We start from the raw sequence: 132790 nt of genomic DNA on the forward strand, positions 1-132790 counted from the left end.
TTGCAGCTATATAGGACCCTGGTCAGACCCCACTTGGAGTACTGTGCTCAGTTCTGGTCTCCTCACTACAGGAAGGAGGTGGAAACCATAGAAAAGGTGCAGAGGAGATTTACAAGGATGTTGCCTGGATTGGGGAGCATGTCTTATGAGAATAGGTTGAGTGAACTTGGCCTTTTCTCCTTGGAGTGACGGAGGATGAGAGGTGACCTGATAGAGGTGTACAAGATGATGAGAAGCATTGATTGTGTTGATAGTCAGGGGCTTTTCCCCTTGGTGGAAATGGCTAGCACAAGAGGGCACAGTTTCAAGGTGCTTGGAAGTAGGTACAGAGGAGATGTCAGGGATATGTTTTTTACGCAGAGAGTGGTGAGTGCGTGGAATGGGCTGCTGGAGATAGTGGTGGAGGTGGGTATGATAGGTTCTTTTAAGAGAATTCTGGATAGGTACATGGAGCTCAGAAAAATAGAGGGCTATGGGTAACCTTGGACATGTTCAGTACAGCTTTGAAGGGTGAAGGGCCTGCATTGTGCTGTAGGTTTTCTATGTTTCTAAGTTAATTGCATGAATTTAATCTCTTTAGCCACAGTGGCGAGATCTGCACTCATTTCTCTGGATCGATGGGCAGGCAGTCTGGCCTCTCACCTCACCTAACCCAGACGAACGTGAGGGTGGTTGTGTCGCCCTCTCATCGGAAGCAACCATTGTTCTGCAGTTGTGTCGTGTGAATGTTATTTGCCCTTATCAGCCCCAACCTCATGCTGAGAACTGCCTGCAAACTGGATTTAAAATTGCTTCAAATTGCTGGATCTTGTTAATGTTCATTTAATTGCTGTAGCGCTGATTGTATTCCCTAATAAACGATTATTCCAATAAGAAATATTGACCCTGGGTTTTTTTCTCACCTAATAACCATAATAAACATAGACTGGTATTAACAGTCACCTGCACAATCGATAAAATATTTCTGGAATGAAACATTCTTCTGCATAACTGAAGATAAAGGAATTCTACTGAATCTTTTGCCCAAAAGGCTGATGGGACTCATTCTGGCTGAAGGACTACTGAGTGTTCTGTGGAGATCTACACCAAGACCTCTGCTGTTTGTGATATATATGTGTGTGTGTGTGTGTGTGTGACCTGCATGAAAATGGAGATGAATGGGTTAATACAGGAAGATTGGTGGTGTTGCAGATAGTGTATGAGACTGGCAAAGGATATGGCAGGATGTAGATCAGTTGCAGATATAGGTGGACAATGACAGATGGAGATTAACCAGACCAAATGTAAAGTTAGATGGCAGGGAGGAGATACACCTCTACCAAAGGAGGTGTGTAGTATTCCTTCCCTCCTTTAGCCTGCAGGTCACCCTCAGACAAGGTGTAGCACCTGCTTAGCCACCCCATCAGGGCCTTGTGTAGCCATGGGAGCAGCTGGTGCAGATCACAAGTCATGGTTATGTGACCATTGACAGGCAGACAATCTCTGAAGAGTATTGATAATGGCTGGGGTCACCTGTCTTGTAAAGACACCGCCCAGAAGAAGGCAATGGCAAACCACTTCTGAAGGAAAATATGACTAGGACAATCATGGTCATGGAAACACCATAATCACCCACATCATACAACATGGCACATAATGAACGAATGAAATGTAAAGTGTTGCACTTTAGGATATCAGATGCACTGTTAATTACAGGAATTATGGGAAAATTACCTATGTGGATACAATGTTGGCTGATTGGCAGGAAACAGAGAGTGGGAATAAAGGGATCTCATTCTGGTTGGCTGCCAGTTACCAGTGGTGTTCCACAGGGGTCCGTGTTGGGGCTGCTTCATTTTACGTTGTATATCAACGATTTGGATGATGGAGTAGATGGCTTCGTTTCATCACCAACCTCTCAAAGCTCTTCATCACAGTGGATATAAATGCTACTGGATGGTCGGTGTTGAGGCAGGATACCACCTTCTTCTTAGGCTTATGATTGAAACCAGTTTGAAGCAGGTGGGTACCTCAGACTGCCTAAGGGAGAGGTTAAAGGTAATTGGTGAATACTCCAACCAGTTCATCAGCACAAGTTTTCATAGGGCAGATTCCCCACTCGGGCCAGATGCTTTCTGTGGGCTTATCCTCTCACGTCAGCCTCAGAGACTGAAATCATTGGGGCTGTGGAGTTCATTAAGTTTCCTTCATGTTTTGATGGTCAAAGGGAGCATAAAAGACATTGAGCTCATCTGGGAGGGAATCCTTGTCACCTATGTTGCCTGGTTTCACTTTGTAGGAGGTGATAGCATTCAAGCCCTGCCACATCTGTCGCGCATCCTTCAGTGATTCAAGTTTGGTCTGGAATTGCTATTTCACACGTGGATGCCTTTCTGGAGAGTACCTGGAACTCTTATATTTAACTTGGATGCCTGACCTGAATGGCACTGATCTGGCCGTCAGCAGATTGTGAATTTCATGTTTCATCGAGGACTTCTGGTTAGGAGAACTGTAAATGATTTTGCGGGGACCCACTTGTCTACGTTTTATTTACAAAGTCGGTGTTAACTGTATTTGTTCAGATCCTCTCATGAGTCTTCGAACATGGCCCAGTCTACCGATTCAAAGCAATACCATAGCCGCTCCTTTCATTCCCCAGCGTTTCACTCCTTTCTTCACTCTCTTTCGGCCAGGCCGATGTATGTGACGTCCATACATACTTGAGAGTTAGTCAGCCGAGTCCTTCAGAAGATCGTGAAGTCGTATGTTCTTTAAGAGGGTTCAAAAGTACAAGAAGGCTCTTAGATAGGGACATGAATGTGAGGATATGGACATTGTGTATGTAGGCGGGATTATTTTAGTTGTGCATTTGATCACTAGTTTAATTATTCAGTTTAGCGTTATAGAACAATACAGCACTGTGATTGTGTTCTGTAGTCTATGGTCTAATAGGAAGCCGCTTCAATTTCATGTAGTTTAGCACCATCTGGTGGCTGATAGCTCAATTGCACTTAGAGGTCAGTCATTCTCAGAGGAGGCTGCAGACGCTGAAATAAGTCATAGTCACACAGCACAAAAACAGGCCCTTTGTCCCAACTGGCCCATGCTGGCCAACAGCTAGTCTCATATGCCGGTGTTTGGCCCATATCCCTCTAAACCTCTCCTATCCATGACCCTGCCCAAGCACCTTTTAAATGTTCTTAATGTACCCATCTCAACCACCACTTCTGGCAGTTCATTCCATTTACTGATCACTCTCTGGGTGAAAAAGTTGCCCCTCACTTCCTAGTAAATCTCCCACCTCTCACCTTATATGTATGCCCTCTTCTTGATTCTCCAGCCCTGTGGAAAAGAAGTCCTTTATAAATTTTACCGATACGATCACTCCTCATTCTCCTATGCTCCAATGAAAAAGTTCCAACCTACTCGATCATGACTCAGTCCCCTGAATCTTGACAACATCCTTGTTGATCTCATCTGCACTCTTTTCAGCAAATGGCATCTTTCTACAGCAGGGTGACCAAAACTGGAACACAATATTCCAAATGCAGCCTTGAAGAGATTTTGTTTTTCACTTAAAACACATAAGACTTCTATAGGTATACCAAGGAGAGCATTCTGACAGGCTGCATTACTGTCTGGTATTGGGGGGGAGTGGTTGGACTCCCAACACAGTCCCAACACAGGACTGATAGGAGCTACAGAAAGTTGTGAACTTAGTCAGCTCCATCTTGGGTACTGGCTTCCATAGAATCCAAGACATCTTCAAGGAGTGATGCCTCAAAAAGGCATGCCCTCTTCTCATTGTTACCATCAGGAAGGAAATACAGAAGCCTGAAGGCACACACTCAGTGATTCAAGAATAAGCTTCTTCCCCTCTCCTGTAGAATTCCTAAATGGTCATTGAACCCTTAAACATTACCTCATTTTTAAAATGTTAAAAATTTAAAATTTAAAAAATATTACTTGTTTTACACTATTATTAAACTCTTTAACATACATATATACTTACTGTAATTGATTTTTTTTGCTTTCAATATTATCATGCATTGCATTGTACTGCTGCTAAGTTGACAAATTTCACAACAAGCCGATGATAATAAACCTGATTCTGATTCTAACATCTCATACAACTGCAACATCCGGTGTGTTGAATCTGGAGCAACACACAGAAAGCCGGAGGAACTCAGGCAACACCTAAAGAGGAAAATGGAGAGTGGACGTTTCAGGTCGAGACCCTCAACTCAAACTGACGCAGGTGGTTTGCAGAGCAAGCACTGGAAATGTGAACCCACACCTGCAAAAGTAACTCAAACTGTCTGTGTTATACATTTGCAGTTTATTCACTATAACACCAAGGGGTGAAATTTAAATTTTTGTGTCAATGCCATTATTATATTATTGTATAATATTAATCATATAATTATTTATTGACATACAGTGTGGAATCGGCCATTCTGGCCCTTCCAGCCATGCCACTTAGCAATCCTCCAATTAGTAGTAGCCTAATCACAGGACAATTTACAATGACCAATTAACCTACCAATTGGTAGGTCTTTGGACTGTGGGAGGAAACTGGAGCACCTGGAGGAAACCTATATGGTCAAGGGGAAATGTACAGACTCCTTACAGGTAGCGGTGGGAATTGAACCCGTGTCGCCCACACTGTAAATCCGTGTGCTAACCACTATGCTACTGTGCTGCCCCCACTTGACGACTCGCAAACAAACTAAAAATCACTGGGAGGCTAAGTGAGGGAGTATCACACTGTGTGACGGGTCTCCAACTATGCAAATGAATTCCAAGTAGAGAATGTAATCCTTTACTACAAACCAATAAAGTCATTTGACTCTTCCATAATTCATGTAAGACAAGAAACGAGCAAGACGAGCATAACTGGATCAAATTCAAATAGAAAATATGCGCTCTCTACTCACCCCCTCCCTGTACTGCCATGCAGGTGAACAGGTGACTATATTCATTTATTTCAACCAGCAACCAAACCAATTACCTTAAACCAGAATGAGGATGCACATCACAAATACAATACCAGGATAGAATATAAAAGCAAGGATGTAATGTTGAGACTTTACAAAGCACTGGTGAGGCTTCACTCGGAGTGCTGTGAGCAGTTTTGGACCCCTTATCTCAGAAAGGATGGAGAGGGTTCAAAGGAGGTCCATGGAAATCATTCTGGGATTGAAAGGCTTGACATATGAGGAGCAATTGATGACTCTGGACCTGTACTCACCAGAATGAGAGGAGATCTCATTGAAACCTATTGAATTTTGAAAGGACTCAACAGAGTGGATGTGGAGTGGATGTTTCCTATGGTGGGGGAGTCTAAGACCAGAGGACGCAACCTCAATGGACATTGAACCTGTGAACACTACCTCACTTTTTAATATATATTATTTTTGGTTTTTTGCACGTTTTAATATATTCAATATACATATACTGTAATTGATTTACTCAATTATTATTACTTTTTTCTTCTTCTATATTATGTATTGCATTGAACTGCTGCTGCTAAGTGAACAAATTTCACGACACATGCTGGTGATAATAAACCTGATTCTGATTCCGAAGAGAGAGGCGTCCTTTTAGAATGGAGATGAGGGGGATTTCTTTAGCCAGAGAGTGCTGAATCGGTGGAACTCATTGCCACAGGCGGCTGTGGAGGCCAAGTCATTGGGTGTATTTATGGCGGAGGTTAATAGATTCTTGATTAGTCAGGGCAGGAAGGGATATGGGAAGACGGCAGGAGATTGGGACTGAGAGGGAAAATGATGAAATGGCATAGCAGACTTGATGGGCTAAATGGTTTAGTCTGCACTTGTATCTTATGGTCTTATGGTCTAATACAGACAGACAATAGATACATGTCTCCTACAATGATATTTTTAGTATATTATATTGATATATATTATAAGGGTGTGGTGTTGTTCTGCCAAGCATTGTGGGCATGTTATGCTGGTATGTGTGGCAGCTGCCCCCAGCACCAAGAGGGTCTGTTGGCTGTTAATTTAAACACCATGTTTCACTGTATGACATGTGTTAAATAAACTTGAGTCTTGAAGTTAGTGTTAATTAATAATTCCTAAAATAACTCTGAACTGACAAAAATTACAAATTACTTGTAATACTCTAAGAGAAGTAGGAATTTGTCTCTCACCTGCCGAGCATCACACGGGAAGCTTGGCTTGTATTTGGGGGGTCCTGTAAGGACAATTGCAGTGGCAGGGAATTCAGTGACATGACATGCCAGGGCAATTCAATGGAAATTTGTTAGAGAGGAGCAAAGTCATGTTGGGTTTAGAAAGAAATGAACAAAGGAAAGATGTTCCTGTTGATGCATGGTTGAAGGATTAAGGGAACACAGATTTGAGGAGAGGGTCAAAGAGTTATACAGCAGGAATATCATCTGTACTAACCCTCAAACATTCATTTACATTATGTACACGCTTATATATTTACTGGCCCTCAAACATTCATTTACTCTAAGTACATATTCCATATTTCTTGTCCAGTTCTGATGGAGAGTCTTCAAAGTTCAAAGTAAATTCATTATAAATGTACATACTGTATATGTCACCATATATGTATTTATCTTGAGAATTGTTTTTTGCAGGCATTTACAGAAAAATAAAGTAGTATAATAGAATTTACGAAAAACTATACATAACAAAGATGGACGAACAACCAAGGTGCAAAAGAAGACAAATTGTGCCAATAATTTTAAAAATTGCAAATACGTAATACTGAGTTGTGGAGTCCTTGAAAATGAGTCAATAGGTTGAGAAGTCAGTTCAGCGTTGAGACAAGTGAAGTTGTCCACTTGGATGTTTCTACCCCCAGAGACGCTGCCTGATATCTGCAGTGTTTTTGGCATTTTCTGCTTTCGATTCATGTTAGTCATGTATGTGGACTGAACTGCTGGAGGAAGTGATTGAGGCAGGTACTATGACAATTTTGAAAAGACAGTTGGACAGGTCCATAGATAGGAAGTTTTAGAAGGTCATGGGCCAGACACTGGCAAATAAGACCACCTTGAATGGAAACAAGAGAAAATGTGCAGATGCTGGAAATCCAAGCATCACACACAAGTTGCTGGAGGAATTTAAGCCTCTAGTGGACCCATGGACTTGCAGACTTCGGGCCTTTGAATCTCAGGGGACTCACTGACTCAGCCATTGGGCCTCAACTTCCAATCGATCTTCGGTATGAACCAGTTGAACCAAAGTATCCACTTGCGTACTTTGTGGCTCTATATCATAATTGGAAGAAATTAATAGTGCTTGTGTGCCTTCTTCATGATATCAATGGGCTGGGCCCAGGACAAGTCTTATGAATTTACCAAGGAATTTAAAGCTATTAATTCTCAGGTGGACCTAGGTGGGTCACATGTCCAATTCTATTGTAAAGAAGGCATATGGTGTGCAAGTCTTCATTAGTCAAGGAACTGAGTTCAAGAGCTACGAGGTAACATTACAGCCCTATAAAACCATGGTTAGACCATTCTTGGGATATTATGTTCAGTTCTGGTCACCTCATTATAGGAAGGATGTGGAAGCTTTAAAGAGGGTGCAGAGGAGATTTACCATGACGATGTCTAGGTTAGAGTACCGTACGTGTCTTATGAAGATAATTTAAGCCAGCTAAGGCTTTTCTCTTCGAAGCAAAAGAGGATGAGAGGTGATTTGATAGGTGTATATAAGAAGATAGGATTCATAGATCAAGTGGATAGTCAAAGACATTTTCTCAGAGCAGAAATGGCTAATATGAGAGGGCATAATTTTACGGTGATTGGAAAAGTCTAGGCCGGATATCAGAGGTAGTTTATTTACACAGAGAATGGTGGGTGCATGGAATGCCCTGACGGGGGTGATGACATAGGCAAATATATCAGGAACATGGATGATAGAAAAATGGAGGGATAAGCAGGGGGAGTGGTTAGATTGATGTTAAAAGGTCAGCACAATATCGTGGGTCAAAGGTCTTGTACTGTTCTATGAATGTTGCTTGCATTACACTAAACCTTGTTACTTCTCATCACAGTCTAGAGCTCCAGCTTAACAGCTTCTTGCAACACATACTGTATGTGGAAGAAATCTCACCGAACTGTCATTGCATATCGCACTCTGTGTATTTTATGTGCTGCATTCTTAGGCAGTGTCGGAAAAGCTGACGGAACTCAAGCATATAAAAATGACAGCAGAATATTTGCTACTTTTGTATCTTCCTTCCAGGAAGATACAAGGTATCCTGGGGGATGGAGGGAATGGTGGGCAAGGGGAGGTCCAGCCACTCAGCCTCAGTCAGATAGACAATAGGTGCAGAAGTAGACCATTCGGCCCTTTGAGTCTGCACCGCCATTTTGAGATCATGGCTGATCATCTACTATCAATACCCAATACCTAGCTCCTTCTTGAAAGCATCCAGAGAATTGGCCTCCACTGCCTTCTGAGGCAGTGCATTCCAGACCCCCACAACTCTCTGGGAGAAGAAGTTTTTCTTTAACTCTTTCTTAAATGACCTACCCCTTATTCTCAAACCATGCCCTCTGGTACTGGACTCTCCCAGCATCTGGAACATATTTCCTGCCTCTACCTTGTCCAATCCATTAATAATCTTATATGTTGCAATCAGATCCCCTCTCAATCTCCTTAAATCCAGTGTGTACAAGCCCAGTCTCTCTAACCTCTCTGCGTAAGACAGTCTGTACATCCCAGGAATTAACCTTGTGAATCTACGCTGCACTTCCTCTATAGCCAGGATGTCCTTCCTTAACCCTGGAGATCAAAACTGTACACAATACTCCAGGTGTGGTCTCACCAGGGCCCTGTACAAATGCAAAAGGATTTCCTTGCTCTTGTACTCAATTCCCTTTGTAATAAAGGCCAACATTCCATTAGCCTTTTTCACTGTCTGCTGCACTTGCTTATTCACCTTCAGTGACTGATGAACAAGGACTCCTGGATCTCTTTGCATTTCTCCCTTATCTAACTCTACACTGTTCAGATAATAATCTGCCTTCCTGTTCTTACTCCCAAAGTGGATAACCTCACACTTATTCACATTAAACGTCATCTGCCAAGTATCTGTCCACTCACCCAGCCTATCCAAGTCACCCTGAATTCTCCTAACATCCTCATCACATGTCACACTGCCACCCAGCTTAGTATCATCAGCAAACTTGCTGATGTTATTCTCAATGCCTTCATCTAAATCGTTGACATAAATCGTAAACAGCTGTGGTCCCAATACTGAGCCCTGTGGCACCCCACTAGTCACCACCTGCCATTCCGAGAAACACCCATTCACCGCTACCCTTTGCTTTCTATCTGCCAACCAGTTTTCTATCCATGTCAATGTCTTCCCCTCAATGCCATGAGCTTTGATCTTACCCACCTATCTCCTATGTGGGACCTTATCAAATGCCTTCTGAAAATCGAGGTACACTACATCCACTGGATCTCCCTTGCCTAACTTCCTGGTTACATCCTCAAAAAACTCCGATAGATTAGTCAAGCATGATTTGCCCTTGGTAAATCCATGCTGGCTCGGCCCAATCCTATCACTGCTATCTAGGTATCCCACTATTTCATCTTTAATAATGGACTCTAGCATCTTCCCCAGTACTGATGTTAGGCTGACAGGTCGATAGTTCTCTGCTTTCTCCCTCCCTCCTTTCTTAAAAAGTGGGATAACATTAGCCATTCTCCAATCCTCAGGAACTGATCCTGAATCTAAAGAACATTGGAAAATGATTACCAATGCATCCACAATTTCCAGGGCCACCTCCTTTAGTACCCTAGGATGCAGACCATCTGGACCTGGGGATTTGTCAGCCTTCAGTCCCATCAGTCTACTCAGATCAAGTATAAATTCACAAACTAGTGAGCAGTACTGGTGTTCTGAGGGCAGCCTGATCTCAAAACGTTGGATACCAAGAACTCAGCTCCTCTCGTACCGAGTGGAACACGAATGCTGCTAGGTGGTTCTGTAGCAAGTTGCATAACGCTTCACAGTGGATCATTCCTCACCGCTGTCTGTAAGGATTCTCTACATTTGCCCCATGACTGTGTGAGTTACCTCTGGGTGCTCCAGTTTAAAGATATAAAGATTTTTAAAGATCCAGTCCAAAGATATAAAGGTTAGTAGGTTAGTTGGCCACATGGGTGCAATTGGCCTTGTTGGACCGAAAAAACCATGCTGTATCTCTAAATAAGTAAATCCAAATCAGAATCAGGTTTATTATCACATATATTAGTGACATACCTGTTTGAACCTGATAAGCATCTTTTTCTCTGCACACAAAGGGTGAGATGAAAATGGAATAAGCTGCTGGAAGAGGTGCTTGAATGAGCTCCAATACCAACTTTGGGAAGACAGATAGGTACATGGATTGGAAAGAATTCAGAGATTACGGTGCTCCACTTTCCTCCCACATCCCAAAGACGTACAAGTTAGAGTGAGGAAACCGCGGGTATGTTGTGTTGGTGCTGGAAGTATGGCAAATTCCAGCTTCAAGATGTGCTGGTCATTGACGCAAACAACACATTTCACTGTTTTGATGTACATGTGACAAACAAAAAGCTGATCCTTAAATCGTTAAAAAATGCTGGCAGATGGGAATTAGCTTTGGTGGAGCATCTTGGTTGGATGGGTCGGTAGGGATGAAGACCTGCTTCCATGCTGCGTGGCTCAATGTGAGATACAGCACAGAAACTGGCTTCCTGATCTACTGGCTTGGTGCAACCCATTCCCATATTCATCTCCTTCGGATCTCATCTGCTCCCCCACCCACTGCCTTTGCTCTTCCTGCATCCCAGATCCCGCTCAGTGCATGGAGAGAGGGAAGGTTCAGTGTGGGACGTGGCCTGGAGGAGCCAAGCTCAGAGCACCCTTGCATCTGAAGTGTATATACCATAACATGGCATGATAACTTATAGACCCTCTAGCCACTATATCTAGCCTCCTGTATCTAATAAAGTGGTCATTGAGTGTCTGTTCATGCTGCTGTAGCCCACTCACTTCCAAGGTTCAACATGGTTTGCACACCACAGTTGTACATGTGGTTATTTGAGTTACTGTCATGTTTCTGTCAGCATGAACCAGTCTGGCCATTCTCCTCTGTCCTCTCTCATTAACAAGGCATTTTCACCCACAGAGCTGCCGCTCACTGGATGTTTCTTGTTTCTCACACCATTCTCCGTAAACTCTACAGACTGTTGTGTGTGGAAAATCCCAGGAAATCAGCAGTTTCTAAGCTACTCAAACCACCCCATCTGGAACCAACAATCAGTCCACAGTCAAAGTCACTTAGGTCACATTTCTTCCCCATTCTGATGTTTGTTCTGAACAACTGAACCTTTTCACCATGTCTGCATGCTTTTATGCATTGAGTTGCTCCCACATGATTGGCTGGTGATATATTTGCGTTAACAAGCAGGTGTACAGGTGTATCTAATAAAGTGGCCACTGATTGTGTATACCACAACAGAGAATTATAATTTATTTATTTCAAGAGTGGACTAGACCACGAACTATTAACAAGGGGTTAGTATAGAATTTCGGAGAAAAATAACAAAAATAATGTAAATAAAATACAAGATGTAAAACTCATCCGAGTCGTGTCATTGTTGCATTATTTTGATTAAATCTTCCAGCTTCATTGCTAACTTCAAATCGCCCTGTACGCGTATTCGCCTGCTCATGTACGCAGATAAAGGCTTCGTCTCTCCCGTTAACAGCGACCGCATGGTCTTCTCTGAAATTTCCAGAGTGACGTCAGGCTCCTTCTCCGGCACACCGTTGCCAGCGTAGCCCGAACCTGAAAAGCAGAAGAGGAGGATCAGAAGTGGCCAAATCTCAGTGTTTCAGAGCGTAGAGCAGTTCAGCACAGGAAAAGGCCCTTCAACCCACGATGCTGTGCCCAGCACCCAACTAAATATATCCCTTCTGCCTACACAATGTTTGTACCCCACACAAAATGCTGGAGGAACTCAGCAAGTCAGGTAGTATCTACAGAAATAAACAGTTGATGTTTCAGACCGAGAGCTTCATCGGGACCTCATTACCTCATTCCTGACGAAGTGTCTAGGCCTGAAACATTAACTGTTTACTTCCCTCCGTACTTGCTGCCTGACCTGCTGAGCTCCTCCAGCATAATGTGTTTATGTTAAAATACATTCTTGTTAAGTATGTACCATAACTATCTTTCTTTTCAACAATGCAATTTTTGTCCTTATCATTCTTATAAAGAATTGTCATTTGGCCAACTACAAAAATGGCAACAGAAGCCCCAAAGAACTCATCCCTGGGAGAGGAAGGATCCTCGCCAAAAAGATGTATAAAGTTGGGTGGTGAAAGCGGGAGCCACAGGGCTCATCAACCTTCTCCTGGCCCAGGACAGAGGACTCTGGTGAACTGCTGCCAGCTGGGGCCATGAGCACAAGCAGAAGAACGTAAGCATTAAGCACTTGACTCACCTCTACTGAGGTCCAGATAGTACAGGTTGCGAGCTCCATTCTTCTGGTTGACAATGAAAAGATAGCAGGCTTGAAACTGTCTCACCAGTTCCTTAGAAAGGAGACTTTGCACTGTGGAAAGTATCCAGTCTGGACTGATCCTGTCACTCACAGATTCCTCAAACCCAGTCTTTTCGCTTACAATCTGAACACCCTCTGAAGGAAGATAAATAATGTACCAAGTCATTAAATGACATTCAGAAACTTTTACAGAAGTTTTTCACATAATCGTTTTAGATATCCCTTCTTGATGTACAGCGGGATCTTGGAGTGCAAGAGAAAGCCTGCAGATGCTGGATATGTAAAGCAATGTGCACAAAATGCCGGGGGAACTCAGCAGGTCAGGCAGCATCCATGGAAATGAATCAACAGTCAACATTTTGGGCTGAGACCCTTCTTCAGGACTAGAAAGGAAGGGGGAATATTCCTAAATAAAAAGGTGAGGGAAGTTGCTGAGGAGGAGGATAGCCAGAAGATGATAGGTGAAGATGTCACTTTTAGTTGCTTTCTCACCCCTGGACGTTTCCTTACTCCCAGGCCTTAGCTGTTTGCAATCCGAAATACTTGAGAGATACGTATAGGGGTTTTGTTGAAGCACTAGGTTTTAATGAGCCACTGGGAGATAAATCAAATAATTCAGAAGATGTCCACACCAATGCTGTGATCCCCATTGAGACCATGGTCACCAGGACACAAGCACTGTCTACTCAATAACTCCCTTGGACCCAGCATTGTGCAGATGCCAGGATTTTCCTATGATGGGAGAGTCCAAGACCAGAGGACACAGCCTCAGAATAGAGGGACGTCCATTTAGAACGGAGCTGAGGTGCAATTTCTTTAGCCAGAGGGTGGTGAATCTGTGGAATTTGTTAACATGCAGCTGTGAAGGCCACGTCGTTACATATAATGAAGGTGGAGGTTGATAGATTCTTGATTAGTCAAGGCATGAAGGGATATGGGGAGAAGGCAGGAGATTGGGGCTGATATGGGGAATCAATCAGCCATGAACCTGGTGTTTGGACAGCAACTTAGGCGCTGGGCCAGAATGAAAATGTCAGGGTGTCAGGGCCTGGGTGAGGGATGAGCCGGTTCAGCTTGTGGCTCGGCACTGCACTATAGAACTATCTTTGTGGGCTTCAGCTCAGGCGGCTAATTGCTTAATGTTACTGTTTGCCTGATGTATTCTTTTTCTCTGCACATTGGGACAGTCTTTTTTTTTAATGGACTCATTTTTAATGCTTTTTTTTTTAAAACGGGCATAATGTCTTTTTCTCCCTCTGCACACAGAGTATTCGACAGTCTTTTTTAATATGGGTTTCTTTGTTTCATGGCTGCCTGTTAGGAGACAAATCTCAAGGTTGTATAATGTATCCATACTTTGACAATAAATGTACTTTGACTTTTGAAAACATACAGTGAAGTGTGTTGTTTTGCATCAATGGCCAACACAGTCCGAGGATGTGCTGGGAGCTGCCTGTAAGTGTCATCACGCTTCCAGTGCCAGCATAGCATGTCCAAAACTCACTAAGCCCTAATCTATATGCCTTTGGAATGCAGAAGGAAACTGGAAAACTTGGAGGAAACCCGCGCAGTAACAGGAAAAACATATAAAGGCAGCAGCAGGTATTGAACCCTGATCTTACAGCTGGAGCTGTAAGGTGATATGAAAACTGCCATGCATGGCATGCTTTCATGACATTCTCCCACCAGTGTCCCTGAATATTGAAGGCACATTCCTAACCTTCGCTGTCACTGGAAAGCTCAGAGACATGCTGGGAAGATGCTGATGGTGCAGAGCTACTGCTATTTACAATGCGCCCCGCGATCACGCGGAAGGGTTGGGGAAGCCGGTCTGGACGACTGCTGGGCGGAGTCGGGGGCAGGTTGTGGAGAGCTTCCAGCGGGAACTTCACGTTGTACACAACCATATTCACCTGGTCTATTTGCACGCCCCAGGACTTGGTCTTCTCGTTAATCTCAAGCTACAAGATGAGAAAAGAACAGAAATAAATTATTTGTTGAGCTTTTCTTCTAAACTGGGATTTTATTGGCTAAAGAAATTCCTCCTTATCTCTGTTCTAAAGAGATGCCCTCTAATCTAAAGCTGTGCCAACTGGTCCTAGAATCCCCCATTATTGGAAACATCCCCTCTATCTAGGCCTTTCATTATTCGATAGGTTTCAGTGAGATTCCCCCCCCCCTCATTCTTCTAAACTCCAGCGAATACAGCCCAGAGCCATCAAATGCTTTTCATACATTAACCGTTTCATTCCTGGAATCATTCCCATGAACCTCCTTTGGACACTCTCCAATACCAGTACATCTTTTTCTTAAGATAAGGGGCCTAAAACTGCTCACAATTCTCCAAGTGCACTGCCAATCTACATGACGTAACTGGACATTATCCACTCATAGCTCATTACTCCCAATCCTCCTCCAGCCATCCATCTTGGAATTTACCCAAATATTGCCAGATGTGGTTTCAGCTATCTAAGCTAAGAAACATCTCCCCTCCACACCAATCTCCCCAGCCTACCAAAAATCTCTTGCTTATATTAAAATAATCAATGAAATATCTCTGTATCTAAGAATTTCCCTTGTTGGAAGCCATTAAGATTTAAAGGCAAAGGCTAGAGATGGAGACAACAAGAGAGAGCAGAAGGAGAGTGAGAGAGAGGGAGAATTAGAGAGAAAATGGGGAAGAAACAGATTATGGAAGTAGGGGGTGAGAGGTGGGAGCAGTCGGAAAGGTAGCGACACCGAGAGGGGGTGAGAGAAGAAGGCAGTGGAGGGTGAGAGGGAGGGTGCAGGGGGTGGGAGAGAGATGGGGTTGGGGGTTGGAAAGAGGAGATGAGAGAAGCAGAGAAGGTGGGGGGAGGGCCAAAGGAGAGGGAATCGTTAGTACCAGATCAGGTGGTTTGAGTATCTCAGCATTTTGTGTGTGTTGCTTGGAGTTCCAGCACCTGCAGATTTTCTCTTATCTGTAGAATCCCTTGTGTTTACAGCCACTGGGTGCACATGTGATAAATAAATCTGAATCTGAACTAATCAAATTATTTGCCTCTAGAAGTAAAGATCCTCACTGATAATTGTTTTTCAGTTTTACTCTTCTTCATCTTGATGCTCGACAGGGATTTCTTGAGTAGGAAGCCAACCATTACAGCCTTAGCAGCGTGCACCAAGGTGCCCCTGATATCCTGCACGACAACCACAGAAAGGACTGGATTCGAGACATGATACTGGATTTCTGCACCAGCGATAATCTGAGCGCCATCTTTACAAGTTGCCTGTGTAAAAGATTCTAGATTGTTTAATGTAATTTCCAGTACGAGTATAAAAGATAACAAAATAATTGTTATTCCCAGTCCCATGCAGCACAAAAAACACAGTATGTATAAATAAGATAGCTTATATGCATAAATTGTACATAAAGTGTCTCTAGGCACAGGAGAGTCTGTATATAAGGTGACTCTGATAGGAGGAGTGGGTTAGTAAGTGGAGATGTTCATCTGCCTTACTGCTTGGGGAAAGTAAATGTTTTTGAGTCTGGTCGTTCTGGTGTAGATGGCTTCCATTCTGATGGGGGTAGGGGACACAGTCCCTGAAGAAGAGTGGGTGGGATCCTTCGTGATGTTGCTGACCTTTCTCCAGCCACCTTTCTGTAGATGAGATGAGAGTTTAATCTTTCTCCTGTGGGACAATGACTTTATTTTGATTTTGCAGAAATAACAAGAAAAATCAAAATAAAGCAATATGATGCCATGTTTAAAATTAGCTTATCTTATTCTAAGAAGACATGGTAGTGTGTAGTTTTGCGTGCAGCTTCTCATTGATTCTACTGTGTCTTTGTATTTACTGTGAATGCCCGCAGGAAAATGAATCTCAGGGCTCTATATGGTGACATATATGTTCTTTGATAATAAATTTACTTTGAACTTTTGTGTGTCTGAAAAGCAGAGGCAGAATGATCAAATTATTGGATTAATGACCCAGAGAAAATGTTTCAAATTCTACCCTGCTTGTTAATGAAGTTCTTTTTGGTAAATTGAGTTTATAAGTTGATTTTAGTGTCTTGACTTCACAATTTTGATTGTTCTCTCTTTGCACCTTTTTGTCTGTGCTTCCTGTGTAGCTGTAACACTTGTATTGCATTCTGTTATTCCTTTGTACAACCTCGATGTACTGATCTGGTGAAATTATCTGTATGGATGGCAGGTCAAGGCCTTGCCTTGCTACTGGTACCATATAGCCCAGTAGTACCTGTCTCGGGTCGGGTTGTCAGCGACTCAGCCAGCACACTCCCCCCCGGTGCACTTCGGTTAACCAGGGAGGAGGCTGTGTAGGCACCCAGCAGGACTGAAAACAAAACCTGTCAAAGGGCGGATGAACTCCTTGTGAGTCAACGGCCTCCTACTGTCTGTGTGAGGAGTGGCACGCCACACAGTCTTTCGTTTTGCACCTTGTAAGGCATTTGCCCGACGCCGGCCCCTAGGCCTGAGTCGACGTAGTAGTAGTAGATTGCATGCAAAACAAAGTTTTCACTGTACTTCAGTACATATGACAATAAATCAATTTCCCTTTTGTCCTTACCCCAGATAAAACATATAGACCACAGAACAGCAGAGTACAGGAATAGATTCTTCAATCTGTGACGCTGTGTCAAACTAATTAAGCTAATGATGCCTGATTAAATTAATCTCTTCTGCCCACGCAATATTGATATCCTTCCACTCTCTGCGCATTCATACAACAATCTCTGAAACATCTCGATCATATCTGCCTCTGCCATCACTCCTGGCAGAGCATTTCATACTTCCACCACTCTGTGTAAAAAAAAAATGTTGGTACACATTATCATCTTTAACCCTTCCCCTCTCACCTTAAGTGCATGCTCTTTAGAAATAGACATTTTGACCCTGGGATAAAGCTTCCAGCTACCTACTCTATCGGTGCCACTCATAACTTAATGAACCTTTATCAGATCTCTCTACAACTTCTGCCACTCCAGAGCAAATAACCCTAATTTGCCCAAGCTCTCCTAATCCAGAGCATATTCTGGTAAACCAACCAACTTGGTGGCTACTCGCCAATCCTCCAGGACCTCGCCTGTGGTTAGGTCTAATCTATATGGAACCTGTGACCTGAAAATATATGGTAAGATCATAACTCTCTCTGGCCCTTAAAGACAGAAGACAGTTATGACCCAACCTCATATTTTTTTTAAGACATGGCTATTAAATGATGGCTTTGCGGCCAACATCCACATTCTGAAAGTGGTTCTTCCTCTCAGTTTTGCTTTAAAGAGATCATTTAAAAATTCAAAATACCAGCCTTGGAGTATCAACTGTTTTTCTTTTGAACTGGTGACTTAGATAGTTCTTTTTTCACTGAACAGAAACTAGACTGTGGAAGCTCTAGTAGCTCCTACATATTGGCAGAAAAAAAACACTGCATTTTAATGTTATAATGTTTTTGTTATATAACATATACCAAAATATAATCCAAAGTTCTGAGACCACATGTCAAGGGTTTGATTAACATCATGAACCATGATGTTATATTTTGTGATTAAGGTCCTAGGTATTGGCAATTTTATTGTCAAACCTGAAGTAACTATCAGAAATGCTGAAAGTTATACTGGTACTTCTGGATTGTTTGCAGGGCATCTAATCTTTTTCGGTTGATAGTGACCAGCAGCTCTTTTGTTTGCAATTGTAGACAGTTCCAACATGAGAATGGTTTGTCATGTCTTATATTTGTGTTGAATTCAATACAAGGTACACAGTACCCAATGTATTCCCAAAGGCTATAAAACCATAAGACATACAGAACTGTGCAAAAGTCTTAGGTATATAAATAGCTAAGGCACCTAAGACTTTTGCAAAGTTCTGTGGTAATTTTATGCATTGCACTATACTGCTGCCACAATAAAACAAATTTCATGACATATGTGAATGATGATAAACCTGATATAGGTTTATATATTGGTATAGGTATCTAGTGTGGACTGCGAGTGGAAAGGAGCAGGGAGAGGAGGAATCATGGTTGGAAAAAGGAAAGGGAGATAGGAGGGCAAGGGAAGCACCAGAGACCCACACTGCAATTAATCCTTAGATGTCCTCATGTTATTTATTTTGTAAAAAAAAATGCACTAACAGCAAATCTTGGAGAAGGAAACGTACCTCAAACAGTGCAACATTGAAAGACTTGGTCTGGAGGTCAACCACCTGCCAGTGGTCAATGAAAGGCAGCAAGAGGACAATTCCAGGACCTTTGCTGCCTATAACTCTTCCCAAACGAAAGACAACAAAACGCTCATGGCTCCGCACAATCTGCAGTTGTAAACAGAAGCAGCATTAGTAAAGCGAATCTCTATTTCAGACAAACAGCAAAGGATCTGAATTCCAGCAAGCAATATAATTGTGGCAGCATAAATCCATGGATCATAAATAGTCAAAGCTGGTTTCAAAGTTCAAGATAAATTTATCAAAGTACATATACATTATGTCATCACATTCTTCACAGATTCATTTTCTTGCAGATATTCACAGCAGAACAAAGGAATATAATAGAGTCGATGAAAATCTACAAAGACCGACAAGCAACCAGTGTGCACAAGATGACAAACTGGACTAATACAATATATAAATAATATTAAGAACATAAAATGGAAAGCACTGTTTTTAATAATACTTTTATAAGATTTATACTTTTTAAACTAACTCATGTATTTTCCACACTGACTGGCAGAAAGCAGTATAGCGGCTAAACTAATAGTTTACCACCTTTCCGATTTTTCATTGGCTAAAGTATTTGCACATTACCCACATGCTGTAATTGTTTTAATTATGTAGTCTATTAGCTAGTTTATTCCTTTCTAAGGAATTTCTTCTCTATAAAAGTGATGGATTTTTCCAGAGGTGCCATCTTTCCTTTGCTTCTTCTTTTCATTGGTCTTTGCATTCTTGGCCCTTCATTCACCTTTTAATATCATTTCTCAGCTCTTTATTTAGTTTTCTTAGTATTTGTATGTTTGTATTCTAAAATAAACAACTATTAGAATTAAGACTGCTCAACATATTTTGACTCTCAGAAGAACTTCAAAGATCAGAAAGTTGACAGACATCCAGCAAGTCCTTGAAAGTGAGTCTACAGGTTGTGGAATCAGTTCATTGCTGAGGTGAAGTTATCTACACTGGTTCTGGAATAGATCTGGTCATGTGGGACCTAAGGCTCCTGTACTTCCCTCTTGATGGCAGCAGCGAGAAGAGGTCATGGCCTGGATGGAGAGGGTCTTTGACGATAGATGCTTCCTTGTGGCAGCGCACCTTGTAGGTGTGCAAAAATGGTGAGGAGGAGTTTTCCTTTGATGGACTGAGCTGCACCCATGACTTTGGGTAGGCTTTTCTGAAACTCCAGGCCTCGACACCAAGATCACCAGAAACTAGTGGTCTTGGTCAGTAACCTGGTAACCACCTTGGTTTCTAGTGAAGTGTGGTTGATGCTTATCCAGAACATTAATGATCCAGCTCACATTGTGGTACAATATGGAGAGTGTTGCATTGTCATACAGTAAAGAATAACTCATCTTCTTGCTCCAGTGGTTTGGATAGAAGTTAAAAAGTCCATGGACTGTTTAGAGCAGGGATCTGACCAGAGAATTTTCTTTCCTCTGGTAATACAATCAGAGTTTAATTTATCTCGATGTTTTCTGAGAGCTTTATGCAACCTCCATAATGCTTATAGATCCTCTGTAACACTGACTCTGCACAAGTTTATCAGTAATGCAACAAGGCATCATAACACACCACAGCATAACATAAAATATAGAACACTACTGCAAAGTACAGGAACTTTGGCCCACATGTTATGCTGACCTTTCAACCTACTCTAAGATCAGACTAACCCTTCCTGCCTACATAACCTTCCATTTTACTGTCATCTATCCAAAAGTCTGTTAAATCTCCATAATATATCTGCCTCTACCACCACCCCGGCAGGGTGATCCACACACCCACCAGTCTCTGTGATTTTAAAAAATCGTTGACATCCCCCCTATATCTTCCTGCAATCACCTTAAAATTATGCCCCCTCATATCAACCATTGTCGTCCTGGAAAAAGTTTTATATCCACTCAAACTCTGCCTCTTATCATCTTGGACGCCTCTATCAAGTCACTTCTCATCTTCCTTCACCTCAGAGAGAAAACCCCTAGCTCACTCAACCTATCCTTGTAAGATATGATCTCTAATCCAGGCAGCATTCTGAAAAATCTCTCCTGCACCTTCTCTGAAGCTTCCATATTCATCCTATAATGAGGCAACCAGAACTAAACACAATATTCCATGTGGACTTTCCAGGGAATTGTAGAATAGCCATCAAAAGTAGGAAATTCTGATTGACGTTTTCCAAACCCTGGCCCAGAGTTATGCTCCCCACTTTCTGTTCTCCGTAACACATCAATGCCATTGCACAAACGAGAAAATGCATGAAGTTCTATGCATCATACCTTCAGGAAAAACCATCCTGAGATTGGAAAAGTGATTATCACTAGGAAGAAAACAAGGATGGTCAGAATCCAGAAGCAAATAACTGATGAACAGCCAAGGTCTTTGTCTGAAAGAGGAGAAAAATTCTGTTTTTAGAAACACAAACATATTTGGTTTCAAGAACCATGGCAGAAGACCACAAGACATTAGAGCAGAACTAGGCCATCATGATGTATTTATTTTCTCTCTCAACCCCATTCTCCAGCCTTCTCCCCATAACCTTTGATACCCTTACTACTCAAGAACCTACCAACTTCTGTTTTAAATATACCCAATGACATGGCCTCACTGTGGCAATCAGTTCTACAGATTCACCACACTCTGACTACAGAAATTCCTCCATCTCTGTTCTAATTCTAAGACAGTGCTCTGTATTCCTAGACTCTTTCACTATTGGAAATTTCATCTCCATATCCATACACCTCATCATCATGTGCCATGTCGTATGACATCATCATTATGTGCCATGTTGTATGACATATGTGATCATGGTCTCATGACCATGATTATTCTTGGCAAAGTTTTCTACAGAAGTGGTTTACCATTGCCTTCTTCTGGGCAGTGACTTTACAAGATGGGTGACCCCAGCCATTATCAATACTCTTCAATGATTGTCCGCCCGGTGTCGGTGATAGCAAAACCACGACTTGTGAAATGCACCAGCTGCTCATACAAGCACCCAGAACCTGCCCCCATGGGGTCACGTGACCCTGATTGAGGGGTCTAAGCAGGTGCTACACCTTGCCCAAGGGTGGCCTGCAAGCTAGTGCAGGGAAAGAGCACCTTACACCTCCTTTGTAGAGAAGCATCTCCACCTCACCACCCAATGTCCACACTAGTCCTTTCAATATTCATTAGGTTTCGGTGAGATCCCACCTCATTCTCCTAACATCCGTGAGTACAGGGCCAGAGCCATGAAACATTCCTCATGCCATAATCCTTTCATTCCTGGGATCATTGTCGCAAACCTCCTTTGGAATACCAACACATCCTTTCTTCAATATGGGAGCCAAAATGAAGAGTAACAAGTACTTGTCATTGCAACATTACCTCAAGCAGGTAAGAAACATAGTAAGGTGCTCTTAAAAATTAGGAGAATTATTTTCAGAACAATATAATAACAGGAGCAAGCAATTAAGCCCATAAGACTGCATCACCTTCACCATGATCATGGTTTGCCTTTTGCTTATATTATTGAGATTTATATAAAAATTGTTGGAGTTGTAATGGTGAAAATTTAGAACTGATTAGGGTATGAACTGGGGTTTTAGCCAGGCAGGATTAGACCAAAAGAAATAGGGGCAGAATTAGGCCATTTGGTCCAACCAGTCTGCTCCATAATTCCATTATGGCTGATTTATTTTCCCCCTCAACACTATTCTCTTGCCTTCACCCCATAACGTTTGACACCCTTACTAATTAAGAATCTGTCAACCTCTGCTTCAAGTATACCCTCCACAGCTATATGTGACAATGAATTCCACAAATTCACCACCCTTTGGCTAAAGACATTCCTCTTTATCCTTCTATTCTAAAGCTGTGCCCTCTGGTCTGAACTCTCCCACTATAGGAAACAACCTCTCCTGTCCACTTTACTTAGCTCTGTGAGTATTTGATGCGTTTCAATGAGATCCCCGTCAAAGAGCTGATGAGTACTCTGTACACTGATAATGGTTGGTGCACGGACACTCCTGCAGTGGCAACCGGACATCATACAGTTGACTGCCAGCCACATTGCCTGCTCATGTTAAGTTCATTATCGCTGTCTACAGCACTACCCAGAATGCACCACCAAGGAGTATCGCCAGCTCTCTACAAAACAACGGTCTATTCATGATTGCAGGAGACTTCAATCACGTTACTTATTGTGTTTTTTGAATTGTGTTCTTTGTGCTAATTGTGTTTTTTTTATGCTGCATTGGATCTGGAGTAACAACCAGTTTTCCTTTGCATTCGTGTACTGAAGAATGACAATAAATAATCTTGTATCTTGAAAACACTGTACAGGCCATTCCCAGTTTATGTATAGCCTGCACGTAATCAAACGTTTGGAACTGGCTGAATGAGTTTCCTGGCTGTAAGCTTCGTAAGATGCCTGGGAAGGCAGTTCGTGGCTGCATTTCTGACTTGCAAGCTGTACAGATTATGAGCAGTTCACAAGAACAAAACCCAGCCTTATCCTGGAGGCAATGTGTAATCAGATCGCTTTAAAACATCTTTACCGGAGCTGCACAGGGTGGAAACAAGATGCTTAAAGAGACAGCAATATTACCTCTGGGAACTATCTCAGCAGTAGAGGAGTGCATTGTCTTTTGACAATGCTAGACTAGATCTTTCATGCATTAGCCTAGTTTTTCACATTTGGGGCAAGGATTTATCCATTGAAACTTAATTCTGCATTGAACTGATTAAAAAAAAATTCTACGTGCAGTTACTCCTGAGTCAATCTTCAGGGTTGAAGCTGCTGTCAAGAATATAATGTCACAACATGCAGTCACCTTTCTGCTGGAAGAATTTCTGGCACAGAGCAGCTCCAGTTTCACTTTGAGGAAGTAACTATGAAAGATGACGAAAGCACAGAAGTTGACATAGTTTTTACATTGATGTCAGTAAGACTTCTGGCAAGGACTTCACAGTAGGTTGGTCCAGAAAGTTATGGCAGTTAATCTGGACCACAATAGAAAACTGAATGCAAAACTGGCTTGGTGGTAAGAGACAGAGTCTAGTGGCGGGCAGGTGATTTTCTGGCTGAAAGTCTGCAACAAGTAGTGTACCACAGGGTTCAGTGCTGCGACTTTCGTTGTTTGTAAATACATATAAATTACTTGGATGAGAACGTAGGTGAATTTGCAGGCAACGAGAAAAGTTCTGACACTGTAAATAGCAAAGAGGGATGTTTAAGGGTACAGAGGCATATACCATGTAGATCAGTTGGAAAGGTGGTCAGACAGGGGTAGATGGAATTTAATTTGGACAAGTATAACACTTTTGGGAGTCAGATTCTATTAAGTTATAGAGTAAGTGGCAGGGAGCTTAGGAATGTTGATGTACAAAGAGACCTTGGGGTAGTGGAGAGAGCATTCCGTACGCCTGACTTCATTACCCAAGGCACTGAGTATACGAGTCAGGATGTCATGTTGCAGCTGTACAAAACTGTGTACAGCTCTGGTTGTCACATTACAGGAAGGATTGACAACAACAGAATCCAGAAGACATTTACCAGGACATTACCTGGAATGGAGGGCTGTAGATAAAAGTAGAGATTGGAGAGGCTTCATGCACAAAATGCTGGAGGAACTCAGCAGGCCAAGTATGATCTATTGTAAAGAGTAAGCAGTTGATGTTTCGGGTTCGGGTTAGGGTTAAGGTTAGGGTGCGAGTATGGGGCCAGTGGGCAAAATAACCCTCTAGTGTTTTTGGATCTCATACTGGAGATGCATTAGGGTTAGGGTTAGGGTTCAACAAGACTGGAAAATAAAGATGAGAAGTCAGAGTAATAAGGTTGGGGGGTAGGGGAGAAAGAAGTACAAGGTGGTAGGTAATAGGTGAAACTAAAGAGAGGGAGAAGGTGAAATAAAGAGCTGGAAGTTGATTGGTGAAAGAGACAAAGAGCTGGAGAAAGGGGAATCTGGTAGGAAATCACAGAAGACCATGGAAAGGAAAGGGGGAGGAACACCAGAGGGAGGTAAAGAGATAAGGAGAAAGAGGTAAACAGGAATGGTGAATTTTTTCAACCTCATTTTCATTCCTTCTCCATGTGGCTCTTAAACCCTCACCAATGAAGAACCTGTCAATTTCTTGATTCTAATATACTCATGATTTCAGCCTTAGAGGTGGAGGAATATCCTTATTGCACCAGGAAGTGATTCACTTGCAACAGAGACCCAAGCTCTGACCTGCCCTTGAAGCATTTTGTTTATATGACTGGTCCACTTCAGTTTCTTCTCAATGGTAATCCCTCGGTTATTGACAGTTCGAGTTCAGATTCATTTATTTATCATACATACATGGAAACATACAGTCAAATGTGTTGTTTGTGTTAACGGCCAGTACAACATAAGGACATGCTGGAGGCAACCCGCAAATGTCGCCATACATTCCGGCTCCAATGTAGCATGCCCACAATGCTTGGCAGAACAACACAGAACACAAGGAACTAAACAACAAAACAAGCCCCTTTACTCCCTCTCACACAAACACACAGTCCTCCAACTCCAGGTCGAGCCGCCAGGCCTCAGAGGATCACATACCTACTAGCAACTTCCCGAGTGGACTTCAGACTCATAGACCAAGGGCATTGGTCTTTGACTTTCAGAGATCTGATCAACTTTCGGGCTTTGATCTACATTATCATGCCCAATGATGAAATCCTGAACTCCAGATGGGAAACTTCATGGCAAGAATGCGCATTGAATGCCCTGTGATCATTGCAGGTGATCACATTCCGTAGTTGGAGGTAGCCTAAATGTTATTAGCCTAAATCGCGTCCAGCTCTTGCTGTGTGCACGCTTGGGCTGCTTCATTTGCTGAGGAGCGGCGAACTCTCAACATTCTGAAATTATCTGCAGGCATCCCCACCCCTGACCTTATAATAGAAGGAAAGTCATTGATGAAGCAGCTGATGATAGTCAAGTTCTATGGATCTCCTGCAGTGATGTCTTGGAACTCAAATTAATGATGTCCAAAAAAACGCAAAACACAATAAACTTCCTGTCTCTTAAGTGCTTTCCCATTTAACTATGAATAAATGGACACATAATTTGAAGGGATTTTGTTTTGAGAGGAACTCAGCTGTGGTTGACAACAAAATAACATCATGTGCCGAGGCACAAGAGGACCTCAGGTGCACAAAGTAAATTTACCATATACAACCCCGAGATTCATTTTCTTCTGGCAATACTCAATAAATCCATAATAGAATCAATGAAAGGCAGATTGCACAAACTCCAGATAAATCCCTAGGGAATTAACATGTTTTTCTCAAAAAATATTTATGTCCAATTTTAATCCCTGCTTGAAAGCACCAGCTCTTGCTGGGCTGGAGAATATTTTCCCAACTTAAACTGAGTTAGACAATACTTAAATGTTAGAAAACAAGGAAAGTTTTTAATCTCATAACAAAATCAACAATGACAAATGCTGTATTGCTAAACAAAGATTTTTAGAAGGTGGTCCTAGTATAGTCGGAGTCTGAGTTACATAAGGGTTCTCATTGTCCCACAAATTGACTTCTCCTTAGCTCAGAAAAGCCCATTTTCTATAGCTTCCCATTTCACATCTCTCTACATACACTTGCTATAATCGTTTTATTTTACTGAATAATTACCTACAATTAAACTAATGACATACTGTATCCCATCATTAATGAATACTGTGAAACAATATTATTACTAGATTGAACAATACAATAAAATGGTTAGGGAGAATACAGGTCATTTATAACCTAGAGATCCCCAGTACTGGTCAAATTGTTTCACACCAGGTAGCCTGATGCTTACTTCCCTATCTTAATCCCTGACCTTCCCAATACACTCACAGAGAAATGAACTCCATGGAAGTGAATTCCATAAACTGGGCCAGCACAACACATCTAGGCACCCAGGAATACCTGGTGAGTCAGACTCAAATACATCTGGGATTATCCAGATTCCCTTCTTAAACTCACCAATGTATGTATACGATTCCACACCCAGACTGGACATAACTGGGTATAAGTCATGGCCAGACGACCCAATCACAGTGGTGCACCTGAGTCAGTCCTCCAACACATACTGATGCCCCTCACTGATACAGTACACCTACAGTAGGTACATAGACCACCCCTTCCTGAATTTACCTGAATACATGGGTCACACCTTCCTGGACACAGCTAGGTAGGCAGAAAACATGTTCCCATGCACACCTGGGTACACAGGTTTCCCCTTACCCCAGACACACCTGGTTATGTGGGTCACCCTTCCCTGAACACACCCAGGCTCATGGGTCACCCCCTTCCCTGGACACACCTGAGTACGTGGTCTCTTCCTTCCTTGAACATATTTGGGTATGCAAGACACCCCTTTCCCCAGACACACCCGGGCACGTGGGACACTCCTTCCCCGGACACACCTGCGTACGAGGTTCGCCCCCTTCCCCGGACATACTATCATATGAAGATCACTTCCTTCTCCCTTCCCCAGAATCATCTCAGCACATTGGTCACCCCTTCCCAGGACAAATCTGGTATGCAAGTCATACCTTCCCCAGCCACAACTGCAAAGATGGTATACCTCTACAGCTGTATATGTGATTCCCCCTTCCTCTGGACCCATCTGGGGTACACAGGTCATCCCTTTTCAGACACACCCAGCTACATAACATCTTCTCCAGGCTCACCTGGTACATGGGTTACGCCTTTCACAGACACACCTGGTATATAGGTCATCCTTTCCTCGGACTCACCTAGGTACATAGAGTAGCCCTTTCCTGACACACCTGATAAGGGGGTCGCACCTGGCCGTGTACACAAATAACACTTACCCCGGACACACGAGTACACGGGTCTTCCTTCCCCAGACACACCCAGTACACAAATAACACTCCCCAATGACACACGTGGGTTCGGGGACACCCCCTCCCCGGTCACCTTCGCCCACCGTTACCGATATGGTCATCTTTCGGCTCCTGAAACAATGCCTCTTCGGCTCCGTCTTCCGCAGTGGCCACCGCCTTGTACCTCATGCCGCTAAGCGCCCGCCCCCAACTGGGGCTGCAGGCGGCGTTCACTCGCTGGGACCGACCCGCCCATGCAGGTGCTCAGCGTTCGGCGTCGGCACCGCCGCCCGTCCGCCCGCCCGGCGTTACCATAGCACTGGCGACAAAGGCCACCGCACGTCACCACACCGCCTAGCGATTCCCACCATTCGGCTCATTGTACCGTGCACAGTTTGTGCTGTTCCTTCAAGACACACCTAACAAGCAGGGAAATCGGATCCGGGCTCCCTCCGTTGAAATCACGCATAGGAACGTCTTCTAAAAATTGGCAGTAGACAGATTTAGTTTAACCATCACATTCGAGAGACTTTTCCCAAATAATTCTCAGGAGGCATTTGATAGGGTGCCACAGACATGAAGCTGTTTAACTAGATAAAATCCTATGGCGTTACAGGAAAGATACTGGCATATTTAGAGGAATGGCTGATAGCCGGGAGGGAATAAAGGGGGCCTTTTCCGATTGTCTGCCAATGACTAGAGGTGTTCTTCAGAGGGGTCAGTATTGGGACCGCTGCTTTTCACATTGTTTGTCAATGACTTGGGTAAGGGTTGATAATAGATTGTGGCAAACTTTGCGGATGATACAAAGATATGTGGAGGGGTAGGTAGTGCTGAGAAAGCAATGCGTTTGCAGCAGGACGAAAACAAATTGGAAGAATGAGCAAAAAAAGTGACAGATGGAATACAGTGTCAAAGGTTCGTGAGAATGAAAGGGTTAACATGAGCTTTGGCAGCTTTGTGCCTGTACTCACTAGAATTTAAAAGAATGTGGGGATCGCATGGAAAGCTGCCGAATATTGAAATGACTAGATAGGGTGAATGTGGCGAGGATTTTTCCTATGGTGGGCACAGCCTCGAAACTGAGGGGCAACCTTTTAGAACAGAGGTAAGTATTTTTTTAAGCTAGAGAGTAGTGAATCTGTGGAATGCTCTGCCGCAGACTGCAGTGGAGGCCAAGTCCGTGGAATGCGGAATCTGATAGCTTCCTCATTGCTCAGGGCATCAAAGGATATGGGGTTGAGTGGGATCCAGCATCAGCCATGATCAAATTGTGGAGCAGACTCGATGGGCTGAATGGCCAATGCTGTTCCTATGGATAATGCAGCACTCCCCTACTATTGCACTGGAACGTCAGTGTGTATTTTACTGCTCTTGTCCCTGCAGCAAGGATGCAAGCTTAATCTATCTTGGTTGTGGTGTCATAATTGCTCCTCCAGCAGAGTGAATGAGTATGAATGGTATTGCTCAGGATTTCCAACATACACAGAATCTCTTATGTGTTACATAGAAGCAGAACTAAGTCATTCAGCCCATCAACACTGCCACCATTCCATCATGGCTGATTTACTTTCCCTCAACCCCATTTTCCTGCCTTCTCCCCGTTATCTTTGACACCCTCATTAATCAAGATCCTATCAACCTCCACTTTAAATAGACCAAATGACTTGGCCTTCACAACTACCTGTGGCAATGATTCCACAGATTCATGAGACTCTGGGTACAGAAATTCTTCAACTCTCTTCTAAAGGAGCTTTCTTCTGTTCTGAGGCTGTATTCTCTGATCCTAGACTCTCCCCACTATTGAAACTAAACTCTTCATATCTACTTTCAGCATTGGGAACATTCTTCCTCTCCATCCAGATAATCTGATCTCTCGATCTTTGTTCTTTGCCAACTGTGCACACCAAGGCATTCATCAGTGAAACATTTTTACAGTAAAATGTGCTCTGGAGCTTTTCATCAGATATATTCTTATGTGAAAACCACAATGGTTTTAGAAAACAAGTGAACAAGCTTTGCTCAAACTCACATTTACGTACTCTTCAGAATGACAATGGCTTTGCTTTGTCTCCCCAATATTTTTGGTTTAACAACTCCAACATTTTTCAGATGTTTATTTTGAGTGCACATTAAATGAGTTAACATTTGCTCTTAATATACCTTTTCATACTCAGTCTTGATATGAAAAAATCATTACATATTTTATCATAACCTGTGCAAGAACATGTGCATTCTTTCCTCTCTACCATCAATCAAATTTATCCCTCTCTTTATGTAGGAACCCAAAAATAATCAAACATATTTTGTTACAGTACAAATGATCATTCCATACTAACATACACCAAACTACAATTATCACTAAATAATTCATAAAAATACAAAAGTTAAATAGCAAAGAAAAATTCTGATGCAACTAACACATCTATATTACAGTACATGTGACAATTACAAACCAATTCAATTCAATCTACGGTTAGTCCAGATTGATGTCAGTCCCTTCAGGCGATTGACATAAATGTGGAGGAAATGACAGTAAAACTAACCAGATCTGGACCCCAAATACATGGATCATGTCCACATCGTTTCAAGAGGCTAAAAGGTAAACAAGTTTGATCATCCTTGTGATTCTTATCTTCAACAATTTTTTTTAAATTCAGTCAGAGGTTGTGGAGAACCTTATGTATTCCCAAGATGCTGAGAGTAGGTTTAATAGTGGATGGTTTTGCGTGGCAACAAGTTGGTGTAGGTCTGGAATCTCAGACAAGTTCAGCATGACACGTTTCCATTCATTAATCAGTTGGACTTTGAAGAGACAAAACATTTTGGCCATTTTAACTAATGGCAATTTTTAATCTAGTTATTTTGTCTGGACTATTTACTTTAGATCATGGTCATTATACTACCACATTGGGAATAAACTAGATGTAGTTCAGGAGTGCCAGTTTTATAACCCATGGAGACACAAACACAATACAGAAGACATCAGTCAATTTACATACATCAAGTTTCCACAAATTAGTAATGTGGTTACAATGTGGGAGATAAAAAAATGGTCCATGACAAGAATTTTCTTGCATACATACAAACATTTGAACAAGGAAGCCCCTTCAAGCCACTTATAGGCCCAGATTGATAGAATGCCCTCCTGCTGACACAGTGTACTTACGTACCAACAAGTTCTTGCAAGAAAACATAATGTACTGTATCAACCAAAAGGATTCCAGAATCCAGGATTCTGGTTCTAATCACAGAAGCAGCACTTCTGGCCTTTGGTAAGCTCAGTCAGGTGTTTCTCCACATTTCCCACCGAAGCCTCAGAACCCCCACTCCTACTTAAGGTTCTGATTATTGACTTGAAACACTGACTCTGCTTTTCACTCCATAGATACTTGCCAACTGACCAACTATCCCAGTTTCTTTCTATGTGACACTTGCACATTTTTTTGTGTTATTTCACATTTCAGTCATTACAAATTTAGTAGCATCAGCTCACTCAATACAAGCTGGAATACTACAGTATGACAGCCTTTAAATAGCAACATGCCAGTTGTTAGTGGAAGACAGACAATACAAATATTTTACACATTCTACCATGTACATATTTGTGAAAACATTGCTTCCTCTCTCGTTTTCAGACGGTACAGAGAAGTTGCATATTGCAGAAGCCCAACATGTTTCAGATCTGAGGTAAACGCTCATTATATAAATATTATTAGGGAATGGAGTGCAAGACAGTGTGCCTTCAATGTCATTTAATTAGGTACATATCTGCAATGGTCACCCAGAGAATAGCTCTGATGCTATCAACAAGCTGAAAAGCTGTATGTACTGGGTTGAAAGTGTTTAAAATAAAAATTTACACAATGTGGGCATCAGTAATAACTGATTTCCTTACTCACTCATGATCAACCAACAACCAGCTGAAAAACTAAATACTAGTTTGGCAGTGTTTTAATTTTAAATTAGCACAATGTGGGCACTATTGGCAAATTAGTTCCTTATTCGCTGATGATTGACCAACAACTACAGTCATGTCCCTTTGTGCTAGATGAGACTTGCCTCATCCACACCCTCACACACCCAGCTTCTAAGTTAATTCAGCTAAACTTTGTCAGGTGCTTCTCTGATTTCAATTGCAATGCCACTCTCAGCTCTGGGATTCACCTATTCACCCTCCCTAATCAGCAGGTTCTTGATGAGAACCAAAATTATATCAAAGACTGTACCATCCATCACCAAAGCCAGACTGATGAGAAGTAATTAGCCTGATGGTGCACAAGAGATTGTATGGATGCTGGAAGTCCAGAGCAACACGCACAAAATACTGGAGGAAATCAGTAGGTCAAGCAGCATCTATGGAGGGGAACAAACAGTCAACGTTTCAGGCTGAGACCCTTCATTCTGCCAGCATCTTGTGTGCATTGCATTGGTCTGATGGGACGTGCCCTACATTTGTGGAAAGAAAGGAGCCAGACAATGACCTAAAGTTTGGTCTGTACTAAAGATACATCAGTACATGAACAACCTGCTAAAGAACATCTCCAGTGTTGTGCAACAATAATGCAAAAACTTTGGCTCCAGAATCCAAAGCTGCAAAGTTCATTGTTCAAAGTTCAAAGCTGCAAACTTGCTTTCCACTACCCAGAAGCTGCCCATTTGAGATTTATGGAGAAGTTATAGGAATCAAATGTATCTATGTGATATATTATATTGATAATGATTACTTAAGGAACACAGGAAGTTCTTGGAGCCAAGGAGCAAGAGCTAAACAGTTCAGAACTGAAACAAATTTGTTAATATTGTGCTATAAAGCTCATGTACATAAAACTGAAATGAAACAATCAATCAATAAAGGGATCAAATGGATAGTCTAACAGAAAATTGGCTAACAGTCAATTAAAAGGGGGCAAAGTTCTGAATCTTGCATAACACTGGCAAAAAGCTAATTTTTCACAAGGGTCAAACAATGTATCCCACAGCCTACAGTGCCACTATACTTAATTTCTTTATAATCCTAAGGACATAAAGTAAAAGTTGAGATGCTACAGTACACAGCAAGCTCTGAAAAGCAGCATTCCATCCATTGAGTTGATGCACAGGTCTACTTTCTCGTTGGCTGCAATGAACAGCACAGAGCCTCGTTGGACGTTTATCTGAGATGGATTAGCAACGGCTGACGCTTCTCCCCTGATCACAAGAAGGATGCTTGCAGAATCAATGGAAGAGATTGTGTATTGTTTCACCAAACTCGGAACCTGAGTTAAAGAGATTTTAGTTTAGTTTGTAAGCTTTTAATTGACAAGAACTTAACAGGTTCTGCTGTCCCTTCATTATATGCTTTTTGAAATCATCTAATTTGTTCAGATCACACCTAGCATTGTGCATATCACTGGCCACTAACACAGAACACAGAAAAATACAGCACAATAACAGCGCCTTCTGTCCGCATTGTTGTGCTGAACTAATTAGTAATTAAATACCCAATTAAATTAATCCCTTCTGCCTACATAAAGTCCACATCCTTCCATTCTCTGCACAAACATTCCATTCTCCTCTTGAACACCTCTGTCATATTGGCCTCCACAATCACTCTGACAGCACGCTCCAGACACTCACTTCCTCTCACCTTAATTGCATGCCCTCTGGTATTACATCAAAAAATAATCATGAGATACAACTAGGGAGGGAGCAGAGGGGATTCACAGGCTGAGACCGGAGATGAAGCTCATGGCTCTGCAATCCATAAGGCCTTGCACAAAAACGGTATTTATGGAAGAGTGGCAAAAAGGAAGAAGTCCTGGCTAAGCAAAAAAGCATATCCTTGTCCATAAATACTAAGTAAATCATCACAGCAGATACTATAAGGATGTCTTTGGAAGAAGATGGAAGATCTTGTTGTTGGATGAGTCTAAAGTGGAACTTTCTGGCCTCAACACTAAACTGTATGTGTAGCATTGTGTTAGATTTACACATCAACCAGGTAACACCATCCCTACTGTAAAGTATGGTGAAGGTATGGGGATGCTTTTCAACAGCAGAGACTCAAAATCTGGTCTGGATTGATGGGAAGAATATGGAGAGATCCTGGATAAAAACCTGCTAGCCTCTGCCAGAAAGCTTAAACTGGAGAGGAGGTTCATTTTTCAGCATTGCAACAACCCAAAACACACTGCCAGAACACTCATAGAGCGGCTTCAAATTAAGAAAAATTATGTCCTTGAGTGACACAGTGTCTTGACCTCAATCTGATTGAACATCTCTGGCAATAACTCAAGATTGCTGTCCATTGCCGCTCCCTAACTAACCTGGCACAGTAGAGGAACTGGCAAATCTTGCTCCATTACGCTGTATAAAGCTAATAGAGACTTATCCAAAAAGTCTGCTGGCTGTATTAGCTGCGAGAGGTGTTTCAACAAAGTACTGAGCAAAGTGGGAAGAACACTTTGAATGCTGACATTTCAGTTTTTGAATTTTTAGGTTTTCATGCTTTTCAATTTCCCTATATTTTTGGCCTCTACTGTGGAAAAAAGGAGCATTCTCAGTTAAATTGATCAAATACTCATTTATGTGAGCATAAGGATGGAGGCTGAATATTTTTTCAAGGTACTGTGCATTGAAATGAGTCTTTTTGTGTCAGTGACCACAGTCCAAACAGGTACTTGGGTCAGCCCACAAGTGTAACCATACCCACAGAGCCAACACAGCATGCTTACAACTTACTAACCCCAATCCATATACCATTGGAATGTGGGAGTAAACCAAAGCACCCGGAGGAAACCCACATTGTCACAGGGAGAACATTCAAATTCCTTAAGAGACAGCAGTGGGAATCAAACCTCTATTAGTGACCACTGACATTATAAAGCGTCATGCTAACTGCTACACTGCTATGCTGCCCTCGGGGATATAGATTGAGGTTGAGGCAAGAGGGGATCTGAGGGAGACCTTTTCACCCAGAGAGTAGAATCTACAAGACTACTCTACGGGAGAGAGTAGTAGAAGCAGAGTTGCAAACAGCATGAAGAAATATTTAAGCAAGCACCTAAAGTGTCTAGGCATAAAAAGCTATGTGCCAAGTATAGTAAGATGGGATTAACATGAATGGGTGCCTACTTGTTAGCATTATGTGGTGAGCTGGATAGCCTGTTTCTGTGCTGTGTTGTGTTGTGCCCCCTGGAAAAGAGGCAATATGAATACCAAAGAAAAATAAAGGAACCGCATCATGAAAGTTTGTGGAGATCATTTGAACATAGAACATTACAGCACAGTGCAGGCCCTTCAGCCCACCCTTTTAACCTATCAACCTAACCCCTTCCTCCCACATTTTTCTATCATTCATATGCCTATTTAAGAATTTCCTAAATGCCCCAATATATCTGTCTCTACCACCATGTTCCACTCACTCACCACTGTTTAAAAAAAAGTCTAAAATCTCCATTTTCCCTCCAGAAAAGGCAACCAAGCAGTAAATCAATTTAAAACTTAAGGACTACTACTGTTAATGTCCAAAAGATGTATTGTCTAAAAGTCCAAAAAAGATACAAATCTAAGATAGGTCATCGATACAATTTGGAAAGAAAATCGCTTTAGCCAGATAATGCAAAATTCATTACTGAATAATGATAAAAGTTATGTACATAAAAGAGTTGAGTAGTAAATAGAATACACAACCCCAATACAGACCTGTCAGTTTCATATTCATGCTTTGCTGCTGAAATTTTGGCATCAATATTTCATCTGTCATTGCACAATCACCTTTTATAGCCCATCATCATAAAGATTAAAATCTGGTTTGCCTGGAGAGCAAATTTAGGCATTTCATAAATTTCCATATTGTCGGTGTCAATTTCTTTAACTCATTTGTCAGGCATCAACAGAATGGAAAATGGTTCAGTAAACTATCAGATTGGTCTGCCAATCTGCCCTGAGAAACAGGCAGCAAAGAGATGCAGATGATAAAGTACTAGTGGAGTCCAGTCAACAGCGCAAATCATACCTCTATTTTTATTACTGTGAAATCAGGCACTGGAGGATCGTATATGAAAACCCTTGGGTCACAGGGATCCTGGGTAAACGGGAAGATTTTTTCACTTGCTGGTGCAGGTATGTAGTTGAGCATTTCGCAAAGGGTGTGAACATCAATGAACTTTGGAGTAAGGCCAGCTCGCACTGTATTATCAGAACATGCCATGCATTCTATGCAGTCTGGAACAAATGAAAAAGTTAATTATCACTTTTTAGCTATTTCAAACGATATCACTAAGTTTCTCCACAGCAGCCAAAAATAGACTGCAGAGTCATAAGAAAATTAGAAAGGTCCGCAATATTAGTGTGTAGAACAGTACAGTATAGGCCCTTTAGCCCATGATGCTACACCAATCTTTTTACTTATTCTAAGATCAATCAAACCCTTCCCTCCTACATAGTCCTCCATTTTTCTATCACCCATGTGCCTATCAAAAGAGTTTCTTAAATGCCCCTAATGTATCTGCCTCTACCACCATCCCTGACAGGGCATTCCACTCACTCACCACTCTCCGTGTAAAGAACTTAACTGAAATCCTCCTCCTCTTTCCTCCAATCACTTAAAAATTATGAATCTTTGAATTATCCTTTTCCATCCTGGGAATAAGTCTCTGGTTATCCACTATTATATGCTCACCACCATCTGCATGCAGAAGTTTCCCCGCAGGTCCCTTTTAAATGTTAAAAATTCCTACAGTACAGTTATAGTTAGCAGGAACAACCAAATCATTACACAGAATCCACATGTTACTTAGCATTTCTACCTTTTGGATCTCACCTCCATAAAGATAGGCGTGGGGTTCATTAGCTCCCAAAAACATGGCTTCCCCTGGTTGTAGCTTCACCAGATTCAGAAAGTAGATGACAAAACATCCAACGTCACCTGGAAATTGGGAATGCAACCGCAGCAACAGCTCACCATTACTTCCTGCTGTGTCCTTACCTGCAGCAGCTGCACAACAGAAGGCTCTTGTTACTGCCAAATTTGGCTTGCAATATATTAGAACATAGAATAAGGTACAAAGCATCAAAAGTGCCAGCACTAGTATCCCAAACCAATGTAAATGAAGGATCATATTTCAGCTGGCAATTATCTTATTGCAGTTTGTGCGATCTTGCCATGTTTGCATTTGTGCTTGTGACATTGACAACAGCTCCAATGTAAGATACATGCAAATATTTACTTCAGAGTTCCATATGTTGACAAACTTGCTTATAAGAATCCAAGAAAAATTTAATTGCACATTAGTTAAGTGCAAACTAATTTACATTTGCCTTCAACATAGCTATGTTGTCTGTTAATAGCACAAACCTTCTTCCAACACCCTCTTCACCAACACATTCAGCTGATCAACAAACGTCTTCTTTTCACAGTTCATCATTCTAGTAAAGCATTTCTTCAAAGCATCAGATACCCGGTGTGGGTCACTGGAACTGTTTTCAAGCACTTCTGCAGCTTCATTGCCTATCACTGCGTGAAATTCTGGGACATCTGCAACAAGTGGTTCAGAGATAAAAAATAACAATGAAAATTAGATATATGTTGAAGAATGCTGGGGTTAAAGAATAGAATTAATTTTCAGTTTGATTTGAAAGTGGTTATGCCATTGACTTTGGAAAATTTAAAAACAGGTATTTTCCTTTAACCATTCAGTTTTCAAATCAACTGTCTAAACTCTAACCACTACAGTTTAGTAACACAATGACCACATTGCACTAAGATGAACTTATTTTTATGTTCGAATTGCACTTTATTGTAGGTTTTGTTTTTCTTGTGAATTTTGTTTATACGTGTGCCTGTGAGAGTACTTTTAAAGTATTTTTTTCCCATTGAAGCTGTGCATACATATACTTGTACACATAACAATTAACTCAACTGTGACCAATAGTTAAAACAGATTTCAATGTCTCTTCTTTTGTTCATCTCAAACAGTTTACAGCCATCCAATTACTTAAGGATACACATGTTTACACAAGGGTGCTGAAGCTAATAGTGCTGCTGCCCTGCATCTCCACTTGACCTGATTTAATCCTGACTACCAACATTGTCTATGTGGAGTTTTACATACTCTTGGGTTTCTTTTGGCTGTTTCAGTTTTCTCCCCAACCCAAAAACATGCAAGTTGATAGGTTCATTAGCCATTGTAAAACTGCCCTTAGACCATGAGACCACAAGACCTAGAAACAGCCATTCAACCATCCAACTTGCTTCACCATTTAATCACAGCCTCTCAACTCCATTCTCTTGCCTTCTCCCTGTAACCTTTGACTGGTCAATAACTTACTCATCTCTGCTTTAAATACACCCAATGACTTGGCCTCTACAGCCGACTTTCACAAGGAATTCCAGATACCCACACTCGTGCTAAACAAGTTCCTCTATCTCTGTTCTAAAAGGACATTCTTCTATTCTCAGGCTGTGTGCGTCTGGTCCTAGACTCCCCCACTATTGGAAATATCCTCTCCGCATCCACTCTATCTAGGGCTTTCAATGTTTCAATGAAATCTGCGCCCCCGCCCCCCCATTCTTCTAAACTTCAGTGGATACAGACTCAGAGCCATCAAACTCTCATATGTTAACCTATTCATTCCCAGGATAATTTCTTCAAACCTCCTCTAGACCTTCTCCAATGCTAGTACATCCTTTCTTAGATGTAGGCCCAAAATTGATCACGACTCCAAATGCAGTTTGACCAATGCCTTTTAGGGCTCAGCATTAAAACCCTGCTTTTATATTCTAATGCGTTCAAAATGACTGCTAACATTTTATTTGCCTTATTTCTACTGTCTTAACCTGCAAGTCAACCTTTAAGGAATTCTACTCTAGGACTCCCAAGTCCCTTTGCACCTCTGATTTCAGAATTCACTCCCCATTTAGGAAATAGCCGACACCTTTATTTCTTCAAACACAGTGTACGACCATACATTTCCTGACACAGTATTCTATCTTTAGTTTATAGGTGAGTGGTAGAACTTTGTGGAAAATTGATGTGAATGGTAGGGGGGTGAAGAATGGAGAAAGAGATCACATAGACTTTATGGCCTGGTTTCCTGCTACAGTGTGTTGTAATGAGATATGGAAATAATTGACCAATACATGCATGATCTGGTCCAAATTGGAAATTAATGCCCATTCCACACTTGTTTGCTGGTATTAGCTGAAGAAAGAATGTTGGCCAAGTCTACTTTCTCAAAATGTGACAAGAGACAAATGGAGAGTGGATCCAACAATGCAGTCTCTGTTCATTACATCACCAAAGTTCTGGTCAAGCTAACCTGTAACCGACTGGTTAAAGTGATGATACCTAAATCCAAAAGCTTCAGTTTCAGATGCCTGACTTCAACCAAATGAATCACTCATCACCAAGTGCTCACATTTCACACAGAGCTCAAGGAACAGAAATGTATTTGCAAAGCTGCTCCAAAAATACAGAAAGCAGGCATACTGTATTTTACATACAATTTGTCACCAAGGTTTACAAGGACATATCACGGTGCTTCATGTCTTACTTTTCAAAAATCCAATAATTTCCTCCACTGGTCTGAATCCACACAGTCCTTCAAATGGAGTCAGTGCAATAGCCATTTCTGGTTTGTGATTTTTATCAGGATATCGATCTGGAAATTGAGCATGGAGCTGTGCAGCTAGTTCCTGTAAGAAACAAATTTCAAACCTATGATGAATAGAGTGCTTTAAAACGTAAGCAATTTGGAAAATTATCTTACAAATGTTTGTTTCAGGGGTTTTTTCTGGGTTGTGTCCTGGGGTTGTGGAATACAGCTAAACACATCCAAGCTAAGCTCAGCAAGTCAAACTTGCTCCATTCTGCACAAGAGCATGAGGTTAGGTTTTCCCCCACCCTGCTCCTGTACTAATAATATTTCTGATCTATCAATTCCCAGCAAAATCATAAGTACTTGGAGGAACAATGTTTATTATTCAATTATAGATATCAAAATTGGATTTGTTTTAAATAGTTTTCTGGTAGCTTAATTTCAACTCTAATTCCTTATTATTTTTCTAAAGCTCTCCTGATGAACTCAATTATACAGAAGTCTTGAGTGAAGAATACCTTGCTACAAAATATCTCTTTAGTGTAGCCACTTGTTTGCAGGAAACATTGAGGTCTGCTTTTGCACAGTGTGCTCCCACAGTCAGCAACGTGGCAGATGATCATATTTCAGTCATATTGAATGGAGGGTAAACATTGGTCAGAAAGCCAGGAAGATTTTCTCTGCTGCTCTTGAACAGAATACCAGCATATAATATCCATCAGTGTGCCAGCAGGAACTCTTTAATGTTTCTCGTTCCAGAAGCCGTACTGAGAATGCCCAAGACCATAAGATATCCGAGCAGAATTAGGCCATTCAGCCCATTGATTCTGCTCCACCATTTGATCACAACTGATTTACTAACCTCTCAAAGTCATGCTTTTCCCACCCCTCCCTCGTACAATCATCTCACACCTGCCCGCTTGTTTTAAATTTAAAATAGACTAAATGCACTGAAGGTGTCACATTTCATAATTTCACAGACTGTTTCTATTTCTATGCAAATTCTCCAGGATTAATTTTTCTGAGAGAGCCCATTCTTAGGAATTTAACATAAACACAAAACAATGATGGGGACAAGATCAGAAATGATGATGATAGATAACTAAAGCCTCAACAACAAGCTTAGTTCAGACAAAATCCTTCAAATGCAAGAAAAGGTAAAAAAAAATTGTTGAATCACATATGGCTCATGGTAGTTAATTTCAAAGATCCACTACAGTACAAGTAAAGGAAGATCTCATTTCAGTTCTAAGTGTCCTACTCCTTAATTTGAGATGTGACTCTTCAACTTCTAGACTCCTCAACCAAGGGAAGTATCATTTCCACATCCATTCCATTTAGCCCTGTAAGTATTGGATAGATCTCATTAAAGTCACTTCCCCTTGTAAACTGGAAAAAACACAGGTCTACTCCTACTTGATCTCATGTCACCATCATAGGAATCAATCTGGTGAATGTTTGCTCTGCTCCCTCCAACAAAGATATTTACTGCAGGTAAAGTGGCAGAAATTGCACACAATAGCACAACTCGCTAAGACACCTTTACTCTTGTACTTAAACTCTTTTACAATAAAAGATTTCCAATAAATTGAGCTCAAGAGGTAATGTCCAGACCAAAAGACAAAAGAGCAGAATGATACCATTCAGCCCATCAAGTCTGCTCCACCATACCTCTCAGCACCATTCTCCTACCTTCTCCCCGTAACTTTTGACACACTTGCTAATCAGTGAACCTATTTAAATACGCTCAATGACTTGGCCTCCACAGCCATCTGTGGCAATGAATTCCACAGATTCACCATCTTCTAACTAAGGAGATTTCCTCTCATGCCTGTTCTAAGGGACGTTCTTTTATTCTGAGGCTGTGCCCTCTGGTCATAGACTCCCCCACTATTGGAAACATCCACTTCAGGTCCACTCTATCTAGGCTTTTCAATATTTGATGTTTCAATGAAATTCCCCCTCTCATTCTTCAGAACTCCAGCAAGCATAGACACGTATATCAACAGGATAAAGGTCATCTCATGTTTAGGTAAATGGCGCAGTCCAACTCGAAATACTCCTAAAACAAATTCATATTCCAGACAATGCTTTCTATGCTGTAAAATTATTTTGAAAACTGAGCAAAATTAAAGGATATATTCCATGTTACAAACATGGCTATTTACCCAATTAAATGAGGTTCTACTTAACTCTTTGCTTACTTTGTTCGGATGAGCTTGAATAGATAATGAGATGTTCACCGAAAGCACCTTGAACAAAAAAGGCAATTGTCCTTGGAAAACATCCTTTACTTTTGACCCCAGAGAATCAGGATGCTCCGAAATCCACTGGCCAAGAGTCTTCTGGGAAATTCTGTTGTTGCAAATGACTGCATCCCCTTTGGGATGTGCTCCCATCCATAACTAATAGAAAAATCATAAAACAGCATCACTTCTCAAGCTTGTTAATAATTTCCATATTTTACCATGTTGGAAGACGTGTTTCGCTAATTATATTGCACATGGATTTCTCATCTTTGTGTTACTTGTTAACATGATAACACCATCAATAACGTGCTTGTGAATAATGAGGTAATTGTAAACTTAATTTATATTAAATTGCCATATGATTTCTATCAGTACTCTTCCTTCTCTGCATGAATCAAAGCTGTCCAGAGCAGAAAAAGATAATTTTAGGATAGATTCATTTACTGCTCTTACAATGTCACTAGAAAGCACAGAGAAGATATTAGCAGAATTTTAAGACTTCATTTTGAACTATACTTCTCAATAAATTAACAAACAAAATTTCAGACTATGTGACAGAGGTGGGATTGAAGATTGATAGCAATGTTTTAAAAGCAATGTCAGTCCTTTATGAGTGGAGGAAGAATCACACTAGGCTCAACGTACATTCACATATCCTCTTGAACACACCTATTGAATGCCTTGACCAAAAGAAGTCTCACCTTCTCTACAGTACTGGTCTCTGGTCAGTACAGACCAGGTTGGAAAATCTTTTTGAGAGCATGTACCCAAAACAGCAATAACCTTCTTGAAAAATATTCTCTACTGTGGCACAGTAATTTTGGACAGATGATGATGAATTAATGAATTTATTTCAATAATTATTGGCTTTAAGGAAAAAGGTTCAGTCCTGGTGTTTATTTATGTGTTTTCATTGTTAATTATTAATAATAGTATTATAGAGACAGATAAATGAAGCAATTTTATAAACCAGCTAAAAATAATATTAATCTTTTAAAAAACAATTGAAAAATAATATCACTTCTTTCCTGTTGTGGGGGAGTCTAAGATCAGAGGATACAGCCTCAGAATAATGGGACGTCCTTTTAGAACAGAGATGAGGAGGAATTTCTTTAGCCAGGGAGTGGTGAATCTGTGGAATTTATTGCCACAGGCAGCTGTGGAGACCAAGTCATTGGGTATACTTAAGGCAGAGGTTGATAGATTCTTAATTAGTCAGAGCATGAAGGGATATGGGGAGAAGGCAGGAGATTGGGGCTGAGAAGGAAAATGGATCAGCCAAGATCAAATGGTGGAGCAGACTTATGAGCCAAATGGCCCAATTCTGCTCCTATAGCTTGTGGTCTAAATACTGCTGTTAGTGTCACCGTTCACTAATGAAATACCGATGTGCACACCATTGGGTCTGTGAGGATTTCAAAATGTATCATCCAATGTCACGTGTAGCAACTGCCTAGCTGGCACCAAGCCGGTGTGAGACTTTCCTGTGAACACATCTCTCTGCTCTCAGCTTGTAAAAAAAAATCATCTGCTGTTCTATTTGGCAGACAAAAATAACTATTATATATCTTTCTATTATAGGTGGGGTTAAAGAATTGAGGGGTGGCACTGCATGTTGCATGCCGCAGTTATTTTGAATGTGCTAATCTTGGACACGCATGCTATTGGTTCAGACTACATGCTCATATCTCCAAAATGAAACATGAACACACGCTCATCTTACAAAACTACCAGTGAACATAACTAAGCAAGAAAAAGGGGCAGATTTGAATGCCACTTAACTGCAAAATCTATTAAAATAATACTAAGAACTGCAAGTTTACCAAGAACTGGGAGAAGAAACTCTCAATCTTGAATAGATCCCAGTGAAAAATGTAAAGCTGAAGACAACAGTGAAGGAACAGCAAGGATTGGCCTTCATAAATTAAAGTATTGAGTACAGGAGTTGAAATGTTGTGCGTTGTGCTGAACTTGTATAAGACATTGGTGAGACCATATTTGGAGTTAAGTCACAAATAAGAGAAAAATCTGCAGATGCTGGAAATTGAAAAAAATACACACAAAATGCTGAAGGAACGCAGCAGGCCAGGCAGCATCTATGGAAAAGAGTAAGCAGTTGAAGTTTTGGGCTAAGACTCTTCATCAGGACTGGGGGGAAATAAAGATGAGAAGACAGACTATGAAAGTGGGGAGAAGGGAGGAAGAAATACAAGGTAATAGGTGATAGGTGAAACCAGGAGATGGGGGGTAAAAAGCTAGGAAGTCAATTGGTGAAAAAAATAAAAGGACTGGAGAAGGGGGAATCTGACAGAAGAGAACAGAAGGATATAGAAGAAAGGAAAGGAGGAGGAGGAGCACCAGAGGGAGGTGATGGGCAGGTAAGGAGATAAGGTGAGAAAGGGAAATGGGAATGGGGAATGGTGGGGGGGGGGGGGGCAATCACCAGAAGTTTGAGAATGCCCATGCCATCAGGTTGGAGGCGATGATGCCACACTCAGGTTGGAGGAGCAACACCCTATATTCTACCCAGAAAGAATATAAGATGTCGTTCCCCCGACCTGAGTGTGGCATTATCGCAGCAGTATGTCAGAATGGGAATGGAAAGTAGAATTGAAATCAATGGCCACTGGGAGACCCCACTCTTTCTGGCAGACGGAGCCTAGGTGGTCAGCGAAGTAGTCTCCCAATCTTCGTCGGGTCTCATAGATACACACTGGGAACACTGCATACAGTAGATGGCTCTAACAGACTCACAGGTGAAGTTTTGACTCACCTAGAAAAACTGTTTGGGGCCATGAATGGTGGAGGAGGGGCAGGAGGGATACTTGTTCCACTTGAAGGGATAAGTACCAGGAGAGAAATCAGTGGGGAAGGGCAAATGAATGGACAAGAGAGTCGCATAGTTGGGGGGGGGGGGGGAGATGTGCTTGGTGGTGGGATCCCATTGGAGATGATGGAAGTTATGGAGAATTATGAGGCTGGTAGTGTCGTCGGGGTGAGGGCATACATGCATGAAACAAAAGAAATGAAGATGAGAGCAGCATTGATGTTGGAAAAAGGAAGACCCTTTTCTTTGAAGGAGAAAGACATCTCATTAGCTCTGGAATGAAAAGCATCCTAAGAGCAGATGTGGGGTGGACAAAGGAATTAAGAGAAGGGGTGGCATTTTCACATGTGACAGGGTGGTAAGAGGTACACTCCAGGTGGCTGTGGAAATCAATGAATTCTAAAAGATATTAGTAGATATCCAGAGATAGCGACAGACAGAGATCAAGACAGGGGAGGGAGGTGTTGGAAATTCACCAGTTAAGTTTGAAGGCAGGGTGGAAGCTCGAGGCAATGTTGAAAAAGTCGACTAGCTCAGCATGGGTGCTAGAAGCATCACCAATGCAGTTGTCAATGTAGAGAAGGATAAGTTGGGGAGTGATACTGGTGTAGGCTTGGAATATAGACTGTCCCACATAGCCAACAAAAAGGCAGGCATGCCCATGCGAGTGCCCGTGGCTACATCTTTTGTTTGAAGGAAGTAGGAGGAACCAAAGGAAAAATTATTGAGATAAGGGACCAGTTCCACCAGGCGGAGGAGAGTGATGGTGCAGGGGAACTGGTTGGATCTGGTGTCCAGAGAAAAAAAGTGCTTTGAGGTCTTCCTGGTGGGGGATGGAGGTGTATAGGGACTGGACATACATGGTGAAAATGAGATGGTCAGGGAACCTGAAGTCATTGAAAAGATCAAGAGCATGTGAAGTGTCATGTGAAGGAGGGAAGGGACTGAACCAAGGGGACTAAAACAGAGTCAAGGTATGCAGATACAGTTCAGTGGGGCAGGAACAAGCAGAAACAATGGGTCTACCTGGACAGGCAGGATCTTGGATAGGAAGTAGAAATGGGGGGTGCGGGGTAAGGGAACTATGAGACTGGTGGCAGTGGATGGGAGATCCCCAAAGTTAATAAGATCAGTGATGGTACAGGTGACAATGGCCTGGTGCTCCTTAGTGGGGTCCTGTTCAAGGGGCAAGAGGAAGTGTCTGAGAGTTGGTATCAGCAAGGTGGAGGTCAGGAGTATTGCGTGCAGTTCAGATCACCTACCTACAAGAAAGTCCAGAAGCTTGAAAGAGTGCAAAATTTACAACGATACTGCCAGGACTTGAGGACCTGAATCATTGGGAAAGGTTGTCAAGGTTAGGACTTTATTCCCTGAAGCATAAGAGATTTGAAGGATTTATACAAATTATGAGGGGCGTAGATTGGATAAATGCAAGCAGGCTTTTTCCACGAAGGTTCAGTGAGACTAGGACTAGAGGTCATGTGTTAAGGGTGAAAGCTGAAATATTTAAAGAGAAGCTGAGGGGGAATTTCTTCACTCAGAGGTGGTGCAACTGTAGAATGTGCTGCCAGTAGAAGTGGTAGACGTGGGCTCGATCAGCATTTAAAACATTTGGGTAAGTACATGGTTGGGAGGGGAACAGGGGGTTATGGTCTAGGTGCAGCTCAGTGGGACTAGGCAGAGTAAGAGTTCAGCACGGACTAGATGGATTGAAGAGCCTGCTTCCATTCAGTAATGCTATGACTATAAGAGAGACGATGAAGGAAAAGTTTACTGAAATACTGACATTGTGATCTTGCAAAATTCATCTACCCACACATACACACCTGCTCTCTTAAAGCTAGGATCTAGAATATTGTTTAAGGCGAAATGCAAAGTACCTCAGCATAGGGTTTGTCTTGTTCAATGACTATCGAAGGGTCATTACTTGAAATTAGTTTTGCCACCTCACTCTCCGATCCAACCTTCCCCCAGGCATAGTGCTGCACAGCACACTTCAGCGGAAACACTGGTGAAAAGAAAAAGAAAAACTCTAACCTCCAAACCTCAGCACAATAATAAATGACTCCAAGCTTGGCATGAGTTAAAATAAAGACACATCAAAATACAAGACAGTATAATTTTCAAAAAAATCATATACTTTAAAAATACAAGCACCCACTACCATATTTAGATAGGTACATGGATGGGAGGGATATGAAGGGCTATGGTCCAGATACAGTCAATGGGACTAGGCAGAATAACAGTTCAGCACGGACTAGATGGTTCAAAGAGCCTGTTTCTGTGCTGTAGTGTTCTATAACTCTATGACAAAGTGGACAGAGTAGGATAAAACCAACATAAAAAATTCTCAGGGGGCAATTAGTCTTTGGGACCCCACAATCCGGAGGAGAGGAGTAGCTCGGAATTGTATGGTGCAAAAAGTGAGTGATGATGGTTACTTGTTAAATTTCAAAGATGAGATTGACACTTTTTATTAATCAGAAGTTTCAAGGAACACAAAGTCACAACCAAATGATGATCTTGTAAAATGATGGAAGAGACTTGGAAGCTAAAAGGCCTAGTGTTGTTCCTATAATGTTTCACGTCAGCAAGGTGAAACAGATCAAACCATCGGGAGAAGCTCAAGATGGAGTATACCAAAGGTGAAATGCTGACAAAACCATTTGCAATGTAAAACTGGTCCATAAATAAGGATGGGAACCAAGGTGTATGATCACAAAGTAGCTTTCTTCCACAAGACCACAAGATATAGAAGCAGAATTAGGCCACTCAGCATACAGAGTCTGTTCCGTCATTCGAGTATGGCTGATTTATTATCCCTCTCAGCCCCATTCTCCTCATAACCTTTGACACTTATATTAATCAAGAACCTAATAACGATCTAATAATTCCTTCCCATTTACCAGGATCTGATACTTTTGATGACTGATAGAGCCTATAACTCAGTCCCATGTCTCAATAAGTCCCAGTATCATCTGAGTGCCAGAAACAAGCCCCAAGAACCAAAGACCAATTCCCCCCCACCCAGCATTACTTTACCTAACTTACTTCAAATAGTCTGCCTGTACAACTAAATATCCTGGAATCTCACAAAATAAATATCACTGAATCTCGGTGTAGACTGGTGATTGGGGTGGGGGTGGGGAGGACCTTACACAATTGATATATCTTTGGTATTCGTTGCCTGAGTTGTTCAGCAAACATTTTGACAATGACAAATATTCTCAGCACAGGAGAACAAAAGCAAAATGTATATACACCCTACAATGATTATGAAAGAAAAATCTTAAACTGGTGAATCACAAGAAATACATGCAAATCATCTTGCAGGACAAGAAGATTGGCACAGTACATAATGAACCTGTCATCTCTCCAAAATCTCTTACTGACCCATGATAAAAGCAAGCTTTAACAGAATTAGCATGTTCGTGGAAAACTGACCAACAAAGGGCATCATGACCAGCATAAACTCTAGGTAGGGAAAAAAATGTCAGGTCTAAAGTTCATTTTTAATATCCTACAGAATGCTTGTCACAGATCCAATCATTCCAATATTATAATCTCACTGTTTAGTGACCTTATTCAGATCACTGGGCTCCATTTCCCACTTTCATTAAACCTAATGGATTCTCTAAAATGTATTATATGATTGCGTAATTTGTTAAAAAAGTGATGTGGAAGTATGTGAGGGTGTTAATGAGTTACATTTATTAGTCTCTAGCACCAAAGTTCCAACTTTACCAGATTAGAGATATAATCTACCATTTGGAACTCCTGATACTTTAGCATCTGCCTTACCAGATGATGTCTACCTAATTTTCTTGAGATTCATCAAGGGCTTCCGGTTCCCACACTCACCAGCTGCTCACAGTGAGTTCCAGCTTCTGTCTATAAACTGAATAGGGCCCCCATTTTAAAACTATCCTCAAAAAATTGACTTGGACCCACTTTCCCATGCTCTTTAGATTTCTAGGTTCACATGAAAATTTTGTTATTAAAGTGTGATTTAAAGGTGTTTTGGGATATTAATATGGACATCCTCCTGGGTTGGAGGACTGTATGTGCATGGGTGGGTGGGAGGAACAGAGTTTCTTTGCTGTTGTTGACGTCGCTTTCCATGTTTTATGTTGTTCTGCTGAGCATTGTGATCACGCTACATTGGCGCCTGAATGTGTGGCGACACAAGCTTGTTATGCTGAAAGGGCCCGTTATAACTCCAAATAAAATTAAATTTAAACTGATGTATTTCACTGTTATGAACACACACAAAATGCTGGCAGAACTTAGCATTCCAGGCAGCGTCTATGGAAAAAAGTACAGTTGACGTTTCGGGCCAAGACCCTTCAGCAGAACTATTTCACTGTATGTTTTGATGTGATCAATAAATTTGAATCTGGAATCTTGAATAACTTCTAGTAGTCCTGTGGATAACATCCAATTGTCCAAAAACAAAACACACACGTGATACTCTAACACCAATATCCCAAGTGTACCACGTTATCAGAGGTTTTTTGTATAAAGGTAGACCTGAGAAACAAAATGAGTGCAAGAAGGGGAAAGACAAAATTTTGTTGGTACAGTAGCACAAAAACTGCTTTGAAAAAGGAGGTAGTGTAGCGGTGTGCTACAAGCAGCGCTAAAATTACGACACGGAGTCGGTAACTGCAGTCGAAGGAAAAACTTTATTCGAAAACTTCAGCCTCACTTTTAAGCCTCTGTCAACCGGCCCCCCATGGCGAAGAGGCTCCAAAGCTCTGTGCTCGCAAACCCCCGTAGGCTATCTAATTGTGAGTCGGTTCGCATACGCTAGGAAATGAGCCGCCACATAACCCCCCCCCAGAACCGGCGATACACCCCCCAATGTCCACAGCCTGGGCCAGAACCTGCTTGGGAGGTCGGCCTCTGCGCCGAGGCGCCGGAAACTCGGCCGGTTGCGCCAGGTCCACATGGGCCGGCTTGAGGCGGTCCACCGTGAAAACCTCCTCCTTCCCCCCAACGTCCAGCACGAACGTGGACCCGTTGTTCCGGAGCACCGTAAACGGCCCCTCGTATGGCCGCTGCAGCGGTGGCCGATGCCCGCCCCTTCGTACAAACACAAACTTACAGTTCCGTAGGTCTTTGGGTACGCAGGTCGGGTGCCGCCCATGCTGTGAAGTGGGTATGGGGGCCAGGTTACCGAGCTTCTCGCGAAGTCTGCCCAGGACTGCAGCGGGTTCTTCCTCTTGCCCCCTCGGGGCTGGCAGGAACTCCCCGGGGACGGCCAGGGGCGCGCCGTATACCAACTCGGCCGACGAGGCGTGCAGGTCGTCCTTGGGCGCTGTGCGGATGCCGAGAAGGACCCAGGGAAGCTCGTCCGCCCAGTTGGCTCCTCGCAGGCGGGCCATGAGGGCCGACTTCAGGTGACGGTGGAAACGCTCCACTAGCCCGTTCGACTGTGGGTGGTAGGCAGTGGTGTGGTGCAGCTGAGTCCCCAAAAGGCTGGCCATAGCTGACCACAGGCTGGAGGTGAACTGGGCGCCTCTGTCGGAGGTAATGTGGGCTGGTACACCAAAGCGGGATATCCAGGTGGCGATCAGGGCTCGGGCGCAAGATTCGGAGGTGGTGTCGGTGAGCGGGACCGCCTCTGGCCATCTTGTGAACCGGTCCACGATAGTCAGGAGGTAACGCGCTCCGCGCGACACTGGCAGGGGGCCCACGATATCCACATGAATGTGGTCGAAACGCCGGTGGGCGGGATGGAACTGCTGCGGTGGGGCTTTGGTGTGCCGCTGAACCTTGGCCGTCTGGCAGTGCATGCACGTCCTGGCCCATTCACTGACCTGTTTGCGGAGTCCGTGCCAAACGAACCTGCTGGAAACCATCCGGACAGTTGTCCGGATGGAGGGATGCGCCAAGTTATGAATGGAGTCGAAAACACGTCGCCGCCAGGCTGCGGGGACGACCGGACGGGGCTGGCTGGTGGCGACGTCACAGAGTAGGGTCCTCTCACCTGGGCCCACGGGGAGGTCCTGGAGCTGCAAACCAGAGACTGCAGTCCTGTAACTCGGAATCTCCTCATCTACCTGCTGTGCCTCTGCCAGTGCCTCAAAGTCTACCCCTTGGGAAAGGGCATGAACGGTAGGACGAGAGAGCGCATCCGCCACGACATTGTCCTTACCCGAGACGTGCCGGACATCCATTGTGTATTCAGAGATGTAGGACAGGTGGCGTTGCTGGCGGGATGACCAGGGGTCGGATGCTTTCGTAAACGCAAAGGTAAGCGGTTTGTGGTCCGTGAACACGGTGAAGGGCCGACCTTCTAGGAAGTACCTGAAATGCCGGATTGCCAGGTAGAGCGCCAACAGTTCCCGGTCAAAAGCACTGTACTTGAGCTCGGGTGGCCGCAGGTGTTTGCTGAAAAACGCCAGGGGTTGCCAGCGACCTGCGATGAGCTGCTCCAGCACCCAACCGACTGCCGTGTTTGATGCGTCCACTGTGAGGGCGGTAGGGGTGTCCATTCTGGGATGTACTAGCATTGCGGCGTCAGCCAAAGCTTCCTTCGTTTGAACGAAAGCGGCGGCGGACTCCTCGTCCCAGGTAATGTCCTTGCTCGGACCCGACATCAGGGCGAACAGGGGGCGCATGATCCGGGCAGCTGAAGGGAGGAAGCGGCGGTAGAAATTGACCATACCTACGAATTCCTGAAGGCCTTTGATCGTGGTGGGTCGGGGGAAGTGGCGGACCGCATCTACCTTAGCGGGCAGAGGGGTTGCCCCGTCTTTAGTAATCCTGTGGCCCAGGAAGTCAATGGTATCAAGTCCGAACTGGCATTTGGCAGGGTTGATTGTAAGACCGTACTCACTCAGTCGGGCGCAGAGTTGACGGAGGTGGGACAGATGCTCCTGACGACTGCCGCTGGCTATGAGGATGTCATCCAAATAGATGAACGCGAAGTCCAGGTCCCGTCCCACCGCGTCCATTAACCGCTGGAACGTCTGTGCGGCATTCTTCAGGCCGAACGGCATGCGGAGGAACTCGAAGAGGCCAAACGGGGTGATGAGAGCCGTCTTGGGGACGTCGTCAGGATGCATCGGGATTTGATGGTACCCTCGGACAAGGTCGACCTTGGAGAAGATCCGGGCGCCGTGCAGGTTTGCCGCAAAGTCCTGAATGTGCGGCACAGGGTAGCGGTCCGGTGTGGTAGCCTCGTTCAGCCTGCGGTAGTCGCCGCACGGTCTCCAGCCCCCCGTCGCTTTGGGCACCATGTGCAGGGGGGAAGCCCAGGGGCTGTCGGACCGCCGGATGATCCCCAATTCCTCCATTCTCTGGAACTCCTCCTTCGCCAGTCGGAGCTTGTCCGGGGGAAGCCGCCGAGCACGGGCATGGAGGGGTGGTCCCTGTGTCGGGATGTGGTGCTGTACGCCGTGCCTGGGCATGGCTGCTGTGAACTGCGGTGCCAGAACCGATGGGAACTCCGCCAGGACCCTGGTGAAGTCGTTGTCGGACAGCGTGATGGAGCCGAGGTGAGGGGCTGGCAACTGGGCCGCGCCCAGGGAGAACGTCTGAAAGGTCTCGGCGTGTACCAGTCTCTTCCTGGGCAGGTCAACCAGCAGGCTGTGAGCCCGCAAAAAATCCGCACCCAGAAGCGGTTGGGCTACGGCGGCCAGTGTGGTCCCACGTGAACTGGCTGGGGCCGAACTGTAGCTGCACCTGACGGGTGCCATAGGTCCTTACTGTGCTGCCATTCACGGCCCTCAGGGGGGGACCCGGTGCCCTGCTGCGAGTGTCGTAACTTGTCGGAGGTAAAACGCTGATCTCGGCACCAGTATCGACCAAAAACCGGCGTCCTGACCTTCTATCCCACACATACAGGAGGCTATCCCGATGGCCAGCCGCCGTAGCCATCAGCGGCGGCTGGCCCTGGCGTTTCCCGGGAACTTGCAGGGCGGGCGACAACAGCGGGCTTCTGCGCCCCACCGCTGGTGGTAGAAGCACCAGTGGTCATTGGGCCGGGGGTTAGTGGGCTCTGCGGCCGGGCCTGGACTGGTTTGCTGCTGGGAGCGTGGCTGGGAGATCTGTGCGATGGACGCCCCGCTCACCTTTTTGGCGTTCCACAGCAAGTCCGCCCGGGCTGCCACCTTCCGGGGGTCACTGAAATCCGCGTCGGACAGCAGCAGGCGTATGTCCTCGGGCAGCTGCTCCAGGAATGCCTGCTCAAACATGAGGCCTGTGTGTCCCTCGGCCAGAGACAACATCTCGTTCATTAAAGCCGATGGAGGTCTGTCGCCCAAGCCATCCAGGTGCAGTAAACGGGCAGCCCGCTCGCGCCGAGAGAGTCCGAAAGTCCTGAGGAGCAGGGCTTTGAATTCCGTGTACTTGCCGTCTACCGGGGGCGACTGTACAAACTCCGCGACCTGGGCAGCTGTGTCCTGGTCGAGGGAGCCCACCACGTAGTAGTAGCGGGTGTCTTCTGAGGTGATCTGGCGAACGTGGAATTGGGCTTCGGCTTGCTGGAACCATAGGTCCGGGCGCTGTGTCCAGAAACCCGGCAGTTTCAACGAAACCGCATGAACAGAGGCGGCGTCGGTCATTTCTGGTCCAAAAATCGTTTGGACCGTCGGGGTCACCAATTGTAGCGGTGTGCTACAAGCAGCGCTAAAATTACGACACGGAGTCGGTAACTGCAGTCGAAGGAAAAACTTTATTCGAAAACTTCAGCCTCACTTTTAAGCCTCTGTCAACCGGCCCCCCATGGCGAAGAGGCTCCAAAGCTCTGTGCTCGCAAACCCCCGTAGGCTATCTAATTGTGAGTCGGTTCGCATACGCTAGGAAATGAGCCGCCACAGTAGCAACAAATTCCATAATAGATTTCAAACAGAAAATTGGCTGAATATTTGACTTGGCCAAAGTAGGTTGGTGTGGAATATTCAAAAGGCTAGCAGCACAAGAGTATTGACCACACCATATTTCATAAAGACTCTGTACACTTTGAATATGAGAATGAACACCAGTCCCTCTGTAGCGTTGATTTCAAATTTTAATATACAGAGAAGATAAGACAGATTAATTAATCACACCTTTCTTAATTAAACAACCAGTCACAATCTGCATAGGCCTCAAATCCTTCATGTTATACCATTACTTATGTCATCTACATATCAGAACAAAATTGCATTACTGCTGCCTCTGCACAGGGTATAATTGTCCCTCGGTACTTATCGGGTATCAATCACTAGTGACCTATAGATCAGGTCTTTGACCTCTCCACACATCCTTCATTTATTGAACCGTAATCACAGCAGCAAACATTAATCAAGCAATCATCTGAACTCACTCAAAATAGTCAGCATCCCTGAAGTTTCATAACTACTTTAAAAATTTACCAATTTTAAAATACCATGCAGGTTAATATACACCAACAATTGCCATGTGTCATAAAAATCAAAATACTAATACTGAACATTTCATGGCAAAGAACTACAAACACAAGAAGATATGCAATGGCCAGAGGACAAATGGACCCTGTTGCAAACAAGGCACAATTAATCAATCCTACCAAAGATTCAAAAGCATTACAACAGATAATATATATAAAAGCATTATTTTAGCCTCAATTCTCAAAAGGAATCAAGCTACATTGAAAAACATTTAGTACAAATAAAGTGGTTATTCTTAATTACATATTATTTATTCAGACCCTACAAATCACTTCTCCATTTTCTTCTGTTCCTTTCATGTGCATTTCAAAACAAATTTAATTACTTTAATTTAATTTTTAATTGAGAAACAGCACAGAATAGGTAGGCCCTTTCAGCCATGCCACTTAGCAATCCCCCAGTTCAATTCTAGCCTGATCAGAGGACAATGTACAGTGACCAATTAATCAATTGGTACATCTTTGGACTGTGGGAGGAAACTGGAATACACAAAGGAAACCCACAAAGTCACAGGAAAAACATATGAACTCTTTACAGGCAGTGGTGGGAATGGAACCCAGGTTGCTTGTACTGTAAAGTGCTAACCACTACATTACCATGCCATACCAAAAGGTTCTTGGTCTGATACGTTGACAGGTTATTCTCATCCATTGATGCTGCCTGACTTTCTGAGCTCCTCCAGCATTTTGTGTACTACTCAAGATTTCCAAATCTCTCGCATTAATTACTTGATAATTTCATTTTTTAAATTACTTTCCACATATTTTCTAGTTACATACAGCATTCTGAGGTAGTTTGTTCAAAGTAAAATAGAAGTCTCGGCCTGTAACATTTTACAATGCAATTTACTTTTCAAAGAGTATTATTGCTATGATTTTGGAAGCATGGCGGCCAATTTGACAGATCCTAAAACATTACAACACAAACCAGATCAACTGGTTTTAAAAAATGCTGCTCAAGATAAATATTGCCATGTTTTACATTCACTGAAGGAAGTAATTTTAATTAATTTCTCATCTAGAAGCCAAGAACTCTTATGGAGCAATACATTCTCCAATTCTACACCACAAATGTCTAACTGGATTTTAATGCACAAAACTCTGGAGCAGAATTTTAACTTTCAGCTAGTCCAGAACCTTTAAAGCTACAGATATCAATCACTGGTGACTTTACAGATCAGGTCTTTGAACCCTTCACACATCTTTGGTTGACTTGCTGGACTGCAAGCACAGTGACCTTCATTAATCAAAGCTATATTTTTCAGGTCAATGAAAACCCAGAATGCCTCAAAAATTGCTAAGACTGCCTAACCAAGACTCCCAGCTGTTTCTGTTTTCAAGGAGGGGGTGGGGGTGGGGGGGGGGGGGATTGCCCAAAATTATACTTCGAACTGCACAGACTCAAAGGACAAGCTGGCTTTTTTGCTGTGGATTCATAGAGCCTGACAGGATAAGCTCCATACCAATATGTACATGTGCACAGATTCAAATTATTGGTATCACGGGCATCTGTACACTATATATAAATACCACAAAAATTAGCTTTTTGATGCAGCAAAACAGTCTACTTCAAGATGAGGACAAACACAATTTAGAAAACTTAAATTGTGCACGATTTACACGTGTGCAAAACAAACATAACAAGACTAGTGGAACACACACAAAATGCTGGAGGAGCCCAGGTCAGGTTGCATCTATGGACAGGAAATGAACGATCCTTATTTTGGGCCAAGACACTAGCATACAATTCTGAAAATATAAGAAAATTACTAGATAGACACTGTTCTAGAGGTCACTTACGATAATATATAAAGAAATACCCAAATGAAATGGGAATACAACTGGGTCTATTACCATACAAGAAATGAAAGGATGTCTGCATTATTTTAGATATTGAAACTATCACATTGTTAATAATCTTGCATTTCCTGCTCCACCTGAGACATAAGTGAAGGGGTGGGGGGAAAGAGGGGGTAATTAATGGAGTGTGGAAGAAGGGATAATTAATGTATGGAAAGAGGGCGTAATTAATGGAATGAGAAAGGGGGGAGTGGGCGGGAGTCGGGAGGCTTTGAAAGCTCGGGGTAGGAGAAGACACAGAAAGACAGTGGGTTCGGGTGAGGGGACAGATGGTGATGGGAGCGTGTGTGAGTGGAGGCTGCTCGAGACCAATTCATCAAAAATGCAGCCACGCTGACCTCTAAAAGGACTAGTCCCATTTCCCCGTGGAAAACATCCGCAGCCCCCTACCCGCAGAAATACCTCGTTCCCGTAAACAGGGCGTGACAGTCACCGTCACTCTAGGTCTGACTGATCTTCACACTACCCTCACCTCTCACCGCCGCCATCACTGCCTTCTCAGGCAGACAATCTGTGCGTGACCAGGTCATCACCATGCGTACGAACGTACGGTGCGTCTCTTAATGCATTCTGGGAATTGCAGTTTATTTTAAGTATGGTTAACGTTTAAACGTGCAGGTAACATGCACAAAATGCTGGAGGAACTCAGCAGACCAGGCATCTATGGAAAAGAATAAACAGTCGACGTTTCAGCCGAGATCCTTCATAGATTTGGAGGGGAAAAGATGAGAAGTCAGAGTAAGAAGGTGGGGCGAGGGCAGGAAAAAATACAAGGTAGTAGGTAATCGGTGACCCTGTCCTGCTGAAGGGTCCCGGCCTGAAACGTCGACCGTACTCCTTTCCATAGATGCTGCCTGGCCTGCTGAGTTCCTCCAGCATTTTATGTGTGTTGCTTGGATTTCCAGCGTCTACAGAATTTCTCTTGATGGGTGAAACAAGGTGGAGGGGTGAGGAAAAGAGCTGGGGAATCGATTGGTTAAAGATGAGGGGCTGCAGAAGGAGGAAACTGATAAAAGACGACAGTAAGTCGAGGAAGAAAGGGAAGGGGGAGGAGTACCAGAGGGAGGAGATGGGTAGGTAAGGAGATAAGGTGAGAGAGAGAAATGGGAATAGGGAATGGTGAAGGAGAGGGGTGGGGGGGGGGGGGAGAATTATCAGAAGTTCCGTAAATTGATGTTCACGTCACCGGGTTGGAGGCTACCAAGGTGGAATATAAGATGTTGCTTCTCCATCTTGAGTGGCCTCATCACTGCAGTAGAGGAGGCCATGGACTGACATGTCAGACCTCAACATCTACTGTACCCTGTGTGGCCCCCTGTACTGCCTCCTGGGCAGCATCTATGAAAAGAGAAATAGAGATAAAGTTTCATATCCCGGACTCTTTGCTTATTTAGTTATTATATACAATGCAGAGTTGGCCCTTGGAGCTGTGCTGCCCAGCAATCTCCAATTTAATCCTAGCAGAATCTTAGGACAATATGCAATTAACCTACCAGCCGGTATGTCTTCGGAATGTGAGAAGAGATCGGAGCACCCAGAGGAAACCCACATGGTCACGGGGAGAACATACAAACTCCTCACTAGTGGCAGTGGTCGCTGGTACTGTAAAGCATCGTGCTACCGTGCCGCCCAAATCTGTAATATCGTAGTCTCACTCTGTTTCTCAGTCTAGTCATCATGGTTCTTGCATCCTATTTGTCTACCTGCACAGCACTTTCTCTGCAGCACTATACTCTGTATTCTGTTTTCCTGTTTCCTATCTCAATATAATTACAAATGGAGGGATCTGTCTGCATGGTACACAAAAAAAAAAGTTTTTCACTGTACCCTTGTATGTGCATCACCAGACAATCACCAAAAAGAGAAAATCTGCAGACAATGGAAATCTGAGCAACACACACAAAATGCTGGAGGAACTCAGCAGGCCAGGCAACTTCTATGGGAAAAAGTACAGTTAACATTTTGGGATGAAACCCTTCAGCAGGACTAGAGAAAAAAAGCTAAGGAGTAGAATTAAAAGGTAGGGTGTGGGGAGAGAACTTACAGGTGATCGATGAAATGTGGAGGGGGAGGGATGAAGTAAAGAGCTTGAAAGTTGATAGATGAAAGAGACAGAAGGCCATGGAAGAAATAAAAAGGGGGGGGGGGGAAGAGCACCGGAGGGAAGTGATGGGCAGGCAAGGAGGTGAGATGAGAGAGGGAAAAGGGAATGGAAAATGAAGAGGGGGGTGTGGGAGGGATTACCAGAAGTTTGAGAAATCGATGTTCATGCCATCAGGTTGGAGGCTACCCAAATGGAATATAAAGTGTTGTTCCTCCATCCTAAGTGTGGCCTCATCACGACAGTGGAGGAGGACATGGATGGACATATGGGAATGGGAAGTAGAATTAAAATGGGTGGCTACTGGGAGAGCCCAGACAATCAACAATTTACTGCCCAACTGGTTTGATCTTGTAAAGGGTTGGTGAATCATCTTGAACTATTGTAGCCATGTTTTAAAGGTCTATAATAATTTAGCTCTGGGTGGTTTGCTAAGTTAGTTCTGAATTAACAATAGTGTTGTTAGTCCAGACACATTAAAGTCAGCAAATTACTTTTCCTAAAAGATGTGAACCAGCTGAATTTCATAACTATCCAGTGTTTTCATGGTTTCCATGAATTATGAGCTTCTTTTGATATATAAATTCCCATCAACTTTAATAAATTGATTGAATTTACTTTCTTAGCTGCTTTGGTTTTGGAATTTGTGTCTCTTGATTGTTAACCGAGTCTGCCCTATTATATGCTTAATAACATACTAACATACCCCAAAACTGTAAGAAGCTTGTACCTTCTCCACCTTGTTCTCTCCTCGATGGGTGGCAATCAGCATAGTGTCAATAAAAAGTAAGGAGATATAAGCAGAACTGCCATTTTTGGAGTGTGGCATTGTTAGAGTGATCTGGCTTTGGCTCAACAGGCTTGGGCAAGCACAGGCAGACGAAGCTCTAACTGACTAAGTAAGAAAATTTCTAGTAAGGTTTTCCCCCTATTAGTACATAGCTAGTGCACTGAGAATGATCAGAAAGTTTCTTTTTTTCTTGCTTTCACTCTCAGTATGAGCTGCCCAGTTCCTTTTTTTTTGTTTTTTTTTGTTTAGGGGGTTTTTATACATATATAAAAATTATAGAAGTTTCTTTATCTTTTTTTCTTTTCATGGAATAATAAGAGGAGAATTGATTATTTTATTCTTTATTAAATACTATTAGATTAATATGTATGATCTTGACAATGTTTATTTTACCTTTTATATGAATTGTTATCGATATAGGTATTTGAGATAATTCTCTTGTATATATATGTATTTTTAATTAATAAAAAGATTGAAAAAGAAAGAAAAAATACATAGCTAGTGCACTGAGAATGGATCCAGAAGTGATGGCATGTTCCTTGTGTGAGATGTGGGAAATACAGAAGACCTCCAGTCTCCTTGATAGCTGCATCTGCACAAAGTGCATCAAGCTTATTAGAAGCCATGTTAAGGAACTGGAGCTGCAGCTGATGATCTTCGGTTCATATGGGAGAATGAGGAGGTGATAGATAGGAGCTACAGGGAGGTAGTCACCCCTAGGTTGCAGAAGGCAGGTCCCTGAGTGACTGTCAGGAGAAGGGAAGTGAATAGACAGACAGTGCAGAGTATTCCTGACCTCTGTGTCTGCTCCCCTGAATGATACGTGTACCACTTTGGATACACTTGCAAGGTGGAGGGGTCCTACTAGAGGGAACCTGCAGCATTCGGGTCTCTAGCACTGAGTCTGGCTTTGTGCCTCAGAAGGGAAGGGGTAGGAGAGAAGAGGAGTGCAGTTATGATAGGGGATTTCATAATTAGAGAAGAAAAAAGCAGATTCTGCGGACAAGAAAGGGACACACGGATGGCATGTTGCCTCCCAGGTGCCAGAGTCAAGGATCCGGTTTGTAAAGGGGAGGATGAACTGCCGGGAGTTGTGGTATATATTCATACCAATGACATAAGTAGGAAGTCATGAAGAGAGTAACTAGGGAGTTAGGCAGAAGGCTGAAAAGCAGGACCTCCAGGGTAATAATCTCTGGATTGCTGCCTATGCCAATTGCCATTGAGGGTAAGAATGGGATGACTTGGCAGATGGCTGAAGCTGAAGGAATTGGTGCAGGGAGCAGGATTTCAGATTTCTGGATCATTGGGATCCCTTCTGGCAAAGGTATGACCTATACTAAAAGGACGGGTTATACACCTAAAGCCGAGGGGGGACCAATATCCTGGTAGGGAGGTTTGCTGGAGTTGTTGGGGAAGGTTTAAACTATTTTGACGGGGTGGGAGCTGGAGAGACAGGGCTTAGGATGGAGCAGTTGGTATACACGTAGATGGAGGGTGTAGAGATTCTGTGAAGAAGAGGCAGATGATAGGGCAAAATTATAGCCAGTGGGATAAGTTAAAGTGTACCAGGGTGCCAGAACCAAAAAGGGTGATGAATGCAGAACTGAAGGTTTGATATTTGAATGCACTTAGGGTGTGGAATGATCTTGAAGTGCAGTTAGAGACTGGCAGATATGATGTTGTGAGCATTTCCGAGTCGTGGCTGAAAGATCGTAATTGTGAGCTTAACGCCCTTGTATTGAAACGTCAGGCAGGTAGGCAGCAGAGGTGGAGCACCTCTGTTGGTAAAACGATGTGACATGGGATCATAAGATATAGACTCTTGGTGGATAGATCCACCTTATTTACAGACACCCCTGATCCTGGAATCACTTTATGGACATACAATCTATGTACAGTATATAAGCTATCTTATATATTTATATTTTTGCATTGGTTATTGTGTTTTTTGTGTTGCATCGGATCTGGAGCAACAATTACTTTGTTCTCCTTTACTCTTGAATACTGGAAATGACATTAAACATCAAGCAGTGAAATAAAAAAGAAACTGATGGGAATACTCAACAGATAAAACAGTATCTAAGGAAAGGAAAGCAGAGAATTTTACCAGTAGCTGGAAAAACAATTTTTATGGTAGAGACCAGAATTGCTGTTTTGCCAAGAAATAGCAAGAGGTTAAACAGAGATCTGTTCTCTGAAATGGATGTGAAGAAGAATTGAGCTCCTGGCCAATACCTATCCCTCAATCAACATCAAGTTTTTTAAAAAATGCAGTCAGTAACATACTGTCTGGGGGAGTGTGTTGTGCATGATATGGTTCCAAACATCACTAAAAGTCAAAACAGCAAAAATGCCAGAAACTCTGCAAATCAAGCAGCATTGAAGGAGTGGGAAAATAAATGTAAGGTCAATGACCTTTCATCAAAAGTAATAAGGCTTTCTCCTGAAACATTGGTTTTGTTTTGCTCTCCACAAATGCTACCTGACTTACAGAGTATTTCTGGAATTTACTGCTTTTTGTTGCAGATTTCCAGAATTTGCATATTTTTGATTCAATTCAACATTACAATGAATCTTATAATACTAGTTGTGTATGTTTTGCTGCTTTTCAATCAAATAAAAGATTCTTGGTTATTTTCTCATTGTCATTTATGAGAGTCTGTTGTGCATAAGTGGGATGACATAGCAATGAAGGTAGATTTGGGATAAATCTGTTGGCGTGTGGCCAAGTGCTTTGGACTAGCGATCTGAAGGTCGTTCAGACCGAGGTACTGTGTGTGTCCTTGAGCAAGGCACTTAACCATACATTGTTTCTGCTCGTTTATAGCCCAGTGGCGGCAGTTGGTGCAGTATGGACAAGGCAAGACAATACTTAACAAATGAATATGCGGTAAAGATTTGTGGAAAGATTGCAAACTATTTCTCAAAGTTCCTTTATTGCATCAGTCTTCCAATTGCTTAACAAATGATTGTTGGTCTTGCTGTAAAATAGTTGCTGCAATATAGGCGAGAAGTATCTTGCCTTTTATTTTACAACCTGCAAACTGTTTCCCAAAACATCCTTCATTGCACCAGTCTTCCAACCACTCAGCGAAGTACTGTTGGATCCTGCTGCTGATATCTGCATAATATGTCGATGAGAAATCTTGCAAGATAGTCGCTTTATTGCATCGGTCTGCCAAAAGGCTCTGAAGGGCGCCGTTGTTTTTTCCCCCAAAATACTTTATTCAGGAATATTACAAAATAAGGTTATTTACATAGAAAAAAACATTAGTTAAATCTGAATCCTTATACAATAAATAAAGTTATTTACAATAATTATGCGTTGGCTCTCTGTTCCCATTTAAATTTTTACAATATGTTTACATATTGTATTCGAATGTTTACAATAAACCATTCATTGACTCTCAAACTTTAGGCAAGGATTAAAAACTTATTTACAATAAGGTAAAAATTATTAACAATAAATATCTCTCGTTCCTTTACGGTCTATACATTTCTCAGCGTTTGAGACACCTGGCGACTCGCTGTCAAGTTGGCACCTCCAACTCCAGTACAGGTACTACGAATAAAGACGCTCGCCCGAGTGTGACGTCTTCGTGGCGAGGCCCCGCCCTCTATTTGTGACGTACAGTCGGAGGCGGCTGGCATCGGCGGGCGGGTTTTTACGCGTGCGCACTCCCGAGCCCCGGGCTGCTTCTCGGCACAAGGAAGTCAACTCGAGCAACTGGGGGGGTGGGGGGCAAGAAGAGTTTGTGAACTTTAAAAGAGAATAATGTCGGAGTTCGACGCTAATCCGTTCGCGGATCCGGTGGACATAAATCCCTTTCAGGTAAAAGAAACGGAGTGGGTTGGTGTTAGTGGGAGGGGGGAGTAAACAAACGTATATTCGGCCGGGCCCAGAAGCTGAGGCGAATTCCTGAGCGAAGCCTAACGCTGGGGTGCTGATTGACGCGGCCCTGACCAATGGACAGGCAGTCAACTGCCCATTTTGCGCCTCTCCACACATGTAGGGGCGGGCCGAAGCTGGATCAAGTTAGATTGGCGCTGCACAGCTTTTGCTACTCCGATGAAAGTTGGTGGAAAAGTTACTGGGCGATAGCCTTTGTGTTCCCAGAGCCTTATTTGATACCTTCAGGCAAATATTCTCACATTAAAATGAGAGACCAAGTCTGGCAGGGGTTTTTAAACTGGGGCAGGAAACAGGTGCAGCTCATTCCTTTAGAAAGGTCAATTCCAGAGTTTGAGGTAATGCCCACACCCATTCTATAACGTCGTCACACATTGTGTTTTTTAAAGCCCGACCTTGATCTTGCTTAAAAATATTTTGAGTGTCATCTGACATTTTTATTATGGGGTTTACAGCATTCGGGCAATCATTCAGAGAAAACAAACAGAAAATGCTGCGTTATTGTATCATCTGGTGAGAGGAATAAAGTTAGAACCCTTATTGTTCAATAGAACTCTAACCATTGTGATGAAAGTTAATTGACCTGAAATATTAACTGCTTTCCACTCCAACCATACTGTCTTTCTGCAGATTTTAAGCATCTCAAGTTTTTCTGCTTTTCAGTGATATTTTCAGCCCACTTTTGTTTCCACAGTTTCAAACCTTTTCAACATTTAAAAATATTTCTTTTCTAAAGATTTGAGCTCTTTAATCTTTCCTGATTCTTCTGATCTTTCAAATCATCTTCCTTGCAATTCTTAAGCCTTCTCCAGTGTACTTACTATGAGCAGAACTATGTGTTGTGATTTGGTCTAACCAATGTTGTTTTATCTCTTTGGCATCGTGATACATAAATTCTGTATACTTGTTTACAAATTAACTTGAGAATTGTACAGTTCACTTTTTAATTCTATTTTTTTCTGTAAACTAAATCTTATTGCATCAACTCAAATACAATTTATAGTGTGTGAACCGGTAACTCTGATTCCATTAAATGTTGTTGAAACAGCTATCACTGTTGGATCTGGTTTTGAAGAAGGCAAGAAAATAGAATTTTATCAGTTCAGTTTTTGTGATAAAATTAAAGTTGCATTTTTCTGTACATAGATCACGGAGCCTTATTGCATGGTAATTGGTTCATTCCTGTTATGTTCCTGGTTTTGGTTTAAATTCTAGAACACCTACAAGCTTTATTTCAAAAGTTATAAGTAAGTTTTATTATCAAAGTACATTTATGTCGCCATTATCAACCCGAGATACATTTTCTTGCAAGCATAATCAGCAAATCTATAGAATAGTGAGTGTAACAGGATCAACTAGAGTGCAGAAGGCAACAAACTGCAAATCCAAATATGAATAAACAGCAATAAGTAACAAGAACATGAGATAAAAAGATGAAGAGTCCTTAAAATAAGATCATTGGTTTTGGGAACAACTCAATGGATGTGCAAGTAAGTGCAATTGTCCCCGTTGTTCAAGAGCCTGATGGTTGTCAGGTTTTTGAACCTGGTTATCAAGTACCTTTTACTTAATGGCAACAGTGAGAAAAGAGCTTGGTGTGGGTGGTAGGATCTCTAATGGTGGGGATCTCTGTTACTTAATGATGGATGCTGATTTGTACAACAGCCTTTCGCGTAGATGTGCTCAGTGTTCAGGAGAGCTTTACCCATGATGTACAGGGCCGAATCCACTACCTTTTGTAGGATTTTCCATTCAAAGGCATTGGTGTTTCCATACCAGGCTGGAATGCAGCCAGTCAATACACTCTCCACTGCACATCTGTAGAAGTTGTTAATGTTTTAGTTATCATGCCAAATCTCCACAATCTCCTGTGAAAATAGAGGTGCTGCCTTTTAACCCTGAAGTGCGAGAGAGGAGTTGATTTTTCTTTTGGAGTAAGGCATGCAAAATGCCGGATGAACTCAGCTGGTCACACGGCATCAGTGGAAAGGAATAGAATTGATGTTTTGGGATGAGATCCTTCATAAAAGGGTGGGTAATGTAGCAGGATCCTCTTTTAAGTCAGTATGGGTGAAAGTCAGGAACAGGAAGGGAGCTTTTACTCTACTGGAGGTATTCTATTGGCCCCCTGGTAGCGGCAGAGATACCAAGGAGCAGATTGGGAGGCAGATTTTAGAAAGGTGCAAAAATAACAGGGTTGTTATCATGGGTGACTTTAACTTCCCTAATATTGATTGGCACTTGATTAGTTCCAAGGGTTTAGATGGGGCAGAGTTTGTTAAGTGTGTCCAGGATGGATTCCTGACACAGTATGTTGACAGACCGACTAGGGGGAATGCCATACTAGATCTAGTATTAGGTAACAAACCGGGTCAGGTCACAAATCTGTCAGTGGGTGAGCATCTGGGGGACAGTGATCACTGCTCCCTGACCTTTAGCATTATCGTGGAAAAGGATAGAATCAGAGAGGACAGGAAAATTTTTAATTGGGGAAGGGCAAATTATGAGGCTATAAGGCTAGAACTTGCGGGTGTGAACTGGGATGATGTTTTTGCAGGGAAATGTACTATGGACATGTGGTCGATGTTTAAGGATCTCTTGCAGGATGTTAGGGATAAATATGTCCCGGTGAGGAAGATAAAGAATGGTAGGGTGAAGGAACCATGGGTGACAAGTGAAGTGGAAAATCTAGTCAGGTGGAAGAAGGCAGCGTACATGAGGTTTAGGAAGCAAGGATCAGATGGGTCTATTGAGGAATATACGGTAGCAAGAAAGGAGCTTAAGAAGGGGCTGAGAAGAGCAAGAAGGGGGCATGAGAAGGCCTTGGCAAGTAAGGTAAAGGAAAACCCCAAGGCATTCTTCAATTATGTGAAGAACAAAAGGATGACAGGAGTGAAGGTAGGACCGATTAGAGATAAAAGTGGGAAGATGTGCCTGGAGGCTGTGGAAGTGAGCGAGGTCCTCAATGAATACTTCTCTTCGGTATTCACCACTGAAAGGGAACTTGATGACGGTGAGGACAATATGAATGAGGTTGATCTTCTGGAGCATGTTGATGTTAAGGGAGAGGAGGTATTGGAGTTGTTAAAATACATTAGGACAGATAAGTCCCTGGGGCCTGACGGAATATTCCCCAGGCTGCTCCACGAGGCAAGGGAAGAGATTGCTGAACCTCTGGCTAGGATCTTTATGTCCTCGTTGTCCACGGGAATGGTACCGGAGGATTGGAGGGAGGCGAATGTTGTCCCCTTGTTCAAAAAAGGTAGTAGGGATAGTCCAGGTAATTATAGACCAGTGAGCCTTACGTCTGTGGTGGGAAAGCTGTTGGAAAAGATTCTTAGAGATAGGATCTATGGGCATTTAGAGAATCATGGTCTGATCAGGGACAGTCAGCATGGCTTTGTGAAGGGCAGATTGTACCTAACAAGCCTGATAGAGTTCTTTGAGGAGGTGACCAGGCATATAGATGAGGGTAATGCAGTGGATGTGATCTACATGGATTTGACAAGGTTCCACACGGTAGGCTTATTCAGAAAGTCAGAAGGCATGGGATCCAGGGAAGTTAGGCCAGGTGGATTCACAATTGACTTGCCTGCAGAAGGCAGAGGGTTGTGGTGGAGGGAGTACATTCAGATTGGAGGGTTGTGACTAGTGGTATCCCACAGGGATCTGTTCTGGGACCTCTACTTTTTGTGATTTTTATAAACAACCTGGATGAGGGAGTAGAAGGGTGGATTGGCAAGTTTGCAGACGACACAAAGATTGATGGTGGTGTAGATAGTGTAGAGGATTGTTGAAGATTGCAGAGAGACATTGATAGGATGCAGAAGTGGGCTGAGAAGTGGCAGATGGAGTTCAACCCGGAGAAGTGTGAGGTGGTACACTTTGGAAGGACAAACTCCAAGGCAGAGTATAAAGTAAATGGCAGGATACTTGGTAGTGTGGAGGAGCAGAGGGATCTGGGGGTACATGTCCACAGATTCCTGAAAGTTGCCTCACAGGTAGATAGGGTAGTTAAGAAAGCTTATAGGGTGTTAGCTTTCATAAGTCGATGGATAGAGTTTAAGAGACGCGATGTAATGATGCAGTTCTATAAAATTCTAGTTAGGCCACACTTGGAGTACTGTGTCCAGTTCTGGTCGCCTCACTATAGGAAGGATGTGGAAGCATCGGAAAGGGTACAGAGGAGATTTACCAGGATGCTGCCTGGTTTAGAGAGTATGGATTATGATCAGAGGTTAAGGGAGTTAGGGCTTTACTCTTTGGAGAGAAGGAGGATGAGAGGAGACATAATAGAGGTGTACAAGATATTAAGAGGAATTCACAGTGGTCAGCCAGTGCCTCTTCCCCAGGGCACCACTGCTCAGTACAGGAGGACATGGCTTTAAGGTAAGGGGAGGGAAGTTCAAGGGGGATATTAGAGGAAGGTTTTTCACTCAGAGAGTGGTTGGTGCGTGGAATGCACTGCCTGAGTCAGTGGTGCAGGCAGATACGCTAGTGAAATTTAAGAGACTACTAGACAGGTATATGGAGGAATTTAAAGAGGGGGGTTATATGGGAGGTAGGGTTTGAGGGTCGGCACAACATTGTGGGCCGAAGGGCCTGTAATGTGCTGTACTATTCTATGTTCTGTGTTCTAAAATGTCTGACCTGCTGAGTTCCTCCAGCATTTTGAGTGTGTTACACTAAAAAAAATCAACTTCTCTCTCACTGTAGGGTTAGAATAAAATTGTAGTTGTATTACTCTGGATTTCCAGCATCTGCAGAATTTCTTGTATTTTAAAATTTTTTCTGAGTTTTTGGCATCAGTGAGAGCAATTGCATATAAGGACCATAAGGTTTGTAAATGGTGTTGGATTAAATTTGACCTTAAGCCACAAAAACCTGTTAAGACTGAAGGGGAAAATGGCTTATGGAGGGAATTCCCGAGCTTAGATCTGAGGAAACTAAAACTGCGATACCCGTGGTTAAATGATAATTCCTGGACTGGGGTACCATAAGGCCATGAAGCTGAATCAACTGTTAAGGCAGGTGAAGGAGCCAGCATTGCAGTTTTAAAATTGACTTTCTGCCCTAACATGAACAACTGTAGGTCAACAATTCTGGGTGAAGGGCTAATGTGACTTGGTGCAGATTAGGATGCAGGCATTGAAGTTTTTCAATGAATTTAAATTTGCTTTGTGTTGAAGGAAAATAAGTGACTGGTTAAATTTGAGATAGAAGACAAAGAAGCAGAATTATGCCATTTGACCCTTTGGTTCTGCTTTGTCATTCCATCATGGCTGATTTATTATCCCTCTCAACACCATTCTCCTGCCTTCTCACCGTGACCTTTGATGCCCTTACTAATCAAGAACTTATTGACTTTTACTTTAAATATATCCAATGACTTGGCCTCCACAGCTGTCTGTGGCAAGTAATTCCCCAGATTTACCATCCTCTGGCTAAAGAAATTGCTCCTCATTTCTGTTCTGAAAGGATGTCCCTCCATTCTGAAGCTGTGACCTTCAGTCTTGGACTTCCCCACTATAGGACAGTTTGGTCCTGGTCTGAACTCATAACATGTATTGCAGTGTTGAAGAAAGCATAGTGACATTATAGAAATAATTATTCTTCAAAAGACAGTCAGGCAGACATACTTTATTGACCTTGAGGGAAATTGAGTTTCGTTACAGTCACACCAACCAAGAATAGTGTAGAAATATAGCAATATAAAACCATAAATAATTAAATAATGATAAGTGAATTATTCCAAGAGGAAATAAGTCCAGGACCAGTCTGACACTCTGAGGGAGGAGTTGTAAAGTTTGATGGCCACAGGCAGGAATGAGTTCCTATGACGTTCAGTGTTACATCTCGGTGGAATGAGTCTCTGGCTGAACGTACTCCTGTGCCTAACCAGTACATTATGGAGTGGATTGGAGACATTGTCCAAGATGACATGCAACTTGGGCAGCATCGTCTTTTCAGACACCACCATCAGAGAGTCCAGTTTCACCCCCACAACATCACTGTCCTTACGAAAGAGTTTGTTGATTCTATTGGTGTCTGCTACCCTCAGCCTGCTGCCCCAGCACACAACAGCAAACATGTTAGCACTGGCCACCACAGACTCGAAGAACATCCTCAGCATCGTCCGGCAGATGTTAAAGGACCTTGGTCTCCTCAGGAAGTAGAGACGGCTCTGACCCTTCTTGTAGACAGCCTCAGTGTTCTTTGACCAGTCCAGTTTATTATCAATTCATACCCCCAGGTGTTTGTAATCCTCCACCATGTCCACACTGACCCCTTGGATGGAAATGGGTCACCGGTGCCTAAGCCCTCCTCAGGTCCACCACCAGCTCCTTAGTCTTTTTCACATTAAGCTGCAGATGATTCTGCTCACACCATGTGACAAAGTTTCCCACCGTAGCCCTGTACTCCACCTCATCTCCCTTGCTGATGCATCCAACCATGGCAGAGTCATCAGAAAACTTCTGAAGATGGCAAGACTCTGTGCAGTAGTTGGTCTGAGGTGTAGATGGTGAAGAGAAAGGGAGACAGGACAGTCCCCTGTGGTGCCCCAGTGCTGCTGACCACTCTGTCTGACACACAGTGTTGCAAGCGCACGTACTGTGGTCTGCCAGTCAGGTAATCAATAATCCATGACACCAGGGAAGCATCCACCTGCATTACTGTCAGCTTCTCACCCAGCAGAGTAGGGCGGGTGGTGTTGAACGCACTGGAGAAGTCAAAAAACATGACCCTCACAGTGTTCGCCGGCTTGTCCAGGTGGGCATAGACACTGTTCAGCAGGTAGACGATGGCATCTTCAATTCCTAGTCGGGGCTGGTAGATGAACTGGAGGGGGTCTAAGTGTGGCCTAACCATAGGCCGAAGCTGCTCTAGAACAAGTCTCTCCAGGGTCTTCATGATATGGGAGGTCAATGCCACCGGTCTATAGTCATTGGAGCCACTGGGGCGTGGCGTCTTCGGTACAGGGATGAGGCAGGATGTCTTCCACAGCACAGGAACCCTCTGGAGACTCAGGCTCAGGTTGAAGACATGGTGAAGTACTCCACATTGCTGGGGGGCACAGGCTTGAATCAGAATTGAATGGAGATAGGGAAGGCAAAAAAGAAAATAGGATGATGAACAATTATCAAAAAGCCTTTGCATCTGGAGTAGATCTATATTGTTCATTCAATTTCCCCAATGAAACATTGAAATAAATTGTCTGGATTTTTTTTCCATTACTTCACTCCTCTGAATCTTGTGTATATGCTGAGGAATGCTTTTTTTTGGATTTAGTTACATATTTTCCAAAGATTAGTTTCCAGAGTGGCTATTCTTTTCCATCAATAAATATGTGTGCATGTATTATAATGGATTTAAATTCTGGCAGTGTGTCTACAAATTAGTTCAATTTGCACATTTTTAATGGCTCTATAACAGTTTTCTATCAAGATGAATTTTGGAGAAGTCTGAAATTTTGGTTTTCTTATTTCAAGTTCAACAAGCTATTCGTCGGATCTGATTCTGAGCAAGTTTGCCCAATTAAATTCCATGATTTTGTCAGTTTAATTCGAGATTTGATATTTTCTTTGTGTTTTGCATTGGACTTTTTCTTTGCTTACAATATCTTAGCATTTGCTGAAGACAAAGATTAACCTTACTTGTCACATGTACATCAAAATTAAATGTGTCGTTTGTCAAAGGATGTGCTGGAGGCAGCTCATCAATGTTGCTGTGCTTCTGACATCAACCCTAGCATGTCTACAACTTGTTAACCTTAACCTGTCGAATTTTGGACTGTGGAAGGAAACCCACATGTTCCACAGGGAGAGCATCCAATCCCTTTACAGAGGATGCCAGAATTGAACTCCAAATTCCAACATTCCGAACTATAATAGCGTCACGCTAACTGCTGTGTTACCATGGCACCCAAGATAGAGCATGTCACATTTCTCATTACCTATTGACTCATTCCATCTTCACTGTTCACTATCCCTCAGAGTTCTGGGTCATCTGTAGATTTGGAAATTGTACCCAAAAGACACATCCAGGTCATCAATATGCATTTAGAAATGTGAAATTCTCAATGTAAATTTTCTCTCCTTGCAGAGTCATCTGGAGAATGATAACTAAAACAGGAAATCTGTCCAACAGTATGTTAGACCATCAGGCTGTTCTATGTGTATCTGACAGGCACGATTCTCCAAGTATGACTAAATAAGACTGCACCACCACAATTTCTAAATATGTCTTGTCCTACCACCAGCAGAGGTGGTACACCGATGTAAGAATGGGACTAAGTAGCCCTATGAGTGCTTCATATTAATTCCAAATCCCATGGTATCAGGTCAAAGCAGCACTTGGAAACCTGATTGTCACCTACCATCCTCCTTCAAGTGATGAGTCAGTGTTCCTTCATGCTGAGTTATGTGTGAAAGGCATGCTGAATGTAGCAATAGGGATTTGGTAACTCCGCCTGTTACCTGATCTGGTTAACTTCCAATCAGCTTAGCTGACAACACAGGGAATAACTGATGGTCAGCAAGCTAACACAAACAAAACAAGTACAAATGCTAAGCTAACATCATAACAGTGACCTGTTTGTTGGTCTAGCTTCTCACTGTGGAAGTGAGAGGGAGAAAGGCTGTTGTAGGTCATATTGTCAGGTGAACACTTTTTTGTTGAGCTGCAGATCATGGTCTCTCTTTGGGGGCTTTGCTATTGTTTGGTAGGTACCTGCTGAAATAAGTGGGGGAGGGTTGATGCTTGGGAATGGGGAGAGGGGCTTTGGGGTTCTGTTGGGTTTTTTTTCTGTCATTCATTCTTTGAGGTTCTCTTCTATTTTCATGGATGTCTGCAAAGAGCAAGAATTTCAGATTGATAGTAAATTCTCTGATAGTAAATTGAACTCGGCCAGTCAAACAGCATCTGTGGAAAGAGAAGCAGTTACTATTTCAGTCGAAGACATTTTCAGAACCTAACCTCATCTTTACCATTCTGACTATTGCAAAATAAATTCTGTCCATGAATGCATTAGCTAAGAGTATCACTGTATCAGCCTTCTGGAGGTAAATTCTTGAATAGCATGAAAGACACTCTTATCTTGTGTTGCTACATAATTGCACTAAATGGGATGAATTTGGAATGGATGTAACAGCTCAAAACAAGGACATTTGTATAGTAGCAGCAGAAATGTACATCACCATTATCTAATTTTGTAGACTGCCTATCCCTCACTCTGTGCTTGCATTCAAACCTGGTTTGGAGGTTTGCAGAAGGGTACGCTGCAAGTTCTCTTAGTTCTGCCTTTTAAAAAAACAAAAGGATCATATGTTTCAATGCTTTGCCATGAGAGCTGAATTTTAAGTGGTGAGCTTTCTATCTTTGACATCAAGGCAGTATTTGAGAGTGGCATTAAAACTGATGCCAAAGGCGTTTTTCAGCTTTCTGCATACAGTCGAACCTTCTAGCATTCAGATGTGAGCAGTTAAGTAACCAGTAACATGTACCACAAATGCCAGGTATTAATCATTAACAAGAGAATCCTTGTAACCTGCCTTTAATGAATCCTCAGTCAATATCCCAAATCGTAAGAACTTTCTACGGGGGCACAATTGAGAGCATTCTGACGGGCTGCCTGGTATGGGAACTGTACTTCCCTCAATCACAAGACTCTACAGAGAGTGGTGTAGATAGCCCAGCGCATCTGTAGATGTGAACCTCCCACTATTCAGGACATTTACAAATATAGGTGTGTAAAAAGGGCCTGAAGGATAGTTGGGGACCCAAGTCACCCCAACCACAAACTGTTCTGGCTTCTACCATCCGGGAAATGGTACCACAGCATAAAAGCCAGGACCAACAGGCTCTGGAACAGCTAGCTTCCACCAAGCCATCAAACTGATGAGTTTATGCTGATACAATTGTATTTCTATGTTATGTTGACTGTCCTGTTGTACATACTATTTATTATAAATTACTATACATTGCACATTTAGACGGAGACATAACATAAATATTTTCACTCGTATATAAAGAATGTAAGTAATAAAGTCAGTTCAATTCAATTCTAAATTAACCTGGAACTACCCACCCTCTGTGCAGATTAATACACGTGTAGTATGGCTATGAGAACAAGACAGAGACGGGGTATCCTGTAGTTAGTCATTTGCTTTTTGATACCCCAAAGCATTTCCATCACCACATGATGGAATGCTCCCTGCTTGTCATGTTTAGATGTTCCTTTGCAAACTTCTGATGCTGAATTTTGTAGTGAGGACACAGGAAAGGTTTTCTTCTGGTGACTCTTCCATGAAGGTCATATTTGTGCAAGTGTCGCTGCACAGTAGAACAATGCACCACCTCTCCAGAGACTGCTAAATCTTCCTGAAGGTCTTTTGCAGTTAAATGGGGGTTTTGATTTGCCTTTCAGCAATCATACAAGCAGTTCTCTCGGAAAGTTTTCTTGGTCTTCCAGACCTCAACTTGACCTTCACCGTTCCTGTTAACTGCCATTTCTTAATTACATTACAAACTGGGGCAATGGCTACCTGAAAACGCTTTGCTACCTTCTTATAGCCTTCTCCTGCTTTGTGGGCATCATTTATTTTAATTTTCAGAGTGCTAGGCTGTTGCTTAGAGGAGCCCATGGCTGCTGATTGTTGGGACAAGGTTTGAGGAGTCAGGGTATTTATAAAGCTTTGAAATTTGCATCACTTGGCCTTTCCTAAAGATGACTGTGAACAAGCCATAGCCCTAACAAGCTAATTAAGGTCTGAGACCTTGGTAAAGGTTATCTGAGAGCTCAAATCTCTTGGGGTGCCCAAACTTTTGCATGGTGCTCCTTTTTTTCACTCTAAAATTGTACAAAACAAAAATAATACACTAATCCTGCTTAAAATGTTGAAAAGAATGTTTCATCTTTAACTTTGACTTTTGGGGATTAGTTCATCTTCTATTCAACTATTCACAGTAACAGAAATTTTGGCCAGGGGTGCCCAAACTTTTGCATGCCACTGTATTTCATTATGGCTGAGCTGTTTTGGCAGTTCCTTGCAAAACCATGACAACAAAGGCGGTGAGCAGATGGGAATTACTAACACATGCTCCCCTCCAAATCACATGCCTGCATTGCCTTTCCTCTGACACTGTATCTAAGTCCTGGGACATCCTATGAACAGAGGGGAGTGCCACCACCAGAAGGACTGCAGCAGTTCACAAAGGTGGCTCACCACCAGGAGCACCTTCATAGCAGTCAGGGTAGTCTATGAATGGAGGTCTTTCCTGTGTTACTTACACTCCAAAATAAAGCTATCTCAGCAGTGTAGGTGAAGGGTCTTGACCCAAATCATTGCTCTCTGTTTACTGATGGCCCCCTGAGTTCTTCCAGCAATTTGGTTTTTATTCTGGATTCCAGCATCTGCAGTCTTTTGTCTCCGGTAAACTCTTAAACAAGCTGTTCCTTATTAGCTGAAACAATAGCAGTGGACATTCTAATTCTGTACCATTATTTACAAAAGTTGATGAATCTATCAAAGCACAACTAGTCATCATGACGTGCTGTGTCATAAGGCATGAGCAATCATGGTCTTTGACTATGATTGTTTTTGGCAAAATTTTGTCTGCTATTGCAGCCTTCTAGGCAGTGTCTTTACAATTTGGGTGACCCCAGCCATTATCAATACTCATCAGTGATTGTCTGCCTGGCATCAGTGGTCACATAACCAGGACTTGCAAAATGTATCAGCTGCTCATATGTCTCCCTACCACTTGTGCCCATGGCTTCATGTGACCCTGATTGGTGGGGTGGGGGGGTGCTAAGCAGATGCTAAACCTTACCCAACAGTTCTGCAGGCTTGTGGAGGGAAGGAATGCCTTGTACCTCCTTTGGTAGAGACATACCTCCACCCCGCCACCCAAAAAGCACAACTACATAAAATAACTTAGTCAACTTCCAAGAACAGGTCGCATAAAATTCAACATAAAGTGATGTTAGCCTTTCAGTTTATTGTTTTTGCCTTTTTTTTGTCTCCAATTACATATAACAAATTTAAGTATTCCCATAGTGGTGATTTGCTGATTCATGCAAAATGTTAATCTTGACCGGGCAGTGGCTACAGTGTAATTTTGCACTTGGCTGTCCTTGTAAATTTTATCACAGCTGGTTTTTTTTGCACTAAGTTTTCTCATATTTGTAATTTACAACTCCATTGCAAAGTCTATCTGAGGGAATCCTACCCTGGAGAAGCTTAACATTCCTTTCGGAAGTTCAGTGTAACCTTCCCTCTGTTTCCCCTCTGTGATCTCTGCTGCTGTCTGACTCTTCATCTGTGTTCTCACCCAGACCCACTAGCCATGTATCCCAGCTCTTCACTTCCTTCCCTTCCCCCACCACCTTCCTCTTATTTCTCCCCTTCCTTTCCAGTCCTCGTGAAGGTTTTGTCCCGAAATGTCGACTGTTAACTCTATTCTATTGATGCAGCCTAGCATGCTGAGTTCTTCCAGCATTTTGTGTGTTGCTTCACAATTCCATACTTTATTTGATGTTCATTAAAAAATTGACTGCAAAATGGTTAACAAAATCAAAAGTTAAAGTAAAATTATTATCCAAATAAATTATATATCAATCAGCATATACTACCTTGAGATTTGTTTTCTTGTAGGCATTTTCAGGACAAACAAACATTGTACAAGAGAAGGCATGGTGCATAGAGAGTTAGAAAGAACTGAAAACATGAGTTGTAAAATCTTTGAAAGTGAGTTTTTAGGTTGTGAAATCAGTTCAGAGTTAAGGTGGGTGAAGTGAACAAGTGAACAACCGATCCCATCCTTCTGCTCTGTCCCTTTGAGGCACAAATCTTATTGCAGCCACCAGATTATTTTAGTAATTCAGACTAGATAAGAACCTATCATTTTTTTTAAATACATGTGCCTTAGATTCAAACATCAGATGATGCATGAACCTATTAAACAATGACATCTAACTAAGTAAGCTGTCTTGCCATGAACTGTCTGTTCCATGTTGCTTGATGTACTTTTATTCAAAGGTATTATTTTGTTAAGAGTTTGTGTTCAAAAGAGGGTATAAATCAGGTAAGAGAATAAATGTTTACCATTGAAAGTGGTAGGGAACATTGAGGAAGTGGATTTTTAAAAAATCCTCCTCCAGCCCTTAGCCTATTCCAGGCACCTGGCTTCACCTTTCACCTTCCTGCTAGCCTCCTTCTCTCCCCCCCCCCATACTTTTTTTTTATTCTGGCTTCTTCCTTCTTTCCCAATCCTGAAGAAGGGCAGCCTGAAACATCAACTATCTCATCATTTCCGTAGATGCTGCCTAACCTCCAGCATTTTCTGTGTTGTTTTGGATTTTCAGCATCTGCAGAATTTCTTGTGTTCATTTAAAAAAAAATTGCAAGATCCCAGACTTTGAGAGCATATGAAATCATCAGTAAGTCATTCAGCACCTCAGACATTTCCCACAATTCAATAAAATTGCTATGTTTTTCTGTAGTAGTGTAATGATTCCTGTAATATCTTATAATCTATTGATATATATTTAATCTTGGAATACAGAAGAAAGAAAAGCCCAGACTATGAAATATGAATGGTGTCCAAGTCTAGGCATTGCATTTTGGTAAAGATGTGAGGCCCTTGGAGTGATAGTAAAAGATTTTCTAGAGTGATTTCAGGTTTGAGACATTTTTAGTTCTGTAGATAGAATGAGTAAGGTGGGCATGCTCATGTTGACACAGGAGGTTGAGAGGGGATCTGACAGGTACAGTATATAAAATTACATGGTGTCTGGAGAGGATGAATAAAAGGAACTACCGTTGGCGGTATGGTCAAGAAACAGGTTGTATAGTGAGTCTAATTAGCAGCAGAATGAAAGTGACCACAAAAGTAAACTTTACATTAGTATTTCCTGTTTGGAATATGCTGCTGAAAGTAGTTGTGAAAGTAGATTCAATAATAACTTTCAGAAGGATGATGGTTTAGTTAAAAGAATTTGCAACACTCTGGGAAGATGAAGCAGTAGGATTTTTTCACAATGCTTATTTAGTTACTCAATTCATAATAAAATCAAATTGATTTCCACACAAGACTCTTCCTCCTAGAATCTCTCAAGTTACCAGATCGTAAGAGTAATGTGCAGTGTCATGCACTTCAGATGAGTAATTGGTGAATTGTACATGAGGCCTGTGTGATCTGCACAGTTAAAATCTAAATCTTTGTTTAAGTTTTTAAAAACATTTCCTTAGACTTACAGCTTGTGCTTTGCAGGGTCTTTCATTCCTCTTTTCCCCTAACACTAAATATTAATTTTGATGTGTATGGTTTCATGGTAAGTGGTTACAATCTGACTATTATTACAAATGGCCCTTTTGTTTCATCTGATATACAGCTTGATTGTCAGTGGTTAATTGTGGAGAGTGGGTCAGCTGGGAAAGGGGGTTAGGTATGCAGAGAAACGACGACAGACAAACCCTAAACACAAAGTACACTGCAGAAGCTGTGGTCAAATCCAAACGTACAAAAAAGCTGGATAACTCAGCAGGTCGGGCAGCATCCGTTAAAAGGAGCAGTCAACGTTTTGGGTTGAGACCCTTCGTCAGGACTAAAGAAGGAGGGAGCAGGGGCCCTATAAAGAAGGTGGGGGGGAGGGTGGAAAACCAATCAGAGGAAAGATCAAGGGGTGGGGGAGGGGAAGCAGGGAGGGGATAGGCTGGAGAGGTGAAGAAGGAATCTAAGGGGAAAGTACTATGGGTAGTAGAAGAAGGCAGAGTCATGAGAGAGGTGATAGGCAGCTAGAAGAGGAGACAGAGTGAAGGTGGGATGGGGGAAGGGAGAGGGAGGGAATTACTGGAAGTTGGAGAATTCGATGTTCATACCAAGGGGCTGGAGACTACCCAGACGGTATACGAGTTATTGTTCCTCCAACCGAAGTTTGGCCTCATCTTGGCAGTAGAGGAGGCCGTGTATGGACATATCCAAATGGGAATGTGGAGGAGAGTTGAAGTGGGTGGCAACCGGGAGATCCTGTCTGTTGTGGCAGACAGAGCGGAGGTGCTCAATGAAGCGGTCCCCCAATCTGCGTCGGGTCTCGCCAATGTAGAGGAGGCCTCACCAGGAGCACCGGATGCAAGTGAAGCGTTTCCTCAGCTGGAAGGACTGTTTGGGGCCCTGAATGGTGGTAAGAGGTGAAGTGTAGGGACAGGTGTAGCACTTACACTTGCAGGGATAAGTGCCAGGTGGGAGGTATGTGGGGAGGGATGTGTGGACCAGGCAGTCGCAGAGGGAACGATCCCTGCGAAAAGCAGGAAGGGGTAGAGAGGGAAAGATGTCCTTAGTGGTGGAGTCCTGTTGAAGGTGGCGGAAGTTGCAGAGGATAATATGCTAGATTCCTGTTGAAGCTGGCGGAAGTTGCATATTATCCTCCACAACTTCCACCACCTTCAACAGGACCCCACCACTAAGGATTTCCAGCATTTGCAGATTTTATCGTGTTTCTATCCATGCTAATACCTTTCCTGTAATGTCATGGGTTCCTGTTTTGTTAAACAGCCTCATGCGTACCTTGTCAAAAGCCTTCTGAAAATCCAAATAAACAACATCCACTGACTCTCCTTTTATCTATCCTAAATAGAATCATTTGAGGAAATAATATATTTGTCAGGCAAGACTTCCCCGTTTAAAAAAAAAACCATGCTGAATTAGACCTATTTTATCAAAAGCTTCCAAGAACCTCATCCTTAATAATAGACTCCAAAATCTTTCCAACAAGTAAAGTCAGGTTAATTGGCTTATAACTTTCGCTCTTCTGCATCCCATCTTTCTTAAAGAGTGGAGTGACATTTGATCATTATAATGCCTCCACAGTCTCTTCAGCTACCTTTTTCAGAACCCTGTGATGCAGTCCATCTGGTCCAACTGACTTATCTACCTTCAGGCTTTTCAGCTTCCCAGGGTTCAGAGACAGGGATGTGGAGGAGTCAGAGGTCAGGTAGGAGTCTAGGCTTTTGCTCTACGTTGGAAGGCCAGCAACGTGGATGGGTGAAAGAGGACATCCTGTGGATGTCAGACTGGCAAGCACTGTGGATAAGGACCAACTACAATAAGAGGTGGTGACCCACTGGGTCATCTAGTTCCCTACACCCACCTCCTCTGCCCCCAGTCAGTGGATTCTGGAATCAGATGTCTATGAGAGCAGGGAGCATGAGAAATGGCACTCCACCCCTCCCCCCAAGGGGAACCTTAGATTGAAGCCTGAAGATCATTTAGGAAGTCAGGGGTAAGTTTTTTACTCAGAGAGTGGTGAGTGTGAGAAATGGGCTGCCAGCAACGGTGGTGGAGGTGGATACGATAGGGTCTTTTAAGAGGCTTTTAGATAGGTACATGGAGCTTAGTATAATAGAGGGCTATAGGTAAGCCTAGTAATTTCTAAGGTAAGGACGTGTTCGGCATAACTTTGTGGGCCGAAGGGTTGTATTGTGCTGTAAGTTTTCTATGTTCTGTGTTTCTAAGTCTGGAAATTGAGGTCTGATGGCCGAAGCCCTGGGTCTTTGAGTCTGAAGTCCCTGATGAAGTTGGAGGCCCATTGTCCATTGTCTGCAAGTCCACTGGAAACCTGGAGGTCTGCCCTAGGGTTGTGCACATGCTGTGTTGATACCAGAATGTGCGGATATAATTGCCAGCTGCTCCCTGGTTGTGTGGGTTGTTAGTGCAAATGACATATTTTGTTATGTTTTGATGTACATGTGATAAATAAATGAATCTGAACATAAGTATTGAAGTACCGATATGGCAATAGTCTTGGTAAAACTACTCAGTACCTCATGCCTTATTCTATTCAAAAAGGTGCATTCGGATTCCTGGATCAATTCAGTCAAGGGTCCAAAGGTTAATCTCAGGTTAAGAGAAAATAATGTGAAGGCTGCAGGAAAGAAACTTCATTCTTGGATGAGGGAGCAGCTGAGATGAGTTGGTCTAATAACATACACATGCCAAACTAAACAGTAATGGCTGGTAGAGGAAGAGAAGATGCCAAATTTTTGGGGAGGACTTGCTGTCAGAATTGTCATGGAGATGATGAAGAAAGCAAATTAAGATGGTGAAATGACGAGAAAAATTAATGTTGCGATGATTCTCCCTGCAGGAGTAAGCCAATATTGGGCAAATGGAATGTCATCAATATTTCTCTGACAAATTTTATTACATTGTTAATTCCTTTTTGAACTTATGATGCATTAAAATGTATATTAACAATGGCTGAGGGAATTATTAACATAAAAAATCTTTGTTATTTTATTTCAGCGTTTTAGACTCAAATTGAGTCTAATCTAGTAATCACCAGGAAGTTCTTTTTACTGAGATCAAAACAATGATTCTTTTTTGCATTAAAAGACATGAAAATTACGGTTTGGGTATTTTTCCCAAGTTTAATTGCTTGATGTATTGCTCAAATACAAGTATTTGAATTGAAAGGTTGCTTGTTCATCTTTTTATCAAATACAATTAGGTTAATACTTAAAATTACCAGTGATTGGAATTAAGCTGTAATCTTGAGCACTTCTTGATTTTTTCTTTGAACTTCTTCAATCTGAGACAGGACTCCTTCTACAGAATTTGTTGTAAATATTTAATTTTACTTCATGGCTTTCAGTGCCAACAGTGTCAACTGTTACTGCAGTTTGTGACTTGGATTACCAGTTAGGCTGTATTTGGTGCTTGATATATACAATTGATAGGTGTGGGATAATGAAACTTAAATTGGATCAGTATTTTTAAAATCTGGTTTATTATCACTGACATGTAATAAAATCAGTTGCTTTGTGGCAGCAATACAGTGCAAGACAAAACGAAATGAATGTTACAATAGAAGTAAATAATGCTAGAGAGGGATAGCAAAGCATGGTTCATGAACTGTTCAGAAATCTGATGGCAGAGGGAAAGAAGCTGTTCCTAAAAGCTCCTGTACATCTTCCCTTGCGGTAATGATGAGAAGAGGCCACATCTGGGCTAGTGAAAGTCCCTAGTGTTACGAACCCCGTAACTGGGTCACTTACCAGCAAAGATAGAGAGGTCCGTTGAAGTCTGATGGTACTGTTTTTAAACAGTATTTATTGGTAAAAATACACAAAAATAATATCAATGCAAACATACAGATAATATACGTCATCAATACTAACTCTAAAAGTGCGGGTATAATAATAATCAATAAGAAATAGCTCTATCATTGTCTAGGGGATAATGTATTGTCCAATGGAAATATCAAAGTCACTTAGTTCATTTGGGCTGCAGCCTTTGGTTGGAGTCAAGAGACAGATTTTTAAAACTTGCCAGCTTTTCCTTTTTATGATGTCGATCCTTCGAGAGTTCCGTTTTTGTAGTCGGTCCTTTAGCTAAGCCGTTCCATGGAAAACTCGTCATCCGGGCAAGGATGGACACACACACGAGTCACCACCGGCTGTCGCTATTAAACGCTGTCTCGGGATTTCTAGCGTTTCTCCTGGTGCGTCTAAAGGGGTTGTTCCCCAGACCCTCTTTTATCCTTACTCACGGGGTCTCAGATGTCAATCAGGTTGGGATGATGCAATCCCTCAACCAGCCCACTCTGTCATCTCTTGAGGGCTTCAATGAATAGTACAGTACTCAATACATAATTCCGTCTCCAAGAGACAATGGCCATTATCCGTGGCTTTGTCTTTCGGAGGCCCAGGATACATTCCAAACCTTGAGGATTCTGCGTGTCTCTCTCTCATTTCCTGGGTCCCAGACCTGAATTAATAGCGATCTTGCGTTTCTCAAAAAGGAGGGGGCTGCTTTGTACCCTTCGGCCCCTCAGAGTTGTGGCACATACGTAACACTAGTTATGGATTCCGCCTACCTTCTTGAGGCACTCAGGTTTGAAGATGCCCATGCTGTTCCCATGAAAAAGCTGGCTGAGTCAACAACTTTCTTCATCCTCTTTTAATCCTGTGTTTTGGAGCCTCATTACTAGGTGATGAAGCAACCCGTCAGAATGTTCTGCTTCATGTATCTATAGAATTTTGTACAGTAAGAGTCTTTGATGTAACAAATTTCCTCAAGCTCCTTTTTTTCTTTTTCAATATTTTTATTGATTTCTTACAAAAAAGAATACAGAGTACAGGAGGATGTATATCATATATCAATTACAATAAGTGTAAATCACACTTATAGTTTCATTACCCTATATTCATGTAAATTAAATTGAATTGTAATATTGAAAAGTAATAATTTTATTATTGTACAAAAAAATCTAAATCCACTACCAAGAAATGCTGTTTGGTAAAGAAAGAAAAAGGAAAAAAAATCCTTATCATATAGTAAAACATATTATTAGCCAACATCTGTACTTGATAACAAATCAAAGCTCCTAAATGAAGTGATGCCTTTGTGATTGCATCAAAATGCGAGAGTAGGATCCCCTGCTGCTGATCCCTCAATGAGGATCGGTGCATTTTCTCCCGACTTCTCCTCCTTGAAGTCCGCAATCGTTTCCTTGGTCTTGGTGACATTGTGCAAGGTTGTTGTTGCGACACTACTCAACCAGCCGATCTGTCTTGCTCCTGTGCACTCCTTTGTCGCCATGCAAGATTCTATGAATTTATAGATGCCATTTGCGTGTGTCTAGCCGTGCAGTCATGAGTACAGAGAGAGTAGAGCAGGTAGAAAAGCACATTTCCTTGCGGTGTGCCTGTGCTGAATGTCAGTGTGGAGGACATTTGGAAGAGTTTTTGTTCACATCTTCAGATTTATATGAAAAAAACAAACAACTTGTACTTGAATTGGCTATTCAGGATAATACTTCTAATCAAGTCTGGAATTCTACCCCCAACACAATGAGAAATTTAAAATGCTTTTATTTGAGTAAAGCTTGTAACCTGCAGCAGTTTTCAAAACTGGAAGAAATTATAATTTCATATGATAAGTCTGACTTAAATAATTGCCTGTTACTATGCCTACCATCTCCAGTTTGCAGATGGAGATACTTCCTTCCAACATGGGTTTCTGTTCCTATCATGGTTAAACCAGTTCTCAGAGCAGTCTCAATCCACACTAGCTCTCTCTATTCCCCTGATTACAGGCAATAAGTTGACCTATAGTTACCTGCCTTTGACCTTCATCCTTTTTTTTTAAACAGTGGCAAACCTTTTGCCATCTTCCAACCCACCAGGGCATACTCACTGTTTAGAGAATTTTGGTAAATTATCACAAGTGAATCTACCATAACTTTCAGCACTCTGGGATATATCACATCAGGATCAGAGGATGTGTCTACCTTTAGGCCCACTAGTTTGCTCGTCACTACCTCTTCTGTGACAATAATTGTATAGAGGTCCTCATCTCCCATCACATCATAACGTCTCTCTTTAGCCTGTTAGATATGACCTCCACCATTAAGACCAGCACCAAGTAACCATTCAAGGCCTTGGTCACATTACTCTATATTAATTCATCCTTTTTGTCTCCAAGGCTCACAAGCTGTCAAGGATCAGTTTAGTTACAGAGCCTGTCTTTTACAAAATGTTGGGCTAATTGTGTGGACTGAAATAAACAGCTTGTCATCCCGTTATTTTATTCAATATTTTGTTTTATTGTTTGTTTGGTGAGAGGGTCCACAAGAATTTCTTTTTAAATGGTAGGAAAGAGGAAGAGATTGACAATTGAGTAGAAAAGTAATTGAGTAGGGATCTATTGTGATCAGTTTTGTTCTCGATATTTATTGCCTTTTTTTGTATTTGCACAATTTGTTGTCTTTTGCATCTTGGTTATTTGTCCATCTTTGCAGTTTTTCCTCCATTCTGTTGTGTTTCTTTGTATTTACTGTGAATGCCCACAAGAAAATGTATCTCAGGATGGTAGCTTATGTACTTAGGTAATAAATTTACTTAGAACTTTGAAGAAGATTGAACCCTTGTTTTAATTGATAGAACTTTGTCTTTTTGTTTTCTCAGGACCCTTCAGTAACTCAGCTGACGAATGCAAATCAGCAAGGTATTGATGATTTTAATCCATTCACTGAGAATAGCAGGCTGGTAAGTTTTGACATTATTGGTAACTCATTCTTCCTTTGAGTCTATAGAGTGAACATTAACATTGGTCTTTATTTCTAGTTCTGGGGTTGTATAAGTTTCCACCTGCAGGTTTGCTCCATTTGTATCTATGCATAAGTATTTCTCACTGCAACACTTGAGTTCTCAATTTTAGTTGAGGAAGAGATCATTTTATGTTGCAGTGTTTGCTCATCAGGGTGGATGTATGTTTGGGTAATGATTAATTGTGGGTAGGAGTGACATTGAACACAAGTCAGGATATTGTGGTAATTTGTTGGTTAAACACTGTGCACCAACTGGAAATCCCTCAAAACTGGAGATACTGGAAATCCCTCAAAAAATGTTGGTATGTAAATTGTCAGACTTTGATACTTGTTCATGTTACTAAACAAAAGAAGGGACAAAATTATGCTGGATCGTACCCCCACATTCTTCCCATGTATACATGGACTATCACTGGGACTCTAGGTCCTGGAAGACCACCACAGCAAGTAGATTTTGACAGGAGGCAATAAAGGTTCTGTGTCAGAAAGGTTCAGGATGTTGATACCTAATTTATACTATTAAAAACTTGTTAACATCTCAAAACTGATTAAAATAAATGATTTCTTAAAAATCATTAACCAACTCCACAAGCAGAGCGCCGATTTGAATGAGGGGATCTGTTGATCTTATGAAGGCTCTAATCAGAAAGAAGAATAAAATTCACCATAGTAGCCAATGTCATTCAGCTCATTATGAAGTAATTTTGATAGCTGGTAGTTTCCCTTGGAGAAGGAAAACTCTGATTTTAAACCTTTGCTGCCTTGTGGCCATACCCACCCATGGGAAAGGCTTCAGGAGTAAACCCCGAGAAGAAATCTGGAGCCACAGTCTCTAAGGCAGTTTGATGTTGTTTACAACTTCACTCTGACAACCTCTGCGATGACACTGATGCCAAGCTGTATCGATGCTTGCCCTTCCCTTGGACTACATCAGTAACATGGAGAGGGGGATCCCGCTGCATGGGCAACAGCCAGTTCTTCAAATCTTTCCACCCAGACTTGTGTCCTGGAGAGGACACAGTCGACCAGAGGAGCAAACCCATGATCCCCTGGGATCGACGGCTGCTGATGATGGAGTATTTAATAACTGGAAGAGATTCCTCAGGCACTGAAAAAGGTGTGTGATCCCCATGCTCTCCTAGAATTGCATCAGCTAGCATAATGCATTCACTTTTTCTCCTTCCTAATTTTCTGCTCCTAATCTATTAGGAAGATGTTAACCATCCTCTGCACACCAATCTCCAATGTACATTACCTTTTTTGTTGAATCCACATCCTTTAGAAGGATGTGAGGGATTCTGATTAAAACATTTAAGATTATTAAGGGATTGGACACACTGGAGGTAGGAAGCATGTTCCCGCTGATGGGTGAGTCCAGAACTAGAGGCCACAGTTTAAGAATAAGGGGTAGACCATTTAGAACAGAGATGTGGAAAAACTTTTTCACCCAGAGAGTGGTGGATATGTGGAATGCTCTGCCCCAGAAGGCAGTGGAGGCCAAGTCTCTGGATGTTTTCAAGAGAGAGTTAGGTAGAGCTCTTATAGATAGCAGGGTCAAGGGATATGGGGAGAGGGCAGGAACGGGGTACTGATTGTGTATGATCAGCCATGATCACAGTGAATGGCGGTGCTGGCTAGAAGGGCCGAATGGCCTACTCCTGCACTTACTGTCTATTGTCACACCATATCTCTCAAAGCTAAATTTTGCTGAGATAAAAATAAAATAACCCAGTTGGGCTGTGATGGAATAATTCTGACCTAAATTAACAATTTTTAGATAAGATATTCAGAAACCAATTTATTCTGTTCAGTGCTTAATATGTTAAATCCTTGATAAATTACATTTCAGAAAATAGTCGTCTTCAATACGTCAGATAATTGCTAAACATAGGATATGCAAGTAGGCAAAATAAGACTTCATTAGTTATACACCCAAAAAGCTGAAGGAACTCAGCAGGTCAGGCAGCATCTATGGAAATTAATAAACAATGTTTCTGGTCGAGACCCTTCTTCAGAACTGAGAAGAAAGGAGGAAGACGTCTGAATAAAAAAGTGGGGTAAGGGGAAGGAGGCTAGCTAGAAGGTGATAGGTGGAGCAGGTGGGAAAGGTCAAGGACTGGAGAAGAAGGAATCTGTTAGAGAGGGAGAGTGGACTATAGGAGAAAAGGAAGGAAGAGAAGACCAGGAAGTGGGGCTAGTGATAGGCAGGTGAGAAGAGGTAAAAGATCAGAGTGGAGTATAGGGGAGGATGGATTTTTTTTAACTGGTAGGAGAAATTAATATTCATGCCGTCAGGTTGGAGGCTACCCAGATGGAATATAATGTGTTGCTTCTTCACCCTGGGGTGGGAGCGGGTCTCATATTGGCACATGTGATAATAGACTACATTAGTTATAGTGAACTAGTCAAAAATTCTATATGTTAAATTACAACAATTGTGCTGTAATATTACAGCTTATTTTGCAGTTTATGGGCAGTTATACAGTAAATTTTGAATTCTAAACTTTCAGTGTGGTATACAGTTGAATAAGGCAGAGGAAGATTCATTTTATTTCACTGGTTCTGATGGGTATCATGTATCTTTGCAGCATCTAAATAAAAGTATACACATGATGTCTTGGTCTGAATTCTTGGCCTTCCCGTCCCAATGAGGCATACAGCAGTTGGTTGTTCAACTTGTAGTTGGCCTTTGCCTACATAGATTGGCTTCAATAGTTCCACTTAATATCAGAGAATGTATGCAGTATACATCCTGAAATTCTTGTTCTTTGCAAACATCCACAAAAACCGAAGAATACCCCGAATAATGAGTGATAGTTAAAATGTTAGAACCTCAAAGCTCCCCTACTCCCCCCATGCACAAGCAGCAGCAAAACAATGATCCTCCTCCACCCCCACTAACTTTAACAAAAAAAAGCAACAGCACCTTCCACCCGCCAAGCATAAAACAGCAAAGCCCCCAATAAAGACTATGATCTGCAGTGTAACAAAAATTGCCCGAAAATATGACATACCACAAGCTCGCTCTCTCTCCCTAATAAAGGGGAAAAGGTGTCTCCCCCCCCCCCCCCTTTCACAGCAAGAGGAGAGACATAGCAAAACAATTCGCTGATTTACAGGGGTAAAAGTCAGTCATGCCACTTTTATCCCCGTGTTTTCTGACTGGAGAATTGGCAGCAAACTCTAATGAGAGAGAGCGAGTACATGATTCACTGAACACAGAGCCCTTGGCAACTGATCCACTGTTCCCAATGTTCCTTTTACTCCCACAAGCTTCATTTGGTGGCACCAACATAGAATCAGCCCATTCACAAACCTTAGAACTCCATTCACAAACCTTAGAACTCCGAAGGCACGCGCAGCTTTCAGGCTGCATCCTTAGGATTTTGAAAAGCGGCTGGTTGTGAGCAAATCACACCACTGCAAAGAGCCAAACCGAAGTCTGAGTGTAACTCCAGGTCATGATCTTCAGCAGAACCCATAAAGGAATGAGAGACATCAAAAGTAGAAATTGTCAGTTCTTAACAGTTTTTGAAGTGTTTATGTGCAAGATGAGGTCTGATACGCAACATTAGTTTTCTTATATTAGACATTTTCTACAATCACAAATATCCATTAATACAGATTTGTTTCTCAATGTGTAGAAGGGATCTATGATACTTAATTCAGAATTAATACTTTAATGTGTTCCAAATGTGTTTTGTCCTCCAGACCCCTGTTGCATCAGATACCAAAGAACCAGCTGGGCCAAAAACTACTCCTTCTCAACCAGCAATCTTACAGCCTACAGTGGAGCCTACTCCTCAGGTATATTAAAATAATTATGAGAGCCCAGTGTACATTTAGCGCAAAAGAAAGCAAAACATTAATATAAGCTAACTTAACAGTGGTTTTCTTATCTGTGAATCAGAAAATTTGTTTTAATTTATTGGTTCAATCGACACCACAGATGTACACGTAATCTGAGGTGGGCAGTGTAATGCTGTATTGGGAAGTGCTACAATGTCAACAAGGCTATCTTCCACCAAGTGGGGATCTGGAATGTTCCCTTCGTAAACCATTGCACAGAGGCCCCATTAGCCTTCTGCTGTGATTTCTGTTATCTTAAACAGGATATTTTCCAAGACACATTTTTTTTTAAAAACCATGGCATTGTTTGAAGGGGGGATGAATCTGAAATATAATCATTTTCTTTCATTCCTGGATAAGCTGTAAATCTGTGGGGAATTTTCTCCTCTGTGTTCTGGTTCAAGTCCTAGTTGGGAGAATGAACACAAATACACAGACTGCTCATACAGTGTTGAGGCATTTGCAGAGGTGTCATACAAGAGGCATTGAAAGGAGACTTGCCTGCTCTCTAGAATGGATGCAAAAAAGTCCTGTGGCACCATTTCATAAAAGCCCAGGAGAGTTTTCCATGATATCTAAACTAATATTTATCTCTGATTTGATATAGAAGGAAATAGTTTCGGTGTTACACAGATTAGCAACCATTTGTATTATTTTACAATAATAACAGCACATCACAAATAGAGCACAAACTCTTTTATGAATGGAATGTGAAAGACAGTTCCATTCCTTTCTTGCCATACTTTTAGTATTTATTTGCTCTATATTTTTCTAGAGACAGATACATCTACTTATTGTGGAGTTAGTTTGTGTAACATGTCCACTTAAATTAACTGTAGTGTTCTTGATTTGGTAAGATTGTATATAAATGCAGATTTATTTTTGCAAGTTAAATAGCCATAAATAATGTGGATGTCTAAGTCTGACATGCATTTTCATGCTGTTATTTTGAGATCCATTTGTCTCCTCTGCTCAACTTCGAGCAATAGGTGTTTTGGCTTCACGATGTAAAAGTTTCTTCCCCCAAGTCATCAGACTCCTCAATACCCAGAGCCTGGACTAACACCAACTTACTACCCTCTACTGTTCCTATTGTTATTATTTATTGTAATGCCTGCACTGTTTTGTGCACTTTATGCAGTCCTGGGTAGGTCTGTAGTCTAGTGTAGTTTTTTTCTGTGTTTTTTACGTAGTTCACTGTAGTTTTTGCACTGTTTCATGTAGCACCATGGTCCTGAAAAGCGTTGTCTCATTTTTACTGTGTACTGTACCAGCAGTTATGGTCGAAATGACAATAAAAAGTGACTTGACTTGATCCCATCTTGTATCTCTCCCCAGATATGAGAGAATAGTTGGGCATTGTTTTCAAAAGAAATGGGCAAATTTTGCATGGAACTTTATGATATACCATTCAGTAAGGTTGGTCCTGTCTTTCTCACCCAATCCCAACATAGTTTAATTAGGGAAATCAAGTGTCCAAGGTCTTTCAAATATATTCATCCGAACATCTGTAGTCCATTGAAATTGGAAAATGCCAAAATTTGACAACCCTTCTGAGTAAGCACGACTGTGCCACTGACTTCTTACAATGGAAAGTCTCATGAGTAGAAAAATGGTCTGTCCTTGAATACTCTTCAGCAGATCAATCCAACCAGCTCACTACTCCATGGTGCATAATATTAATTGCCTTTTTGAATTGCATGTCCAGTTCCTTAGATGACAATCCTCCTTACAATGATAACTTGGGCTTTAATTATAAAAATAAATTTGTATAAATCTTGCAAATATGGAACTGTTCAGATTCTACTTTCATTTCCTATTGTATTTATAGCAGTATGGTATACTGGGCTCCAAATGTGCCAATTTAAGAGGTAGTTGAAATTTCAGTACCATTTTTCTCTGGTTTATAAAATGACCAAAAACCAAAAAAGCTCATTCACATATGTTGTTATATTTTGTCTGTAAATGAAAGTGAAGAGTTCTTAGATGTTTACTCTATGCAGCAAAGATTTCAGAAAAATAAATGTCACATAATGCAAAGAAATGGTTGAAGTGTGTCGAAGATCAAAAAACTGCAGACACTTGAAATCTGAAGTAAAACAAAAGGTGCTGGAAATACTCAGCAAATCACAGCATCTGTGGAATCAGATAGAAAAACAGTTAACATTACAGGTTGTCCTGGCTCAAAATTACTTAGTTTTTGTGTTCTGGGAATTTCTACGAGCACCCGTTAACTTGCTGACCTCCCACAACTGTATTAATAAGCAAATCCTTTATTACTATTTATTCTTGTGTACCCATTCTTGATGGCATTCTGATCAAAGAGAATCCGATGCATTATCTATTAATTCATTTTCTCAGGCAACTAACCAGCACCAGCATTGAGAAAATGAGCTATTATTAGCTTTGCTTCATTAGTAGGGAATGTCTGAAACTTGCTATTTAGAAAGTGGTAGCATGGCATTTAGAAGATAATAGGATTGGGCAGAGGGAAATCCTTGGAGTTTTGAGTTTGTAGCTAGCAGATGTGGATGTGATTTACTTAAATTTTCAGAAAGTCTGTGATCAGAAAATGGAATGATTGCACAGAAGGAAGCCTTTCATTCCATGTCCATCCCAAATCATGGTACCAGGGTAAGCTTAAGTATGTGTGATTGGAAGTAACATACTGGTCTGAGTTGATCATTGTTTCAACAAGTCATTTTTGGTTGGGAAAGATAGATATCTGAATAGTGGGTGCTGCTGAGGCAAATACTGGGGTTTAGCTGTTTGCAGTTTGTAACAATGATGAGGGTGATTGTAAACATGTCCAAGTTTAAGGTAGACTTCAGGGTGATATCAGTAGGCTAAGTGAAAGGGGAAGGACTTGTCAGATGGCATATTATGTGGAAAAATTAGGTCAACCTAATTTTGATAGAAAAATAGAAAATTGATTTAAAATGTGGGTGTTCAGGGAGACCTGGATGTTCTCTATACATCTCTGTAAGGTAACATGCAAGTAGTTCTTGATAGCAGAAATTCACCAGATTAATTCCTGATTTGTGGTTCTTGTCCTAACAGATTATGCAAATTAAGTCTATGCACTCTTTATTTTAAAAATATAAGAGGTAACTTGTATGGGGATGCAGAGTTAATGTTTTGCTGAGATATCTTTAACCTGAGGTCATTCACAACAGTGGGGGTCTGCCATCCAGCACTGAGATAATTTTTTTTCACCCAGATGGTAGTAAATATTTAGAATTTTTTTTTACCCAAGAGAACTGAACATATTTACTAAGTCACTGATTATATTCAAAATGGAAATAAGTGGATTTTTAAACATAGAAACATAGAAAACCTACAGCACCATACAGGCCCTTTGGCCCACAATGTTGTGCCGAACATGTCCCAACCTTAGAAATTACTAGGCTTACCCATAGCCCTCTATTTTTCTAAGTTCCACGTACTTATCCAAAAGTCTCTTAAAAGACCCTATCGTTTCTGCCTCCACCACTGTTGCCGGCAGCACACACTCTCCACTTTCTAAGTAAAAAACTTACCCCTGATATCTCCTCTGTACCTACTCTCCAGCACCTTAAACCTGTGTCCTCTTGTGGCAACCATTTCAGCCCTAGGAAGAAGCCTCAGACTATCCACACGATCAATGCCTCTCATCATCTTGTGCACCTCTATCAGGTCATTTCTCATCTTCCATTGCTCCAAGGAGAAAAGGCCAAATTCACTATGGCATGCTCCCCAAACCAGGCAACATCCTTGTAAATCTCCTCTGCACCCTTTCTATGGTTTCCACATCCTTCCTGTAAGGAGACAACCAGAACTGAACACAGTACTCCCAAGTGGAGTCTGACCAGGGTCCTATATAGCTGCAACATTACCCCTCAATTCCTAAATTCAATCCCATGATTGATGAAGGCCAGTACACTGTATGTCTTCTTAACCACAGAGACAACCTGCGCAGCTGCTTTGAGCGTCCTATGGACTTGTACCCCAAGTCCCTCTGATCCTCCACACTGCCAAGAGTTTTACTGCCATCATATTTGACCTACCAAAGTGAACCATCTCACACTTATCTGGGTTGAACTCCACCTGCCACTTCTCAGCCCAGTTTTGCATTCTATCAATGTCCTGCTGTAACCTCTGATAGCCCTCCACACTATCCACAGCACCTCCAACCTTTATTGTCATCCACCAAACTTGCTAAACCATCCCTCCACTTCCTCATTCAGGTCATTTATAAAAATCACGACGAGTAAGGGTCCCAGAACAGATCCCTGAGGCACATCACTGGTCACCGACCTCCATGCAGAGTATGACCTGTCTACAACCACTCTTTGCCTTCTGTGTGCAAGCCAGTTCTAGATCCACAAAGCAATGTTCCCTGGGATTCCATGCCTCCTTACTTTCTCAATAAGTCTTGCATGGGGTACCTTATCAAATGCCTTGCTGAAATCCATATACACTACATCTGCTGCTCTTCCTTCATCGATGTGTTTAGTCACATCCTCAAAAAATTCAATCAGGCCCTTAAGACGGTAAGAGAATTGTCGGGTTCATGCGGGAAAGTGCAAAGGTGAAAGAATGAGTTGAATAATGGGATAAACACACTCCCTACTGCTTCTCTCTCTTAGATTATGAGCTGCTAATCTAAGTTTAAAAAAAAATCAATTACAAAATAGACCTTTGAAGCAATAAATTTGATATTACTATATCTGAAATATTTATCTTCAATTGTAATAATTGCAATCAGAATTATTCTACATAGTATTTTGTAAAGAATTGCAGCTGTTTTTAATTTAGTACCAGTGCTGTGACTTTCTTATAGTAAAAGTCAGTCTCAAAAGTTCCATCCTGCTTCACATGTATTTAATGATACAGCCAAGTGTTGCTCTCTTTTTTTTACATCTCCAATGCTGACACACCCAAGACTTGTGCAGTACTGTAAATGTTTCCGTTTGCAATTTGGGGTGTTGGTGTGCTTAGAATGATTATATCAATTATCTGCACCCTCCAAATAGTGGTGAGAACTTTTGAGACTGGCCCTTACATCAGTTGAAGATCATGGAGATAGACTGTTTAGCTTGTGTTGCAGATACTACTGTTACATCAGGCCAGGAAGTTTCTGACTACCTTATCCAATCCATTGTCTACTCCAATTAACAATGACAAGTGCTCAGAGACCTACAGGTTATTAGGGGGATTTCCTTTCGAGTATAAGGACAAGGTGAGAAGAAAAATAGAGTAAGGTAGGCATTCTAGCAGTATATTGAACAAAGCAGATGTGTTAAATGTAAGAATACATCTTGAGTTACAGATAGCCATGCTTTTTGTACTTTATCAATTATGTTATTTTGGTTTGGGAAAATTTTCTATCTTGGTATTATGATGTTCCTTAAACACTGACATCTCAAACTGAGATAAGCCAATTTGTTCATTGGTCAGGGCTGTACTTGCCTAATTGAATAAGTGACTATTCAAGCTGATGGTGGAGAAGTACTAAGATACTACCCCATCATGCTGTTTGGAATTGCATTCATCGTGTTGCTTCTCTTTCCCCCCCACCCCACCTCCCCTCCAACCAATCCCTTGTGCATACTGTATCATTTTTGGGATGTCAATATTTGACAGTGTGATTTGATTTTTTTGTACAGATGGGGACAGTTTGTCATCTGGAGTTCATAGCTATCAACAATATGCACCTAAAAATGTGCACCGTTTATTCTGGGAAAAGCCTCACCTATTGGCTGTGTTGCTGGTTGTGACTGATGCCACATCAGCAACAAAAACTCCCTCATTCACCATATGCTTTTATCTAATACAGGTCTTGCATTCTGACATACTAAGTAAAGGTCCACTTGCATAATACAATCCCTCATGCACCAGTTTGATTTTTTTTAATTGGTATCATTGCTGGCTTGCTATTGGCATTTTTCTATGTCAGTCAACAATTAGATTAAATTGTTAAAACATTTATTTTGTGTAGGGCATTTGCTAGAAAGGAGATGCACTTTAAAAATTAATAATAAATTTACTTTGAATGGATTTTAGATTTGAATTTTGAGTTCCAAGTTTTTAAAAGGTAATGTTTACCCTTGTCATACAATCTTTCCTCACCACCCACAAGATTCATTGTTCACTCATTGTTCATTAATAGAGATTAAAAATTGTTTGAAAGAAAATTAGTAAAGTATTGCATTGAAATTATAAATGTGAGATGAACAAGGTTTCCTAAAAATAATTCCCCAATCTCTGCCACTTGTAAGTGTCTTAGGGGTTTTGAAAGATGAGAAATGCAAGTTTTGCTTTCCTGCACGATGTTGATCATTGCCATTTCTGACATTTTGTAATTGAATAATGCAGGCCAATGCCTCGGCTGCGCAGACGGTGCTGCTTCGACAGCAGGAGGAGTTAGAAAGAAAAGCTGCTGAATTAGACCGCAAGGAACAAGAACTGAAAAATGAAGGTTATAATGGTAAGAAGTTCCTAATCCCGTGATCACCTCTATCCCTCTGTGTATTAGCTTCATAATTCTCCAGCTCCTCAGTCGATATGTTCATGATCTTTCTTCAGTCATACTCCAGTCATCTGCTCCTACTCTCATCTTTTATTGCCATTTTCTCCCTTGCTTTGACTGTGCTCAAACCACCTTCTGTTTTTCCTGAGACTCAAATTATTTCAGCAAAGCTTCATCTGCACCCTTCAGTCTTTTTCAAAGGCTTGCTCCAGCCTTCCCTTCTAACTTTGCCAAAGATTCAATTTATTTATCGCACGTTCATGGAAACGTACAGGGTCATTTGTGTTGGGTGTCAACGCAACTAAGGGTATTCTAGGAGCAACCTGCGAGTGTCTCCACACATCCTGGTGCCAATGTGGCATGCCCACAGTGCTCAGTGGAAAAACACAGAATACAACAAGCAGCAAAACAGGCGGCATTCCTCCTTCCTGCCCATATGCATACACAGTCCTCTAACCCTAAGACAGTCCGTCTTCCTCAGTCTCCTCAGTTGGATTCAGACTTGGCCATGCAGACAGTGGGCTGTTAGCTACTCCAGCAGACTCAGAGGTTTGCAGACCATGCCTTGGCTTTTTTGCTGTTAGGGTGAAAATCAGTTGACTATTTCTTGATCAAGACTCAGTCATGCTTTGAAACTTGTTGCAAACATGAAATATGGATAGAATAAATATTGATATTTGATGAAATAGTGTTAACACTTAGAAAAGGACAAAAAAACTAACCATTTGAATTGTCAATTTCCACCTGTTTACTGTATAACCACCTATAAACTGCACAATAAGCTGTAATATTATAGCACAATTGTTGTAACTTAATGTATGGAATTTTTGACTAGTCCACTATAACTAATGAAGTCTATAATAACGTCTGCCAAGACAAGACCCAACCCGACCCAGGGTGGAGGAGCAACACATTATATTCCTTCTGGGTAGCCTCCAACCTGATGGCATGAATATTAATTTCTCCTACCAATTCAAAAAAAAATTCCTCCTCCCCTGATCTTTTGCCTCTTCTCAGCTGCCTATCACTACCCCCACTTCCTGGTCTTCTCTTCCTTCCTTTTCTCCTATGGTCCACTCTCTCTCTCTCTATCAAATTCCTCCTCCTTCAGACCTTGACCTTTCCCACCCACCTGGCTTCGCCTATTACCTTCTAGCTAGCATAGATGGAACAATTGCTTCAAAAAATGATCACAATTAACCTGCCTTTGTTTTGACCTGTTTTGAGAAATTATTCCTTCATGACATTAAATATAAGGATTGTGTGTCCAGATGTTAGACCAGAGTAATGTGATGTGAGATCGTTCTGGTCCTAGGCTGAATTAACAATCACAGTTCATTTAGATCTATTGCCGAAAGCTTAAATTTTGCTAACTCTAGAAACTTGAGTTTTTGTTTTCAAGGCTTCCCTTTTAAACAGGGCCTGTTAGCCTTTTTCTCCTAATTTCTTCATTCTTTTCTACAGCAAAAAGAAATAATTGGCCCCCTTTACCTTCATTCTGTCCCGTTAAACCATGTTTCTACCAGGACTTCGCAGCAGAGATTCCATCAGGCTTCCAGAGGACAGTAAAAATGTTGTACTACTTGTGGATGTGTAAGTTTATAGATTTTGCTATCTTAAGTTTAAAAACAAATACTATGGTTAAAAATGCTGCTGGACTGTACAGGTGATGAAGCTCCTAGATTGCATTTCTGATCTGTCTACAGTATTGATGATTCAACCTCAAGTGATCAGAGAAATTAGAGAACTGTTTGAAATTTAGTTATGTATTGTAAACGTCAGAATTAAAAAATGTACTCCTCATCTGTCTTCAGAATCAGGTTTAATATCACTGGCATATGTTGTGAAAATTGTTGTCTTTAGGAACAACAGTACAATGCAATATGTAATGATAGAGAAATTAGCTGAATTATAGAAACGTAAAACTTTAAAAAAAACAGTGAAGTAGTGTACATGGCTTTAATGTCCATTCAGAAATCAGATGACAGAGGGGAAGAAGCTATTCCTGATCCTTCAGGCTCCTCCTTGATGGTAGCAATGAGAACAGGGCGCGTCCTGGCTGATCTTCACATCGACATGATGTTTTAAGTCACAGTGCTAGTCAGGGCATTTTGTTGTTTCAGTCACTGAGGTTGCTTTGCTTTCAGTTTTATTTAAATGAACTGGAAAGCGCAGATGCAAATCTGAAATCAGAACAAAGTTTGCATTCTTCATCAGAAATGGGGAGTGATGCTGAAAGATCTGCCCAATTATTAAACTTTCAGAATGACCAAGTGTGTTTTTTGGCTTAATTTTAATCTTGCATTTGTCAGAGACAAGTATACTGCATTTTGTTTTGAATGTCCATAAGTTGTCATAAATATTGCTTATTTATTTATTAATCTCTATTTTTCTTTCTCACTTTCTTTGTTTGTCCTGTTGGGTGCAGTCTATTGCGTTTACTGTGAATGCCTGCAAGAAAATGAATCTCGGGGTCGTATATGGTGACATATATGTAATTTGATAATAAATTTACTTTGAACTTGCCAAAGCCATAAAATGAGATGGAATTATTGAATATCTGGAGAATTGAGAGTTAATTGGCACCATTTCTAACGGAAGATATCATAGCTGAGCAACAATAAAATCATCTTCAGCAATGCAAACAGTAATCATTTTATTTGGAGTGGGTCTGATTCTCTGGCAACCTTTGACCACTATTCTAGGTGTGATTTTTTTTTGTGTGAATTAAAATATGGTGACAAGTATATCAGTGGTTAGAAAGGTAAAAGTGGTGAGGATAATCTCTTTAGTATGAGCAAGATTGCATCTTTTTAATGTATACTGTTCAAACATCGATGATAATGTAACATATTAGAAAATCCTTGTGTAGGAAGCATTTTAATTCTATTGTAATTACTTGAGATGTCCAGGATGGATAACTACACTTTTTTTTTCGTATTTGTTTTTCTGGGATCTGAGCCTCACTGGCAAGGCACGATAAAGCGCCATCTTGAACGGCCTTTCTGTTAAAGGTGCTCCTCAGTGCCACACATTGGGATGTTCCCAGATTTAAAACCAGCAATAGAAAGGACTTGATAGCATATTTCCAGTTCAGGCTAGTGTGTGATGTAGAGGAGTATGTAAAGGGGGTTTCTTCTTTTTTCTTTGTTACTGTGTATGTAATCAAAAGGGCTTCTTTGTTTTGTTAAAAGCAGGAATGCTCCTTTGTGAGAGAGTGCTGGAAGCTTGTTTGTGTTAAAATTTACTGATAACGAGAATTGTATTCCTTTGTAAACCAAATGGGGATTAATGTTGTTCTTTCTTCTGAGTCTGTAAGCGGTTGTTGACGGGCTTTTGGGCAGATCCGCGCGAGGGGGTTGAGAGAGAGGATGCAATGCTGTAAGCTGGGCGAGGAACGGACCCCAAGCGGGGGTCCGGGGCCAGGAGGTACTCCGAGGAGGGAGGATGAAGCTAGATGTGCTTGGTTGACCACTCAGAAGGTCCTGAGCTGCGAGTCGAGGAATTCGGAGGGGATCGAATGGTGGCCAGAAGACTTCAGTAATTGAGCTTCAACGGTTGTGCACGAAGTGGTTTGGACTTTGATAAGTTTGGCACCTTTTCTTTATTTTTTCTCTTCATATATACTGTATCGTTATTAATCACTTAGTTATAGTAACTATAAATTGTACTCATTTAATCGCTTATGGTGTACTGTCTGTTTTTTGGGCGAGGCGGGGACATCACACAGCATCCACACAAGCTGATTACCCAGTTTGGCGGGGCTGAAGGCTGCTCCCCCTAGACAAGAACGAGCTGAGGCGAGGTGACCCAGGGGGTTACATTGTGAGGTGCTCGTCCGGGATTGATTTCTGTGGAAGCTGTGTGATCGCCCTCTTTGAATTGTATCTGCGGCAAAGAGCTGGTGTGTCTTTGTGGGTGTGCGGTTGCTGGTTGTCGCTGCGTGTGTGTTTGGTGGGGTGGCTGCTGTTGGTAGCCTGGAGGTCATTGTTCGAGTTCCGACTAATGCTGATGAAATGGTGGTGGGACCATGGGTTGTCCGTACTGTTTGGAGAGTGAGGAGTGACAGGTTGGGATGTTTCAGCAGTGGTGAGCTCCACCCGGTTGTTGGAATAATGTCCAGCCCTGAAGGGGCAGAGGCGTGGGCGGAGCGGACCCCTCAGTTGTTGGGTGAGTGGCGGTGCTTGGCTAAGGAAAAGCGACAGGGACGGGGTGAACGTTTGAGTAGGTGGGCTGGTGACGTTGTTAGAACTGTCGGGCGCAATTACCTCGAAGTGACCGCTGCCAGTTCTGGGAAAATGTGAGAAAATGAGTGTGGTTTGACTGGAAGTCAAATGCCGCAGCTGGGGGGCTTATCATATCTGTGGCAGGAGATTGGTGGAAAGTTTTTAGGGTATCCCTTTTGCCCAGGGGGGCAGATAAATTGCTTGTGGTGCCAAGGGGATCTGTCAAGGGGATCAGTTGTTCCGTTGATTCGAGAGGTGTCGGGAAACTTAGAGGAGGTCCAGTGGGGGAACGGCTTGGGGTCTCTGGGGGAGCACGTTCCCAGCAATGTACCAAGGAACTCCCGAAAGGAACAGACTCTATTCCTGAAGGCTTAGAGGGACCACGTGCACAGGTGTTGTTACGGATGGATGGAAGTCAAGTTAAAGCCATCCTCGGCACCGGGGCGCTGGTTAAGTTGCTGTACAGTTTGTTTTATAACCGTTATTGGAAGCATTTACCCTTGACAACATTGAGGGCACTGGAGATTTGGGGTACCAGTGCCATTGATTATCCAGACGACGGTTGTTGGTCAGTGAAAATGGAGTTCTTGGAGGCAAAAGTGGAGGTGACTGAGGTTCATGAATCGTTATTGCTGATGTGTCCGGACACTGTTGAGACGGGCAGCGTTTCTGTTCTAGAGAGAACCAATATCCTGCTGGTGCGCTTGGGGGCCTGCCCGGAGGAGGCAGGTGAGCGCTGTTTGGAGGCATTGTCGATGCACCCAGAGTTTTGAGCTGCTTGTGCGGACGTGTGTAGCAGCATTGGGCCGATACCGAATTCAAACAAGAGCCAGTGGTGCTACGGCCTGGGGGAAGTATCTGAGGGTGAGACTCTCTAGTGGACGCTGCAAAATACCACAAGGGAAGGGAGTTGACTGCTGAAGACACCTCGGAGAGAGAGAGAGAGGTTGCGGCGACTGGCCCCTATAGCTGTGGAAGACGTAGGCAGCATGTGTGTGGATTATAGTGTGTTGAAGAGGCGCACTGTCAGTGACCAGAATATGGCCCTGAGGGCCGAAGAGGCGATGGCCTATCTGAGTGGTGCGATGTGGTTTAAGGTGCTGGATCTGAGGAGTGGATGTTGCCAGATCCCGATGAGTGGGGCCGACAAGGAGAAGACAGCTGTTATAAATTCCCTAGGAGTCTTCGGGTCCGAAAAGATGCCACAGGGCATATCTGGAGCCCTTGCAACCTTCCTGTGGGGCAGGTGGAAGACCATAGGGGATGTGGAGGCATTTGGAGTTTTGGTGTATGTGGATGATCTCTTGGTATTTGGACTTGCCTCAGGAGAATATGAAGTGAGGTCGTTGCAGGAGCGGCTGAGAATTACAGAGTTAGTGTTTTCTGGACACGTGCCAGGGCTGGCAAAGGTCGCAGCTCGTGAGTGACTGTCTCTACAGAATCAAGTTTGAAATGAAGACGGAGAGACTGGAGAAAGTGATCTGGAACCATTCGGAAGACTTACAAGTTGGAGAGAATGAAGAAAGTTGTCTGACTGAGGGCAATAGCAAACTGAGAACCTGGAGAGGGGAGTTAGCGGAGGTGAAGAAATTGCAGACAAATCTCAGAAGAGAGAAGCAGAAGCTTGAAGGGAACCTGAAGATGACCATCGACAGTTCAAATGAAGTGCAAAACCTGGAAGTTGATCTGGAAGAAGTCATGAGGAAGAAAAAGCTGGAGAGAAGTGCAGTGAATACTGAACAGGAGGCTGAAGAGACTGCAGGAGCAGTGCAGGCCACGTGTTTCGGTTTGGAGAAGATCAAACAGCAGCTACCGATCGCAGAAATGAGGAAGAATACAGATTCGATGGATAATGTGCTGCATGTGTGGTACATGCTGCCTTTTGCTGACTTTCCCTCGGTTGAGGAAGAGACCTTTGGCCCTTCTCCCATTGAGTCAGCTGTAGCCGGGAGGGTTAGCTGTGTGCAGTGTGGGGCATGAGTGAGAGGTTGAGAGAGGAGTTTGGTAGTGGGCCCAAGGTATCCCCAGTTATGTCCGAGCCTGAAGGGTTTAGGTGAGGGGGTACGGAGGTCTCAGAAGGGTTAGGGAACTCCCAGATAGTTGGCCTAAGTAGCGCCTGAGGAACAGGGCATGAGGTTTACTGTGTGGGGAGGAGATGTCACTGTTTGTGCTTGGGTTACGGTGTGTTGGCAGGAAAGGTGGCGAGTTATTTAATAGTCATGAGGACATGACTTTTATTTGGTGGGGGGAGAGTGGAAAGGGGGTTTCTTCTTTTTTCTTTGTTACTGTGTATGTAATCAAAAGGGCTTCTTTGTTTTGTTAAAAGCAGGAATGCTCCTTTGTTACGAGAGAGTGCTGGAAGCTTGTTTGGGTTAAAATTTACTGATAACAAGAATTGTATTCCTTTGTAAACCAAATGGGGATTAATGTTGTTCTTTCTTCTGAGTCTGTAAGCGGTTGTTGACGGGCTTTTGGGCAGATCAGCGCAAGGGGGTTGAGAGAGAGAATGCAATGCTGTAAACTGGGCGAGGAACGGACCCCAAGCGGGGGTTTGGGGCCAGGAGGTACTCCGAGGAAGGGGGGGATGAAGCTAGATGTGCTTGGTTGACCACTCGGAAGGTCCTGAGCTGCGAGCCGAGGAATTCGGAGGGGATCGAATGGTGGCCAGAAGAATTCAGTAATTGAGCTCCAACGGTTGTGCACGAAGTGGTTTGGACTTTGATAAGTTTGGCGCCTTTTCTTTATTTTTTCTCTTCATATATACTGTATCGTTATTAATCACTTAGTTATAGTAACCTTTATAAATTGTACTCATTTAATCGCTTATAGATAGATACTTTATTCATCCCCAAGGGGAAATCCAACATTTTTCCGGTGTCCCATACACTTATTGTAGCAAAACTAATTACATACAGTATTTAACTCAGTATAAATATGATATGCATCTAAAATCACCCTCCCAAAAAGCATTAATAAATAGCTTTTAAAAAGTTCTTAAATAGTTTACTAAAGTGCATTGAGTGGTAACTTAAGCTCAGTCCTAACCCCGGCACTTTAACATGTCTTGCCCCTGGTGGTTGAATTGTAGAGCCGAATGGCTTTGAGGAGTAATGATCTCTTCATCCTGTCTGAGGAGCATTGCATTGACAGCAACCTGCCGCTGAAGCTGCTTCTCTGTCTCTGGATGGTGCTGTGCAGAGGATATTCAGGGTTTTCCATGGTTGACCGTAGCCTACTCAGCGCCCTCCGCTCTGCCACCGATGTCATACTCTCCAGTTCTCTGTCCACGACAGAGCCCGCCTTCCTTACCAGCTTATTAAGACGTGAGGCGTCCCTCTTCTTAATGCTGCCTCCCCAGCACGCCACCACAAAGAAGAGGGCGCTCTCCACAACTGACCGATAGAACATCTTCAGCATCTCACTACAAACATTGAATGACGCCAGCCTTCTGAGGAAGTACAGTCGACTCTGTGCTTTCCTGCACAGGGCATCTGTGTTGGCAGTCCAGTCTAGCTTCTCGTCTAACTGCACTCCCAGATACTTGTATGTCTTAACCTGCTCCACACATTCTCCATTAATGATCACTGGCTCCATATGAGGCCTAGGTCTCCTAAAGTCCACCACCATCTCCTTGGTCTTGGTGATATTGAGACGCAGGTAGTTTGAGTTGCACCATATCACAAAGTCCTGTATCAATTTCCTATACTCTTCCTCCTGACCATTCCTGACACACCCCACTATGGCTGTGTCATCAGCGAACTTCTGCACATGGCAGGACTCCGAGTTATATTGGAAGTCTGATGTGTACAGGATGAACAGGACAGGAGAGAGCATGGTCCCCTGCGGCGCTCCTGTGCTGCTGACCACCATGTCAGATCTACAGTCTCCCAACCGCACAAACTGAAGTCTGTCTGTCAAGTAGTCCGTTATCCAAGCCACCATGTGTGAGTCTACTCCCATCTCCGTTAGTTTGTGCCTTAAGATCCTGGGCTGGATGGTGTTAAAGGCACTAGAGAAGTCCAGGAATGTAATCCTCACAGCACCACTGACCCTGTCCAGGAGAGAGAGGGATTTGTGCAGCAAGTACATGACAGCATCCTCCACTCCCACCTTCTCCTGATACGCAAACTGAAGAGGACCGCAGCTTATGGTGTACTGTCTGTTTTTTGGGCGAGGCGGGGACATCACACAGCATCCACACAAGCTGATTACCCAGTTTGGCGGGGCCGAAGGCTGCTCCCCCTAGACGAGAACGAGCTGAGCAAGCCTGAGGTGACCCAGGGGGTTACAAGTACATCTCACAGCCCTTGCAGGCTGTGTGCCACTTGCCCTTTCCTTTCATGGTGGCAGAGGTTGTAGTCTGGACGGTACTGTTGGAGTAGCCTAGGCACATAGCTAAATTGTATTTTGGGGACTATGCACTCTGCAACCACTCTGTGCTAGTGGTGTATGTAATAAATGTTTAGGATGGTGGATGTGATACAAGTCAAATAGCCTTCTTTGACTTTATATTGGAGAAAGAATGAAGCAAGGTATTGATAGCCTAGCAGATGGTCAATGCAGTCTAGTTGTGTTAGAGATTTAAAAAATTGAACCCCAAGTATGGGTCTGGAAATTCAGGGACTTTGGGATGCTCATATATGGGTGAAGATTTGATTTTATGAACTAAAACCCTTAGTTTCCTAACTTGAAGAATATAGAAGAGTGATTATCAATTTGCACTAAACCCACAGGCTAAATGTAGGTTATTATTTGCAATTATGAGCATTGTATTCACAGGAAGATACAAATTGAAGGTATGAGTTTTAGCTTTACTACAGTATTGGAAAGGAGAGGAATTAATTTTCAGAAGATATTTGAGCCTTCAAGTCACTGTTCGTGACACATGCCTTTCTGGCAAAAGTCCACAGACTACAAATAGTTATGATCAGAATCATGTTTATTCAAGCTTCTGCAGACTGGTGATAAATCACAGGGAAGGAGAGGAGATTGACATTGTTTTTATATTGGGTCATTGTGGAATTTGTTCATTATTAATTGAACTTACGAAGTCCAGTTAAGATGATAGCTGTTTGGAAAAAGAATATGAAAGGTCATGGCAGTTGTGCTGTTTGAAATTAGTGTAGATAGTGCATCTGTTTTCAAAATAAACACTGGCAAACACATGAGCTGGTGTATTTCTGTTCCTGACTTTTGACAACTGACTGATTTTAGAATATAGGCAGTCTGGTATCTTGAAGATACAGCCATGACCGTACACCACCCACAGCTCCAATCTGCTAATTAAATTTGCCGATGACACTACATTGATTGGCCTTATCTCAAATAATAATGAGATGGCCTACAGGGAAGAAGTCATCTCTCTGACAGTGGTGTCAAGAAAACAACCTCTCCCTGTCGCAAAAACAAAGAAGCTGGTTGTGGATTACAGGAGGAATGGAGACAGGCTAATCCCTATTGTCATCAATGGATCTGGGGTTGAGAGGGTAAACAGCTTCGAGTTCTTTGGCATCCATATCACATGTGGTCTACACACCAGCTGTGTGGTGAAAAAGGCCTCTTTCACCTTAGACAGTTGAGGAAGTTTGATATGGACCCCCAAATACTAAGAACTTTCTACAGGGGCACAATTGAGAGCATCCTGACTGGCTGCATCACTGCCTGGTGTGGGAACTGTACCTCCCTTAATCACAGGACTCTGCCAAGAGTGGTGCAGACAGTCCAGCGCATCTGCAGTTGTGAACTTCCAATGATTCAGGGAATTTACAAGGACAGCTGTGTTAAAAGGATCATTGGGGTCCCAAGCCATCCCAAACACAATCTATTCCAGCTGCTACCATCCAAGAAGTGGTACCGCAGCATAAAAGCCAGGATCAACAGGCTCCGGAACAGCTTCTTCCACTAGGCCATCAGACTGAACTCGCACTGACTTGAGTGTACTCTATATTACATTGACTGTTTTATTTATTATAAATTACTATGATTGTACATTGCACATTTAGATGGAGACGTAACATAAAGATTTTTATTCATGTATGTGAAGGATGTAAGAAATAAATTTATTTCAATTTAAATGTGATAGTATGAGATTTTAAAACTTCACCTGGTGAAATTTCAACTTGAAATGTCAACTCTGGTTCTCTGCCTACAGATTCTGCCTCACTTATTGTGTAATTTCAGTCTTTTTTGGTTTTAAGATTTTTATTATGTTGTATTTTGCTTTCTGATTAAAACTTATCCTTTCCTCTTTCCAACAGTTCATGCGGTCACACTCTTCTTGAATCTTCTTGCTTGCTTGGCTGAGTTTATTCTCAATGCAACATATGGAGTCGACTTTGGCTTGGCAATCTTGTGGTTTTTGCTCTTCACTCCTTGTGCCTTCCTGTGTTGGTATAGGCCAGTTTACAAGGCTTTCAGGTAAGATGTGTTCTAGGTAGATGCTGATATTTTCTCCCATGACTTTATTTGAAGAGTTTGGCAGAGAAAGCTATTTTAATCAGTTTTAATCCCAATTTATAGTTCTGATAACAAAAGCTCAGAAGTATACTATATTGTTGTTACAAAAATAAAAGCTAATTAGCTTTGATGAGAATATAATTTTGAGTGCTTCTGATAACATTTGTCTCGTGACCACAATATGTATCCACTGTGTGACACAAGTAAGTCTGTATGTACATGGTTTATGAGAAATTCTCTAATCCTACTCCAACTGGGCCAAATATGGGAGTGGAATTACAGAATTGCACATTGTGGGGTCAATACTGATAGATATCCTTGAACCGACACTCAGTAGGGGATTGAGGGTGCAGAAGGTCATTAAGTTTAAATTCTTTGGCACTATAGTATCAGAGGATCTCTCATGGGACCAACATGTAAATGGCATTACAAAGAAGGCAGGACAGCACCTCAACTGCCTTAGTTTGACCAGATTTGGATTATCATCTAAAACTTTGACAGGCTTCTATAGATGCACAGTGTCCTGACTGACTATGTTTCATCCTGGTATGGAAACACCAATGCCCAGGAACAGAAAAGCCTACAAAAAGGAGTGGACACAGCCCAATCCATCACTGGCAAACCCCTCCCCACCATTCGGCACATCTACAAGGAGCACTGCCACAAGAAAGCAGCCTCCATCATCAAGCCCTATTCTCCTCTTACTGCTGCCATTGGGAAGGAAGCATAGGAACCTTGGGTCCCACACAACCAGGTTCAGGGACAGTTATTACACCTCGACCCTCAAGTTGCTGAGCCTGCATGAATAACTTCACTCACCTCAACTCTGATCTGATTCCACAACTATGGTCTCACTTTCAAGAAGTTTAGAATTATATTCTTAGTTGTGTTCATTTATTCACAATTTGTCTGTCTTTGCACATTAGTTCTTTGTCAGTCTTTGTGTTATTTTTCATTGATTCTGTTGTATTCTTTGTTCTACTGTTAACCTGAAATTATTAACCTGCTCAGTTGAGGAAAAAACACCAGAGACACGAAATTACCTCTGAAGCTGTTTTTATTCAGAGAGGAGTTCGCGGCCACACGCACTTCGAGCGTAAGGTAGCCAACTCACAATTTGTCGGTTCACAGAGGTCATACTTATACCCAAAAGCGGGGCACTACATTCGCAAATATGGTTACCAATTCATATTCATCGATTGATTGGCTATTGCATAGCTAAGCATGCGAAATACTCAGAATGAGCATAGACGCAAGCGAAATACTTGGAATAAGTATGGACGCAAGCAAAACACTCGAAATAGGTATATAGCTCAGATACTTTGCCAGACACATTGTCTTGCGGTGGCAAGGTTCCCCTTTCTTTGTGGTTGCCATATCCATTTGGTACTCTAGTTACATGTTCCCTGTCCTCCTACACTTCCCTAATGACATACTCTGTCCCTAGTCCTGTACGCATACTTTGCTACACTTACCCCTCGTCCCCCCCTTCTACACTTACCCCTTACCCTCTCCACATTCTCACTACTGTGAGAAAATAAATCTCGGGGTAGTATATGGTGACATATATGTACTTTGATAATATATTTAAACTTAAAATTTTGAGATATATGTAATTGATACCACAATTTAATAGAAGTGAAAGTCTTTTTGCTTTGTTCGTCGCAAATGTTGTAATATTACCTGATGGATGGTATACAGGCAGTCCCTGAGTTACGAACGTCTGACTTACAGAAAAACTCGTACTTACGAACCATATAACAATTACAGCACGGAAACGGGCCATCTCTGCCCTTCTAGTCCGCACCGATGCTTACTCTCACCTAGTCCCAGTGGTCCGCACTCAACCCATAACCCTCCATTCCTTTCCTGTCCATATACCTATCCAATTTTACTTGAAATGACAATACTGAACCTGCCTCTACCACTTCTACTGGAAGCTCATTCCACACAGCTACCACTCTGAGTAAAGAAATTCCCCCTCGTGCTACCCTTAAACTTTTGCCTCCCAGCTCTCAAATCATGTCCTCTTATTTGAATCTCCCCTACTCTCAATGGAAAAAGCCTATCCACGTCAACTCAATCTATCCCCCTCATTATTTTAAATACCTGTATCAAGTCCCCCCTCAACCTTCTACGCTGCAAAGAATAAAGACCTAACTTGTTCAGCCTTTCCCTGTAACTTAGGTGCTGAAACCCAGGTAACATTCTGGTAAATCTTCTCTGTACTGTCTCTATTTTGTTGATATCTTTCCTATAATTCGGTGACCAGAACTGTACACAATACTCCAAATTCGGCCTTACCAATGCATTGTACAATTTTAACATTACATCCCAACTCCTATACTCAATGCTCTGATTTATAAAGGCCAGCATACCAAAAGCTTTCTTCACCCTATCCACATGAGATTCCGCCTTCAGGGAACTATGCACCATTATTCCTAGATCACTCTGTTCTGCATTCTTCAATGCCCTACCATTTACCATGTATGTCCTATTTGGATTATTCCTACCAAAATGTAGCACCTCACATTTATCAGCATTGAACTCCATCTGCCATCGCTCAGCCCACTCTTCTAACTGGCCTAAATCTTTCTGCAAACTTTGAAAACCTATTTCATTATCCACAACACCACCTACCTTAGTATCATCTGCATACTTACTAATCCAATTTACCACCCCATCATCCAGATCATTAATGTATATGACAAACAACATTGGACACAATACAGATCCCTGAGGCACACCACTAGTCACCAGCCTCCAACCTGACAAACAGTTATCCACCATTACACTCTGGCATCTCCCATCCAGCCACTGTTGAATCCATTTTACTACTTCAATATTAATACCTAACGATTGAACCTTCCATGCGGAACCTTGTCAAAGGCCTTACTGAAGTCCATATAGACAACATCCACTGCCTTACCCTTGTCAACTTTCCTCGTAACCTCTTCAAAAAATTAAATAAGATTTGTCAAACATGACCTTTCACGCACAAATCCATGCTGACTATTCCTAATCAGACCCTGTCTATCCAGATAGTTATATATACCATCTCTAAGAATACTTTCCATTAATTTACGCACCACTGACGTCAAACTGACAGGCCTATAATTGCTAGGTTTACTCTTAGAACACTTTTTAAACAATGGAACCACATGAGCAATACACCAGTCCTCCAGCACCATCCCCATTTCTAATGACATTTGAAATATTTCTGTCAGAGCCCCTGCTGTTTCTACACCAACTTCCCTCAAGGTCCTAGGGAATATCCTGTCAGGACCCAGAGATTTATCCACTTTTATATTCCTTAAAAGTGCCAGTACGTCCTCCTCTTTGATCATCATAGTTTCCATAACTTCCCTACTTGTTTCCCTTACCTTACACAATCCAATATCCTTCTCTTTAGTCAATACCAAACAAAAGAAGTTGTTCAAAATCTCCCCCATCTCTTTCGGCTCCACACATAGCTGTCCACTCTGATTCTCTAAGGGACCAATTTTATCCCTCACTATCCTTTTGCTATTAATATAACTGTAGAAACCTTTCAGATTTATTTTCACCTTACTTGCCAAAGCAACCTCATATCTTCCTTTAGCTTTTCTAATTTCTTTCTTAAGATTCTTTTTACATTCTTTATATTCCTCGAGCACCTCATTTACTCCATGCTGCTTATATTTATTATAGATCTCCCACTTTTTCCGAACCAAGTTTCCAATATCCCTTGAAAACCATGGCTCTCTCAAACTTTTAACCTTTCCTTTCAACCTTACAGGAACATAAAGATTCTGTACCCTCAAAATTTCACCTTTAAATGACCTCCATTTCTCTATTACATCCTTCCCATTAAACAAATTGTCCCAATCCACACCTTCTAAGTCCTTTCGCATCTCCTCAAAGTTAGCCTTTCTCCAATCAAAAATATCAACCCTGGGTCCAGTCCTATCCTTCTCCATAATTATATTGAAACTAATGGTATTGTGATCACTGACCCAAAGTACTCCCCAACACATATGTCCGTCACCTGACCTATCTCATTCCCTAACAGAAGATCCAACACTGCCCCTTCTTTAGTCAGTACCTCTATGTATTGCTGCAAAAAAACTATCCTGCACACATTTTACGAACTCCAAACCATCCAGCCCTTTTACAGAATGGGCTTCCCAGTCTATGTGTGGAAAATTAAAATCTCCCACAATCACAACCTTGTGCTTACTACAAAAATCTGCTATCTCCTTGCAAATTTGCTCCTCTAATTCTTGCTCCCCATTAGGTGGTCTATAATACACCCCTATAAGTGTTACTACACCTTTCCCATTCCTCAATTCCACCCAAATAGCCTCCCTAGATGAACCGAGAAATGAGAACGCCGTCCGCCATTTTAAGCCGGATTGCAACGCAGTCCGCCATTTTAAGTCAAGACACGATGACATCTGCCATTTTAAGTCATTGCCGTTGTCACTGTGTTGAGTGTTTAACTTTGTATTTGGCTTAAATTTTTCTTAGTAAGATTCATCCTGACCCTGTCCCATCATTCCGGTCGGCTGGTGGCACAGTCAGATCAGCACCAGGCTAGAGAACGGAGGTTCCCGAGTTCGATTTAGTGACAGACCAGTCCCGTGCCGGGTTGATTATCGATCCAGTGACTCCCGTACCATCCGTGCCAGGTTGATGTCAAGCTTGCAACTCGACCTCGTAAAAAAAATATATTGCCACCTCCAGTTTAAATTCCCACGCGGAATATTGTGGAGGATCAATTACCCAAACCCAGCACAGCCCCCACTTGTCCCATTTAACCTGTCTCAGTGCGGTACAGTTTAGCACCTGGGAAATCAGTGCTGTGGTCCTTAGGACCCAGCGGACCTCGAGAGCCAGCGGAGCTTGGGACCTGACGCCTGCAGTGTTTCTGCTCCATTGACTGGAAGCGATCGCGATTGAAAGTAAAGTGGAAATAATAAAGCGTTTGGAAAAAGGTGAAACGCCATCAGTCATTGGAAAAGCATTAGGCTACAGTCTGTCAATGATTGGAACAATTTTAAAGGATAACGGATAAAGTGAGAATAATGAAGTATGTGAAAGGCCCTGCCCCGATGAAAGCTACAATTATTACTAAGCAACACAGTGGTTTAATTATTGGAATACGTACATTTCTTAAGTGTTTTATACCCATAGAAAGGTAAAATATATACTATATTCTAAGACAAACGTTTGACTAACTGATGCTAAATAATACCGGATGTACTCGTTCCGACTTGCATACAAATCCGACTTAAAGACGGACTCAGGAAAGGAACTCGTACGTAACCCAGGGACTGACTGTAATTGTAGCATTGCAAGTTTGCATTGGTAGGTTCCATTTCAAGTGTGATTATCTGTTTATAAATAGTACTATGTGGACAGAACCTTTACATTTTCAAAACTGTACTTAAAAATGTCAGTGATACCATTATATTACCATTATACAGAAATCAATTCTAGCAAGACTGTTTTGCAGAGTGGGAGAGATTACAAAAATCAGTCAAGTTGAACTGTTCCATGACATCTCTTCAAAGTTGAAAGTCAATTTATTATCAAAGTACGTTTATGTCATCATATGCTACCCTGAGGTTCATTTTCTTTTAGACATTCACGGTAAATACAAAGAATCAAAATAATCATTGGAAAAACTCCACAGAACAAATATTGTCAAACAGCCAATGTGCAAAAGACTACAACAATAATAATAAGTAATGAATATTAAGAACAGGAATTGTGTCTTTGAAAGTGAGTTCATGGTATGTGGAGTCAGTTAAAGTGTTGAGGTTATCCACTGGTTTAGAAGCCTCATGGTGGAGAGGCAATAACTGTTACTGAACCGTGTGGTGTGGGACCTTGGGGTCCTGTACCTCCCTGATGGTAGCAGTGAGAAGAGAGCATGGATGGATGGTGGGATCCTTGATGATGGTCGCTGCTTTCCTGCATCAGTGCTCCTTGCTTAATGCTGCAACATGCTTAATGATGGAGAGGGCTTTATCTCTGATGGACTATACTATATCCACCACATTTTATAAGCTTTTCTGTTCAAGGGCATTGGTATTGGCAGCATGTGAGATGGCTTTCCAGAGGTTCTAATTGGACTTGTATTTTTTTTGGTCACTAAGCCTGAATGTCACTGATCTGGCCCTCAGCAGATTGTGTATCTCTTGGTTCATCCAAAGCTTCTGGTTAGGGAAGATGCTGAATAATTATGTGGGACACACTCGTCTACAAGTGTCTTTATAGAGTACTTGACAACTATGGTGTATTCATTAAAATTGAGTCTTTGAACATAGCCCAGTCCACTGACTGAAAGCAATCCCATAGTGGCTGCTCTTCCTCCCATGACCACCTATTGTCCTTGTCTCTGCTTCCTTGCTATTTAACCTTTGCCAGTGCGCAGGTAAGAGGAGGCTAGCCAGATGATCGGATTTCCTGAAATGTGTTCTAGGGATGGAATGGCTGGCATTCCTGATCAAAGTGTGAGTGATTGAGAGTGTGGGACCCCTGGTGCTGCAGGTGATGTTCTGACTGATGATAATTCATCAGCGATTTCTTCAAGCAAGCCTGATGGAAGCCATTTAAAGAAGAGAACAAAAGAGCTAAATACCTGGTCTCATTTGAAATGATCCTAGAAATTTTTAAATCAGTCATAACACCAAAAATAAAGCTAGAAATTGAAATGAGTGAATAAATTATCCAAATTTATTACTTTACAATAATACAGCAGAGCTGTTTGACCTAATTTGTCCAGTATTTATGCATTCGCTTCTGATTATCCACTGACCTCCTTTAATCACCTGAGCTCATAATTTCCACATTCTTGCAGATCTAAGTTCTGAAAGTACTTCCTAAATACTTGTTACATTTATTACTCAACTTTCTTATTTAATAACCAATTGTTTTGATTTCTCACTTAATTGAAAACGTTTATTCTGTGCCTAACCTATTAACACTGGCCCCTGCCCAGATTGTTTTAAAGTTCTAAGTCATCCCTCTAGCTTCTCCCTAACACAAAGGACTCCCAGCTTGATCAGTGTTTCCTAATGGTTCTTATTTTTTCCTTTGCACGAAATGGTATTGTATATTTATTACGTACAAAGTTTCAATATTTTCAGTGATGAAATAATTGACATATTTGCAGCTTAAGTATTGAAAACATAGTCCAAAGTTGTGAGTGGGTTGTGTTTACAAATGAGCATTAAAATGACTATTTTGAACAAAGTTCAAGGCTGAAATTAAATTATCTCATGAAACCATGACAATGCATGTCAAATCCTAAGATCCAAAGGTGAGGTTAAAATTAATGGACAAAACTTCCTGCCAGTAGTAATTTATCCATTGTCATGGCTGATTGATCAATGGTTGTGAACTATTCAAAGTTTTTGTAACACTAATAAGGACCATCTTGGCAGTGCTTTTAGGTAAGTGCTTTTACATGGGGAACTAGAACAAGTTTTTGCATGAAATAAAACCCAAATGCTAAAAGTACAGTACTTGGGCAACATTTGTAGAGGGAGGGGGAAACAGCGTGTGACTTGGGTCAATGGACTTTCATTGGAAGTGGAAAAAGGTGAAAATGACACTTAACAATGAAAGTGAGAGAATGGAGCATTGACAGCTGATTAAGTGATGCATGTGTTGGTCAGTTGTAAAACTTATTTTGAAATTTTGGAAGTTCTGCATGTCAGGAATATTCTAAATTTTCAAGAATTAAATGTAATAAAAATAAATAATTCTAAAGCACTGAAGAAAATTGTTGAAGAAGCACTCACAATAATATAATACCTGCCAAACCTTTTGGGTGATTATACTGCTGGAGAATCAAAGTCAAATTTGTGATTTTCTTTTTCCTTTTGTGTAGAAAAATGTAGCAGGAATGAATGATGGGGATTAAACATACAGAGTAAATGATTTGTAACACCTAATTTTCTTCCATTTGTTTTTCAGGTCTGATAGTTCGTTCAACTTCTTTTTCTTCTTCTTCATTTTCTTCTGTCAAATTATTCTATATGTCATTCAGGCAATTGGTATTCCTAACTGGGGTGTCAGGTAAGCATTCCATTCTGTGATCATATTGTTCTTCACTGACTTGAGTGTCTTGTTAGCTTTAGCTTTCTTCTCCAATAGATATGTTATTCTTTGTAGGCAGATGCTGTGATGCTTCATGACTATTGTCACTGGACAGTCACTTTTGTATAGACCATTCGCTCCCACTGTGTTTTTAATTCTCTATTTTGTTACTTTGATTGAATTCAGCCATCTCAAGACGTTGTGACAAATCTCTTTGTAGCATATTTGTAGTGATTACTGTACTGTTGCTTGCTAAAACCACTGTAGAGTAGTGGTGTTACGTATCCAGTAACTGGATAACTTACCAGCAAAGATAGAGAGGTCCATTGGAGTCTGATGGCACTATTTTCAAACATTTTTATTCATAAAGGGGGGCACAAAAGTAAGGTTAATACAAACATTCAGAACATATACATCGGCAAAACTCAATCTAAAGCGCGGGTATAGCAATAATCATCATTAAGAAATAATCTCGACTGTTGTCTAGGGGATAATATATTGTCCGTTGGAAATATAAGAATCACTCAGAAGTCTGCAGGCTTCAGTCTTTTTGGGGAATCGCTGGGTTTCACGTGTTTTAGAGAGATTGAGGAGAAACGGAAAAACTTGCCCGGGTCTTTGATGAAGCAACTCCGTTGAATCAGGGGAGCATTGTTTCCCTGTTATTAGTTCGAAGTCCTTCTCGGTATTATCAGCCACCCGCTCCCCAGGCAAAGGAGTTATGGAGTGCATGTGGCTTTTGAATGGCTTCCAGCTATCACGGGAGCGCTGAGCGATGGAGTCCTTCTGGTACCTTCGCTGGGGTACCGCCTTCTGCAGTCCCCTTTTATCTTGACTTACAGAGTTGTAGATGTCCATCAAAGTAGGGTGATGCAATCCCCACCCCCACATTGCCCGAGGGTGTCCATATCCATGGTAGCTGTCACGTAGCAGGGTCATGCACTTCACACAGGTGTCTCTAAGAGCCCTGGCCAAAACCGTTGCATTGTCTCTCATTTTCCTGGGTCCAAGACCCGAATTAATAGTGCTCTTGCGATTCTCCAGAAGGAGGGGGCTGCTCCCACCCCTTCGGCCCCTCAGAGCTGTGGTACATTCATAACAGTGGTTAGCACAATGCTATTACAGCTCTGGGCACTCTGGAGTTCAGAGTTAAATTCTGGCACTGTCTGTAAGAAAATTGGTACAGTCTTGCTGTAAACCACATGGGTTTCCTCCAAGTGTTCCGGCTTCCTCTCACATTCCAAAGACATGCAGATTAGTAAGTTAATCGGTCATTGTAAATTGTTCTGTGATTAGAGTTAAATAAGTGTGGGCAGTGTGGCTTGTTGGGTTGGAAGGGCCTGTTCCACATTAGATAATTTTTTTAAAATTAATGTAAAAATATTCTAGCCAGAAGAAAGAACAAATGTGCTACTAATCTAATGCGTGTATTTCAAATTCCTGCTTTAAAAAAAAGCTAGAGCAAGTTCAGATGTGTAAATGGCTCATCCATAAGTGGTCTACTCGTCATAATTCGTTCCATTTTTTGCACAGGAACTTAAGTCATTTGAATTAAACAGTATCGTTCTGAACAAAAGGAGATAAAACGATAACATTTGAAGAACTGTAATGTGCATTAAAATTCCAAAAATTAACTAATTTTGAATTGGAGTGGACTGCACAGTGCATTTATTGGGGGGGGGGGGAATTGTCCACACCCTTCATATTGGATACTTGTCTGATCTCCCTTCCTAAAGAATATTTGTGACTAATTGACTGCAACCAAAGTTCATCATTGTAACTCCTGAAATTAAATGGGAGTTTGAACTGTTTAAAAGATTATCTTTCTGAAGCATGCAAGATACTTGAGGGCTTAACAGAGTAGACGATGAGATTTTCCTCTAGAGTATGTAGAGCCAGCGGTACCAAATGCGGAGTCCCATCATTCCACAGTGAGATGAGAAGGAATTTCTGCACTCATAAGGTTGTGGATCTTTAGAATTCTCTAACAGAAAGGACTCAGTCACTCCATATTAAAGACAAATTTGACAGGTTTTTATTGTTGAAGGAAATCAGGGCTGTTCGGTTGAACCTTAAAGTAAAAGACCAATCGTAATACTAAATGGCAGAATAGGCCTAGGAACCAAGTGGCTTACTCCAAATTCTATTATTTATTGTATTAATAGAGCAAGAACCATCTTTTATTTAAATTTGAGAACAGTTTAAAGCTGAAACTTTAATCAAACCATGTCCTTCTCCTGACATTTTCTATTCTAGTTTGGAGCTCTAAGAGCTCTTGTTTCTATACATAACTAAAAACCTGTTGGTCCAAACAATGCTGTCTTGTCAGATCCTTCCCACCAATGGGTCACAATTACGTTGTCAAATATTTTGCAAGTAATTTGCAAGTTAAGCACTGGCTTCTTGACCCACAATAGTTAAACACCAAGAATACATTTCCATCAGGAAGACTTAGTTTTAACAATCTCTTTTTAAAATCAGAAACTTCAGCTTTCTAGACTTATCTGTGCTTGCAAATACTCAGTAAAATTATTGAAAATGGAGTGTGGGTGTAGGCTTAGATGAAGTCAGAAAATCAGGGCAAGCAGCATAAAAAGGAAATTAGTGAAGTAAAGAACCATCCTACTAAGATGGCATGCGTGATTTTTGTTGTTTCAGTAGTATCCAAGCAGAAATTAAACCTATTTGTGTCAATTTCTGTGCTTTATCCTTTGTGGATTAATGTAGCTTACGCATTGAACAGTACATCAACTGGCTTCACCTAAACCCACATCCATGCCCCATTTTGAAAGAGTTTGCACAGATTAGTCCAGAACAGTGGAGTATCATTTTATTCACCAGGCCATTTGGACCATCCCATGTAACAGTCATTGACCTGTGTTTTAATGTAGCAGCCAATATACTGAACCTGTTGCCTCTGGTAGTGCAAATTCATTACTAGAAACTAATCATGAACCTGTACCCTACGATGATGGACAACGGTCAAGTGTATTAATGTATTCCTGCGTTCATTCCAATACCTTTTTTCCACCTTTTATCAGTTTACTAACTAGTATGGATTTGCAATTTACTTAGAAGCTCAGTCTGCCGAGTTGATTTTCTGCTTGCATTAATAATGGCATTTGAAACCTGCAGGAAAACGTTAGCCTGCTGCTGTAACCTGTTTGTATTTTCCTTCTAGTGGATGGATTGCGGCTCTAAGTTGGACACGCACCAACCTTGCTGTGGCAATTATCATGATGGTAGTAGCAGCATTTTTCACAGCGTGCGCAGTCTTGGCTTTGTTTCTCATGCAAAGGGTAAGAATGCTTGCCTTGCATCTGTCTTCCATTAATGTGCCCAGCTGACCTTTTGTTTACGGACTTGACTATTTCCAGTGCTGGATATCTACCTTCCAAAATGTTCAGCTTCTCCAACTCTTTTACACTATTTCATCTGAGCTCATTACTCCAGTCTTTGTTAACCTGTACTGGCTCCACATCTCTCCGCACACCTCATCTAAAATTCTGATTTGATGTTTTTCATCCCTATTCTCTTAACCTCTATCAAAGGCACCACACTCTCCTCCTATTGCAAGTCTAAACAGATTTGGAGTTCCGTATGGAGTTGACTAAAGTGTATCTGGCAGTGTAAGGAAAAAATGCTACAAAGCTATTACCTTTTATCTCATATGGGCTAGTATGTTAGTCTACAGCTGGAATACTGTAGGGTTCTGAACAGTCAACATCAATAAAATTATATATCTGTAGATTGAAAAGAGGACTGCATGTTCACTCAAATGTTGCCATGTTTGTACAGGTTAAATTGAAATTGCATTAATTATATTTCAGTCCTTTATCAGGACTAACCTAAAGTAATCATACTTGTCCAGTCGTATTGAAGGGTCTCAGCCTGAATCGTTGACTGATTATTCCTCTCCATAGATGCTGAGTTCCTCCAGTATTTTGTGTGTGTGTTGCTCTGGATTTCCAGTATCTGCAGAATCAAGAGAAAATCTGCAGATGCTGGAAATCCAAGTAACACACACAAATTGCTGGAGGAACTCAGCAGGCTAGGCGGCATCTATGGAAAAGAGTATAGTTGATGTTTCGGGTGGAGACCCTTCATCAGGATTGGAGGAAAAAAAAGATGAGTCAGAATTAGGCGGGGGGGAGGGGAGGAAGATAAGGTGATTGGTGAAACAGGGGGAAAGGGAGAAGATGAAGTAAAGAGCTGGGAAGTTGATTGGTAAAAGAGATAAAGGGCTGGTAAAGGGGAATCTGATAGGAGAGGGTGGAGAGAGCTGAATGGGAAATTATGAAGCGGGGGGAGGATGTTACTGGAAGTTCGAGAAATCAATGTTCATGCCATCAGGTTGGAGGCTAACCAGACGGAATATAAGGTGTTACTTCTCCAACCTGAGTATGGCCTCTTCACAACAGTAAAGGAGGCCATGGACTGACATGTCAGAATGGGAAATGGAATTAAAATGGGTGGAAACTGGGAGATCCTACTTTTTCTCATTTCTAGTAGGTGCTTGGTGAAGACTCTTTTCTAGTAGGTGCTTGGTGAAGCAGTCTCCCAATCTACATTGGGTCTCAATGATATACAGGAGGCCACACAGGGAGTACTGGATGTAGTAGATCCAAAAGACTCCTAGGTGAAGTGTTGCCTCACCTGGAAGGACTGTTTGGGGTCTGAGTTGTAGTGAGGGAGGATGTAGAGGGGCAGGTGTTGCACTTGTTCTGTTCGTAAGGAAGGAGATCAGTGCGGAAGGATGAATGGGCAAGGAAGTTGAGTAGGGAACAATCCCTACAGAAAACTGAAAGTCGGTGGTGGGATCCCATGGGAGGTAGCAGAAGTTGTGGAGAATCGTGCTGGACTTAGGGTTCCTCTTATCCCCATCTACCACCCCATCAGCCTCTATCTCTGGTGGGGTGGCGGGAGGATAGGGTGAAGGCAGACATGTGTGAAATGGAAGAGGGCAAATGGTTGAGAGCAGCGTTGATCTTTGAAGGAGGAGGATACCTCCTTCGTTCTGGAATGAAAAGCCTCATCTTGAGAGCAAATGTGAAGGAGATGGAGGAGTTGAGAGAAGGGGATGGCATTTTTACAAGTAACGGGGTGGGAAGAGGTGTAGTTCAGGTAGCTGTGAGAGTCAGTGGGTTTATAAAAGACATCAGTAGATAAGCTATCTCCAGAGATGGAGACAGATCGAGATGGGGGAGAGAGATGTCTGACATGGACCAGATAAATTTGAGGGGATGGTGGAAGTTGGAGGCAAAGTTGATTAAGTCAACAAGCTCCGCATGATGCAGGAAGCAGCACTAATGCAGTTATTGATGTAGTGTAGCATCAGTAGATCTCTTGTTTTTATTAATTATACAACTTTCTTGGCAATTTAAAGTTTAGGTATAATTTGACAGGCCTTTAGTATTTTTAAGGGTAGAGGTGTCTAGGACAAGAGATCATAAACTTAACATTAAGGACCAACTTAGTCACGAGAAATGTTCAGCAAAAAGAAATTGAAGCTAAGGGAAATAAAAATGTGGAATTATTCATTGGGGGGTGAAAGTAGTAGGTGCTAGTTTAGTCTCTTATTGCTAAATTCTGAAGGTTACAGAGCAATGGTGGGTAGATGGATTTCAGATACAGATCACACAAAATCCTGAGAGTGGGGGGTGGAATTCCTTCTCTTGTTAGGAATTCTCTTCCTATCTTGCCTCTCTCCAGTTGTCCGTCTTTTAAAAACCAACTTAGGCTAAATTCCCTCTGAATGTTCTTTGCCTTTCAATTGCTCTTTACATTTTGCAACCTCATCAAGTCTCTTGGAACGTGATTGCAATGTTTAAATGTTTCAAGAAAGTGGAAGCTGTGATAATGAAAATTTCATCACGTAAATATACATTTGGAAAAAAAAACCTGATTTTCTCTTCCATTCATTCCTTCAGGTACACTCGATATTCCGCAGGTCGGGGGCTAGCTTTCAGAGAGCGCAGGAGGAATTCTCACAAGGGGTCTTCTCCAGTCCTGCCGTGCGAAATGCTGCAGCTTCAGCCGCGTCAGCTGCTGCACAGAGCACCTTCCAAGGAAACTAATCATTGGGAATTATTTCTCAAACTTTCTCTTTGTATGTTCTTTATAAAAGATGCACTTTCATTGGGCAAAATGTGTACTTTGTGTGTCTAGCTAATAAGGGGGTAAAGATATTTGGTTTTAATCAGAGGGTTTCAAACAGATGCAATGACAATATCACTGTACTTCCTACAGTCAGGAAACAGCTGCTCAATTGTTTGGGATTAAAAAAATACATGTACATATTTATGGAATTTTTCATATTTTCTTGTCTATGAAGAATCATTAACCAATGTATTGATCATTGGGGAGGTACATTTACAGAAAAGGGTAAATATCAAACTAATTTTATCTTTTAAACTGTCTTCATCAGGCACAGTGTTTTATTAGTGTTTGTGATATTGCTCAACACTATAATGCAAGCAAGGGGTGGTCATCTGTTATATTCAGTAGCATTACTTATTAACTCTGCTAATTATGTGGGAAATTACTGGGTATGATCTTTTTTTTTTGCTATGGTTACCAGTCATGCATTTGTTTTTTTTTAAACTGGTGTAAAAGTTATACCAGTGAAACCTGCCAGCATTGTAATAACATTTATCTTTAAATGCTTCAAGAAGTTAATTAATGGTTGAGTCAGTGATGTTTTAGGTTCAAATTGTTTGGCCTATTTTTTTAAAAAAGTATTTAAAGATGTAAACTCCTGGAAATGATCAGCAGGTCAAGCAGCACTGGAAAGAGAACAGCTACCACCATTTCAAACATACATCCAACCCACAGAAGGCATTTATTTTCAAAAACAAAATTGCACAAGAAACAACAAATAGTAAACATTAGTGTGTGTACCTTTTTTTCCCTGATGCTTTAATACCATACTGTTCAGTTGAAACTCATTCCCATTCTGCCCAGTATATATCTGATCTGTTTACAGATGCCTACTTCATAAACCTGAGTATTTGAATTATAACTGTCTGAATCTGAAGAATATCTTCCATTTTTTTTTTATCAATTTTTGTGATTCTGAATTTTGTGCATATTTAAAGGTGTGTTTTTAAGCAATGATGGTATTGGTTGGGCAGTTTTTCTCGTCATTCATCGAAACATGATCCCTTGTTAGAATCACTTCAAACTGTCCCCTTTATTAAAATGAAATATTTGTGTGGGGGTGGGGGGGGTGGCGGAAGAAGTATTTGAATGAAGTTTTTGTCTTAAGGAGGTTAATTGGCCAGATTTGATGTTTACTCTGATATATATAGTAACTAAATTAGTCTTAATTCATTTGGATCTTAAGTGCACCTCATTTTAAATACATTAATTTAATCATTCCGATGTTAATTTTTATAAATGGTGTTCTGTAACTGGGAACAGTACTACCAAAGCTCCTCTCTATTTTGGGTTTTGGCTGGTTTTTGCATATGATTGTGCAGTCATACATTAATAACCAGCCATATCAATAAACAATTTACAAACTGAGATGCTGTGTGTTCTGAATTACTTAGTGTTTTTAACATCTAGATGGTGTACAAGTTTAATTTTTAAAATTTTTTGCACTATTGCTTTATACTTTTTGAGCATATTCCCTCCAAAAACAACTAACTTGGACTGGCAGGAAAATCCATGATACTTGTTAACTTTTTTTAAATGTAAAGCAAAATGTCTGTCTCTTGCTTTCCTCCCAGATAGCTGGCTAAATTCAAGCTGATAGGAAGCCACAAGTATGCATTGGTTCAGACCAGGATTTGGCCTCTGTGGATGTTAGCTGTTCTGAATGACCCAGAACGTGCATCTTAAAGTCCTTTCTAAGTCAACAAAAATAATATTCCCATAAAAAGAACCTTCTCAGACATGATCCTTCACTTTGATAGGTGGATTATTTTGTGTTTTTCAATGTAATTACCACTGAAATGTTAGAATACATAGAAAATATAGATGCAGCTTTCCTGTTTGAATTATTCACAAAGACTTCTCTTTTTTTTCCTCCTTGCAGGTTAGTTTGGCGTATAACAGGTGCTGTGCTACCAAATGAGCTTAGCACAGAACTAAACAGAATAAGTAGTGTCAATTTAGGGACTCTTTATCTTCAGAACTCCTGGTTTACAGGACTTCTTTCTATTAATAGTATTAAAATCATATTGAAGAGACCGGATGTAATTTTTTTTTATTTTCACTGTTGTCAGTGGGATGTTCATTTCTTTGAATGAACTTTCTGATGGAATGTATATTGTTAGCCTCACTTTTATGTTAAAAATAAATTCCATGCGAATGTCCTCTAAAACATTTGTGCTAAAATAAAAATATTTATCTTATTTACTAGAATGTTACCTGGGTTTCAGTACTTAAGTTACAGAGAAAGGTTGAATAAGTTAGGTCTTTATTCTTTGGAGCATAGAAGGTTGAGGGGGGACTTGATAGAGGTATTTAAAATTATGAGGGGGATAGATAGAGTTGTACAGTACAGTTAACGAGGAGTCAGAAATGGACTAAGTGAATAAAAAGGCAGGATCACAAACATCAGGAAATCCAGAGGTATTTTTAAGTCCCAGTTATGCTGGGTTGGCCACATTGTTCGGTTACCAGATGAGCTGCTTCACAGTGAACTACAGGAAACTTTCCCAAGGAGGCCAAAGGAAACACTATAAAGACACTCTGAAAACTTTGCTAAAAGCCTTTGGCATTAACCCAGACACATGGGAACATATCGCCCAGGACCGGGTTGAGTGGCATTCCTCCCTCCAGAAGATGCAGCAACACACAAGCCAGAAAGGACGTAGGTAGCAGAGAGACGTTGGTTGGCCAGGAAATTCTGAACCAGCCACTTCCAACCTGGCTGCCATCTTTTATCCACACTGCCAAAGAACTTTGAGTGTGGATTAATCTCTCCAGCTATCTGCATACCCACAGACCTGTGCAGTCCCTACAAATCACAGATGACTAGAGTGGTTCTCATCATTGCATGATTAATGAATGAACAAACAAAGTTCAATAATAAATATCATTTTGAGTTTGAAACCCAAATGTCAAGAAATTCAGTTCTATAAAACTAGTTTAATATTTTTTCAAGCAATATCTGCAGATTTTCACTCAAGTCCTGCCGAAGAGTCTCTGCCCAAAACGTTGACTGTACTTCTGTACACATAGAGTTGTACACATTTTGTGTGTGTTGCTTTGGATTTCCAACATCTGAAGATTTTCTCATGTTTGAAACTTACTGTGAAGTCTCTTCGAGGGATGCCTACCCTGAAGAAGTTTGAATCTTCCCTTCGACAGGAGTACAGTGAAACCCTCTCTCACTGCTCCCCCTCTGTGATCTCGGCTGCCATCCAACTCTTTGACCAGGTACTTATGCAGACCTGCTACCACAGCCACATATCCTTCCCAGGAACATGTTTTCACCACCTGTACTTCTTCCTCCTGTCCCCCCACCTTCTTAGTCTGACTCCTTACCCCCTACTTCCAGTCCTGGTGAAGTCAACTGTTTACTCTTTTCCATAGATGCTGCCTGGAGTTCCATCAGCATTTTGTGTGTGTTGCTTTGGATTTCCAGCATCTGCAGGTTTTCTCATGTATGGATATCGATATCAGGGATACACTAAATCCATACGGTAGAGTGTCAAGGATGCATCAGTAACGGGAAAAAGAGAAAGTAAATGGGATTTGTGGAAACTGACAAGCTTAATCCATACAAAATGGTGTAGTGAACAAAAGAGAGAGAAAAATGTAGGGTAAGTAGGGTGTGGAAGAGGGATTAGAAATTGGTAATAATGGGATATAGGGAGTCCCTGCCCCAAATAAAGGGGACACTAGCATGGTACATGTTTAATAAATTATGGGAAGGGATCTGTGGAAGAATTATGGATGGGGAACCAAGGGATGTATATCAACCTTGGATGGCAGGAGAACTATGCGCCATGCTAGATGAATTGCCTGACCCGAAGACAGGTCTGGAAAAGTCTATTCTGAAACTTAAAACTGTTGTTTTGTGTCACAGACCTAGCATGATGGATTTGGAAATGTTAATGAGATCGTGGTTAGGCTCCAATTTTGAATTATATGAGATTAAATTTCAGGGTTTTCAAGAGCACCATAACAGTGCCAGGCCAGGACCTGCCACCATGCTGAATGAAGATTTTCAATAAAAAATCTTTGCTACATTACCTGCTGCCTTTCCTAAAAAGACTAATTGGTCTAAGATAATGGAGAGGTAAGGTAGAGGTGAGTCTGTAGAAGAATATATACAGAAGATGGAACAATAGTCAGGACTGCACAAAGAGCAGGCCATAGGACCTACAATTAGTATCACTGGAAATGGTCTTTGGTCCAAATTGCATTCTGTCCTTTCCAAACAGAGTTCAGCCTATTAATATCCTGAAATCAGACCCAGTGAGGGTAGCATTGGAGACCAGGATTTGCATCATATATTTCTACTTTCTCAGGATGTGCCTGTAAACTAATGTGGAAGATACTGGTTTTGTACCTGGATTCCTGAGGGAATGTGTGTATACCAGAGAGCCATTGTGGACTACACTACTTCAGTAGTAGTCAACCTATTTTATATAAGTGACGGTTACTCACTACCCATTTATCAAGGAGCTTGGAGCATTTTTACAAGAGTGTCTTGAAAGCCTCCAGAGATTTCTCCAGATTTGCTTTAGACCTACTATTAGGTAAGTGGCACAGTTCTCTTAACTGTACTACTCATTATGACTCGGCTGGAAATCTTTCCCCAGAGGCGGAAGAGGGAACTGATAGATGGTGTAAGTTGAACATTTTATGCCTCAAGTTCATTGCAAGCTGTAAATCAAGTTTGCAAACAATGTGTGATATGTATTTTACAAAATCCAGGAAACAGGTAGAAGGATCTGATACCCCACTCTCTGATAACACATTCATGCAATTACAGATAAACCTTATAGCATTACTTTTGTGTGAAGGATATAAACATGTATTGGTCATTATTTAAATTTTTTACAATGGGTTGAAACACTTCTTTGTAGAAGGAATAATGCAGTTACAGTAGCTACAGGTTTGTTGAAGGAAATCATCCCGAGGTTCGGGATCCTTTGGAAACTGTCTAGCAATAACAGTGTCCACTTCACTGGAAAGGTAAAAGAAGAAATATGTAAAGCCTAGCAGATTGACCAACGTTTCCATTATAGCTACCATCCTCGGTCAGCAGGCTTAGTAGAAAGGATGAATGGAATGATTAAAAACAAGTTTAGTAAAATGTGAAACACACACAAAGTGCTGAAGAAACTCTGCAGGTCAGGCAGCATCTGTGGAAATGAATAGATAGTCAACACTCGTAAAATGTGTGAATGATTGAAAGTTAACAAAGCAAGTAAGGTCTTTTACTGATTGAAAGAAACACCAAATATGCGATTAACTACAAAAACAGCATGATAGAGACAGTGAGAAGTCAAAAGAGCAAATCCTTGTGTTAACCAAACGAGTGAAAGAGCACAGTAGTTCAATCGATGTGCATTGAACGAAGTTTCAAACAACATTGGGTGGGCACAATAGCCTAGTGCTTAGCAAAATGCTTTACAATACAGCCAACCTGGGTTCAATTCCCACAGTTGCATGTAAGGAGATTTTACATTCTCCCCGTGACTGAGTGGGTTTCCTCTGGGTGATCCAGTTTCCTCCCACAGTCCAAAGACATGTTGGTAGGTTTATCGGCCATTGTAAGTTGTCCCATAAGTAGGCCAGGATTAAATTGGGGGATTGTTGGGTAGCGCAGCTCGAAGGGCCAGTAAGATGTATTCTGCACTCAATAAGTAAGTAAGTAAAATAAATAAATGTTAAATTGCAGCCTCGACTTCAAGTGAACGGTCCTGCTAGTGACACTTCGAGTGACACTGTTAGTGACTGGTGCACCACCTGGAGAAGCACCTGTTTCTGAAGCTCCACCCAAGGAATTACAGCTCACATCAAACAGTCTCCCTATACAGCGCCACCATCCGAACTCAGGAGAATTACACAACACCAGATATAGCGACACCCATCCGAACTCCGAGGAATCACAGGATGGACATGACATGAACTCTACAGGAGTCCCTAGCGACTCATATGAGAATAACAATCATGAAACAAAAAGATGTAACGAATGCTAATTAATGTATTGACAAGCTAGTGGCAGATCAATCAGCTATTGCTCAACTGTTGAACAATCTTCTGAAGGACAATAAGTGCTCAGATGGCCCTGTGACTCTTAATGAAGAACAACTGAAAGCATTTTCAAAATGACATTGTGTATTTGTGGCAGTGGGTCCCAATGAAGGGTCCAGCCCAAAACGTTCACTGTTAACTCTTGCCTGGCCTGCTGAGTTCCTCCAGCATTTTGCGTGTATTGCTTTGACTTCCAGCATCTGCAGATCTTTGTGTACTGCACCTGCATTAAGAATCCCGGATACAGCTGGACAATTCACCCTGTATGTCAACGAGAAAAACACGAGCAATCTTAATTCAAGAACACGGAGACTGACAGCATCCTGTCAGTTATTACTCTGCCAAAGATTTGATTCTACACACTGATAGCCCCTCAGTGACTGAGAAAGGGATTCAGATTGTTGTTTCTGGAACCCAAGACGTTGATCAGTAATGTGTCACTGCAAAGGGAAGGTCAGGGGTCTTTATCTGGGGAGCTGTAAAGGAACCTGTATGGAACTGACAAATCTCAATTCTCCCTGTCTGCTGAACGGCACTTATTGGATATATAGCCGCATGGCATGATTCCTGCATATGAAGGGGAGAGCCTGGTGTTATCTTGCCTGTGTAATGCCCCACATGGGACACTAGGTGTCACTCTCTCACTACCCTCTGGCCTGTGCCACCAGAGATTCACTGGAATAAATGACAGATTCAGGATGATCGCCTTTCATCCATAAGGGACTGTGAGATTGTCCTGGGAACTGATTAATATGGCATTGGTATTGGAGAAAATAGCGAATGAAACCACATATGCCTTTGATCAAACCCAGCAAGCTTTAACCAAGTTGTCAGCGGAACTGATGGCTATTTGCAACAGAACGGCTTTGGATTTTATTGCATCAGAAGAAGGGTGCACTTGTGTTGCTGTAACGTACATATCTGAAAAATCAGAAAACGTGCAGTATCTAACTTGGCAAACCACATCCAAGAAGATACCAAAGAGATTAAGAAAGTAGGTGATCAGCATCACAACTATTATACCCCTGGAGGTGAATTTTGGTTATTTGAGGTGCTGGGAGGATGATAGGCAACTATTCTGTATTATGGTATAACTATTTGTATTAGAATAATGGTCAAAATTCTTTAATGATTTTTGCATGAAATAATAGGACAAAAGAGAGGATATTAAGTAAAGGAATGGGTACTCATTGAAGAGAACTGCTGCAAAGAGAATTTTGGATAGGGCTTTTAAGCGAAATCATAGCCTTATATACATATATATATCCATATTTCAATTACTGTATTTGGTTTAATGTAAAGTTGTCATGAAATGGCAAAAAGGAGGAAATGTGGAAATATACTTTATTTGTAGTAACAAAATAGAACCTGTATTGTACCACAGTGCTTTGCTAAGTGTTTGTGCAACATTTTGCCGATGGACCTTGAGTATATGACAAACTGCAGAAAGACCAGCTGATGTGTTCCTGGAAGAATGCCAAATACAATACACTAATTAAGCAGATGTACAGAATGTCCTTAAACTGAAGCTAACACTTGGGTATAAAAGAGTGATCATGCAGTCTGTTTTTATCAAAATTATCACCAGCTCTTGTACGGTGCTGGTCTTCCCTTGCAGTGAGTAAAATAAACACACTTGTGATTGATCCACCCTTAGTTAACTGTTGTTTGTTATAAGACATAGCAACAAGGTGCACAACAGTGAGGACCGGTGATGCTAAAGACCTATGCAGGCGGAAAAGTGTCTAATAAAGGCAAACTGAAAGTGAATGTCATGTACAAGGCAAAACACAGCAGTTAAAGCTTTATGTATTGAAAAGTGGAGGGCCAGTACTTTTCAGACATGAATGATTGAGAAAAATCCAACTAGACTGACACATAATCAAAGCTCTCAATGTGTCAATGGGCAACTGCAGTCCAAATGGTGGCACTAACCAGAGACTGTCACAGCTGCTCGATGCTAATCAGGAGTTTGAGAAGGGTATTGGTAAACTCAAAGGAATGAAGGCCAGAACTGCAACACCAAGATTCCATAAGGTGCATCCAGTACCCTACGCACTACAGCCTAAGGCGGATACTGAGGTTCAGAGCTCAGAGGCGTCTGGCATACTCTCCAAGGTGGTTGTACAGACACAAAAAATTGTCCATGCTCATTGTCCCAGTAGTCAAGAAAGGGAAGGCCGGAGCTGTTTGCATATGCAGGGGACTTCAAAGTGAGCATTAACCCTCTGCTGCGTACTGTGCCATGTACTGTTGTACGTGTGTATGGACAGTACTCTGCGTACTGTCCCCTGCCATGAATAAAAGACATTTTTGCGTCTCTGACAGGTGGGGTGAGGTTTTCAAAGATTGACTTATCACAAGCCTATCAAATGGAGACAGAGGAGTCAGGCAGGAAGTTCCTCACAATCAACACTCACAAGGGATTGTTCCTGTATATTCATCTCGTCTTTGGCGTTGCATCAGCTCCAGCAGTTTGGCAAAGAGCAATGGACCAAGTGCTCCAAGATATCCCAGGAACACAATGTTACCCTGATGACATCATCGTGACTGGCAAGAATGATGAAGAGCACCTCCAGAACCTTAGTAAAGTGCTTACCAGGCTGAGTGAGTATGGTGCGCGCAGAGGGAGTGAAATGTTAGTTTTTCAGGAATTGAATCTCATATCGTGGACATGTCATTGACAAGCAGGTCTCACATAAATCACAAGAGAAGATTGAAGCAGTGCTGCAGGCACCCAGACCAAAAAAATACATCAAAACTCAGGTTATACTTGGACCTGGTAAACCACTACCACCAGTTTCTCCCAAACATTGCTACAGTGCTGCATCCATCGAATGCACAGTTGCAGTCAGGAGCAAACTGGGAATGGTCAGAAGGATGTGAAAGTGCATTCAAGGAAACAAAGAAACTAATAACATCAGATGAACTGCTCATCCATTATAAGACCGTAGGAAATTCAAGAGAAATTAGGCCATTTGGCCCATCATAGCTGATCTTTATTTCCTCTTCTCAGCCGCACTCTCCAGCCTTCTCCTCCTAACCTGCGAGAAACATTGTCGCTGTGATCCACTCCTGCCACTGATAGGGTCACTGGAGTCATGACCCATCTCTGTCCATTAGACTGGCATGCCGTGCATCCCCATACTGTGGGACAGGTGAAGTTGAGTGAAGTTATCCCCTCTGGTTCAAGAGCCTGATGGTTGAGGAGTAGTAACTGTTCCTGAACTTGGTGATGTGGGTCCTGTATCTTCTTCCTGATGGCAGCAGCGGGAGGAGGGCACGGCCTGGATGGTGGCAGTCCCTGATGATGGGTGCTGTTTTTTGTGACAGCATTCCATGTAGATGTACTCAGTGGTGGGAGGAGCTTTACCTGTGATTGATCAGGTCATATCCATGACTTTTTATAGGCTTTTCCGTACAAGGGCATTGATATTTCCAAACTAGGCCATGATGCAACCAGTCAATATACTCTCCACCACACACCTATAGATGTCTGTCGGAGCTTTAGATGATACGCCGAACCTTTGCAAACTTGTAAGAAACTTTGTAATGGCACTTATGTGCTGGACCCAGGACAGATCCTCTGAAATGGTAACACTGAGGAATTTAAAGTTGCTGACTCTCTCCAACTCCAATCCCTGGATGAGGACTGGCTCATGGACCTCTGGTTTCCTTCTCCTGTCGTCAACAATCATCAACCTGGCCTTGCTGACATTGAGTGAGAGGTTGTTGTTGTGGCACCACTCAGCCAGATCTTCAGACTCCCTCCTGAATGCTGGTTCGTCACCACCTTTGACTTGGCCAACATCAGTGGTGTCATTGGCAAACCTGAATATGGCATTGGAGCTGCACTTAGCCTCACATTCATAAGTATAAAGTGAGTAGATCAGGGGGCTAAGTACGAAGTCTTGTGGTACACTTGTACTGAGGGAGATTTTGGAGGGTGTGTTGATGCCAATATGAACTGATTGGGGTCTGCAAGTGAGAAAATTGAATATCCAGTTGCACAAGGAGGTACTGAGGCCTCAGACTTGAAGCCTCCCCAATTGCTTTGAAAGGACAATACTATTGAATGCCCAGCTGTATTCAATGAAAATCATCCTGATGTATGCACCTTCACTGTCCAGATATCCTATGGCTGAGTGAAGAGCCAATGAAATGGCATCTGCTGCAGACCTGTTGTGACGGTAGGCAAACTGGAGCAGACCCAAGTCACCTCTCTGGCCAGTGTTGATCTGTTTCATTAGATGCTTCTCAAAGCACTTCATCACAGTGGAAGTAAGTGCTACTGCACAATAGTCATTGAGGCAAGTTACCGTATTCTTCTGAGGCAGTGGTATAATTGAAACATGCTTGAAACAGTTTTATGCCATGTTCTTGATTTCTGAATAGCTTTTTGATCCCAAAAGCATCAGGATCCAACATTACCAAGCAGACCAGTAAACAGTGTTAGTGTTAGTAGCGTGATCACTTGAGTCGAGAATGATGTTCTCCCAAGGAGTTGTCTAATGGTGGGTCCTCAGGTGGCTGTCGAGGCTGATCTGGGATCCATATGTCCTGGTGCAGTGCGGGCAAAAATAAGTGATGGCTGAATCAGAATCAGGTCTAATACCGCCAGCATATCTGGTAAAATTTGGTAACTTAGTGGCAACAGTGCAATGCAATACATGATTAATATAGAAAATACAATTACAGTAAGTATATGTATATTAGATAGTTAAAATAAGAATAGCAGTTCAAAAACAGAAATACCTTTTAAAAAGTGACATAGTGTTCATGGGTTTCAATGTCCACTCAGAAATCAGATGGCAGAGGGGAATAAGCTGTTTCTGAATCGTTGATTGCGTGCCCTCAGGCTTCTGTACCTCCTTCCTGATGCTAACAATGAGAAGAGGGCATATCCTCGGTGATGGGGATCCTTAATAATGGTGATTAATAGTGTTGGGTGTTTTGGTTGTTCAGTCCCTCCTTTCGCAGCTGCCGCTTGTTCTCTGTGACACAGTGGAGGTTGTCCTCATGTCACACTGCTCCCTCTTGAAAAGATTTCCCCCAGGTGTATCTGTCTTGCCAGTTTTTAGATGTAACGTTTAATTTCTTCAGGCTGATTTTGATGTTATCTTTGAAGCGTTTCCTTTGCCCACCGGGGGCTCGCTGACCCTCCTTCAACAGGGAGTAAAGGGTCTGTTTGGAGGGATGTGAGTTAGGCATCCAGATGACATGCCCTATCCATCGGAGTTGGTGTTCACGTTGCCCTCCTCCAGTACCCTAACAGGTGTTAGTGAGACTGTCCTTCCAGCTGATCTTCAAAATCTTTCATAAGGATCTTTGTTGATGTTGTTGATATTGCAGATATTGTATGCCTGCTGTAAGTGGTCCATGATTCAGCTCCATATAGTAATGACTGCTCTAGAGACCAAAAGTTTTGTTTGACTTGTGGTTGGGGTCTTCAATGTTAGTGCCTTGCTACCGCAAGGCCAAATGCAGGTCTTCACAATCTTTCTTTGGAGAACAGGATGAAACTGGTGGGAAATCCTTAATATTGATTAAAGAAGCAATACCGTGAACTAATTTTTCATTCCCTTCAGAGATTTGGACACTGCAGGAAATGCCAGAAGTCATTGGCATCTCCTGATTGGCTTCAAGAAGGTGGTGATGAGTTGCTGCCTGGAACTGCTGACATTCTTCTGATGAATGTTCTTACATGGTACTGGAAGGGAAGGGTTTCCAATGTTTAATTGCAGTGATGCTGAAGGATCGGTGATATATTTCCAAGTCAGAATGGTGTACAACTTGAAGAGGTACATGTAGGTCCTGGTGTTCTCATTGTATCTGCTGGCTTTGCTCTTGGTTGAGATCATGGGATGGGGAGTTGCTTTTGAAATAGTCTTTTAAACCATCATCTCCTTGGGAGTGTTGTTTGAGGGGTTTCCCCGCAGGACTCAGCCCCTCCATGTCCAGTAGCAGAAGGAGCCTAGGCTGTGATCCGCCCCCACGGAGCCTTTGTGTGACTGCGCTGAACCTCAGTACGTCCCTCTGCACGTACTGCGGCAGCCTGGACTCATTCCCATACAGACAACACACACAAAAAGCTGGGAGAACTCAGCAAGTCAGGCGGCATCTATGGAAGGGATTTACCAGCCGGCGCCTCAGATGGAAACAGCGACTGTTTATTCCTCTCCAGAGATGCCACCTGATGTGTTGCGTTCCTCCAGCATTTTGTGCGTGTGCGTTTTGCTCAAGGTTTCCAGTAAGTACAGAATCCCTTGTTTTTATGATTCGCTTACAGACCCCTCGCTGTGCTGGAAGACCAAAAGGCTCTGGGCATTGGCATAGCTTTCATGTGCTGAGGCGTCCGTTCCTGTACTGTATTGAATAGAGGGACCACCTTGAGTAGCTTTCTCCCACCATTACACTGGACAACAAAGATTTTGCTTGTTGAATACATTTGGGTGTATTTTATGCATTTTGGGTTGCTGATCATGAAAATTACTCTGACATTTCGCTATTGCGCACCATTTTTAAAAAATCACTTATATTTGTTATTTCAGTTAATTATTCAATTCAACGTTGCCCACAAGGTAAGCTGAAAAGTTTTCTATCTTTTCCCGGCATGCCTTGGCATGTTCAGGCAGGGCAGATGCTGCTTGGGAGGGCGAGTGGTAGACAGGCTACAGGTTTCTGTGAATGATTTTGACATTTGAGACTAACGTTTCCCAGAAAAACTGACGCCATTAAGAAGGTCCATGAATCAAACGACATCATCAAAGGCAGGCAATTCGGAGAATTTGTAGTGGGACTGGAGAAAATCGCACGGAAGGCATTCAAGCATGTTGTTGAAAGTTTCCTCGGCAACCACAGAGCACTAAACTGCGTGCTGCTGGTTGACAATGTGCTTCAGGTACACAAAACCATTGAGTGCACCACCTTACTAAAGAATCTTTTTCCACATTCCATTCTTTTCCTTGCAAATCTTGACGCTGTCAATGACGAGCGCGGTGAAAGGTTTCACCAGGACTTTGCCGTTATGTTGAAATGATATCAGGGCAACTGGAATCCATCAATGCTGGCTGATTATTGTTAAACAAGACACCGAGCACCAAGGAAAATCATCGACATTTTTAGCTTATTTGAACCATCACAAAGTGTCTGCACCATTAAGCAACTAAATGCATTATATTCAATAAAAGTTAATTCGTTTCTCCGAATTCCTTCATGATATAAGTAGTCTGAAACCATACATATTTGTGTTAATGTAAGCAAAAAAAAAATGAGGAAGCAAAACTTTTGAAAACATTTGTTGTTATTAATGGAACACAGCAGGCCAGGCAGCATCTACAGGGAGAAGCGCTGTCGACGTTTCGGGCCGAGACCCTTCGTCAGGGTGCTATAGATGCTGCCTGGCCTGCTGTGTTCCACCAGCATTTTGTGTGTGTTGTTGTTTGAATTTCCAGCATCTGCAGATTTCCTCGTGTTTGTTGTTATTAATATTGAGAGCGTTTCTGACATTTTTCCTTCTGTTTCAAATTTTCAGTTTCTAAAGTTATTTTGTTTCAATTACTAAAACATTCACCTCCAATCTGTCGCTTTTGATTAACAACACCTTCTCCGACTCCCACAGGAGGCCTTGGGCCTGGAACAGAAACAAAGCAGGATTGTTTTGCCACGGTTGTAAAGATCTCCCTGGTCAGAGGTTTATTTAGCCACCTGCCCTTTTTCTAACTTGAACTGCAAAATATCACTGTTCCGCAAAGCGCAATAAAACTCTTCCAATTGTAGGTTTCAAGCTTTATACGGCGGAGTTCCCAGAATTTCAGTTGCACGCCCTAAGTACAAACTCGGACAGATTTAATTGCAAATTATGTGTAGGAAAAAATACAAATTCTGCGCAAGTTGCACATTTTACGCAAGTAAGACTGCATATAGGTAAAGATGTAAATGTAGAAAGGTGCCGGAAAGTTACCATCCACCTTGCTCATGGACTGTTTAT

The 132790-nt window shown here is 42.0% G+C and overlaps 3 protein-coding genes across 7 annotated transcripts; 1 reads left to right on the forward strand and 2 right to left on the reverse strand.

Annotated features, from left to right (window-relative positions):
- Positions 1-11483: 11483 nt before the first annotated feature.
- stoml1 (stomatin (EPB72)-like 1) lies at positions 11484-27898 on the reverse strand. 2 transcript variants are annotated; one of them, XM_059946629.1, is made up of 7 exons: positions 27703-27898; positions 21022-21062; positions 18695-18844; positions 15596-15799; positions 14254-14494; positions 12474-12668; positions 11484-11815 (listed from the first exon to the last, which is right to left on the reverse strand). In XM_059946629.1, exons 1-7 carry the CDS (start codon positions 27779-27781, stop codon positions 11619-11621), a joined length of 1107 nt encoding a protein of 368 aa, XP_059802612.1. In that variant the 5' UTR covers positions 27782-27898; the 3' UTR covers positions 11484-11618. The 2 variants fall into 2 exon arrangements, with proteins under 2 accessions (XP_059802612.1, XP_059802611.1); XM_059946628.1 differs by having other exon boundaries at positions 21022-21128.
- Positions 27899-29694: 1796 nt separating this feature from the next.
- Positions 29695-56045, reverse strand: mpi (mannose phosphate isomerase). Of its 3 annotated transcripts, none has more exons than XM_059946630.1 (8): positions 56002-56045; positions 46132-46259; positions 41380-41580; positions 39131-39272; positions 36933-37112; positions 36399-36572; positions 35592-35800; positions 29695-32850 (listed from the first exon to the last, which is right to left on the reverse strand). In XM_059946630.1, the coding sequence occupies exons 1-8, from the start codon at positions 56015-56017 to the stop codon at positions 32638-32640; spliced, it is 1263 nt and encodes a 420-aa protein (XP_059802613.1). In that variant the 5' UTR covers positions 56018-56045; the 3' UTR covers positions 29695-32637. The 3 variants fall into 3 exon arrangements, with proteins under 3 accessions (XP_059802613.1, XP_059802614.1, XP_059802615.1); XM_059946631.1 differs by having other exon boundaries at positions 55932-56033; XM_059946632.1 differs by lacking the exon at positions 56002-56045 and adding an exon at positions 55920-55943.
- A 6041-nt stretch (positions 56046-62086) lies between these two features.
- scamp2 (secretory carrier membrane protein 2) lies at positions 62087-120105 on the forward strand. 2 transcript variants are annotated; one of them, XM_059946633.1, is made up of 10 exons: positions 62087-62255; positions 83303-83383; positions 87157-87252; positions 92384-92515; positions 93652-93763; positions 95270-95398; positions 104289-104448; positions 112456-112557; positions 115760-115877; positions 118509-120105. In XM_059946633.1, exons 1-10 carry the CDS (start codon positions 62199-62201, stop codon positions 118653-118655), a joined length of 1134 nt encoding a protein of 377 aa, XP_059802616.1. In that variant the 5' UTR covers positions 62087-62198; the 3' UTR covers positions 118656-120105. The 2 variants fall into 2 exon arrangements, with proteins under 2 accessions (XP_059802616.1, XP_059802617.1); XM_059946634.1 differs by lacking the exon at positions 92384-92515 and having other exon boundaries at positions 62089-62255.
- Positions 120106-132790: the final 12685 nt, after the last annotated feature.

The sequence above is a fragment of the Hypanus sabinus genome, chromosome 21 (assembly GCF_030144855.1).
Source record: "Hypanus sabinus isolate sHypSab1 chromosome 21, sHypSab1.hap1, whole genome shotgun sequence".
Classification (NCBI taxonomy): domain Eukaryota; kingdom Metazoa; phylum Chordata; class Chondrichthyes; order Myliobatiformes; family Dasyatidae; genus Hypanus; species Hypanus sabinus.

Coding starts and splice junctions, on each gene's coding strand:
- mpi (XM_059946630.1), bottom strand. Junction 41,581..46,131: donor AAGACAAACCCTATGCTGAG/GTACTTTGCATT, acceptor TTTTTCTATTAG/TTATGGATGGGAGCACATCC. Junction 35,801..36,398: donor CCACGCCTATCTTTATGGAG/GTGAGATCCAAA, acceptor CATTTGTTCCAG/ACTGCATAGAATGCATGGCA.
- stoml1 (XM_059946628.1), bottom strand. CDS start 27,781: ATGAGGTACAAGGCGGTGGCCACTGCGGAAGACGGAGCCGAAGAGGCA. Junction 21,129..27,702: donor GCCGAAAGATGACCATATCG/GTAACGGTGGGC, acceptor CTCCTCTTTCAG/ACAAAGACCTTGGCTGTTCA. Junction 18,845..21,021: donor CAGGATGGTTTTTCCTGAAG/GTATGATGCATA, acceptor TTACAACTGCAG/ATTGTGCGGAGCCATGAGCG.
- scamp2 (XM_059946633.1), top strand. CDS start 62,199: ATGTCGGAGTTCGACGCTAATCCGTTCGCGGATCCGGTGGACATAAAT. Junction 95,399..104,288: donor GTTGTACTACTTGTGGATGT/GTAAGTTTATAG, acceptor TCTTTCCAACAG/TTCATGCGGTCACACTCTTC. Junction 112,558..115,759: donor ATTCCTAACTGGGGTGTCAG/GTAAGCATTCCA, acceptor TTTTCCTTCTAG/TGGATGGATTGCGGCTCTAA.